The sequence below is a fragment of the Cupressus sempervirens genome, chromosome 3 (assembly GCF_028749045.1).
Source record: "Cupressus sempervirens isolate cs-2001-9-10 chromosome 3, ASM2874904v1, whole genome shotgun sequence".
NCBI classification, from domain to species: Eukaryota; Viridiplantae; Streptophyta; class Pinopsida; order Cupressales; family Cupressaceae; genus Cupressus; species Cupressus sempervirens.
Window position 1 is genome coordinate 241,424,894 of NC_143120.1, and position 144,179 is coordinate 241,569,072.

At 35.8% G+C, this 144,179-nt stretch overlaps 1 protein-coding gene across 1 annotated transcript; it reads right to left on the minus strand.

Moving 5' to 3' along the window:
• Positions 1 to 14,880: 14,880 nt before the first annotated feature.
• Positions 14,881 to 98,159, minus strand: LOC149565761 (putative glucose-6-phosphate 1-epimerase). Its single transcript, XM_089819251.1, has 8 exons — positions 96,651 to 98,159; positions 94,614 to 94,688; positions 93,500 to 93,556; positions 93,242 to 93,405; positions 92,874 to 93,008; positions 16,312 to 16,414; positions 16,127 to 16,226; positions 14,881 to 15,245 (listed from the first exon to the last, which is right to left on the minus strand). Exons 1-8 carry the CDS (start codon positions 96,744 to 96,746, stop codon positions 15,034 to 15,036), a joined length of 942 nt encoding a protein of 313 aa, XP_089675377.1. The 5' UTR covers positions 96,747 to 98,159; the 3' UTR covers positions 14,881 to 15,033.
• Positions 98,160 to 144,179: the final 46,020 nt, after the last annotated feature.

Below are 144,179 nucleotides of genomic sequence, written 5' to 3' on the forward strand. Positions count from 1 at the left end.
TAAGTGTGCCAAGTTGGTCAAGCAAGTCAGTTAATTCTACTTTACATTTTTCCCAATATGATCTTGTTCCTCTTAGACTTGTTTTGAACCACATTAGCCTATTTGCGAGACTATTACATGACATATTCTCCATATGTTCATGCAATTCATTAATAGTAATTGGCATTTCCTAAAAGCTCCTTTTTGCAAAAATAGATGCTGAACTTTGTGCACGATGTCTCATTACCATATTTTGCACAAAATACCTAAACCATGGATGTTTTCCAAAGCGGTGATCCCTATATTTGATCAAATTCTTTACAAATTCATGCAAGTATACTTGTTTCATTCTAGGCTCTAACCAGTCACAACTTCCATTTGGAAACAATGTTGGGAAAGCCATATCCAACAACCCATATGTGACATACTTATTGATAAGTGATGCACCTACTGATGGCCACTCAATTAAAATAGACAAAACTGCATTAGGATTATTAACCCAAGCATGAATTAATTACATTTCCCTTTGAGCATTAGGTGGCCTTGAAGCCATAGAGTTTGTGTGCTCAATTATATTACCTTCGTCTATCTCCATGAGAGGACCTAGGGATACAATTTCATTTGCATCAAAATTGAACTCCATGTGCACCATCTTTAATATATGAAAAATATTCTCATCCATATTTCTAGGCAAATCATTAAGAGAACTTTCATCTATCCTGACATCTGCATTAAATTTATCATTTTGAACCTTGTATTTCAATGCTCTATAAACATGATCCCTATTCACAGTAAATTTATATCCTATACCACATTGATCCCTTCTTCGAACAATAATGATTGGTAAATGATCAATTGTGTGTGGCAGGACTTTTGATAGTTGTTCAACATGTTGGGGAAAACTAATGGTATATCCTTTATGCTTATATTGACCACCTTTTGCATGTCTAACTTGTAGTATGGGGTTTACACATGCAATCAACATCTCTTTAACCTGAGTTAAATTTGCAAGCTCTTGTGGTTGACATCCCAAATCCATATTATTTGAAGATGAAAACCTATGAATTCTTGTCTCTTGATGACATCTATTGCATATTGGACCCTCACTGGTGCAATATACTTTCATTCTTGCATATGAATCTTGACAAACATAACACATATTTGGTGTTTTCAAACTATCTATCTGATATCTAAATTGCATTTGGAATCTTCTAAATTCATATTGAAGCATACCATTTGGGTTGGGTATGTTTTCTCTATCATTTTCCAATTCTAATTCAACATGTATGTCACTTCCATGTTGTGGTGTTTCTTGTACACGCTTTATGGATGGCGAGCCAATATTCTCAATATTTAGTTGATTGTTTGTATTTAGAGGGTGTGCAAATATGTGATTTGGTTGGGCTTCAGGATGTTGAACTTGGTAGCTTTGTACATTTTGAGGAAGGAGCCTCTTAGAAGTACATTGACGATTATTTCTGTCTAGATTTTCCTAATTTCGATTTTTAGTTTCTAATTGTTCAATTTTTATTTTTGCACACTTCTTCTTGCATATCTTTGCCTATGCCCCTGATTTTCTATTACACTTTGTTGTTCTCTTTCAGGTTCTCTCTGTTGTTGTTGTTGATGATGTCTATGATATTATCTATGATACTCTCTTTGATATTGTCTTTGGTATTCTCTCCTTGCCTCCTTTGATTCAAAATTCAACCTAGGTCTCACCATAGCTTGTAGAAAATTAACATTAGTGAAGTAACATTTATTTATATATACATGACAAATATTTCACCAATGAATATTAATATATGGGAATTAATTTTTTTATATAATGTATGCATGATGAAGATGGAAAAAAATTATCTTATTTATGATATTGTTGGATACATAATTTAAAAAAGATTGGTCTAAAAGACCTTTTATTACAAAATAGAACAATACACAATGTACCATTTTCCAATACAAAATTTAAATACCCAAAATAATAGGTAGTCCACTTTAGAAGACAGTGAACTCTCAATTTCTAATACAATAGAGTAATGCCCAAATCATATGTGGGTCTTTGCACAAAAAGAAGCACAAACATATTCGATACCACTATCCTAGTATCCATCTCCCATTAACCCAATCATGAGATTGGCGCAAGTGGGCTCAAGAATAGGCTTGAAGAGTTTGAATATGTGGAAAGTAGATTTCAAAAAATTGTTGCTAAGTGAAGACTCAAATTTTTCAACAACCACGCCTCATGACCCACCAAAAGTCATTCTCATAGACATCTACAACCAAATCTAAAGGGATGTATCCTAGTAGTGAAAGGAGTGGAGGCATAGGTCTAATATGTTTAGTAAAAAATTCCTCTATAAGAGGTTCTTGTGTCAGCTCATTTGTAATGAAATAATCATATTGAATAACATATTTTGGCCTTTAAGCATTTGCCACATGGCCTATTATGGTGCCAGGGAACCATGCTCCCTCAAAGCCATCTTCATCACAACAAACTTCCACTTTCGTTTCAATATGGTCATTCATGATGCATACCTTTAACATAAATACAATGCAAAAAAGCTTTTCAATTACATGCATTTAGTTGAAAAGAATTCTATAAAAAAATATTTACTGTTGAAATACTCATTAAAATAATGTTAAATTTTTTTTTTTAATATTCTACAAAAAACTTACATTGTAATATTTAAAAATAGCTTCCACATTTCAAACATTAAATATAGTTATGCACAAAAAACATTATAATAAAAGACAATAACTCTTGAAATGAAGAAAACTCCCACTCCCGCTCATGCGATTTCTCCCGCTTGTCCTATGATTTCTCCTGCTTGAGTTTTTGGGGCTATCGTGCCAGCTTCTGCAATGACTCTGCCTGCCCATGGTGCTACTAAGACTCCTCCTATAGCGACTTTTGTGGCTAGGGTTGGTCCTATTCTCGGAGCTCATGTTATTCCTACTATGGAGGGTTCTCCTAATCGATCTGCCCTCTCTTATTCAGATGTGGCTGCTTATGAGGCAGGTATTTCAGATCCTGTGAGAAAGGGGCTCCATTCATTGCACCTTTTGTCAGTCGTTTGTTTGTGCCTGTCTCAATTAGTAATTTGCTTGTGCTTCATTTTGAACAAGATGTTGTTGATGAGATTAACTCATATGTGGTGGATTACTCCAATACGGATGCTATTTTTTGTTTTAAGGGTTTTTGGCCCTCTCTTTTAGATTTGCTAATGCTGATGACAAAAATGTCATTCTAGGTCATGGTTTCTCTTGGGAGGAAAGGTTTCCCCTGATAGCTAAACCTTGGTACACAGAATTTAATCCAACTACTGAAACTTTTAATAAGATTCCTCTTTGGGTGAGGTTGTCGAATCTCCCCCTTCATTTCTGGTAGGATTCAGTCCTAGAGGCTATAGGGGATGCCCTTGGGGACTTCATATTGGGTGATTTGGTTTCTTCCAATGTCTTTGCGACAACGTATGCTTGCATTTTGGTGGAGATGGACACCTTGAAGGGACTCCCAACAATGTTGAAGTTGGCTTCTCCAAATGGTTCTTAGATTCAATTGCTTGATTATGAGGGTATTCCTTTTAAATGCAGGAAATGCAATAAGACCGGCCATCTCATTGCGCGTTGCTCCTCTGACAAGGCTAGATCAAAGAAATCACCTTCTTGGTGCTTGGGGTTTCAGATGATCACTATACGGTTAATAAAGTATCTACAGAGGTGGATGGTTTGGTTAGCTCTTCACATATTGATCTCTCTTTGGCTGTGGATTCTACTGATGTTTTTGATGATTTGAATGTTGTTCCTACGACGGATTTGAATTAGAATGTTGTTTTTGACTCGTCGCCTGTTGTTGGTACTATTGATTTGACTGTTGTCCCTTTGATGACTTTGGATCATATTGTTGTTGACTTTGTCTAGAACACTATTGATGAGGGGTTTTTGGGGGTCAATAGGGATTGGAAAAAGGCTGCTGGGAAGGTAGAGGATGGTTGGACATCCGTCAAAGGAAAAAAAGGCATATTTTCCATTCCTTCATTTGATACATCTTTACGTTCTTAAAAGACTAGACCAAAATGTAAATCTTGATGGTCTGTGGCTTCTTGGGCTATTTGCCCTCTTGTTGGGAATTTTGGTGTGTCCCTCTGTTGTGCTGAGTGGTTTTCCACAGTCGTATTAAGATCGTCATTGGTATATCTTTCTTGTCCTTTGTTAAAAGGTTTCAGGTCCTTTTAAAACCTATTTTTACTTAATCAAAACATTATAATAAAAGACTTACTATTATAATATTAGAAAAATGATGACATTTCCTTCTACTTTTGAAACATTATTGCAAAAAATTTAATATTTATCTTTTAAAGTTTTATTTTAAAAAGAAAGAAAAAAATTAAACTAAAAAGAGGTATTATTTGCATTTACAAACAACCAAATGGTGTACTAAATAAAATATTTGGAAAATCTAAATAGAACTACAAAACATAAGATCTAATTTATTTCTTTGTTTTTAACTTAATTGAGATAATAACCCAAAGCCTACTTCTTATTCTTTTTAAATACTAAGACTAATCTCAATCAAAATAATAATTATATTTGTGATCTATCACCCTAATTATTTATTATAATTACACATGTAATTACATTTTAAACCTATTTTTCATCTTCAATTTTATAAAATTACTAAATTTAAAACTAAAAATCAATTTATAATTTTACATGAATTAGAAAGTTATATTAATACTAAATTTTATTTGATTTAGGATCTAAATGTTAGCTAAAAAATTTAGTTGATAGATATAAAATTCTAGACGTTATTGAGAAATTATATTTAATGTATTAAAGTTGTGTTGTTCTCTTCTAACTGATTAAATCTATTTTATCTCTTGCTCTATTCTTAAGTATTTAAACTACCCAACAATACATGTAAAATTTAAATATTCTGATACATTTTGAACTACACTACAAAAAATTTAAAATTTAAACTATACAACAACAAAATATAAGATGATTACTATTATTTATGAATGACCTTTTTTGGTGGAGAAGCGTTGGCTGCCGGCTGGGCTAGGGTTTTTCCCCTAGCCTGTTCTTGGTGTTTGATCTTTACTATTTTTCTGTTCTGTTTGGATTGCTAGCTACTGGACATAATTTGTGTCGGTGTTTTTGGAAATCTTCTGCAGTCAATTTTGGATTGGGGTTTTATTGTTTGCATGGCAGGGCCTGGGATTTCTTCTTCGTTGGTGAGAACAGATGGTTCTTCTCCAACTATGCATGCAATGCGATTTGAATCATTTTATTCAGGGGAGAGCTCCTCCAAGTTGAAAAAAGTTAATGGTTGTTTTCTGCGTAGCCATGATCGCCCTATTCTAGTTATTCCTCCAATGGCTGTAATGGAGGACATTGATTATTGGACCAAGCATGCTTTGATATGCAAATTTCTTGGAATTCGGATTTCCCTATCCGCTCTTGAGGCATGGATCCACTGCTCATGGAAGGTGGAAGGTGATATGGAGATTATGTTGGCGGGGAATAGTTATTTTTTTGTTGTATTCTATTGCATGTCTGATCGGGATCGTGTTTTTGAAGGAGGCCCTTATTTCTACAACCATGTGGGGTTACTTGTCAAACCTTGGCATTCAGGTTTTAATTCTGCTGAGGATCTCCCTTCAACAGTGCTAGTTTGGGTTCGCTTGCCTCGTCTTCCCTTGGAATTTTGGCGTGAAGAGATCCTTCGATAAATTGCTGCTTTGTTGGGGAAGCTGACTACGATCGCACATCAATCCCTCGATAAAAAGGTTATTTCTTATGCTAGAATTTGTGTTGAAATTAATTTGAATAACCCATTACCAGATTCTTTGGAAATTTGTATGGGGGATTTTTCTTGGGTGCAGCAGTTAGATTATGAATCTCTCCCTTTTCGTTGTCGGATTTGTCCTGAGTATGGTCATTTACTGCGTCAGTGCCCCCGTAACTCGAGTTTCAAAGGAGTGGATGGTTCTACAGCTGGCAATACTGGTGGTTTGGCAGATACTACAGGGAAAGAACAATCTCAAATGGCTAATACTACCAAGGGGATGAATCCACAAGATGCTACAAGTAAGGGTAAGGCTCAAATGTAGGATAAGGATGGATTTACCCCTGTTCGCCCTCGTGCTAAGGGCCGTGGTCAAAAGAGGCCTTTGATAGAAAGATTATCTGATTCAGGTTTTAACCGCTTTGAGGTGCTGGATAGTATGGTTCTAGAGGAGGGTATTCCTCCTCCTATCTCTTCTGATCCAGTTTGCCCAGATGAGAGATCTGTTCCTAATGATGCTTGTGGGGCATCCCAAGTTGTAGTATATCAGAACTGTGAGGGCCCTGTAGCTCCTGTGACAGAGGCTCTGGTGACTCCTGCAGTGTTGGAGGATAATGATGTTGTTTTAGCTGACTTGGTTAAGGATGTGCTACCATCAGGTAAGGGCAAGGGTTCTCCTCTCCCCTTGGGGTTGATGTCTCGACCCTTTAAGCGGGCTTCTTCTACTCCTCTAAGGAGTGGGCGCAAAATAGACCAAGAGAAGATTAAACTCACAGGCGATATATTGATTGAGTCTAGTTCAGTGAAACCTTTGGATTCTCATTTTCCCAATTCTACCCAATGATGATTATTCTCTCATGGAATGTAAGGGGGTTGAATAGCATCCCTAGACAAAAGGCTATTCATAACTTGGTGGTTGATCATAGCCCTGATGTGTTTTGTATCCAAGAGATTAAGCTCTCTGTGGAGTCTATGGTCCAACATGCCTCTAGTATTTGGTCTCGTGGCCAATGCCAGTGTGTTGGGGCAATAGGCAGTGCGGGTGGTTTAGCTATATTTTGGGATCCTCAAAAAATTTCTCCTCTTGGCTAGATGTCTTCTCGCTCAGCTCTCTCTATGGTAGCTTCTGCTCTAGACTCAGGAGAGGTAATCATGGTTACTAATGTGTATGCACCTGTTGATCTTGTGGGAAAGGAGGAACTTTGGGAACATATTCAATATGTTAGAAATTGTCATCCTTATCATCCTTGGGTGTTAGCAGGGGACTTCAATTCAGTTTTAAGTCTGGAGGAGAAGCATGGTGGTTTGGCTAGATTGGGGCCTTCTTCTGCCCTTCTTCGACAACATATATCTCTTTTTCATCTCTCTGATGTTAAGCCTTCTAATGGTCTCTATACCTGGAATAATCGCAAGACTGGTGTTGCTGCTATCTCAGAACGTCTGGATAGATTTCTTGTTTCTTGCTTCTGGGTTAGTGGCACCCTTACTATCTCTTCAGAAATCCTTGATCGGAGGGGTTCAGATCATTGGCCAATCAAATTTTCCGCTATAGGGGCTTATGTTCCGAAGCATCCTCCTTTTAAGTCTCAGTTGATGTGGCTTCGGGACTCCTCTCTTCATGATTATGTTTTCTGTTGGTGGAAAGATGGTGCTCCTGCATATGGTACTGCAATGTTCTCATTTTCTAAAAGGCTTCAATATGTTAAAAGGAAGCTCAAGATATGGAATAGGGAATGCTTTGGGAACCTTCACTTTATGAAAAGGCTTGCTTAAGAAGATCTTGATGTCATCACAAGGGAGATTAGAGATCGAGGTTTCTCAGAGGCTCTTGGCAAGGCTGAATCCCTTGCTTCTAGAGCTCTAGAAGAATGGGAACTTCGAGAGGAAATTTTTTGGAAGCAAAAGGCTAGAGTTGATTGGCTCCAGGAAGGTGATCGTAACACTGCCTTTTTCCATAAAACAGTGCAATCTCGCCGGAATCAGAGCACTATCTCTTCTTTGGTTAATTCTCAAGGTATCCAACTGAATTCCTTGCCAGCTTTGTTCCAGGAGGCTATTTGGTACTTCTCTACCCTCTTCTCTGAGGACTCTTCTCCTACTGATAATGAAGAAAATCTTATTTTGTCCTGTATTCCTTCCCTTATCACTCAAGAAATGAATGATTATCTCATGCGTCCTATTTCTTTGGAAGAGCTGGAGGAGGTGGTCTTTGGCATGCCTAAGGGGAAGGCTCCTGGTCCTGATGGCTTTCCAATTGAATTCTTTCAGGAATTTTGGGACATCATTAATCATGATTTGTTGGAGGTGGTTAAAGAATCCAATGCTAGCAAGCAGATGCTTCGAGCTTTGAACTCTACATTCTTGACTCTTATTCCTAAGAGAGAGGGTGCTAATCAATTGGAGTGTTTTAGACCAATTGCCTTATGTAATGTGGTTTACAAAGTTATTACTAAGTTGATTGCTGAGAGATTGAAAAGGTGGCTTCCCATTATTATCTCAGAAGAACAAGGTGGTTTTGTTGCTGGCAGACAAATTTTGGATGGGGTGGTTATTGCTACTGAGGCTATTCACTCTATGGCTACTTCTAGGGAGAGAGCCATGTTTGTTAAGCTGGATATGGCTAAGGCCTACGATAGAGTTAAATGGAGCTTCCTAAGGAGTATTCTTCTTTCTTTTGGATTTAGCTTTGACTGGGTGAGTTGGATTATGAGTTGTGTTACTTCTGCCTCTTTTTCAGTTCTTATTAATGGTCAACCTTCTCAACTATTTGGTGCTTCTAGAGGCCTCCGCCAGGGTGACCCTCTCTCCCCATATCTATTCATCATCATGGCTGAAGGCTTGGACAGATTCATTAAGCATCAGGTGTCCCAGAATTCTATTCAAGGCTGGCGGTGGGGTAATGGCTTACCTTCTCTTTCCCATCTTCAATTTGTTGATGATTCTGCTCTTGTTGGTCTTGCTAGGATCAAGGAAGCTGAAGCCTTTCAACATGCTTTGGACGTTTATTTGGCAGCTTCAGGCCAGAAAGTTAATGAGCACAAATCTTCCATTTACTTTTTTAACACTCCTGATTCTATTCAGCACAGGATTGTTGGTATCCTACGGTTTCAAATAGGATCACTTCCTTTGACTTATCTTGGCATCCCTATTGTTGTTTCCAGGCAGCCACGTCTCTTCTGGAAAAATTTGATTACCAAGCTTCAGGATAAGGTAAATCATTGGACTCATAGATGGCTTTCTACTGCTGCCCGGGTTACTCTTCTTCAAGCTGTTATCCAAGCTCTTCCTACTTATCGAAGCATGGTTCACGCTGCACCTATTTACTTTCTCAAGGAGTTTGATTCTCTTTCTCGACAATTCCTTTGGAGTGGTAATTTGCGTAGTACTAAATGGAGCCTGGTTAATTGGGCAACTGTTTGTAGGCCTAAAAAGGAGGGTGGTCTTGGTCTTCGATTTGCGCTATTGAGTAGTCAAGCTTTGGCTGCTAAACTTTATTGGCGATGGTGCTCTGGACAACATCAACTTTGGGCTCATATTATCACTCATAAATATTTTCATGGTGCTGATCCTTGCTCTGTTTCTGCACTTCCTCTTGAAGGTCGTGGCTCAATGGTTTGGCATACTTTGAAGACAGGTGCGATGTTGGTAAAGAGGGGTCTGTTTTGGATATGTAAAGGAGGTTCTCAGGCTTTGTTTTGGTCTAATGCTTGGGATGGATTCCCTTCCATTTTATCCATATACCCTCATCTTCAGCCTCTTTGTGACTCTTTTCTTGCCACTGGATGGGATAAAGTGGCTCATTACAAGACTCCTTATCAATTGGGACCTGTTGTTGGTTACACATGGAAGCATTCTTCTGATTGGCCTCCTGGAGGTACAAACATGGATCATCAGGAGCTTTCTCAAATTCTGGCCTCTAGAGAGTGTTCTTCTTTGCTTGGTCCAGATGTTTTGGCTTGGGGCGGTACCTTGTCTGGTAAATATCATGTCTTTGCTGGGTATCAGGAGATAACTAGACAATTATTTGGGGATGCCGAGGTCCCTTGGTGGAAGCAAGTTTGGAATAAAGTTTCTTGGTCCAAGTGCAATTTTTTCATGTGGCTAGTGGCTCACAACCGTTGTATTACCTGGGATAATCTTTGTAAACGTGGATTTCAGGGCCCCTCTTATTGTGTTTTGTGTGGTAATGGAGAGGAGTCTGTCTCCCATCTGTTCTTCCATTGCTCCTATTCTACTCAGATATGGCACCTTTGGTGGAGCACTTGGGGTTGCTCTTGTCGGCATGCTTCCTCTTTGCCTGAGTTTTGGGCCCGCTTGGGTACTGCTCCCTCCAAGTCTTCTTTTCTCCATGCTGCTTGGATTGCTGGCCCATCTTTCATGCTTTGGCATATTTGGTTGGAGAGGAATCGTCGCATATTCCAAGATGTTCGGCTTGGTGTTTTGCATCTTTGGTGGAAAATATCACATTCTCTTTAGGAAACTATTCTTGTGAAGTGTGAGCTTGATGGGGGTATGGATCCGGTTGATCTTGCTATCTGTAATTGCCTCAATTTTCCTCTGCAGGATGGGGCTGCAGCTCATAGGTTTCCTTCTATGTCTAGGCAGCTTCACCATCAGAGGAAGGGTCGGGTTAACCGGGATGGGCACTGGACTCCTCCTCCCTGTGGAGTTCTGAAAATTAACATTGATGGTTCTTCCCGTGGGAATCCTGGTCCGGCTGGTATTGGCGGAGTGGCTCGTTGTAGTTCTGGGGATGTTAAATTTTTCTTCTCAGTTCATAAGGGTGATTATACTAACAATCTCATGGAAGCTCAGGCTATTTATATGCTGTGGAACAGTGTTGCTTGCGGGGATGGAGTAAGATTATCTGTGAGTCTGATTCCCAGGTGGTGGTGAACATGCTTTCTTCGCAAGAGCTTGAGGATGTTAGTTGGTAGCTGGCCACTGTTGTTAAGCAGATTCTTTTCTTCTCTTCCTCTTTTCAGTTCATTAGGTTCACGTATATTCCTCGTGAATGGAATAGAACTGCTGATTGTTTAGCCAAATGGGCATCTAGTCATGATCCGGGTTGGAATATTAGGGATAGGAGGCAACTGTCCTTTGAGATGGTGCAAGAATTTGATGATCTTGTTGCTCAGGATCGAGCTCCTTGTTGAGCTCTCCTTGTTGTATTTCTTTCTGTCTTAATAAATTTTTACCCCTCTTTTTGCTAACAAAATATAAGATTTAAATACGCGGAAACAATGGACTTGTATTAGTCTTATTTAAACTATACAACAAAGAATATAAGTTTTGAATATAGGGAAACAATGGACTTGTATTCTCTTGTGATGTAGATCTATTCATTTCAATTCTTATCTAAGACAATGAAACTTATATAGATCTATGAAATTATTTAAAATAATATCATCTTGTTTAAAAAGATTTATTTTAAAATCAATATCGCAAACATCTTTAAATGATTCTAAAATTATTTAGAGTTATTAAAACTATTATTGAGCAAGAGTGAAAGTTTACATTTCAACAACCATCTAATTATTAAAGAATTCAAAATTACATTATTGCACTATTATTGATTTAAGTAGCCAATCTTTGCTTGTATGATTTTCAATGCATGTTTTCAAAAATTGAAATGTATATTAAGAGCATACCTGTAAAGCTCACATGAAACAAATGAATGTAGGCATCAGGTACAATAGTTGCTGCATAGAAATGAGTGAAAGAAAAACAAACTTATATAAAAATTATTTTGGCCAAAGAACAGAGTAAATGGGATTTGAATAAAAAAGAACTAAAAAAAGATAGTAATCAAACAAAATGAAAAGAACATCAACAAACATTCTGAAATATGCATAAACATACTCTGCAAGTTGAAATATTGTTCGATCCGGTGTTGAATAGAAACCAAATTTGGTTTATATAAGATCAATGGGTGATGGTTCTGCTTCAGCAGACCGAAATGCATAAAGATGGAAGTTTATTAATTTAATTTTACAATGCCTCTCTTACCTGTGCGCTGCATGACCAGTTGTTTTTCTAAGACATTTTTATCTTCCACTTCCCCTAGTTGTGGTGAAATACATATGAAACACATAATTTACTGAAGTGCATCACTACCTGTATGTATTAATGTCATGTAGTATTGGCTATTCAATATCATGCAATCACAACAGTCTGTATGGAAATGAATTTAATATAAAATAATTTTAAACTTTCTTATAGTATTCATTTATCATGTGATCCTGACAGTCTGTATGGAAATGAATTTAATATAAAAGAATTTGAAACTTTCTTATATTATTCTTTTTTGGTTTTTGTAATTGGCATCCATTCTTTTTTATTGACAAAGAATATTTTTTAGCATATTCCCATGCTTGGATTGGAACTTGTGCTGCTATTATATAGAACACCTCTCGGTGTAATTACTGACATGTTTTAACAACACTTTTTTTTAGTTACAAACTAAGTTCTCTTTCAAAGGTTTTATTATTGATCGATTGATCTTTTTACCATCTTTGCCAACTATATATAAAAATGAGATTATTAGTCTTTGCCTTGCATAAGGCAAGGGTACTAATGTTTTTGGTGGTCGCTATAATTAATTTTCACAACTAAATTCAATTCAATGAATTCCTAAAGTTAAAAAATAGTTTATTTTTTAATTAATTTTGTGTCAAAATTTTCTATTGTTTGATTGGTTAAGGGCAATTATGCTAGGGGTTAAAATGATTTTTGACATTAGAAATTAGACAAAGGGTTTCTAGAAACTTCTCTGTAGTTTGATAGAGAACTCTAAAATTTCCATTCTTGCAAAGATAACATGATTTGAGATTAGCCCAACCCAATTGTCGTGCTCCAACTTCTAGTGCTAGATGTGGATTTCCTCTGCCTATTGTGGGAGAAACTTTTTGTTGGTTTTCAACTCACAAATCTATAGGAGGATAGGGCATTTCTGACTCCATCGTAGTTCAATGCCATTTCACCATTTCCTTTGTCGTAGTTCAACGCCATTTCACCATTTCCTTTGTCTTCTTCTTGCGATATTTTCACAAAATTTTCTCCTCTTATTATTTGTGCCCATTTCTTCACATGCCCATGGCTATTGAATTGAGGCTCTAAAATACCTGTGAGTAAATTAAATTATACTGAAAGGATTCAATCCTCTTCTTCACTTTTCAAAACTAATCCCTCTCAAAGATAAAGAGGGCTGACACCTTTACAAAAAATAAATCACCAATCGCTGGAGAAAGAAAGGACTCAAGCTAAAGTATTTAATCATCCATCTAAATCTTCTATGAGCGAGATGTCTTAGTGGAAAAAGAATAAACGGGCACCAAAAAATAAGGTCAAGTACGAGTTGGAAGGAGAAAAAATCAGAATGAATGTTTGTTTTTTGAAAATGTTTAGAGAATGTCAACTACAAACATTGAGTTCAAAATCAATAGGTACTTATTTTTAGATCCTATAAAAATGAGAAGTTTTGTGGAGATATAGTGGTATTTATCAGTGGGGTTGATCCACTTCTCTATTTCAAAATTTGTGTTCAATTTTAGAATAGGCTAATTATGTCCATTCATTGTGTCTTTCTGATTAATATTAATATTAGATTATGTTTTTGTGAGTGTAATCCATGTTTTATTTTTTTTGCAAAATTGATAGTTAAATGTGCTTTTTTTCATCTAAGGTACTTGCGATTGACTAAATTTTAACATAAAGATTGTCATTTAGTTAGTTATTTTAAATTTATAAGACTTAAATTATAAAATTGTTCAAAATATTATAATTATCAATTATTTGTGTATTTATAAAAATAATTAAAATATTATTTATTTTATTATTTCTATATTAATTATTATTATCATTTGTTGATCAAGGTAGGAACATTCAAGTCTAGCAAAAAATCTTTAATTTTTCAACTCATATTTTTATAATATATTAAAAAAAAATTATTCAGATATTGATAAAGCAAAAATTTTCATAAATTGCATAGGCAGGAACTCTGTGCACAAAGCTCTTGTTTCCATAATATTTTTCACCCTACCGACAATGTATTTGCTTCACCTTCTCTGTATTTTATGAGTTTTCAAGCCTCCTTCATATGTTTTTGATTCACCCGTGTAAGGCTCTCATTTCAAGTAATGTCCTTTTCTTCATTTCATGTAGTTTAAATGACTTAGGAATTTTGCCCTGATGACCACAATGCAATCTTGATTAGAACCTTTATTTGCAGATGTTTTAAGATATTTTCACCTTTTAAAGTTTGCATCTTGAGGACTTGGACATAAAGATCTGAAAATTTCTTATGCTCAAAAACAGGGTAACAAAATCTTACATCATGAGCACCATCTGCTATAACTTGCGTCAAAACCCTCTTCTTGGTAGCCAAACATTCACGGTTTCAACTATAATATAAAATGTCTGTTCCTTATATTCAGTCCTATATTTTTTTACCAATAACAGTTACAGCATTTAATAGATGTCACAGCAAATCATTGATTTGATGGGAGTAAATGTTAAAATTTTTGTTCACAACTAACTAATGGCGCGGGCTAATCTTCAGACAAAATGCACTAAAGACAAAAAAAAAGTAAAACATGATTCTTTTTCAGATTCACAAAAACACAGCGAAATTTTCTCAAAAAAATTGTTCTTAATATCACAAAATATACAGATTATGAAGATCAAATGCTGAAAATTTCAAAAAAAATCATTGTGTTTTTGTTTTTTTGAAATTTAGTCAACGGTGCAATATGTAGGGAGGAGAGCCGCATCCCTAACTAATACTGAAGTCAAGCATCCACACACTTATAATCTACAATTACACTTTTATCTTCATTTATAATCCTGATTGAACTCAAAATGAATAGAGGATCAGCTATTAAAAAGAAGTCAATCAAGTTGTTCCAAACAAAATGGCTGATCAAATCAAGCGTGTAGCTCTCGCCTGACCAATTTTCTGGTTTTTATTCAGTGGCTACAAAGACAAAGCAAATTCTGGGTAGCTCTACGAGGCCGCCACATGGAAATCTATAAGTTTTTTATAAAGGAATAATTTTATATCAAGCCCACATTAGGTTCTTAATCTTGTTAAATTTCATAAGCATTGCAAATTCTCTATAAAAAAAATAATGCATTGATTATATCTTATTAGGAACATGTTTTTTGAAGGTAATCATAACCAACTGAATGAAAGGTCATTAATAATTTCATACAGATAAATTAAACAGGACCATAACTGGTTGACCTTTTAGGGCATGTTTCTCTCAACCTTCTAACACTCTCCGAGGATCTAATTGTCCACTGCAGTAACTGGATGGTACTGTAGATAATTCAATGCGACCTTTCCATTCTTCTCCAGATCTTAAAGTTATGGGCTTTTCTATGGCTGCACCATCAACGCACAACATATGCTTGTATTCATCATCTCCAAAATCCACTATGGCTTTAGCTTTCTTTTCCCAGGGATTCCAGACAACTGCAACATATCCAATATCCAATTAAATAAACTTATTATAATTTATGAAATGTATTAAAACTGAAATGTTCTAGTATTTACTGTTTACAGAAAGTGAAGAGTCATCTAAACAGTGATTTCTACTTTGAACCAAAGTTGCATGGACACAGATACGGATACAAATATAGATATGGTATTGGATATAGATACAGCCATTTTTTAAGACCCCCAATATGGATATGGCTGGATTGACATTAACAAAAAAATACATGCACACATATTTAACACAATTTCAAAATTATCAGAGGAGGTTTTTGTTACGTTAAAAGCAATATAGACACATGCTCAATAATAAGTTAATTTAACACTTTACAATATGCAAAAATAGTAGAGTTTCATTAGACGATAACCCCAAAAAATGGGTCTGGTATAAAATACTTTTCAGTTGTCTTTCTCATTTGGTGTAGGTTTTGTTTATGCCAATTTTTTTAAAAGAAGTTGCTTTACTTTAAATTGAATTTGGGAAGACTTTAAACTTGTAAAAAAATCAAATCACATTATATTCGGCACAGTTAGAAAATCAAGGTTTTTTGGGCTCAGGTGGGTACAGTATTTGGCATGTATCCGGTCTGTATGGAATACATATCCAAATCAGATATGGGGATACACACACCAAAAGAGGGAGAGAGGAGTTTCCTGTTACTGTGCTTTGAACATATGAACCTTTGCTTAGCATTATGTTAATGAAGGTTGGGAAAATTGTTTCATGCTCGGATTTTCTTGTGACATGATATCTTTTAGAGGGAACCTTCATCAGAGCCTATGCAGGAAATAAAGTTTAGTCATACAGATATTGATCATAATATTTTTATCATACACGCATTTCAAATTTTACAGCTTACCTGCATCAGGAAGGCCATCCTTCCTCAAAACAAATGTCCTCTTCTTCTCATGGTCAAGTATGGCAATTTTTGTTGGGGTGCTCAGGTAAACTCTATCCACCTACATACCAGGAAGATTTAATCCTATTAGAGCTTATGTTTTATCACAGTAAATCATTATATGAAACTTCAACAGTCAAGCCTACCTCAGATTCAAATGTAATAGCATCACTTTGTTCAGTGAAGCGTTCTTTGTTCTGTAAGTTGTCCAGATAATCCAATGTTTCCAAGCCTTCTATTCGCACTTCACTGCAAGATTAGAAATGGCAAGCTATCTCTTAGATGGAATATTAATCTTGCCTATTTTGAAGACACCCTTTTTCTGATGCCAACTTTAAAATAGCAATAATGACCATAACTCCAAATGCTTCAATAACACTATTTAGAACAAATTCCAAAAATCCTTAAAGCCTGTAATAGTATAATACTAAGAATCAGAATACAAAATCACATTGTTAATAGCCGGGGATAAAATCCATCTTGCAGTTGGTGAGAAAATTTGCATCAGCCTAAACATCTGCGAGCATCCCTTGGCAACTTTTAAGATGAAAAATGCATAACTTTCATTGTCTGTCCTTCAAAAGGATAATAGCTCATCCAAAGTCACCATACAGAGTGATTGTATTTCATTTTCTTTTGCTACATTAATTTTCTCAATGGCTATTCAGATCAAAATAAAGAGGCTTTTGCTCATTCTACTGAAATAAATCTGAGGATTTGGCACTAGAAAATTAGAACTGAACGAAGGCATGATGAAGATTTTCTAGCATAGATTGACATTTGATTTTAAAAAATTCGTTATATCTTTTCATATTCTTCTGAAAAATGACTCACACCTTTTATGCGGTCAATTAACAATAAATCTAACAACACAGGAAATATTCTTACTACCTTCCTAGGAGACAATGTGATCACTTAAAGAAAGTATAATATGTCCTATGAAAAGCCAAGTTTTCTACAAATCTCTTCAGATGAAACTTCAATAAAGAAGAATTGGAGAGGCTATGGAGTGACATTTCAAATTAGCGTACTGAAATGAGCTCAAAATAATTAACACACTTCAACAATGAAAACTCTTTATAAGTACTGATGCTGTATGAAGATTCTTGAAGTTTAAACAATTTTAATGAAAAAGTAACTTAGTTTTTCTAAATTTGTTCCTGTTTGAATAGATCTAATAAATATATTACAAGCCTTGCCTAGAATGACATACAATGGTCAAGGTATATGATTCAATTCATTTATAAATTAATCAAGATATTCAACTTGAGATCCTTTTATGAGCATGCTCAAAATAATGAAGCATGACCTCGATAAGAAAGAATTGTCGATAGTTATCTGTTATATATCACAGAACATTCCTTCCATCAAAGAAAGAACTTTATATGAATCAAATTGAATGTTTAGAAGAGGCATTTTAGCCAAATTGAAGTGATCTAGGTGGTAGTTAAAATTTTTAAGATAATCACCTTACTTTAAGATTGTCATCTTGTTGGGATTATTTTTGCTATTGATGCTCAAAATTTGAAAATTTACTTTAGGGCTTTCCTCTTTGCAAAGCACATTAAATTCCTTGAAAAATGATCTTAAGGGGCACAAAAATCCTACCCAAATCTATAAGTGATCTAGATGGTAAGTTCCACATCCCTTGTGGTCAAAGACTAGAAATCAAATAAAATAATAAAATAAATTTAAAATTTAAAATGACTTTTGAAATAGGATAAGTGTACGAGGAGACAAACTTACAACGTAGGTATAAGCATGTCGGCCGAGAGAGAGGGGGCTTGGGCACAGTGAACAAAGACAATTTCCTATCACATGATTAAAATAGTATGGTATCCCCTTTCCCTATCCATGATCCCATGTTGGAAGTGCAAAGCATTGATGTGGAAGGAGGAGATAATTTAAGATTCTTTTGTGATCATCTTGGGGTGATTTTTAGAATGGAGATGGAGAGGGAAACCAAAAGACATGAAAAAATTAAGGAATTTCATTCAGATTCTTTTGTGATCATCTTGGGGTGATTTTTAGAATGGAGATGGAGAGGGAAACCAAAAGACATGAAAAAATTAAGGAATTTCATTGCAGGCATGGTTGTAAGAATGAAGACATAAAGAAAGGGTGCATGGGTCGTTGCAATTCTTTGGTAGACTTGTAGGCAAAGAAACAAGGGCATGAGAAGGCACATCCAAATGTAACAAAGTGCCTCAAAGCTAGGATACACACAAAATAGATACATCGAAAAGGCATTCACAATTTCAAGAAAATTCCATTGGCAAATTTAAAGCCAAATTCCACGAGTGTTACTAACATCCTCCTTTCCTATGCTACAACTAGAGCATGCAAAAAGGTTATAGGCCTCGATCTTCTTAGAAATTGATCTTATAGGTTTAGACATCCATCAAGGCATAAACTATAATGGGAGTTTGTTAAAAATAATGAAGATATGCAAAAGTAACACTAGGTTGCCAAAAAGTTCACCTCACTGTAGCCATACACAATGCTGAGGGAACGAAGAATCTTCATTGTCAGGGAAGTTTCTCTTTGGTGGTTACCCATTGTCATTCCTTTTCTAGATGGGCAACTCTATGGATACATTACCACCCTGATTCAACAAGAAGGCCATGTTTACAACCTCACAATTTCACGCACAAGAACAATTGCATGACATTGGTAAGTGAGTCTCTAAAGGCTAGGTAATTGTCGGCGATAGATTTTTCAATGCCCACAATACTTAAAAGAAAATCAAGGAAAAAGGAGAGGCAACAAAAGATTTCAACACCTAAATCAGAGTATCTTCAATGCCATTCCTAGTGCTAAGTATATTCATCTTTTACATAGCATTGGGCTCTAAACATCCACTTTTTCAACAATTTCTATAAGGATTTTCTAGATCAATAGGGAAGACCGTGGTAAGATTAGTGAGTGATAGTTGAGTAATATTTTGGACACCCTTATAGTAATTCTATGTAACTATCAAGTGATGCTCTTCTCATGCCTCAAATTGGTCCTCTTACTAGCTGTTGGGTCTTAAACAATAGTAACTTTCTCCTCACCCTCCTATAGCTATAGAATTCGGGGAATCATTTGATAGAGATGGCTAGACATTGACTCTCACTCATATGTCAAATCCAAAATATATTTATTGGAATATAGAAGCACCACACATGAATAAATATGCATGAATTAGTATTAGTCTTTCAATCCATGTCGGAAGGCAATTAGGAAGTAGGATTTAAATCCTTGAGAAAGTAATCTCCTACATCTTTTCTCTAAAGTCTATACACCTATCGAATTCTAGCTTCAATAAATTTGCATCTACATGACATAGTAAATGGTTATTTTCAATAGATGTTCATTTATAGTCAAGCATTTTTACTTAATTGGTGATTAGTTAAGATGCTTCACATAGGGAATGAATTGAACCTTTAGTGGGATATGCAATCATACAAGCTTGCCATCTCTTTGTGATTGATAATAGATGTTATGATTCAGTGATGGTAGGGACTCACCATGAATTTGGATAACCAACCGCATGGTCCATTCAAGTGAATTTTGAGTATAAGTGCTGATATGCAAATATATTAGGGAAATATGAGGTTACATATACTACTGATCATTAGGGTCAAGATCTAAGTTGTTAGTTCCAGGATCCAATTGCTGGTTCAGCTAAATCTTTTTTGGGGATTTGGGTTTGTTAGTATAAAAACCATGTAAAAATCACACACACATAGATGTTGTTAGGATTAGGGATCACCGAGAGGCATGGGGCGAATCTGTGCAGCAGTATTCTTTAACTTCTTAAACAGAGACCGCAACTTAAATCCACAAACAACTGAAAGTAAACCAATCAAGATAAACAACATCAACATCATAGCACCATGATTTGTCAGTTAGGAAAACCTGTTAAGGGAAACACCCCAAAGGGGATGACACCCGCAAATATCTCACTACTGCAGTAATAAGTACCCCGTCGAAGGAATAAGTACAAAAGATTGGGAATGGACCTGCATTCAAGCTTACAGCCAAGAGCTTACTGCTCAAATACAAACCAACATACATCAAGGCATATAGCCACTTTACATAGCAAAATGGTCTTCCTTACAGTCCAAGACCCAACTGACTAGTAGCTCTGAATTAATACTGCATTAGAAAACATCATTCTGCTCAACATAATGTCCTTCCATTCGCATCTCATCCTCCTCTCAACTTTGCATCCAAAAACTGGATCTTAAATATGTGATCATGAGCTCAAAAGCATAACTTTGTTGGTCCAAAAGGATAAATAATAAAATGTGTAGTCCTCTATTTCTCGATCAAATCACCAAATAACAACTTGTTATGCAAGTGTTATGTCATCCATAATTAGCCCTATCATGTGAAATTATCAAACTGATGCTCCAAATTGATTTACCAAGCACACCGACTGATCTTACCAAATTGCTCTTGTCTTGCAAAAATAGTTTCAGGTCAATATTCTCCTGTGAATATCTCATGCGTACCGAATCTCCAAAATCTGCAAAGATCGAATTAGACATATTATGATGTCCACTTGCATGTCCTACAATCCAATCTCTAACTCTCTGATCTGTGTCTATAATAAGCTGTTATATCTGACTGTGTCCTGCTCTACTTCTAATACTTAGTCATTTTCTTGGATCAAAACTATTGGCAATCATACAAAACTGAATGGTGGCTAAGACTGGTGACTGTAGTTGCCATCAATGACAACATACCATGCATTGATGAGCAGCTCTTGCAAACAGATGCAAACTGTTGTCCTTCACTTTGTTATCACAAAATGGAGGCAACACTACAAAACTTTTCCAATTAAGTCTCTAAGGTAACTCACTATACGATTGGCAAAAATTGATCAATTAATCTTCCCAATTCCACATAGCAAGTCTTTTTACTAAAGGTTCTTGTCGGGTCCTTTTCGGTTTTTCATTTTGATAACTTTTACTTGATTTCTGAGACCTTTAGAGTCCTTTTTGCATTTTTGAGTGTTTGTTTGGATTGCTTTTATCTTTTTGTTTCCTTCAATCTTTTGTTTTCGATCATGCCCTTGTTTTGAGCTATCTTGGGATATAATCAGAGTTGTTAATCAAAATTATTAAGGTTAACTGTATCTGTAATCGGGTTTTAGAACTCCGACTGCATATTTTAAATATTAGACCATATATTTTGATGTATGTTGCACTTTTGGAAATGTATGACTTAAAATCACTTTATATTATGTTTTTAAGTTATAGAGTGCACTTTTTAATCTAATTTGATGTTGAGTTGCACTTTATTGTTTGAACAAAAATCAATTGAGTGTAAATCTCACTTTTTCAACCCATTTACACATGACAGATAAAATGTTGTGTAAATATGCAATGGACCCCAATAAGTGAGATTTACCTAAGTCAATCAATTAAACATGTGCTAAATAGAAGCAATAAGTTGTTCAAGTTATAAAACATGTAATTGCACCCAAAAAGTGTGATTATTGCATGTTACATATTTTTCAATATGCAATGCGTATTTGCTTTTAGAAACCACAATTTGGCTTGCAAAACTACTTGTTTCTCATCAAAACAACTTGGCTGGGTGGTTTTACATGCACTTTTTAATATGCATTTCATTTTGCAAACCCCAAATCGCTCATTTACATGTAAACCGGAACATGTAATCCACCAAGAAAAGTGGGACCAGCTCTAGGCTTGGATTTTTATGCAACAAGGAACATGTAAATGCCTTGGAAAAGTGCAATTTGCATATAAAGCCAAATATGCAATATGTAAATGGTTTCCTAAACCACGATCTGTACTTTACATGTGTTTTTAAAATGTGTAGATGAGTCCAAATAGTGCGATTTGCAAGAATATGCAAGTGTGTAATGTGCTAAGTGTGTTGGAAAACCTGATTTGCTTGAACTCATTCATTTCCAACGTGTAAATAGGCTGGAAAGACCCAATTTTCACCAAATGCTTGCATCTTGACATGACTTCTTGTTATTGAATAGCTTCGGTCAGATCTCTTGAGACTGTGGATTGTATATGTATGGGAGTGGATGTTTTACATACACTCGCATACATATACATATTATAATCAGTCTGATAATATGTCTTAATAGTGACCATGCACTTCATATCAAACTGAGATGAAATACTGTATATATATATATATATATATATCAAACCTGATGGTCTTGTAGATCGATCAAATATGCCTCTTTATGTGAATACATAACAGTCACGATTAGTTAGTACTAAATAACTAATCAGATCCTGTAGAAGATCACATTAATTAGTTAATACTAACTAATAATATAAGCAAATCATGACTCTTGATATTGAAAGATCATGACCTATCTTGAAAACCGTCTATTGAATACAATATCTATGTGCACCGATGATTGTAGTATTGACGTCGAAATCAATAAATGATCAATACCTTCAGCAGATCGACATAATTCATATTGCTTACCATCATCCGTTTACTATCGGATTCATATTGCATTTGCAGTTCACATACCTCTGTCTTCTTGCAGATCGAGACTCATAATCAGCAATTAACATTATTGCAGATCGTGCTCTTACATACAAGGCAAGTTACATATACTGGAGTATTAAAGATTGAAAACATTATTCTGCTTTGATAAAGGTACATCTGCTCTTATACCTATGAATAAGAGTGCAAACTTATTAGTAACCTGTGATTGAAATAAAAGAAACATACAGTCTGTTAGAAGTTTAATTCATTTAAATTTCTTCTCTCCATTTAGGCGTTTGAGTTTATATATGTTTTCTCATTGCATATACACTCCATTTTTTTTATATACATTGGGCCATATAAACCCCAACTTCCTTGGCATTTGAGTTTTTACCTTTGCCTTTGCATATTTTAAATACGTATTTGCTCACAAGAACCCTGATTTTGGGTGTTTAAAGCAAAAACGTCATATGTAGAGAGGCCGGAAAAGCCTGATTCATGCAAAATACTACATGCAAAGCACTTGTAAAAGTGTGTTTCTCTTGGGCATTTGAAGGTAAAAGCTTTTGATGTGAACATTTGCTACACTTTCAACACATGTAAATGCCTTGGAAAAGCTCAATTTGCATTTGAGGAGACATTTCCAACATGTAAAGCACTTGGAGAAGTGCGATCTGCATTTGCGAAGGCATTTGCAATAACATTTGCATCATTTAACTCATGCATTTCACATGGAAAGTGTGATTTAGGGCTGGAGTTTGAAATTTTCAAAGGCATTTTGATCTACACATTCAAACATGTTTCTAAAACCCGATTTTGGAGAAGAGAATTTCATTCCAACTTCTTCTTACTCCAAGTTTTACTCTTTGCTCTCCACGTAAGTATAAGATTTGGGATTTGTTTGCATTTCTTGATCATTTTGCTTATTTGATGCATTCTTTTGCTCAATGCTTTCCATTTGTTTAGTTGCAGTGTTAAATTTTTGTTCCAAGTTATTAAATAAGTTCAAAACTCTCATTCTTTGCAAATGCAAAAGGCTCTTCATTCCAAAAACGAATTTGCATACAAGGGTGTAGTGCTGAAACTTATCAAGTTGAGTCAAAGCAAGAGGTATGTTCTTCATTTTCATTTCTTGTTTTTGTACATACTGTGTGTGTTTGTGAAGGAAAGTTGGGATTTTCGTTTTCCCCCAAAGAATGCAAGTATCTTTCCACATTTTTATCTTCCATATCCAATCCACCTCCAAATTTGTCCAAACTCCACATTCCCAAATATGTAATTAGATTTCTAAAACCAGATTTGGGTTTAGTTCACACCTTGTTTGTATCTCAGAATGGTTCCTTATGGGTGCAAATAGGGTTCACTGCAACTAGGGCTGATTCAAGTGAACTTGAGTGAACTTGGACCCCCAACTGTATTTTTAAATCTTCTTTGGGGTCCAATTTGACCTTCCCACCTCATTAATCCTAAGAGTGACCTCGAAAACACTTCAAAACAACTTCAGTTTTCTTTATTTCTTTTGCAAACATCAAGATTAACTCCTACAAGATGAGTAAATTTTTGCTTGTTGCATTGACAACGGGAGTTCAAGATTGAGAATTGAAGCTTCATCAAGGATTGCATCCTCATTCCCACACATTTGCAACCTTCCTTTTGCTGTACTTGAGGTAAGAGTTTTTCATTTTTTCCCTCAATTTTTATTTTACAGACATGAAACAAATTACTTATTTTGCTTATCTATTTTTTTCTATTATTATTTTTAGTTCAGAATGTGTTAACAAAATTTCTTGCCATAAGAATTAGAAAGACCACTTTTTCTACCTCCATATGTCAACATCCAAAATTCAAAACAGATCCAAATTCGCTTCTATGGGAATATTTTGATATAATAAGACTGGTTCTATAAAATGAGGGATATGTTTAGAACTGTAGGGGATGTGATGTACAACATTCTATTTATTAATATTAAGTGATAACCCATTTTTCCCAAAACACCCAAAAGAGGCAGCAAACCTTCCCTTGGAAAAGATGGTGTACCTACACCACAAGAAATATTGTTTGGATAGAATAAGATGAATGAGACACACATAGCTTAAATCAGCCAATTCCAAAAAAAATTAAGGGGAATACAACCCCCATCTTATCTCAATATTGTGATAGAAAACCACCCATTTTTTACCAATAGATAACATGTGATAAGTTGTCTCTTGATTATCCCAATATTGTGATAGAAAACCACCCGTTTTGGGCTCAATACCCTAAGGTTCCCTGTGTTTTGAATGAGATTTGGTAAAATTGGTCAAGTCTAGAAAAGTGTTGTCTACCTCGCGCATAGAATGAAAATTGTTTGTTTGCCTATGAATTAGGTCAAGTATGAATGAGAATTGGTCTTTCATAAAGAATGTTAGTGAAATTTTGAATGTCTTGACAAACATTCCATTTTTGGTCTATTTTAGCATGTCTATTTTCAGTAAGTTTCAATGCCTCCCACATCGACCTTATTTTGACTTTAAAACAATTTATTATTTTAGCTTGTCCATTTTTGTAAGTCTATTTTTAGTAAACTTCAGTGCCTCCCGGATTGACCTTATTTTGACTTTGGAATGACTTACTATTTCCATGAAGTCTATTTTTGTCAGGTATGTTTTGGCCACAAGTGAACTATGATTGATGAAGAGACAAAAGGGTCTCCAGTTCTATATCAAAAAGAATGAGCAAGTGAAGTAGACGATTAGAAAATGATTAAATCTAGAAACATCCTTGAAGTTCGAATCTGGTTCAAACTTTGGTTCGGGTAGGGTTCTATTTTTGGCGTGCGGGTATGAAGTGGTTCAAAACCAATATGAACCTAAGCAAACCAGTCCGGAAAAATCAAACCAAGTTTGAAACTATTGGAATCTGGGACCCGCGGATGGCTGAAAACATTTTCTTTGCAAAATTCAATAGTTGTTTGGCGTCCACAATCCTAAAAGGTTGTTATGAATTTCTTTTGGTGGCCTCTCATTGTCATATTATGTTTCCAAACAAGTTATTTAGTCTTAAGGATGAGCATATAAGTGGTTGAGCAAGAATCCAACTATGCAAGGAGTTTGAAGATTGATTTGTGGGTTCTTCAAGTGTTTGTGCCTCATTCCTACACACTTGCAAGCTTACAATGACAGGAAAACGTAAGTTCTTGTTCCATTTGCTTTTCTTTTGTTCTACTTTTCTTATTTTTCCATTTCTCTTTCATTCTTCATAAGATCTTTATATTTTTCTCAGAATTTTTCATTTTTTTGCATATATATTATAAAATGAACATGTATCTAATTTATTTCCATAGGAAAAGGAATGGAATCTACTTCTTCATCAATAGGCAATACTGAACAAAGAATAGAACCCAGCTTTGATTCTCCTCTATGGAGGCATGTAGATATTATAAAACCCCTTCTAGGAGGTGGTGCATTCCGTTGGAGATGTTAGGGTTGTAGTGTAGAAAGAAATAGTTCTTATTATTGTGTGGTAGGTCATTTGTGTGGATACATTGGAAGAGGAGTCAAGAAATTCCCTTGCTAAAAAGATACCCACTATACCAAATGAAACTGTGTTAAAATATATTAAAGAGCATGAGGCAGTAGAAGAGAGAGGACGTAGGGCAACCAAACTCAGTAGCAATAAAAGTGAGAAAAGAGCAGAGGTAAATGCAACCCCCCATATGTTATAGTACAAGACCACCCCTTTTTTAGTACCACAATGGACATTGGGACTAAATTTGTACCCCTTACACACAAAAGAAAGGGACCACTAGAAACTTCTTTTCAAAATAAGAGTCGGGAAATTGCTGACATTAAGGTGGGAAGATCCCTGTATGCAAATGGGTTGTCCTTTAATGTTGTTTGCTCTCCAAATTGGAAGGACATGTTGAGGGGTGCCAATGAAGCTCCAAAAGGGTATTGTGGCCCCAGGTTTGAGAAAGTATGCACCACCTTGTTGGATCAAAAGGTTTAGGGGATTGAGGATCAATTGAAGCCCATAAAGGATTCATGGGTTGAGACAGGGGTGACAATTCTTTCAGACGGTTGGAAATATTCCAGGAACTGTCCCTTGATCAATGTCCTTGAAATGTCGCCTAATGGAGCAATGTTTCTAAAAGCAATGCGGGCAAGTAAAAGATGGGCCATTTATCGATAATATCCTGGCTATTGAACAAGTGGGTGCTAGAAACATTGTCCAAGTCATAATGGACAACACAAAGAATTGTAGAGCTGCTGGTTTGTTGGTTGAAGAGTGATATCAGCATATCTTTTGGATATCTTGTGTGGTTCATTCACTCAATCTTATGCTACAAAAATTGGGAACCAAATTGAGTGAATCAAAACAGTGTATAAAGAGGCTGAGGACATCCAAATGTTTGTCACAAACCACCACATAACTCAATCTCTTTTCAAAAACTACTAAAAATTGGAGCTACTGAAGGTAAATGAACTTGAACTCAAGTTAGTAATTTAATTTTTAATATTTGACAATTTTTGATTTTTCATATTTTGCTTGTGCAATATATATGCTTTTCTAAAATATTTATCTAATAGTTTTTTTTTTTTTGGCTCTAATTTATGTCACAGGTTGCCGAGACCCATTTTGCATCACATATAATCGTCTTGAGACGACTTGTGCAAGTGACAGAGACACTTCAGGGTATGATAATCAACCACAATTGAGGTGTATGGAAGCAAAAGAACATTGATAGGGAAAACAAAATAAAGGATAGGGAATTGGCTGACTCATGTGAAATATCTCCTTAAGATCACCGAGCCCATTATGAGCATGCTTAGGTACATTGACATGGATAGGCCTTGCCTTGGAGAGTTCTATGATGCCATAGACTCAATGCTTGAGAAGATCAAACAAATTATAAATGAGAAGGAGCAAGATCTGCAAGAGACTTTCCAACAATTGCAAGCAATTATTGTTGAAAGATGGAAGAAAATGACCACTCCAATGACATTTGCTTGCCTATGCCTTGATGCCCAAATACTATAGCTCTCAATATTGTATTCTACCAGGAAGGTTGCCAACATATAGAGATATGGAAGTGTCTGATAGGTACCAAGCAACATTTAGAAGACTATTTCCTGATGATGATACGAGAGATGTAATCATGGATGAGTTCATAGAGTTTGTGAATGCTAGAGGCCTAAGTAATGATGCTCTTCGTCATCGGTTCAAGAAGTATGCTCATAGTTGGTGGTACCTCCATGGCCAAAGATTCCAAACATTGTAGCCCCTTGCAATCAAAGTTATATCACAAGTAAGTTTTATTTAAAATAAATTAGCTCACTTTATCTTCAAAAGAATCATGACTAAAAAGTTATTAATTTTTTTTTATAAGATGGAATTAATTCTTTTTTAATTGCTTATCGTGTGTTGTCTTCATAGGTTGCTAGTTCTTCTACATTATATAGAAATTGGAGCACCTATTCTTTCATCCATTCGGTGAAGTACAATAGGTTGCAATAATAAAAAGCAGAGAACCTGGTACTTGTGCATTACAACTTGTGCCTTCTTTCACACAAGAGTAAAGAATACAAAGAAGGGGAGACAAAGAAGTGGGATATAGGTGCAAAGATTACAGACTTGGATGCTTCCATTGCTCGGCTTATAGTGGGTCATTTTGATGACTTTGATGCCAATACCATTGTTGCTTCTGCTGCTGATCCTATTGGCCTTAGCTCAACTATGGCATGTCCCCTCTTTCATGATAGTTCTTTTGGCGCTTAGTTAATCTATTTCCACATCTAGATAGATTAACGGCATTACCAGTAAGGATGCTTGCCAGTCACAAGGGAAGATTTGTCTTAAGTTCGTCATTTGATGTATTAAAGTACTTGAATAAAGTTACTTTATGTTCTATTAAGACATTCACTTTATAAAGTGACTTAAGTGACTAGAAGACAAAATTGGTGTTTTATCCCACATCTCTTATTCCAACACTCTTCCCTCACTTCGAGGTTATAAATAAGAGGCTAAGTCTTGGGAAAGACACAACGAATATATGATATTATTCAAATACAAGGTTGCTTCAATGTGACTAGTATTTCCAAAGGATGAAAAACTTTTAGAAAATGAGTGAAACTAGATGAAAACCTAGTGTTCACATTATCTGTTTCAGATACCATAGTTGAGTGGAGACGTGATATCTAGAAGATTGGGGTTCCTCGGCAAACAACAAGTCTTGTATCAGGCTCTATTTTGTGTGGGACACATTCTGGATTCAAACAGAGTTGGGCATTAGTGGTAGATGTTGTTGGTTGGCATCTGCATTTTGGTATAAGAATAGTGGTGGCATAATCTCATTCCAATCAGATAGGGCAGCGATGCTAATAGTAGCAAGTTGCAGTGTTAACATAATTTCCAGTTGCCAAGAGACAAAAAGTGATTCAAGGGTTGCTCCAGTATTGAAGAAGTGATTCCCACCATCCCCAAGCCACGAGTAGTAGTGTGATTGCAGTCGCAGGAAGTCTGGAAGGTTCTGAAGGAGAGTATAGTGCAGCAGATTCAAGATAGGAATACATAGAGTTTGACGGCAGCTAGCTGAGTGTCTTGTGGTGAAGCCGAGTCACATCCTCATTGCAGAGCCAGACCACTACACCAACATACGACAACAAAGTCACGGGTCTGTCTTTGACTAATTCCTCCAGTATTTGTTTGGTACTGCATTTGTTAATATGTATGAGAGTTTGTGATGCTGCCGCTAGTTTAATGAAGTTTGTATGAAATTTGGGTAATATTTAATGAACCTAGGATGCTGATGTGTGTCTTATTTTGAATTCTGAGTTATATCAATTGGCCCCTTTTCTTAAGTTTAATTAGTGATAGTAAATCGAAAGACAATCCTATTTTCACTTAAGGCATTGATTGCACGCCAACTATTTAATAAAATACCTCAAGTCCAAACTGAAATATTTGGTTATAACTACCTAAGAATATTAAAGTGGTATCATAGTCGCAAGTCCTGCCATCTTGTGGGTTGAACAGGAAGTAAAATGACAGCTGGGTATGAAGCAAAAACTTTATAATTTCAGTCACCTCCAACCAGAACTGTTAAGGTTTCGGGATTGCTGCAATTTGTAATAGCATTGCCTGTATTGAAGTATATGGTTTTCATATGCAACATCCTCTCATTTATATTGAGCATAGGATATTGAATAGACATGTTTATTCAATTATTAAATAATTAGTTTATTTATTTAAACTTAATTTTATATATATTTCTCACATATAATAAGTTTATATCTCTCATAGAATTATGTCTCATATGTATATCCATAGAGTTATCCGACAGAAGCTACCAAACATTAACACTCCCTCTTAGCAAGGGAGGATAAACATAAGACAAATATTACACCATTGGCAATATAAGGATATCTCAGAAGTTTTCCACAATTAATGTCACATACGATATCAAGAGTATTGACCTCCAGAATATCAACATATGATATTCATCAATTACTCAAACTAGGGTAAGATATCACATTTGATATCAAGAGTCTTGATCTCTCACAATATCGACATCCGATATTCATCAAGTACTCAAAAAACAAGGTTTGATATCACATTTGATATCAAGAGTATTGGCCTCCCAAAATATTAATGATATTCACCACTTACTCAAAATGCTTTTAGATATCACATTTGATATCAAGAGTATTGGCCTCCTAGAATATCAATGATATTCACCAAGTACTCTAAGAGTAATGGCCTCCTGGAATGTTGAGATACAAGACATTCAACATTTACTCAATTTATTTTATCTCATAATACAAGTTATTGTAAGATCATCACCTTACAACAACTTCTCCAAATACAAGTGATTATCATTTGGAAGTCGTCACTTCCTCATGATGCACATAGGGGATAGGCCCATACATAGTCACAGTCCTCATAACTGTGACAACTTATTAAACATTAGAGAAGCTAGCTCAACATGGTTTACTCCCTCTCAATCAATAAGATCGGGTTCACTGAAGGTTAACCAAAATAGCATCCTCAGTCTTCTCCCTCTCTTCCAAGGTTGCCTCTAATAACATGTCAGGCTCCCTCTGAATCATAATCTCCTTCTTCCTGCAAGAACATTCTCAAAGGAAAAGATCAAGGTAGCTCTTATAGTATATACAAAAATACAAATAAGAATGTTATCATTAATTTGGATGTTAGTAATTTAACTCATGCATATTGCTAACGATAACATAAATAATTGTAACATAACTCTTTATTTTATATTTTCAATAATAGAAATAACATAGTACTCAATTTTTACCTTTCATACCCTCATAGTCAATCTCTTAATGTTCAACAAATATTATATCAATTTAATAAATATCATCTAGAATGAATGCAAATATACATATATATAATTCATTTTCACATATATTCTCAATTATACATACCATATAATACTTGTGATATTGCTATCAGGATTTAATTGTGTGATTTTGAGTCAAACTCATTGACCCATATTTCATGAGTAGTGATTCAACATGAATCCATCTCTCATGAGAATAAATGGAACACTTATCACTCATTGGATCTAGGTGATGCTCACAGGGGTGAAGCATATATAATACTTATTTAAACTTAGAAAGGAATAAAATAAAATAAGACATATCTTAATACTTATCTTTATTGGGACGGTGCCTTTACACCCTTAGTGTCATATCTCATAAGGAAATCATACCCCATATCCTTAATAAATCCCAATGTTATGTCTTCCTCATTAAGTGGCTATCATTATTATCTCGATCTCTTATGGGGCGAAATCATTTTGGAGATCTTGCCACATAATTTGTGGATGGTCTAGTTTGAATGCCGTGCTCTTCACACGTTATGTGAAACCCCAATGTTCTTTTCCTATCGACCACTCATAAGGATGGTTCACCATGCCTACGTGGAATGTGACTTGACTTGGAAACATCAGCCCTTCTCATATCTATCCCATGCTATGTACATACTTTCCCATCAGGGGCGAACGGTAATAAGTACGTCATACGCGGATGAAGCAGTTGTGAAAGTGCATTCAGAGAATGCAAGCAAGGAGTTTAGGGTCGAAGGAGGTAGCATTGCATATGGTTTCTCTTATGACATTCTCAGCGTTAGGGAAACTCTATCTGTAGTAGTCCTTGTTTAAGCTCAGCAACACCTCCGCCCTCATCTCATAGATGCAGATGCACACGAAGAACAAAGCTAATACATTGAATTTCAAAGCTGTTGTATTGAGTGTGTATGTAAATGTGGGGAGAGCGTTTGAGCTATATAGTGCGCCCACAGCTATGGTACTCTGTTTATCACAGGGGTAAAGGTAACGTGCTGGCATAATAATATATAGGGGGCCTTTGATAGTCACACCCCCATGGGATATTTGTGCTCGATTTGGTGAGTCAAAGCCTAATATTCTTGATTATCTCGATTTCACTCATGATGATCTATAGCCAAGGAAATAACTCATGACATCCCTCATGAGCCTCCTGTCGCTCATTCCAAATTCTGAATGTTGGTTTAGTCGTGAATGCTCAGGATGAAGCCTTGGTGTTGGATCTTTTATTTTTCCTATCAAATACTTTCCTGCAGTCCAATTTTCCATACGATCAAAGACTTCTGGAAGTGTTGGAATTGATTTACTTGAGACTATAATCATATGTTGAGGAAAGAATTCTCTATAGATTATCTTCTCTTTTCGCTGACTAGCATAGATCAACCTAGTCGCTATTCTGCGTTGACTGTTCTCTTATCTCCCATAACATCCACCTTCTTCTCGTCATGGTGAAGATCATCATCCACACTCTAAATGCGAATCAGTCATGTATTCTACAACTCACCACACAGATGTCATAAAGATCCCTAGGATTGAACATGCTCTGATACCATGTTAAGGTTTCGGGATTGCTGCAATATGTAATAGCATTGCCTATATTGAGGTATATGGTTTTCATATGCAACATCCTCTCATTTATATTAGGCATAGGATATTGAATAGACATGTTTATTCAATTATTAAATAATTAGTTTATTTATATTAACTTAAAATATATATATATATATATATTTCTCACATATAATAAGTTTATATCTCACATAGAATTATGTCTCATATGTATATCCATAGAGTTATCCGACAGAAGCTACCAAACATTAACAAAAACAAGCAAGGTCTTCTGAACAAATTGATATTGAAGATAGTTACTTAGTGGCTGAGGAATTGGTTTTTGGAATAGGTGAACAAGCTGAACAAACTAAACAGGTTGATCATTTTGAACAGGCTAAACAGGTAAACAACATTCGAATGGCACGTAATGAACTAAACTGGACAAGGAAGTTAGTGAAACATTGCGAGCTATTAGAGATGGGCAAAATAACATAGCTGATGTGCTTTAACAACTTGCAATTAATATACAGCAATTAGCCCTTGTTAATAGGAGAGCCCTGAGCCATCACAGTGGAGGTAATAGTGTAGCTGGATCACCCCGAGCTATTAGGGCTACCGCACGTAACACTAATAGGCCTTTAATGTCAGTGTTTAATATAGAAGAAGAGGCAACACCACCAGCAACACCAAATTTACTACCGGACAATGTATTGGCAATGTATGATGAATGAGATTTGTTTCTTGATCCTATTAAACAGAATATGTCCTTTGTCTAATATCTTAATCAGAAAAGGGAGTCAGCCAAACAAAAGTAGGATAGGAGCCCTAGAGCACAAAATAGAGACCTAAAACATGCCATGAACAAATTATCTCTCCCTACTTTTGATGGAAGCAGTAAGACATCTACGAAAGCTTGGATTCACAAGCTAGACACATACCTAACTCTTAAACCTATGTCAGAGACAAAAGCCATTAGGTTTGCTACGATACACTTAGAGGGAGCGGTGTATGATTGGTGGCATCACGGGTTGGTTACCCAAGATCATGGTCTCATTACATTATATAAGACTTTCAGCTCTAAGCTGATTATTTGCTTTGACAGGAAGGATATAGAGGTCTGTTACAGGGATTTGGCACAACTATGACAAGGCGGATCTATAGATGATTTCATTGACGAGTTTCAGCAGATCTCAGTGATGGTTCCTGATATGACAAAACAGCGTAAGATAATGTTGTTCACTAAGGGTTTGCAGGATAGATATAGAGGTTTGGTTAAGGTACATAAACCAAACACTTTGGATGATGCTATTAAGATCGCACATGATCTAGAGTCACCCTCTTCGATATTATAGCCTCCTAAGAAGACGTATAAGGGGACCTCTTCTTTCCAAAAGAACAAAAACCAACATAAGGCTACACCTCCTAGGATGGACTTTGAGACAAGAAACGAATTCAAGAGGAAGAAGCTATGCTTCACTTGTAGAGAGCCATGGACATCGGATCATAGATGCCTTAGGAAAGGAAAGATACATTATGTAGAGGTGCTCTCAGAGGAAAATGAGCAGCAGGAGGGCAGCAATGTTGAGGGCAGTGATGAGGAGGAGAATGAGGATCATCCACCTAGAGGGAAGAAGAAGGCAAGTACCCAAAGGCAGCCTCCTATCGTAGCATCACTTTCTAGTGACCTCACAGGAAACCCCTTTCGTTTGAAAGGAATTGTTAGGGGACAACGTATTATATGTCTCTTGGATACAGGTGCCTCGCATAACTCATAAGCTCATGATGGGTTACCAAGAGGAATTTACAAATTGATGACATACTTGAGTTTGAGGTTAGGGTGGTAGGAGGTGAGAGATTGAGATGCGCAAGGAAGGTGTCAGGACTTCTGATTCATTTTGATGATTTCCTTCTTGAGGTAGATTTTTATGTGGTGGGTTTAGATGGACTAGACGCCATGTTGGGGAGACAGTCGTTACAGACCATAGGCAAATATATAGTTGATCAAGAGAAGATGTAGTTGGAGTTCTCATAGGATGGCCAACAGGTAGTCCTCAAGGCTATGCCAGAAGGGGAGCCCAGGTTGATAACAACCCACATGATAGAAGCCATTTTGAGGCATTATGATATCGAGTGGGCGACACAATGTTTCATTTCTTCTAAAGAAACATAAGATACAGGACAACCATACCATTGTGACATCCAGATGGTGCTTGACAAACATAGGAGGATATTTGAGGATTTACCCCCAGGTATTCCACCAGATAGAGGGTTTGAGCATATCATTGAGCTACAGGAGGGAACCAAACCTGTCATTACCACTCCTTATCGTCACCCTAGGCACTACAAGGAAGAGATAGAGAAGACGATTAAGGAACTGCTAGATATGGGACATATCAGGCCCAGCTCCAGCCCTTTTGCCTCTTTAGTGGTGTTGGTTAAAAAAAGGATGGCACCCTTCAGATGTGTATTGACTACCGCGCCCTTTATAAGAGGACAATTCAAAATAGGTACCTGATTCCCCGCATCGATGAGTTATTGGATGAGCTTCATGGAGCTGTTTATTTCTCGAAGATAGATCTTCGATCGGGGTACCGTTAGATATGAGTCCGGGAAGAGGATGTGCATAAGATAGCTTTCATATGCCATTACGGACACACTAAGTTTTTGGTGATGCCATTTGGGCTCACTAACACTCCAACTACTTTTCAATCATGCATGAACCACATCTTTAAAAAGCAGCTACGAAAGAGTGTGTTGGTCTTCTTTGATGACATATTGATCTTTAGCAGGACTTGGAAGGAACATTTGCAACACCTAGATGAGTTCCTTAGCGTCATGGAAGAAAACTCTTATTTGCAAAGGAGTCTAAGTGCAAATTTGGACTAACTAAGATTCTCTATTTGGGTCACGTGATTGGTGCAGAGGGAGTTAAGGTACATTAGGAAAAGATACAGGCAATCCTTGATTGGCCACCACCGAGAGATGTATCTGAGTTGTGGGGCTTCCTTGGCCTTTGTTATTACAGGCGACTTGCTAAAGGTTTTTCCCAAGTAGCAGCCCCTCTTACCGAACTGACATGGAAAGGGGATTTCGATGGACAGAGGATTCAAAGGCAGTCTTTGATAGACTAAAAATGGTGATGAGCACGTGCCCAGTTTTGGCACTTCCTAATTTTTCTAGACCCTTTGTTTTGGAGTGTGATGCTTTAGGGAGAGGAATCGGGGCAGTTTTGATGCAGGACCAACATCCCATAGCTTTTGAGAGTAGGAAACTTAGGGCCAACAAACTATTATATTCTACTTAATGATAAGGAAATGTTGGCCATAATGCACGCTTTAGCCAAGTTTAGACAATACTTGGTAGGATGTAAGTTCACAATAAAGACTGATCATAATAGCCTAGGCTACTTTCTAGAACAGATTGAGTTGAATGAAAGACATCAAAAATGGGTCAGCAAGGTTCAAGCATATGATTTTGACATTGAATATGTCAAGGGTAAAAAGAATATAGTTGCTGATGCACTTTCTAGGAGAGCCTCAGTGATGGAGTGCTACGCCGTTCCTGAGATTTCAGCAAATTGGAGGTCCCAACTGTTAGTTGAGTAGTCTACAAATTTTCACCCTTGTCAGATTATGGATGGTCTACTTTAGGATGATCGGTACAAGGTAATGAATGATATTATATATTATAAGGATAGAATCTACCCAGTACCAAAATCTAAACTTAAAATGAATATTATGCACACTATACATGATGCACCTTCAGTGGGTCACCCAAGTTTTTTCAAAACCTACTAGCAAATTAGAGAGAGATTCTCATGGAAGGGGCTAAAAGATGCCGGACTTGTCACTTGAACAAGTCAGATCAGGGTTTCCCAGTAGGTTTACTTCAACCTCTCCCTATTCCAACTCAAAGGTGGGAGAGTATCTCCATGGATTTTATTACTGGGTTGTCGAGGGTCCAGGGTAGGGACTGCATTTTTGTGGTGGTAGACAGATTGACTAAGTTTGTGCACTTCTTTGCTATTATAGCGGACTGGTTAGCCTCTCAGGTGGTTGAGTTGTTCTTCCAAGAGGTTTTTCGTCTTCATAGATTACCCAAGACTATCGTGAGAGATAGGGATAAGAAGTTTTTCAATATCTTTTGGTAGGAGGTTTTTAGATTGGCTGGTACACAGTTGACACCCAATACTAGCTATCACCCGTAGATGGATGGTCAGACCAAAATAGTGAATAAATAGGTGGAAGCGTATTTGAGAAACTACACTGTAGGTCAGCAAAGAGCTTGGGTTAAATGGTTGTATTTGGGGGAGTATTGCTATAACTCCACATGTCATATGTCTATTCGGATTACTCCTTTCTGCGCTCTTTATGGCTATGAACCTCTCTCCTTCATTGATTTGGCTTTACAAGACAACAGGGCTCCTTTAGCCAAAGATTGGGTTCAGGATCAACAGGATATTCTCAGATCTCTTAGAGATAATATTCAACAAGCGCAGAACCAACAGAAGTTATATGCTGATTGACATCGTACAGAGCGAAGCTTCGAGATAGGTGACATGGTTTATCTTCGTCTCTAGCCATATAAACAAAGCTCCCTAAAGAAAAGTGGGCCAAAAAAGCTTAAGCCTAGATTTTACGGACCTTATTGCATCACCAAGAGGTTTGGTAAGGTTGCTTACAAATTGGATTTACTTGGAGACAGTCGAATCCACAATGTGTTTCACGTCTCATGCCTCAAGAAGGCCATTGGTCAGCAGGTTGTACCACCAGAGGGCTTGCCTCTACTTGACGAGGAGGGTAGACTTGTATTGGAGCCGACAGAGGTGATTGAGATCACAGAAAAGAAGCTGCGAAAAAGATCTGTCAAAGAATATCTAGTCCACTAGAAGGATTTACCATATGAAGATGCCACTTGAGAAGGTGAGTCTATTTTACAGTATCTAGCATTGAGATTGCTTGAGGGCAAGCAACCTCGGGAAGTGAGGATTGTCATGTCCCCTCTTTCATGCTAGTTCTTTTGGCGCCTGGTTAATCTATCTCCAAATCCGGATAGATTAATGACATTACCAATAAGGATGCCTGCCACTTACAAGGGAAGATTTGTTTTAAGTTTGTCATTTAATGTATTAAAGTACTTTAATAAAGTTACTTTATGTTTTATTAGGACATTCACTTTATAAAGTGACTTAAGTGATTAGAAGATGAAATTGGTGTTTTATCCCACATCTCTTATTCCAACACTCTTCCCTCACTTCGAGGTTATAAATAAGAGGTTGGGTCTTGGGAAAGACACAACAAATACAAGGTTGCTTCAATGTGACTGGTATTTCCAAAGGACGACAAACCTTTAAGAAACGAGTGAAACGAAAACCTAGTGTTCACATTATCTGTTTCAAATACCATAGTTGAGTGGAGACGTGATATCTAGAAGATTGGGGTTCCTTGACAAACAACAGGTCTTGTATCGGGCTCTATTGAGTGTGGGACACATTCTGGATTCTAATAGAGCTAGGCATTAGTGGCAAACGTTGTTGGTTGGCATCTACATTTTGGTATAAGAATAGCGGTGACATAATCTCATTCCAATTGGACAGGGCAGGGATACTAATAGTAGTAAGTTGTAGTGTTAACGTAATTTCCAGTCACCAAGAGATAAACAGCGATTCACGGGTTGCTCTAGTATTGAAGAAGTGATTCCCACCATCCCCAGGCCATGGGCAGTAGTGTGACTGCAGAAGTAGGAAGTCTAGAAGGTTCTGAAGGAGAGTATAGTGCAGTGGATTCAAGATAGGAATACACAGAGTTTGACGATAGCTAGTTGAGTGTCTTGTGGTGAAGCCGAGTCACATCCTCACTGCATAGCCGAACCACTACACCAACACACGACAGCAAAGTCACGGGTCTATCTTTAACTAATTCCTCTAGTATTTGTTTGGTACTGCATTTGTTAATATGTATGAGAGTTTGTGATGTTGTTGTCAGTTTCATGAAGTTTGTATGAAATGTGGGTAATATTTAATGAACCCAGGATGCTGGTGTGTGTTCTATTTTGAATTCTGAGTTATATCAATTGGCCCCTTTTCTCAAGTTTAGTTCAGAGTGACAGTAAATTGAAAGACAATCCTATTTTCACTTAAGGCATTGATTGCACACCAACTATTTAACAAAATACCTTAAAGTCCAAACTGAAATATTTGGTTATAACTACCTGAGAACATTAAAAACTACTACAGGGAAAGAAGAAGATGAAGATTGAAGAGCTTAGAATATTAATAGATTTTATTCCATTACTTGAACAATGAACATGAAACAATGATACTTGAACTTGATGCTATGATTTGTTTTTAATGTTTTCAATCTTTGATGTTGAACTATATAATGGTATTATAACTATGGTTACAAGTTTATGGTGTTTTTGTTGTTTAAATGTGTTTATGCTACTATGCTACATTCTAATTTTCACTCATGCTTCATAAATATATATATATATATATATATATATATATAGATATATATATATATATATATATGTTTTTGTACTAACGAACCCAAACCCATTTCCAAAATTTTGATGAACTTGCTAACCAGTTCTCGAAATTCCAACTTCGAACCGAACCTGAACCAGTAACTTAGGAAATAAACAAAAGTGGAAAGGCATGCAAAACACTAGAAAAATAGCTAAGTTTGAAGAACATTTTAAAAAAAAAAATGTACAAATAGAGAGAAGGAATGTTGAAAGAAATATCCCAATTGTGGATTACATGAATGAAGGAATATCCTCCAAAACAAGAAAAGTTCACCTAAAGCACAAAATACCCCAAACATGAATTCCAAAGAGTGAAGGGAAAACCTCCAAAACAAGAAAAGTACACCTACAACACAAACTACCCCAAGCACGAATTCCATGGAATGAAGAAAGATCCTCCAAAACAAAAAAAATCTGCCTAAAGCACAAAATACCCCAAGTGTGGATTTTGTGGAATGAAGGAAAAACCTTCAAAAAACAAGAAGTCTGCCTAAAGTGTTACATCTCAAAATTTTGACCTAATTAAAAAAAAAATTTAGTCATTGCGATGATTCGTTAGAAACTATTATTTTCCTTGATCATGTGAAAGGGTAGTTATAACTAATCATTATTTTATATGAACTTGGTTGTTAACAATTATTATGTATAATTGCTTAGTGATGATGGTAGTTAGCCATTGTCATATGTTTGATGATGGTAGTTAGCAATTGTTTGTTTACTGGATGATGGTAGTTAACTATTTTTACAGCTAACTATGTTACATGTTGATATTGATTTATTATGGGAGAGCTTGTTATTATTGTAGAAATGTTGCACGGGTGGTTGTAGGAGCAAACGAAGGGGAGAAAGCATTGCTAAACAAGATCTACGGAGCGGGGCATTACTTTAGTCCATTGATTCGGTCGACAGATATGGCCTCTAACTACCTTGGTAAGGACCTAGCAACTACGTAATAGGGTACATACATTGGACATGCATGAGCTACTTGGACAACATATAAAACATTTATATTTTTAAACATAACCAAAATTCGTATCTTTGTGGATACATGTTGACATCCTCATCATATATATATATGCACATATGTATAAAGGTATGATGCCACCATGATATTAAAACATCCAAGCTTGTCTCTATTAACATACGTATAACTATATACATGCATATATATACATCAGGAGGATATGAAGTTAAAATAAAATCTCCAAATTATGCACCTATATAGTTGTGTGTAGCCTAATAGGTATGACCCTGGACATAATAATAGTATGATAACATCATTTTAAAAATAATAGCCTATATATATTATAGAATTTCTTCTTTTAAAGAGCCCTTCGATTTTGTTTTTTAGTTTGTCTCTATGAGAGATGATGAGTACACTTGGCACTATTCTTTTTCATATTTTGAATTGGTGAACCAAGAAGTCGATGATCTTGTTTTTAACTGCCATCTTGAGTTGCGGCTTCAGTTTAAGCTTCCTCTCTTGCTTAGACATATATTCGACTGCATTTTTCTTCTTTTCAGCTTTATCTTCTATACAGCTCCCTCTTTCTTTTCGTGTTTTTCTTTTCATTCGGCTTCTAATATTGGATGTGAAACCGAGCCTTGCTGTTAATACGGGAACTCTGTATTAGATATCCGCCTTGGCTGTTCAGAATCATTGAGAGCCGACTAGTCGGGACTACCCGAATTCATACCATCATTGATTAGATTATGTAGATATCTCTATTTCTTATCTGATATATTTATATATCCGAAAAATTGATGCAAGTTTGGTTTAAGTATACCAATGTTATTCCTCAAGGCATGTCTATGATACAAAAAGATGAATAATGTTCAGTTTAGTACGACCAAGCTTTATCATTTATATTGAACTCTTTCGAATCAAAAACAAATTGGATATGCAATGTGTGTATTCTTATTTTTGAGTAGCTTGTCCTTACTTCTGATAATACAAACCACTGATTTTACAAGAGAGAGGTCTTTGAGTCACAAAGACAGCTTAATGCTAAAAATAAATTATTATCTTTGCATCAATTGAGTGTCAGCGATGAATTGTTAATGGAAGGATTTCATTAATGATCAAATACCAAGGACTCACCTTGGCTGGATGGCCAATGAAAAAGGGTGAAGAGGTTAAAGGAATTCCTGCAAAAACAAGGAACAAAAATCAGAATTATCATGATAACTTATTTACATAAACTTAAAGAACTTTCCAGTAAGCTCATGTATGTCCAATTTACCTACCCTGTTGTCAATTTGAGCGGTGGTGATTGGGTAACATAAACCCATTTAAAACCTTGGCCAAGGTTGTTAAAGGCATGCTTGTCTTCTCTAGGTCACATAATGTCAGTGGTGCCAGTTAATCAGGCATGCCCGTTTATTATTGAGCAGACATTCTAAACACCAGTATTGCTCGGATGGCTGGACTAATAGTGCCCCAAGCCTAGCCCCGGGGTAGGGAGGGCCTTTATTGTTAAAATATTGTGTGGAGATTGTTAAGGTCCGTGGTTGGGAGGTTAAGCCTAGGCTAATGCTTCTCCTCTTATTCGGAAGCCTAGGCTTGCACAACATTATGAGATTCCTCAATTACATTATGTATGTTCCTCTTCAATTCTTTACTTTGCATTTACTTTTCTTGTAATTATTAAATAGCATATATTGAAGGCAATGATTTAAGTTCTTTTGTAATTACTATAGAAATCAGTTATTTAGTTGGTTGTTATTATAGTTAATTTCACATGAAATGGAATAAAGATGTTCACTTCGGTACCTTTGGTTCCAAGTATTGCTTTTATATCTGCTTTATTTCAGAATATAGTTCCTTTTTTCTAGACTAGAAAATTCATTTGTTGCATAAAGCCCAAAATTGTGCTCCGCTGCAAAATGAAATGGGGGACAATCTTCCAAAACAAGAAACGTCTTCCTAGACCTCCTTTATGTGCTCAAGTGCATTTTTGAACAGTGTTGGAAAATTTATCCTCTGTGAAAGAAAAAATGGCTAATAGTAGGAAAATTTCTTCTCCACGGAAGAAATTGCAAGGAAAGACTTAAAAATGGCTAAGTGTTGGAAAATTTCTCCTCCACAGAAGAAAAAATGGTTTTGCTAGGAAATTTCTCCTCCACAAAAGGAAAAACTGGTTGTGCTAGAAAATATCTTCATCAAAGATGAAAACATGGCTAAGTGTTTGATAATTCCTCCTTCAAAGATTATAAATGGCTAAGTGTTTGAAAATTCCTCCAAATATTACAAAAAATAGCTAAGTGTTGGAACATTTCTCCTTCACGGAAGAAATTACAAGGAAAGATGAAAAGATAGCTAAGTGTTGAAAATTTTCTCCTTCGTGGAAGAAATTGTAGGGAATAGATCGATAAAACTTGGCCAAGTATGAAAACTCTCTGTCTAGATCTCAAATTTCACCCTCTTCAAGTGTGCCCCCATGGGTTGAAAAATGTTGATGAAGATAACAACAAAGGGGGATTTCTTGGTAAATAAAAGAAAAATCATGACAAAGCGAACTTAATGCATAAGAAGAGGAAGATGCGGAGTCTTGAAGAGAGTGAGAGATTTTTTGGAGAAAGAAAATGTCTTTCTAGAGAGAGATAAAATGGCAAAGAGTTTGAAGAATTAGAGAGGCATAAGAATGTTAAAAAGAGATTTTTTCTTTTAAAGAGGAAGAAAGTTTTAGAGAGAAAACATGAAAGATTTTTTATGTCTCTTATGTTGAATATTCCATTTTGTAGGAGGAAGAATTCTAGTCCCACATGATTAAGGACAACATTCAAGTTCTAGAACTCTAATTGCAGTATTGGAGATGTCCAAGTTTCAAGTAACCTGATTCAAGGCATTCAAAGTTCAAAACTTTAAAAGATCAAAGTTCAATCCAAAACCCCAAGAGCGTGGCCCAGAGAAGTTCTGTGTGAAGAAATTCCAGAATGACATAATCATCAGCAAAGGATTCCAAATAATAAATTGCCAATCAAGTACATGGAAGGATGAAAATTTTCAAGCCTAGATAGTTTCAAAAGGAATATTCAAAGTTGGATGCAGGTTACAAAATGATGCAGTTAGAAAAAACTTGAACCTACATGACACCCAACATGCTAACATGGTGTCTAGTCATCTCCACTAACTAGTCAAAGATCCCCATGTCAAAGATCATTGCATTTAAGGAAGGGAATCAAGAATAACCTAATCAAGGAAGACAGTATTTAATTCGTAGTGGGCATTCATGTCACCTCACTCTCTTGCTAAATGGACATGTATAATGGGCATTTATTAAGTCACCAAAAAAGTGGTTCTCTTTATTGGTTTTTGTGGGCCCATGCATTAATTGCAGATTCTTTGTTCTTTCCCTAACCCTAATTAGGGTAATGTGGCATAATTTGAACCTTAGATTCTATTTTAATCTAGCCATTCATTGTAATCAGGGACCTATATAAAGGCCTTAGTTGTCATTTGTAAGCATGTGAATTTTGGGATTGTTGCTAAGAGCAATTGAGACAATAGAATTATCATTGGAGTTTGATGATTATTTGATGTGTCTTGGTGCTTGGTTGGTTTCATTAATCCCTCATTTGGACTAGATTGTCAAATAAAGTGTTGTGATTTCAATGGAGAACGTGATGGTGTTTTGATGAATTCCTTGGCTCATACTTTTGGTAGTTTGTTAATTGTAAGTTGTGTAAAGTTACCCTAAGCCCCCCCTTTTATATGGATGCTTAACTTCCATTATTACAATCATTGTTCAAAATATTGGTGAATATGTGTGATGTGAATATTCTTTGCATAACCCTTTGAAGATTGCTCCAATTCTTGCATAGCTATAGTTGATCTTGGTGAAGCAAAGCTTGTTTATTGGGAGTTTGTCCATTGGAGCACAATTTATTGGTATCATTGCCCTTATGAATAGATTTAGATCCTTCTAACCCTTTGCCCTTTAATTTTTTAATTCATTTCAGTTGTATCATTCAAAGAAGAAGCATTACAAGATTGCAATATTTGCTTAAGTAGTTCCAGTCAACATTACAAAAGAAGTGAAGAACAATTCAAATGCAAGTCCCTTTGTAATATCAACCATTGAGCTTATCCACAAGTCAAGACCTAATAATAAAGAACCTTGAGATCACCTGTATGATATTTCACAATATTAGCATATACAGGGTTTTTCTCAAGAGAGGATAAGATACCTTGGTCTTTTATCCTATTGTTTGGTAAGTTTAAAGTGCACATCAACATCACCCACCCATGGTGGAATCACATGTCCTCAAGAGGTGGATCTTTTTCCAATGTATAATAAAATATGTACAATATGTACAAAAAATGTGAAGAGTGACAATGTGATAAGTGCACTAAAGGTGGAGTCTACATAAAGTGGAATATGATAACATGGTAATCCCACCTAAAGTGGAAATGCTCCAAAAAGCTCCTATGTGGTCCCTATGTAAGCTTAAGTAAAGTGTAATTAGTACCTATGTGAGGAAGAACCAAGGTAAAATGCCTTAATTACACCAACACAATTAATAATTTTTTCTTTTAGTATTTTAAGTTATTTTTTAAATTTAAAATTATATTTATAAACATATAACTTTAATTGTTTACTTTGTTTGCATAGGTTGCTAGATCATCTTCATTAAAAAGAAATTGGAGCGAACATTCTTTCATCCACTCAATAAAGTGCAATAAGTTGCACTCAAAAAGAGTGGAGAACTTAATTTAAGTGCAATCCAACTTGAGTCTCTTTTCACACAAACAACAAGACTACAAGCAAGTAGAGACAACGATGTGGGATATAGAGCCATGACACACTAACTTAGATGCTTTCACTTCTTAGCCTATTGTGTTTGAGGAATTGCAAAGCAAGCAAACTATTAGTGCAAATGGTGCTGACATTGCTTGTGGTTCATCTAATGTTCCTACACCATCTAGTGTCAATGATGTTGATGATTTAGAGAATTCATTTGATGATTAAAACTTAAAAACTTAAAAGTTCCAAATGGTGAAACTTGAACTTGATATAGTTATTTTGATATTGAACTTGAAGTTTAAATGGAAAATATTTATCATACATATTTTAAATATAAATGGCATTCAAGTTTATGCTAATTTTCTTGTTGATATGATGCTATGTGATATTATAATTTCATGTCCCCCGTCCTAAAATTAGTTCTTTCAAATCATTCAAATTCAGGAAGTCTCTTATGGAGAAGAATTTGAATGTAAGATTTGAAATTGTAATGCTAAAATTAATAACCATAAAACAAACAATAAAATCCGTGAACCAATAATAGATATGATAACATAATCATGCAAATGAAAATCTAAGTACCATCCATAGAGTAAGGAGATTGTATTTTCATTGACCACAGTACGTGACAATATAACACTTCAGAAATTAGAGGTCTAAGTTTACTGAATGAAGGATGAAAGAAAAAAGCATAGAAAGATATTAATACCAACTACTTAACAATACCGGTAACTAGGGAATCAATCACATTAATAATGATGTAACTATTGTGACCGGTTATACAACTTGTTTATCAGTTGAATATGATAAGAAATACTGTGATATGGGGTGTAATGATATTGTAATCAATCATATATGATATCAATATTCCCATTGGTAGAAAAAATTATTAGGGATATTGCCAATCAATATCGAATTAAAGAAATTGTTTATTGGTCATCCTTACTAACACATGGATATTAGGATTGCTAAATGGTGAATGGTGCTTTAAATCATTTATATTTGGTGGCAACCTTTAATCAATCCCTTAATTATGTGACTTAAAGAGGTGTTAGGAAGAGAAAACGAACATATCACTTGACAACATCCTATTTATTCACACAATATAAGGAGATATTCAAACTCACATCTGCCGACACTGCTGAAGGAATAATAAAATGCTAAGTTGTCGATTCGGATTTGGGCACGTGAATCAGATCCGTGGATTCATGAAAAAGAAAATGCCCATTATGATTCTTGAGGATTCATGTATATATGTGTGTGTGAAAATGCCCATCATTGATCTATTTTCACGATTGTTAAAAAAATCAACACTTTTAAAACAACCTTTGGCCTGTGGACGAATCGGGACAAATCCGGGCATGAATCCGAATCCGGATCCAGCCTCAAGGGTACGAATCCAGCAACTATGATAAAATACGATCATGTATCTAGATGATCATGAATTATTATTTGTCTGAAGAAATGAATAAGAGAATACAAAATATTTTAGCACTCTTCATTAGAAAGAGATAAGAAAGGAAATTAATTATATGTATTGTTGACAAGCAATCAATGAGTCAATACTGATAATATTATAGCTGAATTCTATTCGGAATAAAGAACTGCTATATGGTCTAATATATAAAGTATTAATTTATAAATATCTGACAATAACAATGAAACCAGAATTATATATATTTTATATATGTATATGCATATATTAGTAATACATTAATATTAAAATAATAATATATACTTAGCCATTTCCTTTATTTGGAAGGATAGGTTGGTTTGTGCAGGGACAGCAGAGTAATTCCATTCCAAATTAGGCGACTCCCTTGTGCCTATTTGTGGAGGTGGTTTCTAATGCCCTATAATAGTCAATCCACATTCTCCATAGGGTTAAGAGAGAAGTAAGGATGAGGTCTAAATATAATTTAATTGTGGATTGTATTGAGCAAACTAATTATCTTTAGCCTGGAAATTTAATTAAGGCATATAATTGCATAATAAGGGATAACAATCCATGTTAGACAAGCAGTCCCCCTATCAGGGCATATATATATATATATATATATATATATATATATATATATATATCAAAGTAATGAGAATCGGAATCGGCAAGGCCGAATCGAATGACGAATCAGCCATGAATCGGCAAATTTAAAAAGCCTTTGAAATTTAGAGATTTTAACAATTTAAAACTTATTTCATACACCCTTTATTGAATATAACTTAAACACACTATAACATCATCAAATAGAGGTTAACATACATAAACATGGAACATAAATGATAAATCCATCACATACGTAACTATATTACATGTAAAATGTAAATTGTAGGCTGTAGCTGAAGTAAATAGAAATCATAGGATCATAATGATTCAAATCATAGAATGTATGTAAGAAGAAGATCCATAAGACATCAAATCATAAATGTATGTAAGAATCTAAGATGAAGATCCATGAAACGTATGTACGTAAGAATCTAAGATGAAAATCCATAAGACATCAAATCATAAATGTATGTAAGAATCTAAGATGAAGATCCTCACTCCTACTCATGTTAAACAATTAGAAGGCCCTTTAGGGTTAAAAAAAAGAGGAAAGGCAAATTATTTTTTTTAAAAACAGGTGTTTTAGGCGATTCATGGCGAAAAATTGGCTGAACTGATTCATGACTCCAAAAAATCGTCATGCCTGAATTGAATTGCCAAACCGGCGATTCTAGCGATTTTCAAGCGATTCTCGAAACTATTATATATATATATATATAAAGTACTAACAAACCCAAATGAGCCCAAATCCCAAAAATTTAGTTGCAAGTGCAAACTGAATCCCCAAACTGGAACTGGAATGAAAAACTTAGTTTCAATATTTCATACAAACACAGATCATTTCAAATACTCAGATCAGATTCAATCATAAATTTAGTAACACTCAAAGTCTAATTTTATTAATTTTTTATATGATTATAGCTAAAAATTTCTCTACAACAGAAATCAGCTCTAAAATTACTTTTTGAACTCATATAGACCTTATTGGAGTGTTACAGCCGGCTGATCCATCTTGGTTAAGGGCAGTGCAACTACAGACTGGTATAAAAGTTATACGACCGTGGTAGGAACTTTCAATGACCAAACAAACTATTTTTTATCCTCCTTGCTGCTGATGTAATACAAATCAGACTTTGGAAACGCAAATCAGGCCTCAGAAGGCATGGACTGTCCTCACAGTTGGCGCCTCGCAAATCAGCATTGATATCTCCAAAAGGTATATCACCATTGTTGCAAAATAATTTTCTGAATTGCAACTGAACTTCCTCCAAAAATAGTGTTATAACCTTGCAATGGTGCTACCAGCAGCTGGTATGTACCAACTCAGATGCATTCATTTAAGATAGTCAAGAATTAGCCCAAAAAAATCTAAAACTCCCAAATTACAAACCTTCATGTATGTTTTGTAAATGAAATGATGATTTATGCTTACTAAAAGCACTATTGTGGCACTGTAGCAAAATCCAAAACCACCACAAATCGACATAATTGTGATTATTGAATGAAATCACCAAAAATTGCCAACAAGGGTTTTCATTCTTGACCCCAAATGTGGAATTCAAAAGGGCTTTCATCCTTGGATGCCCTAAATTGAGCTCGTTGAACAAACTACTCAAAACAAAAAATCTAATGCAAAGTGAATAACTTGATTGATGATTTTCAAATGAAGATAGGCACCACCTGTCATTGTGCTAAAAAATGAGCCATTGAGACAAGTTCCCAAATTACTTTAATTTATTTTATTTTGCATTCAAATGCGGCTTTATAAATTTTATAAAAGTATTTCAAAATTCATATTACATTTTATTTTTTGTTATAATAATATTATTGAGTTGGACTTTAAATTTGAAATTGTTGGTTAGCTTAAAATATTAATTATTTCCCTATAAGCTAAAGATCTTCTCCTTCGCTCTGTTTTCAAAAAAGGACACAGAGTAGAGAAAAGTGAAGGAGAGCATAGAGGAAGGTCCAAATGCTTATTTATTTGCTTGCACGACATATTCACTGCACAAGCTGAATGGAAAAGAACATATGAGGATGCAAACGGATTGCAGGAAGTGGCACAACTGATTGGAGGGAATGGAGTTAGAGATTTTACTGCAGCCAAACTTCTCAACAAGCTTGTTTCAGAGAAATCCCTGCCCAATTACAAGTATTTTTCTCCAAAAGAAATCATGTATTTAAAATATATCATTTGTTATCTTACACTATCTGTTTAAAAAATTACAGGCAATCCTCTCCAAAAGAAATCTTGTATTTTAAAATAAATCAAGTGAAGTATCGAAGACAGTTTTGAAAACCAGAGTCAGCCCAGTGTTGAAGAAAATGATTTCTTTCACCTGGGCCAAAATGCAAGGGCAATATTTAACAAAGCATGAATCCTCTTTAGATTTTGTCTCTTTAGGTAACATTTTATGGGATCATTTGGACAATGGGTAACAAATAGTAATAATACATCTTTTATGATTTGTATTCCGAGTTAAAATGTAGCTCAGTCTACTTTCTGCAATTCTAGACAGTCCAAATAGATTTTTTTCAACCATCAACTAACATGATGATTCCTTCACCAAAATTACTTCATTCAATGGTATTCTTAATGTTCATTAATTTAATACTAATTTTAAAATCTGTCACATAGACAAACTCTTCTCTCTATATAGGTTTACTAAATGTTATATTTTTTATATTAATTTTCTTAATTTTGTTCTTTTATTTCTTGTTCTACATAAAATTGCTTTAAACTTCTAAGTTTAGGAGAGGCACTTGTATTTTTTTTATTTAGTTTCTTTTATTTATTGTTTATTGTCATGAAAAACATTGAATTCAATTTAAATTGTCTAGTACCATAGATTAACATTTCCTTTTGACAACCAATAATCATTCCATCATGTGCTCACTTGGATAACACTTTCTACACTAGATTTGGCATGAAATAGAAATGCCATGGAGTGGCAAGAGCATAAAATGTAAATGTGATAACCTAGATAACGAGTGTAATGTTTTTGCAAATCTGATTCTTGATTACATTGCCACATTTGAAAGACTTTGTGTGGACACATAGCACACCAATTTCTGGTAGCACGAAGGTTAAATTCAATTAGTGTTAGAATGAATTTAGTGAGTGGAATTTATTGTTTCAAATGGCATTCGGAAAAAGAAGCAGGAGAAAACACTGCCATACTATGCAATAACTAACTCCCTCCCAGGCTCACCCTACTATTCTAAGGGGCCTGCTAGAGTAGGAGCCCATAGAATTGCCCTTTTTTTCTATCCCCATAAAATTGCCCTTTTTTCTACCATACCATGCAAGTGCAGACGAACCGGGGGTGTAGGTGGGTGGTTGATCTTACCATGCAACCTTCCTTCCGGATGGAGCCCTAGGAGGAGCCTAGGCCCTTCAAATGTCAAATATTAGGCAAAAAAGCTCTTGATGTAATTTCAAGGGCAAAAAGGCAAGAACCAAGGTTGGAGTAGGTTTCAATTCTACAATGTTAGGAGGAACCAATTGGATGCAAAAGATGGTGCACAAAGGGGTTTTCAAGGAATCTAGGACAAAACCTACTTCTATAGTACATGGCCCAAACAAATATGGAGGAAACATCAATGACTTCTTTTGCACCTTGTACTACACTAGGATCACAAACCGCTTTGGAGAGTATGAGGTAGAAGAAAAATGTTCATGAACAAGCAAAGAAAGCAATTTCAAATTTTTGATACTCCTCTAGCTTGGCATTCCATGTAGTTAGATCTCCATATTGGCAAGCTATGTTGGATGTTCTTACAGCTACAAGGCTTGGTTTAAAGCCCCACCTTATGAGATATTGAAGTTTGGTATGCTCGATGAGGCAGTACATGATGTTGAAGATGTTGTTAAAGAGCATCGATTAGAGTGGGCTAGTAGTCGGTGCACCATTATGTGAGATGGATGGACAAATAGAAGGAATCAAACCCTCATCAACTTTCTCATCTCTTGTGATATTGGCACTATATTTCTCAAATCTGTGGATGCATCAAATACAATCAAATCTGCAATTACATTGTTTGAGATGTATGACTTGGTAGTCATAGATATGGGGCCACAAAATGTGGTTCAATTTATTATAGATGAAACTACTACTTGTGTTGCTCCTAGGATACTACTAAGAGACAAACATTGGAAAAACTCAATGGGCTAGGGAGACATTGTAGAAAGATCACACATTTACGAAATTTATATAAAATCATACGATGGTTTTGAGTATGATGTTCTCTTTCATAGGGAGCAAGAAGCTAGTTCAAAGTGACAAGTTTTGCAACACACTTCCTTGCACTATAGACTGTCAGCAAAAAATGAGCTTGAGACATGTTTGTTTCTGCTGAGTGGATAGAGTTTGGCTTCACAAATTAAACATCTGGCATGGGAGTGGCAGAGTACATGCATTCTACCACTTTTTGGGATGCATTTGAAGAAGTGATAGCATTTTCAAAATCTCTAGTAAAAAATCTTGAGACTAGTGGATGAGGATAAATCCGCCATGGGATATTTGTATGAGGTCATGGAAAGGGCCAAGGAGGTGATGAGGGGTAGGTTAGAAAATAACAAGGATGGGTATGTCGTTATGGGACATAGTTAAGAGGAGATGGGATGGACAAATGCATCCACTCTCCATGTCACGAGATACTTTCTCAAATTGTCATTGCTCTGCAATTCTTCATTCAAACTTGTTAATGCTGAGATCACACAAAGATTGTTCTCGTGCACAAATAAAAAATTTCCAACCTGAGAAAAATTCAATGAAACTTTGCCAACTTGATTCATGGAACCCATTTATTTTCAGTTTGTTTACATTCCTTAGGTTTCTTCATGGCTAATGTGGCTTGACCTTTGGATTTCCCACTTAATGGAGATCAAACTTCTTCAAAAGGCATTTGAAATCTAGCTCAAGCGAGGTCAGATTTCTCACCTAGGTTGGGCTCTTGTTTGAATTATGTTGTAAGCCAGGTTTGCTCCCAAAACAAGTCAAATTTCACACCCTCCATCAAATCTTCACATCAGCAAATAAAAATAAATCTTCCGTTGTCTGGATTTTCACCTTATTCCACCTTGTGTTTTCAAAATTTAATTCAAGTGTTGGGCGAAAATCTTTGTGTCTTTGGGCTTCAAGCCGAACGGAGATTGGGTGTATGACCTTGGTTGGGCTCTTGTCCCAAAGAAGGGTCAGATTTATGACCTCTCTTGGGCTCTCTTATTAAAATCAGTTTGCCCAAATATGTTTGCCCAACTTTTTCTCAAAGAGGAGATCATAATTCAAACAAGTATTGAGAATTTTAATCATGTTCAAATTGAAAATTAGGTGGTTGTTTGGTCAAAAATGTCTCACCTAAATTGGAAATTAGATAGTCTTTAGGAATCTTGCTTAGGATCATACTAAGTGTGGATCATGACTTGACAATTGAAACTTTTAACTCACTCCAAGATCCTAACTTGCAACTAGGCGTTGGTGTGCATCTCAACCTTGCTCAAACTTCCTACCTCATAAACCTTGAGATTTCAAAATAATTGCCAAAATAAGACTAAGCTAACAAACTACTAACATACCAAATTAAAAAGAGGGGGTCCCAATTTGCAATGGGGCGATGGCGTGAAAAAGTCAAAACAGATGAAAATATGCATTTTGATCCAGATATTGAAATCATCCACTTGTGAGCCTAACTGAAGTTCTTTCTAACACATACATTTCAAGAAACACTACTGCCTAACATAAAAATAGATTAATGACTTGGTGTTTGTTCACCATAACCTCTGCTTGAAGCTAAAGGAAGCTCAAGGTAGGAGTTTTAAGAAATTGCACTCTGTTGAAATTGTAATCATTAATTTTTCACTTGTATGGCAAAGAATAATTTCCAAATGGACAAAAACAGTAATTATTGAGGAAGACAAGCCAATTGACCTTACGAAATTGATCCACAATCTAAGTGGATTGCTGCTGCTGCTGATGGTGATGATGCTTCTTGAGCCTAATGATTTTAAAATCACGGAATAGGCCAACTTTAGAACTAATATTGTTGAATGTATTAGGATAAGCTCTTACCTAGGAACAACATCATCAAAGCCTCCTGCCCCATAGCATGCCATTGGCTACATTTGATTTTTACAAACTTTGTACTTACTTTTTAGTTTGATTTTCAAAGTCAAACTATATGATAATTGACATTTTGACAACTGTCACCATCTAGATATTTTTAATACTATTGTGATATGTTTTGTGCAGTGTAATCAGCAATCTGAATATAAGCAATGAAAATTTATTTTCTTCAATTAATGGATTGAACTCTCAATATACCTATGCTATGGAAATACTCTTAAATTTTAAAAAGTTATTTTTGACTATTTTTCTTCAATTTTTTACATTTATTTTGTAAGTCTAAATTTTCCCCCATTTGCCATATTTTTCAAAAAAATCCTAGACTTGCCGGTTGGCCAATTTCTCGCCCAAACAATTAATGCTGCTATGGTTCATTTAGCTAAAATTATAAAATTACCTCTATAAAATTATTATAGTAAAAAACAGTTGCCATACACTGAATTTCATTGAGACAATTAGTCCAACAGTTGGCAAATTCAAGAGACCAGCTGATAAACTTACAATAAATACTGGTAAATCCTGATAAAAAATAAAATATACAGGCAATACTGGAAAGCTTAATTTTTAATCTCAATGTGACACTGAAAAATTCTACAAATTATGCTGGTCTGAGTGTAATACGACAATGAATATTGGAACTATTTGTATAAGGAAATCTGGAAAAAAATTTCAGACTTAATGTTTAGTTGGCACCTTAATTTTCCAATCCGCAAGTGACTCTATCTACAGTTGAAACAACGTGCAAAAATATTTTATAGATTCAAAACCTTGTATGCTGACACCAAAGCTCAAGTATGTTTGATTTTCTCTTATTTAACTGCTACAGGGACTGAAAAGGATTTGTAGAACGTGAAAATTCTAACAAATACTATTGAGAAACAGTTGTACACTCAATGTGCGTAGATGACAATGAAAATAGAAGGCAGAAGAACACGAAAATTCTTACAAATACTATTCACAACAGCTGTACATTCAGTGTGGATAGATGGCAATGAAAATAGAATGTGATCAACTAGGGATGAAGCATCCGACAAACAATTATTGCTCTGAAACTGCCAGAAGTATAAATTTACCAACTAATAAGGGTTTGAGAACCCAGGGATCAACAAATCGTTGCGATGGTCAAGAAAGTAGAAGGTAGTTTGATGGGCAGAAGTGGGAAAGGGGTGTCAAGGGTTTCGGGGGTTGGGGATTTCAGTGCTGGAGATGGACATGGAGAGTCAAATGAGGATGACCCAAATGGAGGAAGGGGAGTGTTTGCAGACCCTTGGGTCTCTGCGTCAAAGTTTGGGTTGTTGAGCGATATGGAGTTGAGTGCAGCAGTTGTTTGGGATCCTGACTCGGTGGGTGGTGTGGCTTTTTTTGTGCCAACCTTCTTTTTCTCCTTGGTGCTTCCTTGTTTCCATGTTGCTATCTTCTAGAGAGAGGCTTGTCTTGGGCGACTTTGATGATGATCCTAGACAGTTGGGGGTATTTCTTGTTGGTACCCACTTCTTTTTTTGGGTGCACCGGTTTGGTCAGTGTCCTTATCTACTTCTCTTAGGGGCATTTTATGGATGGGCCTGCTTTGTTTAGGATCCTTGTGGAATTTTATTGGTTGGATTTTCGGGCTCAACCCTTCTTTGGCCCTCTCTTTGGGTTTTGAAGCTGTAGTTTGTGGCTAGATTGGTGGGCTTTGGAGGGATTTTGCTCCTTTTGTTGCTGCTTCTGTGGCTTTCTTGGGTGAGTTCTCATCTTCTTTTGGTTTGGACTCTCCAAGGATGTGGATTGATTTGTGTCTTCAGAGAGAGTTTGGATATTGGACCTATTACAATAATAGATAAGACATCTATTATTAGTTAATGGTTATCTTGTAAATATCTTTAGCTTTAGTTTGCTTTCGTTTTTTGCTTTCTCTGGAATAGAATGTTTCTATTCTTTACGATCGTTTCCTAAGGAAACATCGTCTCATTCTTTTGTATAAATTGACCTTTCGGTCTCTGTTATTAATAAGGAAGTATTTACCAATTACCTCGTAATATGGTATCAGAGCCAAATGCTTAAATTTTTTTGTTAAAATTTATAATTTCTTCTTGAAATTATTTGTTTAAATTTTTTCAAAATTATTTCAGCTATTTTCTCCAAAAACCCGCCTAGGTTTTCCTGTCTAGAGAAATTCTGAACTCAAGTCTACAAATTGCATGAAAATCGTGGTCGTTTTGTACCATTCTCAGCTGGTATCTGAAAATCGCGATTTCTTTTGCCTAACGTCCTCTGCAAATCGCGTTTTTTTTTTTACACTCCATTTTCGCGTCTTCAGCCTGCGCGTTTTTGGGGTGAAAATCTGCATGTTTTTGTATCAAATCTTCATGCTCGTAGCCGTCTCAGTTTGTCATCGTGCTCTGGGAAGCAGATTCGACCATTTTTTATCAAGAACTCTGAAGTTTTTTCAAGCTTTTTTCAGCTAGGGCCGTTTTTTTCGAAACCCTAATTTTTGGGGTCGAAAAAATATTTTGTTTGCAGATTCTTGATGGGATTTTCGAGTGCTCAACTGGGTTGTCGTCCGTTTTTTCTGGGTGCCTCGATTTTCGAGCCAGCGGATTCAGAAAATGATAGCAAATTCCTTCTGGGTTTTTTGAGCTCTCTTCTGAGTCATTCTCTGATTCTTCTGGGTCTTCTGTATTTTTGCCTCGAAGAATGTGCCTTCACAGATTTTCACTGTTTTTCATTGAAAAACATGCTATGGCATCTCTGACAAATATTCTGCTTGAGCATAATTCCAAATTCAATGGTTGCAATTATGGAACTTGGAAGCAGCGCATCATCGCAATCTTTGAATATCGAAACACCGATCAACTTGTTTTGGGTGTTAAGCAGCGTCCGACTTCTCCGGGTCCTGATCAAGATACATGGGATCTGAACAATCGAGAGGCAGTAATGCTTCTCAAACTCTCCGTAGCTGATGACCAGCTTTCTCAGATTCCATCCGACAAGACAGCGGCCGAAATCTGGACACATCTAAAAGGTCTTCATGAGACTTTCGACAAGAGCGGAGCCTTCTTTCTGAAAAACACTCTGTTTTCTATTGTCATGGATGAGCGCACCTCGCTCTAGGCACACCTGAATCGGATTCAGGAAATCCGTGATCAGTTACTTGCCATCGGTCGCAAGATGGAGGAAGAGGATATTGTGGTAATCACTCTTCGGAGTTTACCAAAATCTTATGAGCATTTTATCGAGACTCTCAACATCACATCTACTGGTGTTGATCTAAAGGTCACTGATCTCTACACCCTGCTGCTTCAGCAAGATCGGTGGAAACAACAGTTTGGTAGCAACTCCAGTTCCACCTCCACTGAGCAAGCCTTTGTTGCGAAATCCTTTCAGAAGGATAAAGGCAAGTTTCAACAACCATCTCAACAGAAGTCTTCTGCTCTAGCATCCGATGGTACCAGAAAGAAGAACATTCAATGCAACTACTGCGACAAGTATGGTCACATCAAGGTTGAATGTTGGAAACGCTTAGCTGCCCAGTCTAAGCAATCAGGTTCGCAACCCAAAGCGAACAGTGCAGAGCACACTGAGCAGGCGGAATTTTCCTTTTACGCCTTCATGGCTAAAAGACCCGCAGATCATGTGTAGTCATCTGCCTGGTACATTGATTCAGGTGCCTCTCGACATTTCACTCACCGCAGAGACTGGTTTACTAACTACCAGCCTTATTCAGATTCTATTATCTTTGGTGGTGGAGAAGAGTACATGGTTGTTGGTAAAGGCAACATTCAAATTCAGTCTGTTGGGAGGAAGCTCATATTCCTTGATGTGTACTACGTTCCAGGGATGGAACTAAATCTACTCTCAGTCAGTCAATTGCTGCGACATTCTCCACACTTGGTAGTCACCTTCAGTTCACATTAGTGCACCATCACTGATCGGGCGACTAAGTCTACTGTTGCAGTTGGTCTTGAGGATCATGGTCTTTTCAGACTTACTGATTCTGGTGATTCTCAGGACTTAGCTATGGCTGCTCGGCGATCTTCCATCAGCACACTTTGGCATCAGCGATATGGGCACTTAAATGTGCATTATCTCTCACAACTTGCTCGGGATGAGCTTGTTTTTGGTTTGCCAGAGATTCAAACCCAACACCTTGGATTTTGTGACGCATGTCAGGCTGGGAAGCAACATCGCACACCTTTCCCCAGTGGCGATTCTTGGCGAGCTTCTCAAGTACTTCAGCTTGTTCATGCTGATATCTGCGGCCCTATGGCCACTCCTTCTGTTCTTGGGTACAGGTATTTTTTGTTGTTTGTAGATGATTTCAGTAGAAAAATGTGGGTGTATTTCCTTAAAAAGAAATCCGATGCATTTACTGTATTTCAGAAGTTTAAACCCTTAGTTGAAAAAGAGTCTGGGAAATCTATTATTACTCTTAGATCAGACAATGGGGGGGAATTTTGTTCTAATGTTTTCTCCAGCTTCTTGGATACACATGGCATCCAACACCAGTTCACCACACCCCACACACCACAACAAAACAGTGTAGTTGAACGTCGGAACAGGACAATCACCGAGATGGCTTGTTCCATGCTCGAACACAGACATGTTCTAAAGCGTTTTTGGGCAGAAGAAGTTAACACTGCAGTTTATCTGTTGAACGGGTCACCCACAGTGGCGGTCAAAGGTAAAACTCCAGAAGAGGCTTGGTCAGGTCGCAAGCCCAGAATCAGTCACCTGAAGGTTTTTGGCTCTCTTGCTTTTGTTTGGATCCCTGATGCTTCACACACCAAGTTGGATGCCAAGAGTCAGAAACTGATGCTTGCTGGATATAGCAGTCTTCACAAAGCCTACTGCCTTATTGATGTTGAGACATCTCCTCTCATATACAGCTACGATGTAGTCTTTGATGAGCAGCGAGGACCATTCATGCCTGTTTCTCCTGTTCCTGATCCAGCAGACCAGCCTATGTAGGTTCATGATTTGGGAGTTTGGCTTCCATTAGGTCCACCTGATGGGAGGGCTCCAGTAACTCCTACAGCTCCAGTCCTGCCAGTGATACCTGTACAGACACCTCCGGCTTCTCCTGCAGGATCACCTCGTTTTGAAGATGCTTCACCTAAGTTTGATCCAAATTCTTCTGATGAGGATCCTGCTGATCAAGCATCTCCTAGTACTACTGTTGGTCATTCTCCTCTCCAGCCTAAGTGGTGGGCTAAGACACTTGCTGATCTTCATGATGATGAGCTCATTGATGGGAGAACTGCTCGGAAAAAGAGAAAAACTACAGATTCTGTTAACTTTGCTCTTATGGCCAACATTCACAGTGTGTTTGAACCTCAAACATATTCCGAGGCTAAAGGAATTCCAGAGTAGGAACAGGCCATGCAATCTGAACACCAGAGCCTGCTGAAGAACAACACTTGGGTCCTTTCTGATCTTCCCCCAGGGAAGAAACCCATTATAGCTACAAATGGGTCTACAAAATCAAATACAAATCAGATGGTACTTTGGATAAGTACAAAGCTCGTTTAGTGGCAAAGGGCTTTTCTCAGCGTCAGGGCATTGATTATGAGGAGACCTTTGCTCCTACTGCAAAGATGAGCACCATCAGATTAGTCCTAGCCATGGCAGCACAGTTTGGCTGGAAGGTCCATCAGATGGACGTAAAGAGTGCTTTCCTGAATGGTGATCTCCATGAAGAGGTCTACATGACGCAGCCTCCTGGTTTCAAGGTTGCTGGTAAAGACCATCAGGTTCTCAGATTGGTAAAAGCTCTCTATGGTTTGAAGCAGGCCCCTCGGGCATGGTACATCAAGATTGATACGTACCTCAGTGATCAAGGCTTCAAGAGGAGTTCTTCAGACTCAAATCTGTACATCAAGACTACTGACTGTGACATCATCCTTCTGGTTATCTGTGTGGATGATCTGATCATCACTGGCAGTTCGGCATCTTTGATTCAGGGAATCAAACAACACTTATGCCATTCCTTTGATATGACTGACCTTGGGCTCATGCATTATTGCTTAGGTGTTGAAGTTTGGCAACAGTCTTCTGGTATATTCATCTCTCAGTCCAAATATGCCAGGGCCTTGTTAGACAAATTCCGAATGCAGGATTGCAAACCTGCATCTACACCTATGGAGAAAGGTCTCAAGTTATCAGCCAAGTCTGATTCTCCTTCCGTTGATGATACTACGTATAGGCAACTAGTAGGCAGCCTCATCTACCTATCTGCTACTAGGCTTGATATCAGCTTCGCAGTCAGCTATATTTCACGCTTTATGATAGCTCCTAAGGCTGATCATTGGATGGAAGCAAAGCGTGTGCTTCGTTATGTGAAGGGCACTTCTGATTATGGACTTTTGTATTCTCGGAGTTTTAATCCTAAACTCAGTGGGTTCACAGATTCAGATTGGGCAGGCTCTGTTGATGATAAAAAGTCAACATCTGGATATGTGTTCAGTTTGGGATCCGATGCAGTCACATGGACCAGCAAGAAGTAGCAGGCAGTTTCTCTCTCTTCTACAGAGGCTGAATAGAGAGGGACTGTTAAGGCAGGATGTGAAGTTGTCTGGCTTCGTCGGATGCTTGGGGATATGCAGATGTCACCAACAGGACCGACTACTCTGTTTGTTGATAACGAAGGCGTTATCAAGTTAGCACGGAATCTAGTCTTCCATGAACGAACCAAGCATGTGGATGTTCATTGTCATTACATACGACAGCTGGTTGAAGACGGGACTATAGATCTGCAGTATGTTCCTACCACAGATCAGACTGCAGACATTCTCACCAAGCCTCTTGGTCCTGATAAGTTTGTCAAATTCAGAGGACAACTTGGTGTATTAGATAGATTAACCATTAAGGGAGGGTATTACAATAATAGATAAGATGTCTATTATTAGTTAATGGTTATCTTGTAAATATCTTTAGCTTTAGTTTGCTTTCGTTTTTTGCTTTTTCTGGAATAGAATGTTTCTATTCTTTACGATCGTTTCCTAAGGAAACATCGTCTCATTCTTTTGTATAAATTGACCTTTCGGTCTCTGTTATTAATAAGGAAGTATTTACCAATTACCTCATAATAGGGCCAATAGGTTTTGGAAGATCTGTGATTTTTCTTTGGAGGGTAGCTATGTCTCTGCCCTTCCAACTTGTCTTTTGAGCTATGAGGCTCTTTGTGGTAGGCTTGTTCCGATCCTTTCTCCCCTTTTGAGATGGGATATGTTTCGTTCTACTTCATGGCCTTTCTCTTGGTTGGGTTGGGCTTTTTGTTATTTTTTTGGAAGGATCTAGTGCTGTTATGGTTTTATGGCTACAATGACCCTCGTTTGTGCTGGTTTTGCCTTTCTTTTGAATCTGTGGATGATCTATGCCCAGATTCAAAGGTGGGTTCTTTTGGGTTTCTTTCAGGAGGATGCTGATAATTTTCAAGGGCCCCCTATTACTTTGTCTTGTTTTTGGTTAAGTAAAAGTTTCATTGGCCAAGCTTCTTCCCCTTATGGAAATTGGTGCCTTAGTTTATTTATATCTGAGAAGTCTTTAAATTCTCTTTAGTTTTTCCCCTTGGTTACTTCTATTGAGGTGAAGTTCCTCCAAACATCTCTTTGGTTTCTTTTGGAGGCTATCAAGTTTGAGGGTTGGCTTCTAGTTCTTTAGTGCTCAGTTCATATTGAGGTGGAGGTATCATCTATCGAGGTGGTGATATTCTATGTTGTTGGTGTTGTTAGCGGTGGCTAGGACCTTTGATTTGTTGGATTGGGAGGAAGGATCTGAAGTGGTTTTATTTGAGGTTTTCCCTTCTCTTCATCTCTCTTTGGAGGAGGGTTCCCTTTCTATTGAGGTGGAAGGGGGTGTGGAGATGCTTTCTTTCCCCTAAGGATTTAGCTGGTGCTAAGAGTACATAATTTCAGATGGATGATCAGATGGTGTTTAAAGATGTTGCTATGCCTTGGGACTAGAAGGAAGTCCCTCCTTTTTTCCTATGATCTAGTGGTTCTTGTTGGGGCCTTCTTGGCCTTTTTGGGTATATGTTTGCAACGCAGGCTCTACTCTTCCTATCTTCTTGCTGCTGCCTTTCTGGTGGCCTTTGGCTGGCTTTTTATTGCTGATCTGTTGTTGAAAATCTATTTGCAGCATTTCATCTATGTTGGGTTGCAGATCCCTTTCAAAATTTGAATGTAATGGGTTTCAAGGCCCCATCAAAACCTGTTTTACTTAATCAAAAACAACTTCCTCCAAGCTTTCCAAAATTGTCACTAACTGTTGTGCCTATTTGAAAGACCCTAAGATAAAGGTGTGATTGAAGAAAAATGCCTCCAAAAACATTTCCAAAAAGAAAGCAATTAACGCTCACACTACCATGTCCTCCAAAATAGTCAACAAAGAGGGACCCCAGATTTAGGAGTGGAATTATTAGGGTTTAGACAACTTTATTGGAGCGCTAGGGTTTTCTGAGCTTAAAACCCTTATGTGATGTAGATAGGGCTACAAAACAAACCCTAGAATGGAGCATCTTTAGCCAAGTTCAACAAATATTCAATGAAATCTCAAAACTAATATTTGCTTGCAAATAATTTTCAGTAAAACGCAAACCTATCAATAACCCAATTGTAATCAGCACAAAGCTCCACAAAATCTCATAACCAAACATTGCAGAATCAAACGCACAAATGTTCAACACAATGGTAAACTCTATATGAATCCCCAAATCAACTAGGTGGGTTTTTGTATAAGAAACTAATGGTCAAAAAGGTTTTCATCCCTTCACCAAAGAATTAATGAAGTACAATCTCCCCAAAAATAGGGTTGATCAAATGTTCAAAATGTACTTTCTTTCTCCAATGTAATTTCCCCATATTTAGGTTCCGTAACAATGCATTTCTCATTGACTTTATGGGTTTGTGTTATCATGTTTAGATATAGTGTCCCCACTACTAGAGTTAGTTGGGATGAGTAATACCTACAAAAGAAATGTTAGAACTAAACAATTAACTACTTAACTATAAAATTCTAGGTATAAATGCTACTCCAATCCTAACCCCAAACCTTCAGGACATCTCCAGATCGGGTTACCTAACCCTTAGTTATGTCACCATATTCTCTAGAGTGCACCCCCTAAGGTTGCTTCCTAGATGGGACATCCTCTTTCCAAGGCCAATCACATATGCATATGTTGACATCATTAGAATATTTTATTATTCTGAAGATTATATCATTCTCATCTAGCCATTTATACAAGGGTTGTATTGACCTCTCACAATGGCACTATGAGGTATCGTTCTCATTTAGCCATTTATACGGGGGTATATTGACCTCTTGCACTAGCACTATTAGCCATTTATACAAAGGTTATACTAACCTCCTATACTAGCACTAAGGTTCAATTAATCCCAACATAGCCATTTATATAGAGATGGTCCTAGTCCCTACACTAACACTTAGCCATTCATACAGAGTTAAACACAATCTCTACACTAGCACTATGGGAGTTTGATCTATTATTTTTGTATATTCGATCAATAAAATTATCAAATTAAATAATCATTAAATATCATTATTTTGAATTAATGTAGATTTTCATGTATATGTGCTTATATATAGACACACACACACATATGTAAATATATTTATATAGCTAATCATGTATTTATTGACATCATATAATAATAAAAAGAAACTTTTTGAATATAGAACATGCCTTGTACACATAACTTTATGATGCCTTTACCACCTTATAGAGTTTCCTTGCTTCTTGTGTTAAATATATGCCAAGAGTCATGCAATTATCTCTTTTGTTATCTTATTAGATTTTCTCCTTTTGATACGATTCTCCTCTTTTTTTTATTCAATGGTGATTTATAAATCTTGTTTTAGTTGTCGTCTATGTCCTTTTGATAAGTCACAACCCTTCATAATCACAATCCTTTTGAAAAGTTAAAACACTTCATAATTACAACCTTTTCAAAGAGTTGCAACTATTCATAATAAAAACCCTTTTGAAGAGTCACATCCTTTCATCAATGCAACCTTTTGAAAAAGTCCCTTCCTTATTTCCTTCTCATTCATTTCCTCTTCCATTAATCCTTCTTTAACCACAATCTTCTCCTCTTCTACCCTCCTTTTTCAAGTGAAATCTCCTTCCTTTTATATCTAATTTTGAAGGAGTCACAACTTTTTATTATATATTGACCTTTCAATAGATTTAGTTAGTTTATATTATTTAATATTATATAATTTATTTACTTATTTCTTTTAAGTTTATTATCATTTATTATTAAATCCTATTTAGAAAGGTAACATACTTTTTACAATATTGTTTTTTTGTAGGTAATTTTATTTATTTATTCATTCATTATAATTTTATTATTATTTAATTATTTATTATTTTTAAATTATATTTTATCGATATTACTTTTAATTATATAAAGTTAGTATTTATATTATTATAATAATTTATTATTATTTCTTATTTTTTAAATTTTAATATATGATTTTATTGTCATTTTTTATTTAATAATATTCTATTATTTAATTATTATTAAAATCATGTCTTAACATGGGGACATGACATTAGAGGGGTAATTTGATATCACCAATGAGCTCAGATGGTTAGATGAGTCATATGACACCTCTAAATGTTATTTCCAGCTTTTAATTTAGACTCCAATCCTAAAAGAAGCGTCTACTTTTAGTAAGCCACCCAATCAGGTTCATTTATCATCTTTTGTCATCGAGATGACTCTTATATAGTTAAATTTCAAATCTAATGTTTCTTGGTTATATTCACTAATTGTATGGTAACCATTAGTTTTATCTTATCATCCGAGTATCGCAAACACTTGTGTTGACTCAAGGAAGTCACAGTAGGAGTTAGAGCTAATAGCATCAATTCAATAGGTTTCTGCTCAACAAGTATCATACATTCTTCCACTCATTAAAGTTTGTTCAAGGCATCATCCCACATTTCTTCTAATGTTTCTTGGTTACTTTCACTAAAATTTCAATATTTAAGTGTTTGCGATACTCAGTCCCTTACGATGATAATACAATTAAAGAGGTAATGCAGCTGATTGTGGAAAGCTTTTGGGATCCTCATGATATTGGAAATCTCCCTCTTTCTGAAAGGGTTACCATACTTGGATTTTTTGCAGGAATCAGATTCAGTAACCTCACACTAGATATAGGGTTTAATGATTAAATATGCAACATGTTACACCATTTCATTACTTCAATCAGATAAGATCGTGAGACTGATGTTAATGAAGATCACGAGAATGATGTTAAAGAAGCAATACAAATAATTATGGTTTTATCCATTAATAAGAGTGATGATGTGCTGCACCCTCTTGCTATCCTATTAGCTAACAGGAAGAAGGGAATTCTCAAAATCCTAAAAGTGAAAGGAAGGTTAGTTGGAAAATTGATATCTTGTTGTGAAAACACGTTGAAACATTTCTTGGATGATATGGAACAGGTGGTCAAAAAGAAGTTCACAGCACAAAAATCTGATGCAGTGATCACTATGAAAATGATGAAGTGAGACAAAGCCAAAGGACTTCACTTTGGTCATACATGCAGCTTCAGTGGATAAGGTTGTGCATGAAGGAAATGACATTACAGAGGGCTTGAATACACCTGTAGAGCTATCCAATGAAGTTGTTGACAGTACTACAAAGGTTGGCATGGTTGAGATCATTAATGCATCAATCAACAGCTATTCAGATTCACATTTCAGCGATTAAGGAGAATCGGGTAAATACAAATTGACATCATAGCATCTGATCATTTCAACCTCCAGCGATGTACACATATCTTTGCTGGCTCATATCAGTGCACCACTACTGCGATGTTCTCATTAGCATTGTATCCTTCTTGGGATCATATCTGATCTGCACACTGATATCAACCTCTGTGACTCCCAATGCAGAGATATCCCTAGAAGGCTAAGTGCAAGCCTCATTGATCGGAATTCACATGCTGATTGGGATAAAACACTTCAGGTTTTTCAAAAATTTCATGTTGATTAGGCAAGATCACCTCAAGATTTTCATAAATTAGGTATGGAATGGGAAAAAGAACCTTGAGTTTTTGGAAATCTGTCATGGCTTGGGCCAGATGCCAAAAGGATTTTCGGAAATCACCTGCATTGGGAAAAATACAATGCATTTGATTTGTCATCAGCTCATTCAGATTGGAATTCTTCTGTCAATTGGGCAAAATACATTGCATTGCTTGGTACTTTCCTTCTTGTTCCTTAGCCTCAAACGTAATCTTTGCCGCTCAATTTTTTTAATACCTGACCTGGCTATAACTGAAACACTTTTGACTTCACCAATTTATTACACTAGTCAGTCAGTTTGGTATTTCATAACACTTGGCAAATATTCACAATTATCCCTAAATAAATGATATTCTAAAATCCAAATACCAAACTAGAGAATGCAACGAAATGCTTACCACCTTTCAGATCAATTTGGTTTTTAAATTTTGCATAGATGAGTGAAGGCTCATTCAAAAATGCCTAGTTCGACATCAGGTGAGTATTAACACATTTGAGAGGGTTTTTTCACTCTGCTAGGGTTTCATGCGATCTTTGAGTTTCCTTGCGTACAACTCTCTGTCTGAGCTTTTCTTCTGTGTTTTCGACCTGTTAAACCACATTTACTATAGGAGTTTTTAGGCTAGTTTATAATGGCCCCGGCTAGTGGTGACCCAATTGTTGATACAGGTGTTCACGTTGTTGCTTCGGAAAGCCATGGCACCTCCATTGAACAAACGTCCTCACAAGTTCGTCCCAAAGGTTTTTCACAAGGTAATCTTGATATTATCCTTCCTTTGCAAGAATTTGATGCTGCTTGTGATTGGTTACAACAACATACCTTAATAGGGTATTTTGTGGTTAGGACTCCTCCTGAAGCTATGCTCCGAGAATGGGTTAACAAGAGCTAGACTCCTCATGGATTCCGCCTTGACGCAGTGCAAAACCTTACCAAAGGTTTTTTTTTAAATTTTGCTTTGCCAACCCGTCGCAAGCAGACGTGGTTTTTAGCAATGGTCCTTGGTCTGTGCATTCTTCCCTGCTTGTTTTTCAAAGATGGTCGAGAGATTTCACTGTCTCTAACAACAAAAAGCTTAGGGTTCCTGTGTGGGTAGAGTTCTTGGGTTTACCCTTGCCATGTTGGCCTTTTATTGAGTCCATTGCCAATACTCTTGGCAAAGTTATTACAAAGGAACATGAAAAAAATTTCAATGCTCGTCCTTGGAAACGTGTTTGCGTTGAGGTTGATCTCTCCAAGGATCTTAAGGAGTCTATGGAGATACAAATTGGTTCCCAAACCTTCTCTCAGAAGGTGCTTTATTTGAACCTGCCTAACACCCTAACACCTATTATAGGTGCCAGTCAGCGGAACACAAGATTAGGGATTGCCCTTTGGTTGTGCCTAGGGTTAAACCCCCGCCTAAAGAGGCTCTTGTCAAACCAACAGAAAGGAAGCAAAAAGAAGAATGGACTACTGTTGGGCGCAAAGGCAAGGCTCCCTTGGCTCTTAAATAGTCATATGCGGTTGTTTCAGTTCCTCCTATCTCAACAGGAACACAAACCCTAGCTATTATAGGGGCACAAGCAATTTTTTCAGAACCAAACCCTGGTGTTTCACAAGTTTCAAACCCTGGTTCACAGAGGATTAAGGCGGCCGCCAGGGCTAACACCTCAGTTGTGGGTCGCACCCCTCTTGCTGCTTCCTCCATAGTGACTTAGAATGTGCGGCGTTCTCGCAGTCCTCTCATACGTGCTGAGAAACCAAAGGAGAAACGTTGGGCTATCAGTCTAGAGGATTTTCCTTTTGGCTTTAACCAAGTTTCAACTCTCTTGTAGAATAGCTACTCCTCTCTCAAGGACGAGGAAGATATGGAAGAATTTTCATGAATTTTTAATCATGAAATGTGCGAGGTCTTACCAATCTCTCCAGAAAGTACTATGTCAGGGATACCCGTCATAGACTTGGTAATTTAGATTTTCTCTGTATGCAAGAAATTAAGATCTCTGGTTTCATGCTTTCCTCTGCATATCGCATCATTTGGCCGAATGGCATTATGTTTTCCTCTCAGCATGATTTTGGTAGAGGTGGTGTAGTTACTCTTCTGTCACCTCGTCTTCATTCTGCTATTGTTTTGCACGGTTCTGACCCCATACACTGAATCATTTGGCTTTTGCTTTCCATTAACAATCATTCTTTTGGAGTCGTTAATGTTTATGCTCCCAATGATGCTGTGGAAAGATCTCAATTGTGGGGCTAGCTGGCTGACAACTTGTCTCCAGCTACTTGGGTTATGTGTGGTGACTTCAATATGGTTGAGCTAGCCTTTGACAAAGATGGCATTTTGCTTTTTCACTGGACAGCTAGGGAAAGGGAAGCCTGGTACTACATGCGTAATAAATTGGGCCTTTTTGATCCCAATACTAATCGCCACCAACATAGTGGGGTTTGGCACACCTGGTCCAACTTTTGAGCTGGCTCTGACCGCATTTTAGAACATCTCGATCATGCTATGATTACTGCACAATTTTTTTTCTCCTTTTCTGAGGATCAAGATTTACCTATCATTTCCTTGCCAAACATGACATTATTAGACCACTATCCCATTTATTTTTCTATTTCGTGGCACACAGCTATTCAGCGAGTTGTCAAGACTCAATTTTTCCTCAACACGTCAGTGCTGATGCATGCTTCCACTATTGCTCATATCCTACGTGTCTAGAATTTGGAGCCACGTCTGCATTCCCAGATAGGGTGGATGCAATGGTGGAATGATACCATTACCATAACTGCTTGCTTTTTGTGCATCTATGGGCGGCAGTTGGCGGTTTTTAGAAGGTGGTCTTATGAATCCAATACCACTGCTCTCAAGAAAGCTTCTAAAGCTCTCACCCTTAACCCTTTTGATGTTGATTTGCAAATTCAACTTCCCAAACTGCCCGATAAAAACAGGTTGCAGATAATTATGTTGCTCGAGGGGCCCAAATCAAAGCTCGCCTCTGTGGTTGGAGGTTGGCGATAAAGCTTTGAAGGAGTTCTTTCAGGCTCTTTGAGCTTGTCATACCAATTTTGGGATTAAAAAAATCAAACAAGGCACCTTTTGTTCTCTCCAGTCTCCCTGACATCCTCCAAGCTTTTGTTCATCACTATGAAAACGTGTTTGCTTCATAGGGAAATTCGGTTGCTCGGGAGGAAGCCCTTAGAAAGTGTATTTCTATTACTCCAAACCGCCTAGGAGTTGAGCAATGCGCTTTCTGTGAGCAACTTCTTACCCTTTGAGACCTTAAAGAGGTGGTTTTCTCTATGGTTGATGACATGTCGCCCGGGTGTGATGGGTTTCCTTATGAATTTTACAAATACCTCTGGGAGTATATTGGTCCTGATCTGCACAAAGTTTATCTTGAAGCCTAACATTCTAAAAGCCTAGGAGCTATTATCAACAAAGGAAATGTCAAATTCATACCTAAAGATGGCATTCCTGAGGATATTTGTAATTAGCAGTCCATTACCCTTCTTAATGTGTCCTATAAGATTATTGCTAAGGCAATTTCTCTTAAAACTCACCATCTCCTTCCTTTAATTGTGCGGCCCGAGCAATCTGGCTTTATCAAATCCAGGTATATTCTTGACAACATCATTGTTGTCTAGGAAGGTATGGAGTGGGCTCGCAAGTCCAATCAGTCATCTATTTTTTTTTAAATAGATTTTGCTAAAGCCTATGACCAGATTGGATGGCCTTTCATTTTGGCGATGCTTCAGGCTCTTGGTTTCGGTCCCAATTTTCTACACTCTGTGGAGATGCTCTTTGGAGATGCTAATGCTTGCATTACTATTAATAACTCCCAATCTGACGCCTTTGGGCTTTTTCGTTCCATCAGGCAAGGTTGCCCTCTGGCTCCTGCGTTAAATGTTCTTACTGCTAAAGGGTTTGGCTACTTGCTAGCCCACTCCATGTCTTCTAGTTTGGTTCGTGGCATTTCTTTACCAGACTCCTCTTCCCAGTTGGTCAATGGTTTGATGATTCTTTTCTCACTCTTTTGGAGGATGAAGAAAACATCAATAATGCCTTGAATTGCCTTGACAAAAAGCCTCTAGCTCTACTATTCAATGGTATAAAACGCTCTGTTATCGCCAGTCTTTTTTGCTAGCTCCACCTTGGCTTAACCAGTTTGAGTGGAAATGGTTCACACACAGGCAGATTTTCTGCTTCTTAGGCATTCCTTTTGCCTTTCAAGCGTCGCCAGTGGATCTGTGGAATGTTGTGCTTGCCAAGATTACAAAGAAGCTAGACTATTGGCTTATGAAACCGCTTTCTCTTGCAAGCAAATTTCAGATTTTCTCTAAAGTTCTTGCAGCTACGCATGTGTATTATTCTTCCTATTGGGCTCCTTCAAAAGCCTCCTATCAAAAATTAGAGCGATTGCTCCGTGATTTTCTTTGGGCCCATCATGGCTTTCACAGAGTTGGTTGGGATTTTTGTTGTCTCCTTAGGAGTCTGGAGGCCTTGGCCTTCTCTCCACACAGAAGCAAAGCCTTTCTCTTTGTGCACAATGGATTATTCATGCCATCACTGGAGATGAAGCTTGGAAGATTCTGGTTCGGCATTGCATTTCCTTTGGGTTTCCTATTAGCAGATCTGCATGGAAGGTGAATGGCTTTCAAACCCTCCTCATCATGCGAGAACCCGTGCACCTGCAGGGCTCTTTTGTTATCAAGAGCATATGGAAAGCTTGGGAAGCTGTTAATCCTTGGCTTTGCTGGTCTGGTGATGAGTTCCGTGATGGGCTCTCTTTGAATCAGCAGACCATTTGGTGGTCTCCTCTATTTTCCATCCAGGGAATTCCCCTAGCCAAGACTCAAGGTGCTAGTGCTCTGCATTTTTTCAAACGAGGCATCAAGACTCCTAAAGATCTTTTCTCTAGGGTCTCCATGAGTCTCAAATCTTAGGAAGATATGCAAGTCCAATATCGTCTTGCTCGTTCAGATCGACAGACTTTTGACTTGTTGCTTTCTACAATTCCAGGCCACTTAATTCATAAAGTGGGTATCTAGTCTGTTCGACCTTGGTGGACTGACTGGAAGTGGTATCTTGCCACTCCTTTCACCAGCTACAAGACAAGTTTGGGATATAGATGGCTTTCTCCCCATCTGTCGATGGTGGATACACTCAATCAAAGATGGCATTTGTAATCTTCCCTTTCTCAATGGAGAGAATGCTTTGACACTATTTGGAGTGCCATTATAGAACCCAAGATTGCTCATTTTGCTTGGTGCCTAGCTTTTCAAGGTCTTCCCCTTGGGCCTCAACTTAAGCATATTGGGGTTCTAAATCCTCGATGTCCATTTTGTGGCCAACCAGAGTCTTTCCTGCATATTTTCTGGTTCTGTAGACATGCTCAAAATTATTGGCATTGGATTCATGATTTTTTAAAATTGCTTTAGCCTGAACCCTTTTCTTGGCATATGGCTATTTTGGGTGATTCGCCCAGGTTCCCTAGAAAATTTACCCAGATTTGGCATACCTTCAGGATGGAGATCTTGTTCACTCTGTGGAAAGATAGAAATGTTGTTCTTTTCACTCACAGTTTTCTTGATATAAATATTGCTATGTACACTAAAGCGTGCATTTATAATAATGTAATGATGCAGATCCAAGTGCAAGCAAACAAGGTGGCCCTAGAGGTGGCCCACCTTCAAGAGCTTCTCAATCATTGGGGCAATGCCCCTTGTACTGTAGCCAGAGTGCCTCCAGATGCCTCGGTTGATACCATGCCACCTAGAGGCCGTTGCTAGGGGTGTAGTTCTTCGGGTCGTTGCTCGCACAAGCCGCATTTGCAGGCTTCCCACCACTGGGCAATGGTTGTTGGCAACACCGCTTGGTTTCCCAGCCCTGTGGTGGCACAGTTTGGTTCCCAGCTCCTCCTGGTCCTCGGCATGTGGTTTCTGGAAAGTGGCCCTTTCGCTTGGAATTGGCCATCTCACCTCTGCGGCCTAATACAAAGGATGTTGACCAAGCCCCTGATGATGCTACTGACGTTTGAACTGTTCCCAACCCACCTACCAATCCCAAGGATGACTAGGGATTTCATGATCGAGATGAATCACCCCCCTCAATTGGCACTGCTTTAGCTACCTTAGGGTTGCTTCTTATATGTTTTTTTTGATGAATAGTTGTTGATTCCAGCTTCGGCCGTGTGAACTCTCACGAGGTGATCTTGTATCCCTCGGCCCTTTTTTGTGAATTGTAATCTTAGTATATTATTTATCAATAGAAAAGGACTATTTGTCAAAAAAAATAAAAAATTGCATAGATGAGTACCGAATATTATTCTGCACTATGAACTTGCATCCACAAGAACTCTAATGGATAATCATTTATTAAATAACTAAAGAGTAGGCAAACTCTAATACAATATTAATCTCTACATATATATGTTGTGCTGAACATATTCCATCATTTATTTAAATTTTACAAGAATCTGGTAATGTACGATCAACCAATGATTCTAACCTCTATCCCAAATATGACCCTTGCAGCAGTAGATAATATGAATGCTGGTGCCCAAGTCTACGCATATGAAAACAATCCCAATAGCTATGAAATCGAGCTTCCAATCTGCAGTTTAAATGCCCAGTATTGCATTCAGACTTGCAGCATTAACTCACCCGGCTTGAGCATTCACAGGTAGGCAAATATGAGTCTGAAATCACTACCCAGATTTCTTAAGCGCTGCACCAAATACAAGCACTAGCAGATTAGAAAAAACCACCCAAGGATCAATAACTCAGTCCTGCAGATCGACTTTCGGATTGTGGGAAATTGGGCGTCCACAATTCAGTCAATGGACCCCATGTTTGCAAAATTTCAGTAGCCTCCAAACTCAAGTATATTAGCAGTGTAAAACCACACCAAATGCAAAGAATATTTGGTGTCCAAACTGAATCCCTTGAGTGCTCAAATCCTCATTGTAAACACATTCAAAGGCAGCTCCAAAACATACCAGATTTTCGACACCTTTGAAATCTCAGTATAACGGTCCTCCAAGAAACAATAATACAGCAGTGGAAGACACTAAATTATTTCTCAAAATCTCCTAGTCACAGATAATCACAGTAAGGAGACTTACCTAATGAAATCACTATACCTCAGCAGTGACTTCAAGCAATCTTTAGGAACAAAATTCACAAGAAACCAATCTCCATTGTACTTCAGCAATGAAGCAAAGCCTCAAATCAAACCCTCATACCTCAGCAAGGGATTTGAAAATCAGAACCTCAAAAAAACCACGAAGGCAACAAAAGCAAATATATATTCAAGCATGCTTTTCTCAACAAATGGGCTTGTATTTATAACCTCCAAATTCACTTTTGTTGCAAAAATGTAACTTCACTCAAGAAGCTTCACCACACAACATTAATTGGAAGCTTTCTTTAAATTCTCTCACTTGACTTGGCTTAACCAATTAATAAATGACACTTTCCAATGATAACTCAACTCTCAACTTAAGTGAAATTATAAAGTTAAATTATAACTTTATAATAAGCTTTTTAATAATTAATAATTATTTGGCCACTAAAAATATAACAACTCCCAAAATACTCATCATTTAAATATGTCCTCTGAAATAGGAGTCATACCTATTATTTCTCCATGTGACCAAATGCACTTTCCAAAAATAGAAAGGGTCCATTTCGATCAACACCAACTTACCACAAATAGTAAGTGCACAAAACTAAGCCCAAACGAAGTTCGCTTTGAGCCAAATGAAGACCGACCTATAGCTTACTGAAATGTGGAGAAGATAAGACCCTCCCAAGCCAAGCCACTACCACAGAAGACCCTCTATCCACAATAATTAGCCTACGAGGATCACAATAATAGGCTAATCCCTGAAACTCCAATGCTGGGAAAAATGGGGACATTACAAATTTAAACTTGTTGTTGAGCGCTTGGATGTGAATTTTCTATTAATTTGAACTTGACATCTTGAAAGTTGATCAAAGTGGTACCCAAGTTAAACACAATGATTTTTTATTTATTTGAACAATTAAGTATAGGTTTGATGCAGAGCATCCAGAGGTATAAGGGCAATCCTGTGTCACCCAAAAAAATGTACTTAGACTTAGTTTCTGTTTCATGTGTTTTCATTTTTGGATACCCATTTGGGTCAAATGAAGGTTCCAACTCTCACAGTTCAACTATCAGTGTGCTAGAAAATCCTGAAAAAAATAGGAGCATGCAATTTGGCCATCATTTTGGTGACCTAGAAGGAGTGAATTGGTCAGATGAACGTAATTGTGATTTAGAGCATTCCAGAAAAAGAATCAGGTCAAAAGGCCCCACGGTTTGAAAGTTATTGCAGTTTTTCGGGTTTTGGAGACCTCCTAAGAATGCTTCAAAGTCAGGTTAGGGGCATTAAATGACCTCGAAAAGGGCTGAAAAATGGGGGACGAGCAAAGCTTGTCTATAAAGCTATAGAGCGCTTCGAGAGCTTTCCGAAAATGTAAACGATTCGTCAATCGGAGCTACGGTTCAAAAGTTATGCCTCTCGGAAGTTCGGTTACCGTTTCTAGATTCTTCTAGATTTGCACCGACTTCTAACACAGCTTCTAGAACCTTCTATTTTGTCGATGGATGCCTACCAGCACTTTCTAGAATGTACTCCTAGTCCTTAACCCTCTGGGGTCTATTTAAGGAGATTTCTGGCACTGTAAAAGGCAGTTCGGAGTGGAGTTTGAGAGAAGGTACTGAAAGGAGAAATTATCTCCAGATTTATGCTATTGTAAGCCCTTAAGGCATGTTTTGAAGTTTATTTTCTCTGTACTGTTTGTACTAGCTTATTTTCTCAGTTAATATAATTTCTCCTTTTCTGTGGTGTCCATTCTGCTCTTGGGTTGTGTCCCCATCAAGTGGTATCAGAGCAGGTTTTCTTGAGTGTGTAGACAGAGCGCCGACTGTGAGGCAGTTTGCACCAGGACTGTGTGGTTGTGGGTTCGATTTAGAAGATGCCTCCACGAAGAGAGCGTGGTGGAAGGGCCAGAGCTATTACTCCTGAAGAGGTTAGAGCCCTCCAAAGGCAGGTACAAGCATTGCAAGAGGAGCTCTGTAGAGGAGCAAATGTTGCCGCTGGTGACGACAGTGAGGATGACAATGAAGAAGAAGTTATGGGACCAGAAGGGGAATTTGACGGAGAAGTTCTGAATCATGCAGAGGAAAGGCTTTTTAGGGCCATTACTAAGTTTGGGAAAAGACCCACAATTGAAGTGGGTGTATTTTCAGGAAATCTGAAACCAGATGAGTTGATCGATTGGATCAATGAACTGGAAGAATACTTTGAGTATGAGGATATCAGGGACCCAGATAGGGTTAAGTTTGCAAAGGCCAAACTGAAAGGCCATGCCAAAATCTGGTGGCAAGAGGTTCAACTGGAAAGAAACAGAAAAGGAAAGGAGAAGATCACAAGATGGGATCGCATGGTGGACAAATTGAAGAAGCAGTTCATTCTTGTGGACTATGAGCTTGATTTGTTTAAGAAGATGCATGGGTTAAAGCAAGCAGGAAGATCAGTCCAAGAATATACAGAGGAATTTTACTGACTCTTGATTAGAGCGGGACATGCAGAAGCAAATAAGGAGAAGGTTGCTCGTTATATCGATGGGTTGTGACCTAGCATCCAGGAGAAATTAAGTCTGGTAAGAATGACCAGCATTGAAGAGGCATACCAGTTTGCCCTATGAGTTGAAGAGAAGCTAAATAAAAGGTTTGAAGGAAGACAAAGAGGGCGTGGTCAAGGAGGAAGGGGAAGCGGTAGATCATCTGGAGGCCGCAATGAAACCCAAAAGAAAAATGAAGATGTGGGTACTAGCAGGAACTAGAGGAATGAGGGTTTCAACCGCTCCCATGATCAAGACTTTGGAAATCAAAGAGGAAGAGGTAGAGGACGTGGACAAGGAAGAGGCGGCTTCCGCGGTACTTGTTTCCATTGCAATGAAGAAGGTCATCGTGCCTTTGAATGCCCTCAACGACAAGGAAGGACAGATAGGAGAGCTGAGGGCCAAGCTAGGGTTGCTCATGTGGATGAGGATGCACAATCATCACATTCAGAGGATGCAGAAAGAGGAGAGACCTTGGTAAATGAAAGAGTCCTACTAAGTGGTGAGATTGAACCAGGACAACGGAGGAGTTTGTTCCGTACCAGATGCAAGTGTGAGGATAAATGTTGTGACGTGATCATTGATGGTGGTAGCACTGATAACTTGGTAAGAGAAGAGATGGTCTCTAAGCTGAAGCTCAAGAGGGAGAAACATCCCCAGCCCTATCGGATTGCTTGGGTAAAAGATGATCATAAGGTCCTGGTAAGTGAACAATGTTTAGTAAAATTCAAAATTGGGAGTTACCATGATGAAGTTCTCTGTGATGTTATTTCGATGGATGTTTGCCATCTATTGTTGGGTAGGCCATGGAAGTTTGATAGACATGCAGTACATGATGGACATGCAAACACATACTCTCTGACAAAGGATGGAGTTCGCCACAAATTGAAGCCCATGAAAAAGGAAGGTGAAAAGGTATGTAGCAGTGCTAGGATTTGTCTTGTTGATGGAAGGAAGTTTTTAGATGGCATGAAACATCAGCATGTGTGCTATGCTTTGATTCCTAGGAAAGATAAATAAGGTAGTAGTGAAATACCACTTGAAGTTTCAGATTTACTAAAGGAGTTTGGAGATATTATCTCTGATAATGTTCCAGATGGATTGCCACCAATAAGGCAAATCAGTCATCAGATAAATCTGATTCCAGGAGCTAGTTTGCCGAACAAGGCTTCTCACAGGATGACTCCTACTGAAACAGAGGAGCTAAATAGACAGGTTCAGGAGCTGTTGAGGAAGGGCTTGATTCGAGAGAGCTTGAGTCCATGTGCAGTACTTGCACCAAAGAAGGATGGAGAGTGGAGGATGTGTACAGATTCTCGAGCTATAAATAGGATAACCATCAAGTACCGGTTTCCTTTGCCAAGGATGGATGATCTTATGGACTGCTTGAGTGGAGCTCAGTACTTCACAAAGATAGATCTGAAGAGTGGTTATCATCAGATACGGATTCGAGAAGTAGATGAGTGGAAAACAGCCTTCAAGACCAAGGAGGGTCTTTATGAGTGGTTAGTCATGCCCTTTGGATTGACGAACGCCCCAAGCACCTTCATGCGGCTCATGAATGAGGTACTTAAGAAGTTCTTGGGAAAATTTGTTATTGTCTATTTGGATGATATTTTAATTTTCTGCAAGACTTTGGAAGAACATTTATTGCATATTCGTAGTGTCCTTGAAAGGCTAAAGGAAGAGAAACTGTTAATTAATCTGAAGAAGTGTAACTTTGCAAAAAGGGAGTTAGTCTATTTGGGGTTTGTTATATCACCTGAAGGTCTCAAAATGGATCCGGAGAAGGTAAAAGCCATCTTGGAATGGCCTACTCCAAGGTCTGCTACTGAGGTAAGATCATTTCATGGTCTGGTTAGTTTTTACAGGAAGTTTATTAAGAATTTCAGTGGCATATGTGCACCCCTAACTGATACAATAAGAGGGGATAGAAAAGAGTTCAAATGGACTGTAGCAGCTGCGAGAAGTTTTGAATTGCTGAAGAAGAAGGTAACAGAACAGCCTGTGTTGGCACTTCCAGATTTTAGAAAGGTTTTCCAGGTAGATTGTGATGCTAGTGGCAGCGCTATTGGGGCTGTATTAAGCCAGGAAGGTAAGCCTATTGCATATTTTAGTGAAAAATTGAATGATGCAAAGAAGAAGTATTATGTTTATGATCAAGAGTTCTATGCAATAGTTCAGGCCTTAAAGAAATGGAGGCATTATTTATTGCCAAAGGAATTTGTTTTATATACTGATCATCAGGCATTACAGTACCTAAATAGCCAAGGTAAATTGAATCAGAGGCATATGAAGTGGGTAGAGTTCTTGCAGAGTTATACATTTGTGTTGAAGCATAGAAGTGGAAAATCTAACAGGGTTGCAGATGCACTAAGTAGGAGACAATTGTTGCTTACAATAATGCAGGTTGAAGTAGTTGGGTTTGATGAACTCAAGAATTTGTACCCTGAGGATCCTGATTTTGCTGAAGCCTGGAAAGCTTGTAAAGAACCTGTTGCTGTAGATGGAACCAAGTGGTTAGACTATTTGATTGAGGATGGTATGTTGTTCAAAGGTAGTCAATTGTGCATTCCAAGGAGTTCCATGAGGGAAAATCTGATTAAGGAGAAACATAGTGGAGGGATGGCAGGACATTTTGGTCGAGATAAGACCATTGCCATTCTTAGAGAACATTATTTTTGGCCTCAAATTTCACAAGATGTGAAGTTTGTACAGAGTTTCCAGGTTTGTCAAGTTGCCAAGGGGTTTAGTCACAATACTGGCCTATATCAGCCATTGCCTGTTCCATCAAGGCCATGGGAGGACATAAGTATGGATTTTGTTCTTGGATTGCCAAGGACACAAAAGGGTAATGACTCAGTATTCATGGTGGTTGATAGGTTCTCCAAAATGGCACATTTCATTCCATGCCACAAAACTCATGATGCTGTCCATATTGCAGACTTGTTTTTCAAAGAGGTGGTAAGACTACATGGTCTTCCAAGGAGCATAGTTTCTAACAGAGATACTAAATTTGTGGGGTATTTCTGGGGGACATTGTGGAAAAAGTTAAGAACAGACCTGAAATTCAGTTCCATGCATCACCCACAAACTGACGGCCAAACAGAAGTGGTAAACAGAAGTCTGGGCAATTTGCTGAGATGTTTAGTTGGGGATAAGTCCAAGGGATGGGATTTGATTCTACCACAGGCAGAGTTTGCTTATAATAACTCTATAAATAGGAGTACTGGAAAATCACCATTCCAAATTGTATATGGGAGTAGCCCAAGGACTGCACCAAAGCTGAGGAAGATAGAACAAGGGGAGAGGACAAGTGCTGAAGCTGAGGAATTTGCTGAACATATCAGGCGTCTACATGAGGAGGTTCAAGCACACATTACCAAGATGAATCAAGAGTATAAAGCTAGGGCTGATCAAAGGAGAAGACATAAGGAATTCCAAGTAGGAGATCTAGTCATGGTGCACTTACGAAAAGAAAGATTTTCAGCCGGTACTTACAACAAGCTGAAAATGAAGAAATTTGGCCCCTGCAAAATTCTGAAGAAACATGACTCAGGAAATGCATATGAGGTGGAGCTGCCAGATGGTATTCACATTTCTCCCATTTTCAACATTGCAGATTTAACAGAGTATCATGATGATGGTGCAGATGAGGAGTTGATGTTAGAGCCATGTCCAATTCCTGCTTCTAAGAAGGAGGAGATAGAAGACATTCTAGATCATCGTGTGGGTAGGAGTAACAGAAACAGGCAGTATGAAGAGTATTTCGTCAAATGGAAAGGACGACCGATCGAGGACTCAACTTGAATTTCAGCAGCTGAGGTTTCCCATTTGGGATTTCCTCTACCATTCATAAAGTGGCAGGGTCACTTTTCAATCTACCCTGGGTGTCTGATGCAGGAGCATCCAGAGGTATAAGGGCAATCCTGTGTCACCCAAAAAAATGTACTTAGACTTAGTTTCTGTTTCATGTGTTTTCATTTTTGGATACCCATTTGGGTCAAATAAAGGTTCCAACTCTCACAGTTCAACTATCAGTGTGCTAGAAAATCCCAAAAAAATAGGAGCATGCAATTTGGCCATCATTTTGGTGACCTAAAAGGAGTGAATTGGCCAGATGAATGTGATTGTGATTTAGAGCATTCCAGAAAAAGAATCAGGTCAAAAGGCCCCACGGTTTGAAAGTTATTGCAGTTTTTCGGGTTTTGGAGACCTCCTAAGAATGCTTCAAAGTCAGGTTAGGGGCATTAAATGACCTTGAAAAGGGCCGAAAAATGGGGGACGAGCGAAGCTTGTCCATAAGGCTATAGAGCGCTTCGAGAGCTTTCCAAAAATGTAAACGGTTCGTCAATCGGAGCTACGGTTCAAAAGTTATGCCTCCCAGAAGTTCGGTTACCTGATGGGGACACAACCCAAGAACAGAATGGAAACAACAGAAAAGGGGAAATTATATTAACTGAGAAAATAAGCTAGTACAAACAGTACAAAGAAAATCAACTTCAAAACATGCCCTAAGGCTTACAATAGCATAAATCTGGAGATAATTTCTCCTTTCAGTACCTCCTCTCAAACTCCACTCCGAACTGCCTTTTACAATCCCAGAAATCTTCTTAAATAGACCCCGGAGGGTTAAGGACTAGGAGTACATTCTAGAAAGTGCTAGTGGGCATCCACCGACAAAATAGAAGGTTCCAGAAGCTGCGTTAGAAGTCGGTGCAAATTTAGAAGAATCCAGAAACGGTAACCGAACTTCCGGGAGGCATAACTTTTGAACCGTAGCTCCGATTGACGAACCGTTTACATTTTCGGAAAGCTCTCGAAGCGCTCTATAGCCCTATGGACAAGCTTTGCTCGTCCCCCATTTTTCAACCCTTTTCGAGGTCATTTAATGCCCCAAACCTGACTTTGAAGCATTCTTAGGTCTCCAAAACTCGAAAAACTGCAATAACTTTCAAACCGTGGGGCCTATTGACCTGATTCTTTTTCTGGAATGCTCTAAATCATGATTACATTCATCTGGCCAATTCACACCTTCTAGTTTACCAAAATGATGGTCTAAATACATGCTCCTATTTTTTCGGGATTTTCAAATGCACTACACTGATAGTGGAACTGTGAGAGTTGGAACCTTTATTTGACCCAAATGGGTATCCAAAAATGAAAACACATCAAACAGAAACTAAGTCTAAGTACATTTTTTTTGGGTGACACAGGATTGCCCTTATACCTCTGGATGCTCCTGCATCATTACCGTTTCTGGATTCTTCTAGATTTACACCGACTTCTAACACAGCTTCTAGAACCTTCTATTTTGTCGGTGGATGCCTACCAGCACTTTCTAGAATGTACTCCTAGTCCTTAACCCTCTGGAGTCTATTTAAGGAGATTTATGGCATTGTAAAAGGCAGTTCGGAGTGGAGTTTGAGAGGAGGTACTGAAAGGAGAAATTATCTCCAGATTTATGCTATTGTAAGCCCTTAGGGCATGTTTTGAAGTTTTTTTTCTCTGTACTATTTGTACTAGCTTATTTTCTTAGTTAATATAATTTCCCCTTTTCTGTTGTGTCCATTCTGCTCTTGGGTTGTGTCCCCATCAAGTGGTATCTCCAATCCTCACCTATCATCATAAATTTCGTGTTTCTCACTTGATCATCTTGAATTCAAACTTCACCCAAGTTAAACACAATGATTTTTTATTTATTTGAACAATTAAGTATAGGTTCATCTCCAATCTTCACCTATCATCATAAACTCTGTGTTTCTCACTTGATCATCTTGAATTCAAACTTCACCCATCCCTTGTTGTTCACACCAACTTGATTGAAAATTCATTGCACTTGTATCAATATTGAGCTTGAATTGGAACTTGTCAAGCCTTCTCAAGCTTGATCCAATTCACCCCTTTGCCCATTTTGAATTGTCTAAGGCTTCAACTTGATGATCGAACTTGAACATTCCCTAATACCTCAAGAACTAGGCTTACCCAAGGACTGAGACTTCCAAAATGTTACCAATCTACTCCTAAACTAGCACCTATTGACAACAAAAGAAAAATAGGGGGTCTTGTTGATGTGAGCCTTGTTTCACTACAATAAGCAAAATCAAATATTCAAAATAGTAAACACTAAATCCTCTCTTGAATAAGGTCATTTCTCATGCTAAGCTTGCAAAATAAGATCATTGAATGACTTCAAGGTTCCTTTAATATATGGATACTTGATCAGTGAAATAATGTGATTTGTTGGTTATCACTCAAGGGATAAAAACAAAATTCATTCAATGGATATCAACTACTTGTAGTTCTAAAGATTTAGCTTCAAAATGTGCAATGAAAATATAGTTTGTTCTTCTAACTTTCCTCTTCAACTTAAACTTAAACTTGCCAACTTCAACTACTTCCACTCCTAACTATGATTGCAAGGAATCATGGATGAACTTGGACTCTACTAGATGTAGCTTAATAGCGACTACATCAACCTAGTGTACGCTTCTAAGGAATACTCTAATGGTTTTCTCATCAATATCTCATTTTCAATTCCATCAAATGGATACAAACTGAAGATTAAATATCAATTGAATTTAAGTGTGTTCAGTCATCGACTAACCACAAAAGGCACATTTATAATCAGCAAGAGACTAGTGGCTCGATTTTGTTCAAGTCAAGCAAGTAAACATCCACAGTTAATTTCATCAACTTAACTACTTCAACATGAAATGAAATCTGCCCAACTGAAAGATTGAGGAAACCATGTAACACTTCAAATCAACATTAAATAATTCACCATGAAAACCAACAATGAATCATCAATCATCATGATAGCATTATAACAATAATTTGATCGTGCCTTTCCCTATAGCCTACTTCTACTCTAGATTTATAATCTAATCTTTTACAATCTGTTTAACTCCTCCACTACTAAATGTTACAAATGAGAAGGCCTTGGCCTTTTATCAATGTTCAATTACAAAGAAGTGCCAAGATCAAGGGCCAAGATTCATCCCTACAAATCCTAATTAGGGTTACTTCTTTGTGTTTTTAATTTAAATGTAATATCATGACTCAAAAACTCGATTTAGGAAAATTGGTCTATTTTGGAAAAATAGGTCCCTAGAGCACAAATTAAGAGATATCCCTAAAATTCTTATATTTTTAGAAGACTCTCTGAGTTTTACTATGGTCTCTTCTTTGCATTTTCATTTTTGGGGCCAAAATCATAGCATAAAGATCCAATCTTGTTAACTAGGTCAAAAAGCAAAAAAACAAAAAAAGACCATTTGGTGATTAGCTTGTGCTTTATTTGCACATGGTTCAATGCATGATATGAGTTGTCATTTTGTATGGAATCAACTATTTCAATTTATTTTCTTTTAATCGTCATATTTCTTCATGATTTCATGCACTTGATTGAAATTTGTGACAACTTGGAGGTCAAAGGAGCAAAAAATGGAAAAAATGGAAAGCATGAAATCAAGGTGCACACATTCCAAAGGAATCCAAACCTTCTTATTTGTATTGTGAAAAGTGATCATTGTCTTCTTTTTCATTGTAAAATCATTTCTTGCTTTTGGTCAATTTTTTCGGTGTCTTCCCAACATTGAAAAAAATTCATGCTTGAGTTTTCATCCAAAGCTATGTTACATCCCAAATTTTGGCTCAATTTTTAAATGTTCCTTATAGTTGTTGAGGCTTCATGCAAAGAGAGTAATTGGTTAACTTAGTTGTTCATTATGGTTTAGTGTTGGTTATTCGTTATGATTTTATGGAAAATGGAATATTGGTCAATCGTTATGACGATATATGAATTGGAAATGGATGGCTAATATGATTATATGCTATAGTAATTTCAACTTCAAAAAAAATGATGAGCAATATATTGTTACCATGATAAATTTTCACTTGCGAGAATGCCACAAAGGGGGGGAAGCATTGCCAAAGGAATTGGGCACAGGGGCACCACCTACCATTGAGCAAATAGGTAGGAGTCCTAAACCACCATGACCAAGGAAATACAGCAAGGCAAGCAATGGTATACTAAGGGACAACCATGAGCTAATCGTTCCAACTTATATAATCAAGTAATTACTCAAGCATAAATCAAATTAAGAACAATAGTTACCTTAAGTAATATTATTTTATGTTTTAATATTATGTCACCTGCCCTAATATCTTATGTTTTAATACTATTATATGTTTTAATATTTTTTTGAACCTCGACTATGGTCTTAATATTATTTCATGAGTGGCCACTTTGCTAATATTTTCATCGGGCCTTATAATATCTCGATGGCCACTTTAATATGATTGCCACATTGAACCGATGGCCTTGGATCTTGTAACTCCTTGCCACCTTTGCAATCTTGCTCGTAACTGAGCATACAGTCGAGAAGTCTAAGCCTTTGGTGCGAAAGCTCATTTTGATATAACATTTTCATCTCTGGCGGAAAACATACCACCATGTGCAGAATTATTTATTTTTTTCGCTCTCATTCTTGCTTGGCAATCATCCCTGCAAGTTATACACACCTTCTATAGGTTATTCAATTAAGCTTAATTAATATTGCAGTGTCTAACCAGAGTGGCAGTAGCTGATCGTGCATCCTTTCTTCCATAGCCTTCAGTGTTTGGGCAACTTGAGTATCAATCAAATTGTTCAAGCCATGGAAGAATCAACTACGATTTCAGGTCAAGATATCTTCATTGCTGGATTATGTTTATAAATTCAAATGATATATTGGGGCATATTTGAAGCCGTTCTTGAAATATTGATTAGAATCGATCATGATATGAACCGATGTTCTCTCTTTATATACACATCGTAAGAATGATTTAGAATTGTGGCATTCTCTCATTAGAGAAACTCTCTCTCTCCAAGATCATGAATACTAGAGTATAACTTATTCAGGGATATTTGAATATATCTCCTGAGATAAGAAATAGTGCCTTGTAAATCAGAATTGTATTGTCTTAAATTCAATTACCTTTTCATAAATGTTAGTGCCAAAATGGCAGATACATTGGTTGTGCATAAAATGCTTTAACATTCAGCTATCTTTTATTATGTCAACACCAGAAAGACAGATGTATTGTCTGTGCAAAGAAATGCTTCAGCATTCAGCTATCTTTTATCATGTCAAATGCCAGAATGACAAATGTATTGTTTGTGCATATAAATGTTTTAACATTCAGACTTCTTTTCTAAATGCCAAGGCCATTTCGGTAAAAAAATTGGCTATGATTACACATGTTCATACATCCACCCAGTGAATCATCCAAGAAGACAAGCACAGTCGAGATGAAGGGTGTAGATTGGCAATCATTTAACTATGGTTTATTCTTGCATGATAAAAGAAAAGAATCATCAGTAACTTAAGCAAGTTAACTAAAAGATGTTTAAAAATTTGTGTCAGCTCATTATTGTCCATTGTATAGGTCTGGTTGTCTAGTCGAGCATTGGGTTGAAACTTTAACACTTGGATCCCTCAGTGGTTGGATAGTGGTGTCCCAAGCCTAATCCCAGGGTAAGGATGATCTTTCTTAGTGGAGATTGTATTGGGATACTAAAGGGTCTGTGGTTGGGAGGTTAAGCCCTTGGCAATGCTTTTCCTCTCCACCAGGTGCCAAGACTTGCACTAGACAGAGTTATGATCTGCATTCAAATATCTTCAAATAACAAGTATTTTACTTTATGAATTTGCAATTTCAAGTTGAAGATATGTTAGATGGTTAATATTGTTTAATCAGTTATCTTCTTTTCAATTATTCGGTTATAGTTGTTGGTTCTCTTCCATCTGAATATGTAAAGTAGTTGTAAAACTGTCTTCATGTGATTATGAAAAGTACATTTCTTTATTAGCAGAAAAAGTTTCTCTTACCATTAAGTAACGGTTAGTTACGATGGCAGTTATATTCATCATATTTGTTGATTGAATACTCCTTCAATTGTTAGTTAAGATATTTCAGTTAAACTGATTATAACTGTTAATCTCTTTCATATGAACATGTAAAATAGTTGTTGTAAATGCCTTCTCATTATCATGAATATGGAAAGTAACTATGTCCATGTTATCATAATTGTTAGCTAAGGCCTGGGAAAAGGGGTTGTTACGTATGGGATTCAAATCTTTTCCAAGGTTGCATGGGTACGTGGGTATCGGAACGGGAACGGGTACGGGAGCGGGTACGGGTACGCATATTTTTCAAAATAGGGGACGGGGGTACGTTTGTATGCCTAATTTTTTCTATATAATTAATATTTTATAGAAAATATAATAATCAAAATATCTATCATGAGTCATGACATTGAGCATTCAAAACAAGAAATTTGAAAATATAAGCCATAAGTCATATATATATATATGCTACTGCTGAATGTTTAAAGTATTTTTCATAATAGGGGACAGAGGTACTTGGGTATGTCAAACTTATTTTAAAATTACACTTTTATATTTATAAAAAATCTGATTTTATGAGTCATGACAATGGTTTTTCAAAACAAGAACAGCGATAAAGTTTGCAAATGTAATGTACTGTTTTCAGTTTCAGATTTGCTATATGTTTGAAATAATAATACATGATAAATGCTTAGATGCATAATAAAGAAGGCAGACTTTAAACATGAACAAGAAGATCCTAAACCATATGACAATGACATATTGCAAATGATAAACTTTTGACTTGAACAGTGATAAAGTTTATTGTTAATGTGTATCAAAGTTCCAAACTGATTTGGTATTGAATTAAGTTTGATAAACAACAAGCTAATACAAAAACAAAAAACCAAAAAAAAAAAAATCAGAATCTTAATCAAGGTCCTTAGCTATGATGCTCTCCACCAAGTACCCGGTACATGGGATACGTGTACCCGATACTTGGGTACGTGGGTACGAGTACCCATGCAACCTTGATCTTTTCCTACTGAACCTCAACTGAGTCTTGATGATCTTAAACTCCTTAATGACCTTAAGAAATTTCAAGATCTATACGCTTAATATGAAAAACTAGAAAAGACATTTGATCCTACTTACCATAGTCTCAATAGGACCATGACGGATATGCAATCTCACCTTGTAAAATAGATAAAAGAAAGAACGACATCATCACATGAGCTTCCCTTAAGTCCTTCATATGCATATGAGTCATCTTCTTCAAGGTCACATTCATCTTCTTCTAGGTCTACACACTCTATCTCACCTAAACATAAATCATCTTCTTCTTCCAGGTCTACATATTCTATCTCTCCAAAACACCATACATCTTCTTCCATTAGATCTGAAGGTGGTCCAACCTTTGATCAAGAGCCTATCCCACAATTTTATGATGGACCCATTTTTGACCAACTTGAGAATAAAAGACATGAGCATAGGCATACTTTTGAGAGGACTTTCGCTCCTTTGGCAGATCCTTCTGATGTCATCTTGCCAACACTCGTTGATAATAAGCTTATCACATTGTCTAAATCAAACTCACATGGAAAGCCATTTTTGGAAACTTGTTGTGCCTATCACTAACATAATGAACATAATACTTCAGATTGCGTGGAGTTGAAACATAAAATACAAGACCTTATTGATGACAAGGTAGTTGGCATTGAACCCATAAAGACTCATATGATGAAGACACTACTCTTGAGTGAGATCATGTTGTTGAGCCTATGTCTAGTAGTGGTTCCCTTTCAGCCTCTAGTTCTTCCAACACTCATGAACCTCCTAAAACATCAAAGATTTCCAACATGGCTCCATCAAACAAAGAACCTAATGCTTTTTCGTATTGACTATGCGTACCCTCAAGGGCTACCTCTAAAAGAAACCCAAGCTAATTTGCATTTGGCTACAAACCTTTTCAATGCTACTAAACCAAAAGATCCTCAACTTTCATGCGATGCTATGCCTATCATACACACTCCAAGAAATCCTTCATTACCTCTTCAAGAGCCTATCATGCAAACCCAAGATGCTCCATTGTCCTTAGAAGTGGCTCCGTGTCAAGAGGAGTGTCAAAATGATGAAGAAAATAGTATCAAGAAAGATCACAATCAAGATCCAAATATACCCTTTCATCCCTTCCAAGATGTCATCCCTCCATGTCTTGTGTCTTCTCCATCTCCTAAGAAAGATCAAGATACTACTTCCAACGTTTCTAGTGAGCTTACCAAAAATCAAGAGAAAAGTGTTTTGCCTTTGCTATCCAAAGCTACTTGTCAAGATCAAAGTATCCCCTCATCCTTGTTCTACCTCTACATATCCACCTTAAAAATCCAACATTCTTCCAAAGTATTTGCATAAGAATAAATACCCTCAAGCTTCAAGTGTTCATATCCAAGATATTGCTCCTATCAAATCTATTCATGAGCATGCTGGTAACCTTGGCCACGTTGCTCACTCTAAAGATGTTGATATCCCTATCCATTATCCTTTTGCATCTTCTAAATCCATCCTTGGTCCTTATCCATCAAAGTTAAAGCCTTCAAACCTCCATCTATATTGGGTCCTTACATCCTCCATCTCCTATATCTTTCACTCTTAGCTCATCATCCTCTTCTCCCATCATACCTCAAGATCAACAAAGGCACTCATCCTTGATGATTTTCCATTCACCCATTCATCTAAACTCACCATATCATCCTTATCCATCCACAAATCCCAAGTCTTTTGGAAGTAATTTAGATGTACAAAATACAAAGAAATACAAGAATCCATTCGCCAATGAAGATCACAATGTCTTATCTAATTGTTGGTACACATATGGACCTAGATTTTAAACTTTCAGTTTCAAGTCTTGAACCTATCAGTTTCAAGGTTTGAACCTCTTTGAACTACTTCGAACTTGGTTCAAAGTGGTTCGAAGTGGTTCAATAGTTCAAAGTGGTTCGAAGTGATTCAGTGTGCATGAAATGGTCCAAGTCCAAAGTTCAAGTTTGAAAGTTCCAGATTGTCAGGTTTTGGAATGCAGTTTCAGAAGATCAACAGCTCGAAGTTCAAAACTAAGTCCAGATTTAATTTCAAAATACAGTTTTTCAATCTCAGACTCAAAGCCACATTCATTGTTTTAGAAGTGCAGGTCTTGAATATGCCATAGAAAATAATGATGAAGAGCCTAGTGATTTGAAGATGGCTAGAATGCATTATAAATCCACCAAATTGATATAAGCAAAGATGAAAAGTATAAGGCTCTTGCTGTCAACTTTATAATTCTGATTTTTTGACAGTCATATAGACCCTCAAAGAGTGACCTGTAACTTTTGACTCGGACATTATTTTCAAAATCACTTCGGTGAGAATGTGGAAAACTAGGATTGTGACAACATATTCAAAATTCAGCAAAATCCAATGGTGCAATAATTAGTTATGCCCCCTGCAATTGGACCTATTTTTACTATCAGAATTATTTCTAATCCGCAGAGCATCTTGAATATCTTGTTTAAAAATAGATCATTCGAATGACAGGTGGCATATGCAAACTCTCTCACATAATGCTGATATATGACAGGTGTCATGGTCTAAAGATTTAGATTCTACAAGTATTCCTAATGTTATCTTTATAAAGACAATTTTAAAACAAACATTGGGTCTAGGGAAGTGATAATAAAGAATAGCTTCCAAAATGTAAAGAAGAATCAGTTTTAATAACTGAAAAGTTACGAGGAAAGGAAGGAGAGGCAGATTGGGAAAAGAATCAGTTATGCTGGGAAACTGAAAAAGAGAAGGAGGCTTATTTATTGAGGATTTTCTCATTACACGGGGTTCCACTTTTCCTTCTGCTGACTGCAAACTGTGTGCTACAGCAGGAAGAGGAAAATTTCAGATTTATTCCAGTCCTTTAGAGATTGTGAGAGGCAGAGCATGGGCTGATTTTCCTTTCCTGAACTGTGTGTTAGATATGGGAGTAAATTTTGATATGTTGTATGTAATCCAAGAAAAGAGTTTCAGTTTTTCTTTAGGCAGTGATTTTCATTGTAAATGTGTAAGGGGATTTTTGTTGTCTTTTACATTTTGGAGAAGGGAGGCTGGGGGATAATTGTATCAGAACTTTGATTATGATGCATTTTCCTTCCACTGATCACAATCTTTGTGTTGTTTTCAGTTTTTTCTAAAAATACATTTCATTGTCATTGTTTTTGGATTATGCTCTCTCTTCAAGATATCTCCTAAAGCTTTAATCCCTCATTTTCTCAAGAGGATGGAAAATACTTCTTTGATCTCATTTGCTTTGTAATGCAGCATTTTAGCAAGTGAACTTTGTGTCATCTATTTTTCTTTGCTGTTCTTTTCTTTTCAGTTTCTTAGTTTCTGCATCTAGTTTGTGTTTACGGGTAGATGTTTGTAAACCTTTCGTGTTTTTTGGTTAAAAGCATCCATATCTAAATTTGTTGTAAATCATATACAGGGAGTTGTACCCGGATAAATTCAAAGGGCACTTACACTCTTTCAATAGTGTAAGTTAAGGTCTACTTAAACTCTTGTCTATGATGGCTTTTAAGACAAGAGGGAGTTGTACCCGGATAAATTCAGAGGGCACATACACTCTTGTCTTCAATGTCGGAATTCCTCAATCCAAAGGAATTCCGACCAGAATTCCACACATACATAATCACACCCCCTCTTCACTTAAACTTAGCCATTTTTGCTCTCATCCTTTGCCTATTGCCTTGGCTGAGACAAGACTATATATAAAATCCGAGTAAATCTCCTTTTCATAATCGAAGTTAAGTCTAGTTGGCCTTTGGCTATCCTTCCCTCAATCTGAAAGGTAACTCCATCCCTGTGACTTCGAGACTTCCTCACTTAAACTCTTAAGACTCGCTTAACTTCAAGCTCTACCTCTTTGACCGCAGTTTACCTCCCACGAAGGCCTAAGGACTTGAAATTGTTGCTAGCTAGACCTAAAAGACTGCCAAAAATGACTACTCCTATAGGCAATGCAAAAAGAGGGGGTCCTCATTCGCAATGGGGTGATGGTGTGAAAACTTGACAAGAAGTCCCCATTTGCAATGGGGTGAAGGTGTGAGAAGGTCACAACACTCCCCAAACAAAAATATGCAAGATTACAAGCTCTCATGAGGCAATTATGGTTGACATCAAATAACTATAACTCCCCATTTGCTAGTTCTACATTAAATCCTCCAAGCTCTTTCCAAATTACAAGTTTCCAGAACATAGTGTAACTACTGAATTCAACTGTAAAAGATCTCCAAGCATACTGTACTAGATTTAATTTAACTTAGAAAAATGCTTAAGAACTTGGACTTGATCTGAAAAATGTGAAGAAAACACATTCTTCAAGTGCCTTTCCCTCTTTGTAAAAATTCTATTTATTTTGATGATCCAAAAACGAGCAGCTAAATTTATCACTTCCCCAACACAAATATTCAAGATTATAAGTTCTCGTGAGGCAATTATGGTTGACATCAAACAACTATATCTCCTCATTCACTTGTTCTACGTTAAATCCTCTAAGCTCTTTCCAGATTAGAAGTTTCCAGAACTTAGTGTAACTACTAAATTCAATTGTAGATCTCCAAGCATACCACTAGCTTTAATTTAACTTAGAAAAATGTTTAAGAACTATGACTCAATGATCTGAAAAATGTAAAGAAAGCAAACATATTCAAGTTCCTTTCCCTCTGTGTAAATTCTATTTATTTTGACGATCAAAAAATGATTAGCTAAAGTGATCACTACCATGTTTGCACAAACTCTCTCCTCTATACAAGATACTTTTAGTGACTCATTTAACAAGAAAAACATGTGAAACAGACTTGCAATAGATCAAATTGGGATGGTATAACTGAGGTGAAGGTGGTATGAATAATCTAGAATCTGAAAATGCTAATGTCAAGATGAAAAAAAACTCAATAATGACAACTTTGACCACAGTTGAAAGGCATTTTTTATCATGGCCAAGTTTGTCCTTGTGCAGCAGGATTGTCAGAACAGAGGACAAAACGACAGAGCCTTCTGATTCTAACGAAACTAAAGAATTCCAAATTCACATGTTTCATGTATTGAGGGTTCTTGAACTCTTCTTTGATATCCACTAACTCATTTTCATAAATACCTCAAAGAGCAGTCACTGTAAAGAACTTCTAAGTACTTTCTTAACAAATTGGTTGAATTGAGCTTGTGTTAGTTCAGCCCATGGGTCTTAGCAAAGCTCTAGTATGATAAGTGGAGAGAAAAGTTGTAGCCTGTTTGGTGTTTGGATATTGCTGGTTGTGCAAGATAAGCCCTTGAAGGCCTCTGAAAGACAGTAAACTATTGTAATAGTTGATTGACAAGAAGATCACTCACTCTTTCAGAGTTTTATCCTATTATTTTGAGTTTATCCAGGTTGATTGTTGTTGTTTACTTTATGAGTATGTGTTTTCTAAGCTCTCTAATTTGGTTATACAAGCTTCCTTTCCTATTATTTTCACTTGACGACACATGAACATTTTGCATAAGGAATAGCAACTTAATCAATCAATATAGATTCAGGTTGACAGAATTCATGCTTATGTATTATGCAGTGGACTATCAGCACTAATTATGAATCATTTGATCAAATATAATGACCAAACTTTCCATGGGTAAACTTGTCCATGTGACAGAGTCAGAATGGGTGAAATCATAGGGTGATAGGTTCAGTCCTTGTCAAATGTGTCATTTAATTAAGGTCATCCCTAAAAGAACCATCCAAATATCTTGTTGGGACCAATTAATATTGTCACTCTTGATTTACCAATGCACAACATAATCTCTCTTTTCTTCAAGGTGTTAGAAAAGAGAGATTACAGGAACAGTATGGGGACAGAATGTAGAAGTACCCTGCCCATCCCAAATTTGTGCAGAATTCTAAAAGCGTTTCCCGAATGACTCTGAGAGTAACCAGGGACGTAGGGGACGACCAGAAGTCCCTGGGACAGCTAGTGGACTCCTAGGCATCCCCACAGCCCAGGACACTTTTGGATGGCTAGTTTTAAAGAATCACATTTTTTAATTTGAAAACACAGAGATTATCCATGCCCATAAGGACACCCGAAATACATTAAACAATACCAAAGCCTAATCTAAGCATAAAAATCCAAAAAGAAAGGAGAAAAATCATTTTCACATTGCAAAGAAGGAAATAAGAAGTAAGAGAAGGACAATACCAAAGCCTAATTTAAACATAAACAAACCAAAAAGAAAGGAAAAATCATTTTCACATTGTAAAGAAGGAAAAGAACAGCAAGAGAAGGAGCAGCTATCAAGGAGTGGACAGCAGTTGAAAGAGGATGTTAGGGCATCAAATCTACTTGATATGGACTCCTAGATATGGCATCTGCTGATTAAGGATGATGATATTATTATATTTTTGTAGTTTTATGTTTTTGTTTGCATTTTATGTTATTTCATGGTTGAATCTTGGAGCCTTTTGGCATTTTTGTTATATTTTGAATATAATATGTATGCACAATGACAATGAAAGTTTCTACAATGATGAACCACTTTTCCAGATCCTTCTAAATGTATTAAGCTTCTACAATATACATGATGAATACTTTATCAATGTTACGATATGCATATTTACATATTTAAAAGTTCTCTTTATTTTTTAAATCACCCCATTTTTAATAGTCATCCCCTCTAGTCCCCTAAAAAATGGCCCAAAAGCACCTCTGACTGGAAACACGTTCCGGAAACTCAGTAGAACATAGTTTGTAGTGTCAATTTCGCATGCAAGGAATTGATCTTTGAGTTACAGCGTATGATGAAATATTTTTATAGATTGCAACTGACCCATTTTCTAACAGTCTATTCTTCCCAACGATCTAATGTTTCCAAAAGCAACTAGTCTCAATCTCATCTTGGACTAAAAGTCAATAACAGAGAATGATTAGAACTATTTTTCATCATGCATATAGTTATAGAGACAACTGAAAACGGAGGGAATTCTAATTTAACAGTCTTGATATGAATCATTAAGGACATGGTTGTTTTGTAACAAAATAAATTATAATTGATAAAATATTTTCATGGCCTTAGAGAGGAGTTATGCCTCCCGTGACAGAAGTAGTTCACAAATTACCAAGTTGCTTTGAAAGTATATCTAGCAAATATTAAGAAAGTAATGATAAAAATTTCTAAACCAACATAGTTCACCTAAGTTACATGAAATACAGAAAAAAAGATATGTGATTCAAAGAGAAAGAGTTGAGCTCATGATGTATACTTAGCATTCTTTGTTATGCATACCTAATATCAGACACACAAAAATAAGTGTGATAAGCAAAAGAAAAAGTAAAGGACTTGTTGTCTATATTCCTGATACGTGCTATCAATGTAAGATCCCCACCAGGAGCAAGTGCAACTCTAAGACGGCATTCAAAACTGCAATAGCATGGTAAAATAATATAAATTAGTCTTGAAAAACACCTGCACAAAAGTCAACCACAAAAGTTACTCGTCTTTGTTCTTAGCAACTTGATTCTTTTAAGCAAACAAATTGGTATTAAACAAATGACACACAAAGAACACAAATTATTGACCATAATTCCTCTCCCAAAGTTTCATATGCACTTCAATACACAGACATCTATCTCAAGCTTTGTTGAAATGGTTACCAGTACGGCCAACTCTTCAAATCATCGTCATTAGATTTGAGAATGAGATCTACGACAGCCTTGTTGTGGTAATCATTGGCAGGAAGAGGTGGAGGATTATTATCAATTGTCCAAAGTTTATTCCTTGCAAAACCATGTTGTTCTAGTGATCCAGAGTTTCCAAACTGCAAGCATACAGTCAAATTTGAGATGCCAGGAAATAGTACCCAAGGTAACTAGATTGAAATGCTAATATAAAACTACAAATTGACAAGGCACCTGAGGAAAGCAAATTGGAATCCCTCCTCTTATCGCTTTTGGTGGCTTGAATAAGGCCTGCAGAAACCAAGTTTAAAAAATTGTCCAATCATACTGATTTAACAGGTTCAGTTCAGTGCTTTGCATTCTTCAAAGGAAAGACAATGCATTTGCATGTTTGAAACTGTCTGCAATCTTGAAGGGAGGGTGGGTTCTTAAAGTAATTACTAAGGATCAAGCTGGTGATAGCTAGGATAGCAAATTATAATAGTCAAACAAAAGGTTAAATTAATGATATCCACTTTCCATGATCCATAATGCTTCTTGTTGGTTTTTCTGATTTTGATTGTGTATTTGATTTTGCATCAATGTCTGTGTTTCTGCACCTACATTTCAGATCACACTGTATGATTCGTCATGAGGATGTTAAGAGACCTCAAGGAGTAGAAAAATAGAAATACATTGTTGCAGGCCCTGAATGGGTAAAAAGAGAGATGCAAAGAAGTGGGAGAGGGTAGAGGTTGCACATGGAGCAAACACATTCACACAATGGAAACCAGAAAGAGCAACAAAAAGCCTAGATGTTACACAACAATCTTAACTATTGATATTCCTCCTGATTTTACAAGCGCATTAACAATTTATCACACTAGAGCAGACATGCTTGCTAAAATTGGTGGAACCCAGAAAAGATTCAGCAGTAGGATAAACTGTGGCTTTGCAGAAAGAAGTAGCTTTTATAAAACTGAAATGTATACCTATTGATATAAACCATTCCTAGTTACGTTAGTCTTTTTATTTCTATCAAAAAATTGCTTGATGGATATCTGGAATCCTGGTCTCAAAAACACTTTTTTCAAGATAAAAACATGCATCGTGTATTTAACTGGGGTAAACATTTCTCAGCAGAACTTAATGGATAAAAGAAGTGAGGAAGTAAATATGACGACTAAGGTCCAATAGTATGCCTTGTTCAGTGAATTCCAGCTCTAATGTTGTGAACAAATTCAAAGATTCTTAAAGGAATCATTCAGTAGATTTCCACATTCAATACAGATTATTCTGATAAATGATCTTATTGGATAGAGGAAAATACTATTAATCTATTCTTCGTAATAATACTGAAATTGTGTACCTTACTACTCATAAACAGTAATTCCTCCTGCCGTTCATTCTTCCAGGAAGTCACCTGTCCTCCAAACAAGTGAACCTGCATGCTTTGAGACAAACACATTAAGAATGACATTGGATGATCTTCCAAACTAACTCAAGCTCCACTTCTGCAGAAAAATATTGGATACCAATTAAATTATTAAACCTTAGAAAAATCAAAGAAAGCAATCTTCTGAGCACACTTCAATTCATTAAATATCATGTAAGTAGGGTGACAGCTGCTATGCTTCTTCATTAAGTCTGGGCCATGGCAAATTTTAAGCAACCTTTGGCGCGTTGAGCAATAACAGAAAAATTAAAAAATTAAAAGTAAAAAACAATATATTTGTAGGTAGATGGATCAAGAAACAACACTTAAAATTTAACTGCCACAGAGAAAGCTTCAGAAGATGCGAAAGATTATCCTAGCAGAAGGAGGAGAAGGCACTCTAACATAAAATCCAAAATTAAAAAGAAACATGAATGTCATATGCCTTACAGAAACCGAAATTTCTCTTCACTTAAATCCATATTGTGCAAAAGAGGAATATAGTTACAAATACTAACTTCATAACCAGACAGATTTATGATGAGGACCATTTGCTTGGATACAGATTTCTACATTATATCATAAAGTGGATGGGTGGTAAAGCATAAGCTTCTAACTGTATAATACCGATGCAAAGTATCATTGGTGACAACTGTGATTTAAAAAAAAAATTAAATTATGTTTTTAAGTTTGAGCACATTAATTCGAAAAAACACACTTCCATGGGATGTCACAGTAACAGCCCAACTACAGTAAATTGGGAATTTATCGTCTAGAAGCAAGAGAAGGCTATATACTTCCCATTCAAGTCATCTAATTCATAATTCATCCTCGGAATCATGTGGGTATTAAATTATTAGTTCTGTTTGTGTTGTGTTTTAAGTTTCAACAATTTTTGAAATTTTGAGGGCCATAAGTTTCCTATCTAAGTCATTAAGTAGCTTATGGTTGACTTCTCTAATTTGCTTCTAAAAATGCTCTGTTTTCAATGTTGAAAACTTGAACCGAACAAAGCACAAATATACAAAAACACGTGTGAATTTGTCTAGGTTTTCTGTATCGAACAGAAGTCTTGGAATATCAAAAGAAAGTGTCTGCTAGAATGGTTGAGCATATAGCAACTGTAAGTTAAGTAGTTGAGGCTCTGAATTGGTGTATTGTTATGTCATGAAATAAACGGGCACTTGGTTTGCCCTTGAGAGTTAACAGCAAGGGGTGCACATCTTATTTCAGAGCCATCTACCTATTCTTTCCCCTTATCAGATTGTCGGTTGCTTTACCAATCAATAGAAAGAAGAATTAGAATGACATCTTTGGGGACCATTGTACATGATATTTCAATGGGTTACATCTCAACTAGCTTTTAAGTATCCTATACAGCTTACACAACTTTTCTTGAGCACCATTCTTTTCGAGTGATTTGAGTGCAGCTGTATCTCTATATATTTCTTTCTTTTCCTAAAATATTGTTTCCTTCGTGGAGTTTAGTCAGAATCAGACCATCCCCTTTGACCAAGATATGATGCAAAACTAAAGGCTCCGGGATACTGCAAATAGACCCATCATAAACCAAGTGGAGTTGAATGCAAGATCAGGGAATATAGAGATTTACACTTTCGAAGTTTCTATTACCAACTTGTTGTGGGTGCTACCCTATAAATTATGTTTCATGACCACAAGGATGAAAAGGCAGCTTAAGGAACTCCAGTCTGTCCTTGCAAATATAACTGGACCTAAATATGCAGCTTGAAGTTCACTTGTAAAAGATGTTCAGGCGGAGGCAAACAAAGATTTTTCTTCTTTTTTTATCGATTTTTAACATTTTCTAAAAGCCTCAATTGATGGTAATACATCATTTACACTACATAAAAGCATCAAATTGCCAATACAAATGCTTACAGATAGAAGCAGATATAGCAGTATAAAAGCGATACAAAACTGTATTGATGGTCCTAAAGAAGTATAAAGTACCCTCGCAGAAGCTCCACGAGGTTCCCTCAATAATACTTGGTCTAGTCCATGGCTATCTTTCATCATCTCTACAGTAGCTCTCTGATCAGAATCCATTTCAGTCCGCTCTCAAGAACTAAAAATTGTTCTGCTTCCAGATGTAGGAAGAGGACTGAAGTTCAAAAGCTCATTGAGCTCTGAGGAGTTGTAAAGCTTGGGGGATGCTAATAGATCATATGCCTGACATGGGCATTGCACATGTACAATCTTGATCTGGTATATATAGAGGAGATTCACTCGTTGGAGAGGATTCAGCTGACATATATATACTTGTATGGCAGAGGAGATTTGATTTCTTGCTGTCATTTGACAATGCAAAAGGAGGGAGTTGAAAGGCGGCAGGTGAAAGAATTTCTTAGCTTTCTTGAGATTTGAATCACTGGGATGGGTAGCTGTACTTTTTTGTCTAAATCACAGATCTCACAGGGAAATCAGTTATTTTTTCACAGGTAGCTTGGACTTGGACCTCTGCAGCCCTTTTCTAGGAAAGTGTATTGACAATGATCTGAACTGCCCAAGTTGACAACTGGAAGCCTTGACGACAACTTATATAGCCCTAATGATTTGAATAGCTGTCAGTAGAATTAGTAAGAGAATTGCCTTAAAGTGGCTAAATTTGCTGTCAATTCATAAGCAGCCTCACATTATTTAGAGCCGTTAACAAACGTGTCGTCACGTTTAGGTCTCATTCACGTTCTTAAAAGGTTCTAGATCATTGCATAGCATTCCCATTATCCAAATTCTTGGAGCCTGGGCAAGTGGAGATGACTTGTGATCCACAAATCTTGGAGAGGGTTTTGGGTTTACGTCCATTGTGTGGAAGTTGCCCAAAAGAAACTCTATAATGATTAAGAATATATATCAACGCTAAAATCACTGACCTAATACACAGCAAATATAGAGTTGACACTCTTTTAAGAGCTGTACTAATGCTCTGTTTAGTGCCTAAATTGTATAGATAAATCTTGAATTCTACTTCCCAAAAAAAGGTACGTTTTCATTTTAGAATTATATAATTTGATGGTAAAGTCTGTTATGGACAACACAATTTTACTGTTATTATAAAACAAGCTGTAGCCCATCATCCAAACACACAGTAGGACAGCCATGCTTGCCAATGCCACCTAAACAATGTTAAATTCACCCTTCGTGAATGGTGACAGAAGCACGACATTATGTAATCCAACTGCTTTCAAAACATAAAACTACTAAAATGGGCCCTCGAGCTTGACATTTGTGGATAAGACTAACAATTATTTCCGATCATCCAGAGCGCTGTTATCCACTTTCGCAGACACAATTTCCAATCACGGACAGTCAACAAAAATTTTTTTACCCCGTCAAATAAAAATGTTTATAACATGTTTGGAAACCAAAACTGGTGGACACCAGAGCAAGAATAAAAAGAAATGCCCAAGAGATAGGAAAATCTACAAAAGTTGTCAAATCCCATCAACATCTTGTCTATTTCGCCGACCTACCTGAGGTGCCTGTTGCAACTTGCGGTAAAAAATGCATCTATGTACTGCCTGACCTAAAACGCGAAGTTGTTGTTGTTTGTTATATGTATATTAGAAGTACCACTTATGTACATTTCAGGACATCTAAACAGGAATAAATTAAAAGTGTCATCCATCACTCCGATTTGCAATTCATTTAGGGCCCGTTTGGTTGGTTGCAAGCGTAGCAATTGAGAATTAGAATAGAAAATTTGAATGAGAATGGAAAATGAATAATAGGAATGAAAAAATGCAATCCAATCTTGTTTATCCCTTGTTTGGTTATAAGCTTAAATTGGAATAGGGTTAACTTACAATCGGCGCCATTGGAAAATCGTTGAAATATTTGAAAATATTGAAAACAAAGTTCCAGCGCTCACCCCAGGTCAAAACAGATTTGAAAAATTAATTAAATTTGAAAAAGTTAAAATGAATGCAAGAATATCAATTCTAATTACAGGTATTTTTTGGAATGGACAAAAGCTCATTTTGGGGCTAAAATGAGAATACGTATTCCTATTCCCTATTCCTATTCCACGCACCAAACAAAGAATACAAATCATATTCTAATTTCCTATTCCTATTCCGGTTGTATTCCAGCAACCAAACGGGTCCTTAATAAATGTAATAAAAGTATCTTCTCAACTGTTCTTTCGCCGGATAGATGTTGTCTTTCCTATCTGGGTAAGTATGATAATGTTTAGCATTGCTATGATGGTGAAATTTATATATTTATATCAATTTTCATTCAAAATGACATTATTTTATTTTATTTTTTTTTCTTATGGAATAAAATAGTTTATAATGAATAATACTTACAAAATAAACAAGGTTTTTAATCAAACCTGAAATTATTTTTTTGAAAGTCAAATTTTAAAGGTGATCAAAACTAACCATGTCTAGAGCTTCATGCAAAAATAATATCATTTTACTCATCGGATGGAAATGTAAAAGTAAATTGGAAATCTCATTTTAAAAGTAGACTAAAAAGAAATCTTGTAATGCCCTCCGGAGATCCTTGGAAACAAGGATAAATATAAGCCAAGATTTAAAAAAAAAATTAAGCAAGTATAAAAGCACACGACAAACAACATACAAGGATCACAAAGATCACAACAAAAGACTAACCAAACATCCTGACACCAACAGATCTCCAAATGCCACTACTAACCAAAACGACTGACAATGGAAGACGCAAAACTGAATTTGAATCAAAACATTCTGAATTCAAAATGCGACACCTAAGGATTGAAGAACACCTAAGAGGGTACCCAAAGCACTTCCCAAAAAGTTTGAGGCTTACCGAAAAGTGTCTGTTGTCCACCCTGACAGGGTTTTACAATTACCAAGCGATACTTTAAATTAGCACTGGGCAATACTTTCCAGTATCACGCGACATTTCTCAAGAAGGGATGCAACACTTTCAGGGATTGAATGACACCTCTCTCAAGGGTGTGCGATACTTTACAAGTATCGTACTCCACTTCCTCAATGGGGGTGCGATATTGGAAAGTATCACACGACATTTCTTCCTAAGAGGTGTGATACTTTCCAGTATCACATGGCAAAACTCTAATGGGCATGCAACAAATTATTGTATCACCCCCATGCTGACACATGGTCGCCCAAGAAAATAAGAAAACTCTTAAGGACAAACAAAAAGGGGTAAAACAAAGTTCAGAACCTCCACACCGAGGAGTACTCGATCCACAATTTGAGGCAAAGGACACTAGAATGAATACTGAAAGATGGAAATAGCATCTAACCATCTAACAAGTAGTGAAGGGAAAATACAAAAGGAAACATTGTAGTGTACTAATACAACATTGCAATAAACAGAAATAACATTGTAATGAGCAGAACAACCAAACTAAGTCCATGGTTTCTCCCAACCATAATAGCATCATAAGACCCTCATGGGCCCTAGCCATCCCCCTGCGCATAACATCCCAAGCTACCGATCAAATCGTCGGTACTATCATATAAGGATGTCACTACTAAAACATGCTACAACGAAAGCATAAGGAAATCTAACATGCTAAAAGTAAAGCATAAGATAATCCTATGAATATAGATAGCATCATCTATCATATGCTAATCATCGAAATAAGAAAATGCGTCAATAAATAACATCATCTAAACATGATATACAAGCAATGAAAGCATAAATCACAAGAAAGCATACTCTGGAACTCACAGCACCAAGTGAAAACATCCAACAACAGTTGCACTAGGACAATAGACCATCTTTGTACACCGATCCCTAGCAGTGTTATAGGTAGCTACACCTCCCAACCACGCGGAACCTGTAGGCCCGCTCCCATCATGCTAATGGAGACAATGACCCAACCACAAACACACATAAAGAAAATGTCCATGGCTAACACTCACGCCAGACAGTATGATGACTGAAACCAAGACATAGAAAATGCATAAATTACAGGTCTTGCTCAGACACTCAATGGGCTACTAAGTAGGGGCTGACATCATGAAGAGTCGCTTGGCATCAACAAGCCCAAGATCGGATTGTTTGTTTCAACTCCTCAATGGAGGGCCCTGCACACACATTTTATTATCTTAAGTTTTATTACCACCCAGTGTTTTCTTTAGTTATCACTTAATTAAAACTTCTACATGCCAACCCTCAAGAATAGGCACTAGGTTGAGGAAGAGAATCCCCCTCCATATGCTACCCTACCCTACCCATGCTTATCGAACGATGAGTGCCCGTAGGCATGCAAATTCCCAACCCAACCCCAATGATCATAACTTTCAAAGGTATTATGGAAGATCGGGACTCGCAAGTCACTCGACAAATGTAGGTGCATGTACTCGTGTGTGGTGCACCACAATCACGAAGATCATAACACAAGGACTGGATGAGAACACAAAGTAGAAAGTCACTCAACCAAAAAATAGACTCAGGAGGATGGGTGTGACATGCATCCTAATGCAACATAAAAGTGAAACAATGGTCCGAGTGACATCCAAATAGATAATCCAAGTCTACGACCAACATTGTGACAAGAAAACCTAAGAAAATAGGGTGATGCACAAAATGAGGTAAAAACTCCAAAAACTAAAAATTTTCAAAATTAAAACCTATTTGACCTTTGGGTACAAAAATCCTAGAAATCCAATAATATTTGAGTTTGAATGTCGTATGCAAAAATGGCCAGCATGACGGTACAAAGCCCCAAACCCCCATCCCAAAAATAGGGAAAATGTTCATACTCGACCAACCAAGCAGAACCAACAAACAAAAATGGAGAGGAACACTAGTTCTCAACCTCCAAACAAAATGCAAAAGGCATAGAAATTGAAACCATGATGATAAAATAAATAATCTGCCAAAACTGTAGAAAGTGATGGCAAAGCAAGGTCCCCCCAAGCTAGATCCAATGAGACTGATCTCGCAAAAATCTCATGCTCACAGCTCCTAGAACAAACAAAAATCAAATCCTTCAGAAGAGGATTTTAGAAAAGCTCTCCAAATTTCTAAATTTCTAAATAGAAAATGTAACACCCTGCCAAGGGATCCAAAAGAATTAACCTAAAGTTTCACTAAGTTTACCAAACAATTTTTTATTTATTTTTTAATACATGAAAGATAAACCATTCATATCAAACACGTAGTAGTGGAAGTAATAACATACATTCAACTAAAAGCATACATTAGCATACATAACATGTTACATTCCTTAAGGATCCCAAGACGTTCAGTCACATTTGATCTAATTAATACTAAGTCTAACCACTACCACATCCACATGAAAGAATAGATAGAAAGTCCAATGTCCATATAACACATTTGTTCTGAATGCCTCTTGGCAACTAAATTCAGAATGCTCAATCATCCACTGTACATGACATAGTGTACAAAAGGCTTAAAAGAATATACATGTGTAAAAATAAAGATACATCATCCTCATCGAATCCATGATACAAGTGCAATAAAGTAAATAAAAACAAATTCCATACATGATACATCATCATAGAAGATATAAACATCCATCGTAAAAGATAGCTATAAATCATAAACACTACACATAATAATCTAAATGCATGGTTCCTCCCAATCGTAAATAGCATCATTAGACCATCGTGGGTCCTAGCCATCCCTCCATGCGTAACATCCCAAGTTACCGAAGAGATCATTGGTATTATCATAGTAGGAATGTCACTCCTAAAACATACTACAACATATGCAGAGGGAAATCTAACATGCTACAACATATGCATAAGAAATCTAAACATGCAAAATAAGGCATAAGATAAGTAAACACCATCTTCTATCATATGCTAATCATCAATATAAGGATACATGTCCATCATCATAATCCAAGAATAGAATGAAGATAGATGCCAACAAGGAATGCATCAGCTACGGTGTCTCAGACGGATCTCAAATGGTAAGAGTGAAAAAGCACTACCATCCGACTACGTGGAACCTAAATGGTCCACTCCCACCGCACTGAGGAGATAATCTCAAGTCTCAAATAGGCTATCAAAACACATAGCACAATACTCTCTAAGTCCAGGAATCCTAAAAGTATACTAACTCAAAGGTTCCAATCACAAACCGACATCTAGTTCCCAGAGGCACAACAAAGACATGTAGGAAACCTACTATGCAAGCAAGAAAGTTTCATCACATGGATCATGCTAGAGTTACCCTAGTAGTCTCTCAATAGAACCCGGCCCCCTAGTGATCCCTATGCGGCCACTAGTATCCTCTCATACTGACGAGGCATACTATGGAATGCAAGGTCGCAACCAAGCGTTCTCTCTACTCCCATCCTAGTCTGTATTAGCACTCGAGGCATGGGAAAGAACATACAATTATCTTATTAGGTTCATTTAATCCCCATTTAGTGTAAATGTTTTCACTTATTAAATAACTTACAATGAGTTACCCTGGAAGCCACTTAGGGCCTCAGCCCCCATTGCAAGCCACTTCCTGACACTACAAGTAGATAACCTACCCTAAGCTCATGGAATCACAAATCACAAAATCACCTCAGTCCTATGCAAGCGACTGGAAAAATACCAAAAGATAATCCATAATAAAAGCATCAAATCTCCATGAGCAGTTGAAAAGCATCCATTGATAATCATGACCACAACAGTTCTCTATTGGCAATTGAAGGTATCACTGATAATCACAATTGGTTCTCAACAAGCAACCAAAAATTATCTCAAAGTAATACCGATCAAAGACTCCAAAATGGTCAAGTCACAACATGACATAATCAAGATCAAATAAACACTTCAGTCCCATCAAGGCGACTGGAAAGTAACCTAAGTATAACTGATTGATGACTCAAAAATGGTTAAGTCAAGTGTCTCATACACATAAATCTCAGCTTCACACAAGAAGACTGAAAAACGTCAACGAACGATAAATACAAACATCTCATAGAGCATACCATCACATTACCATGGTTGGGTTTTAAAAAGATCGAGATCCAATAACATCAACATGCCATCACATTCACATAACTCCCAAGCCTCTGGTAGACGTCCTAACTAGTCAACACTTTAGGACCACCCAAACCCCAAACATGGATAACATAAAGAATAAGATACAAATAGATATTTTAGTTTGCTTTTGCAATCACATGGTTAAGCCAAATATTAGGTTTCAGCTTTCGTTTTCAAGTACATTTCAAGTGTGTAAGATTCTCCGTTTAATCTCCAAGTCAACCCATTTATCTTTTCGAATAAAACATAGAATTATCCCTCCATTATTTTAACATAATTTCTAAAATAATCATAAGATAATTATTTACTTATTTAAATCATTGAACTAGTTCCCATTGACTTTTAGATAAAATCATTCACATTATTCAAAACATTAGAATAATACTTATCAACTTTCTAATAATTAGTTTACAATTTCCTTTAAACACTTCAAGGACAATCATTTATTTAAAACAATCCTCATTGATTTTAAGTAAAATCAATCTCATTAATAATTCGATTATTTAATTCCACTTATTAATATCTCTTTTCTTTTAATTTGCCCTCATTTAAAAATCCATTTACTTAAATTGACTAATAATTAATTACACTTCTTCTACTATTAACTAATCTTAATTTAATTTAATTTAATTAGATTAGTTAATAAATCATATAAAACTAATGCATAATAATAAGATTCTATTTTAATTCAAACCCAAACCTGAATCAATTTCCAAATCTTGACTCTACTAAGGGAAGATTGCAATAATATTTGTAATTCATTCCATGCTTTGGTAGATTATTTTTGTGAAGTTTAAGCACAAAGGACTCTTGGTTATGGGAAATGGATGAATGACTGTCATTGAATAAAACAGTCCCAGTACGGGGGCCATATCTCCCTAATGAATCGTTGGATCAGGCCAAATTTGAAATATGTTGGAGAGGGTCAAGTTGCACCAATTCTGATCGGAGCGATCGAATAAATTTGGTCAAGGTAAAAAGTTATGAATGTCTGAGTTCGAGTCTATGTAAGGGACAACAACAGGGCAGTTTGTGATGAATTTCCTTCATAAATAAAACTCGAGTTTCCTAATGTTTTCTTCGCAACCAAATAAAAATTAACATACCTATCTAGATTCCAATTTCAAGATTGAAGATTTGTTCATTCAGTATATTCAAACACATATAACAGACACGATGAAGACAAGAAGAGAAAGAGTGCAAATGGAAAATGCGAAAATCTCGAGTGCACCTGGATACTGATGCTAATTTGCTATGCCTCAGAAGTCCATAGAAAAAAATCCCTAACTTCTCCAACATTCGCCATTCCTCCAAGAATCAAACCAACCAAAACCCCCAATTGACTAGAAGTGCTTGTCGAAGCATATGAGGATGTAGAAGCAAATGAGCTTCTCGAATGCATGTAAGCTTCTTCATACACACTAGGAGAGCCTCTATTTAAAGCCCTCTAAGATGCATCTAGAATGTGTCTAGAAAGAACTAGGAGATAAGCATGACAACCAAGCACATAACTTCTACGATAAGAAGATAAACATGATGAGGTGTCTAGAATGTTGTAGACACCATGTGCTCAAATAATGTGCTAACTCCTAAGTGTAGACAACATGTGCATAATTAGAGTGCAAACTCTTGTGTTGTCAACATGACAACTCCCAAGAGCTCACATACTCCTATGTGAATAAATATTAAAATAATGCACATTAATTTATTTAATATTCACTTTTCTCTTTTCAAATTAATTTATTAATTCTTAAATCTCATGCACTCACTTTAATAAATCCACTTGTTTTATCTTAAATATATTTATATTTTAATCACATGCACACATCATGAAATCTAGAATCTTTTAATAATTTTAATATCTTTTCCACTTTTAAATTCATTTTCGAAACTTAATTGATAAAATATTTATTAACTTAAATAATAATATTATTTAGCATCTATTTTAAAATGAACTCTAAATATATTATTATTAAATTAAATAAATATTACCACATTCCAAATTTAAACTTATAACTTTAATCTTCAAATTTAATTCTTTTTATTTAATTAATTTCTCAATTAATTAAATAAAAATAAATATTAAAATATCATATTAATTTTTCATTTAATTACGTCATTAATTAAATCTTTTAATTAGACTTAACTAATAGAAAATACACCAAAGACTCATAAAGTAAAATACAAAACCCCATCATAGCAAAACACATACAAAATCAAACCAAAAGGGTTAATATCATGAATTATGTCATCCAACGTATTTGGAGGGTACTTGACTTAGATACTTGTCCTAATTTTCAATTAGGACAAATGGATTAAAGGGTTGGGATTTGGACTTGAGAATTTATCTCCCCTCTCTTACCATTGAGATAATGCGATAGGGTACGCTCATCCTGGCAATTCAGGGATGTCGATACCCGATACCTGCAACCTGCATAAAATCCATGCATGTATATACAATATATATATGCTAAGCTAAACAGGCAATGACAAGAAGTGGTGTATCGTGTAGATCTCGACTAGCAAGTGACTACGACTACCTTCCTTAACCACATCAGAAATGCCATACAGAAAGGAAACAAACACGCACACCATATACATGCAAGTATGGGGTCAATATCCATAAGAAGACACATATGATAATAAATTAACTAACTAATCATCATTAATAACTGTAAACACTGCAATAATCATCATCCATACATGAAATATAGAATACCAAATGATCTCATCATATAATAAACTGAATCTAAAACAATATCTGATAATCTCAAAATAATGTTACTAATTATCATCATCATAAAATTGTCCTAAAAGAGCTCGACAACAACAGAAAAATGCGAACTAGGGTAGGCACTACAGAAAAAGTGAGGAATTAAATTCCTCTTTCTAAACTTATCCACTTTTTAAGTGAATAGTCGATTAGCGTAAATAGCCATTTGGACTAACTAGACTTTGAATTGACCCAAATGAAAACAAGTTATTCCTCGTAACGAGAATTCACCTAAGGAAAAGATGCCAAAAATTAAATTCAAGAAAATTTAAAGCCTGAAAACCCAAAATAATAAAAAATCACTTAACAACTTTCGCAACAATGTGAACCTCTAAATGCACAGACACGCTTACTGGTCTAATCACATAATGCAGATGAGTTCATATTTAATAATCACCGAAAGGTTTTAATTTAAACAATTTAATTTGGATATGTCGACCATACAGGGATGACATTGGTAAAAGATGAAGAGTTGAATCACTAACTCCATGTGCCACTACCAGGGATACAATTCCTGCACACTAAAACACACGATCAAGTGCAATTGCAAATAATATCATAGCCAAAGCAATAATGCATTAGATACCTAATTAATCCATTTACATCACTCATGTTTGCATAAATCATGAAGAGACAAGGATAAAGTAAATAACCATAGCATAAAATCCATCACATAACATAATCAGAAAACATGTATCCAAATACCAAATAGTCACATATCATCATAGATCTATTGTCATCTCAAAATGGCATCAACATGCAAATATGATAAATTGAACAACATAGCAATAAAGCATTTATGGTACTGAATCAAAGTATAACATTCAACCCTCGGGTCATCTCAAAGTACATATAATAAAAGAGTATCAAGTATCTCTCAAATCAAAATAGACAAGGTACATACTGCAAACATGAGAGGCATTACAAATCTCCCCAAATTGGTAATTGCAACAATAAGATATGAAGTTGAAGACAATAAGACAATCTACCAACCACAAACTAATAGTGTTCACATGAAAAAAAATTCATCCAAAAGAATAGAAAAATGAATGGAATGACATATTCATCTTAGCTCAAATAGTAACTACTCATAAAAGTTCTAAAGAAAATCTAAATTATTTTATCTACTAAGTTGATGTTGAGGCAGTTACTCAAATAATAATATGTTTAGATGACATAACTCTTGAAATATGTGTAATATTGTTGAATGGAGTTGCTATAACATGCTAAAATATTCCTTACTTTGCATTCAAAAGTAGCATGTTTGTCTAATATACAAGAAAATCATAGTTATGTATGATACTCATCATAATAGTGAAATGAATAATATGTAAGCAAATAAACACTAGAGATACAGGCTACTTTTGATAAAATAAGAAACAAACTATGTGTTCCAATGTTCTATGAGGTAACTAATGTGCAGATAAAAATAATATGGATTTAGAACACGATTATATAAAGTGTTAATATCCTAAGATGTGGAACCTTCCACGACCATGAAAAGATCCTACGAAAAGGACAATAACCTCCTCTTGAAAACTGTACAATAAAGAAAGGTAAGAAATGTAGATTGTTTCCCTTAACCTAATGTAGACTCTGAAGGAAGATGTCTCAATAGGCTTAGGCAGGGCTTGAGTTGTAAGTGATTCAATGATTCTTCACCAATAAGGAAATTTTTGAATGAATGATATGATATGATGATGCAAAATAGAAGTATAAATATGCAAAATTGATGAGATTTGGGAAATACAAATATATGGCTATAATGACTTGAAGTAAGATCCAAAAGATTGTATTAACTTGAAGTTCAAATTTAAAGTGATGTTGTTGGGTACAAATTGTTACGTTCTCAAGTACAGTTTACAAATTTTCATTGTGCTTTTGTGATTTTTCTCAATGCTTTCATAGTTGGTCCATTAGTCTTGAACTTTCTTGAATAGTTCCTACAATTGCGGCACATGTTTGTGCACAAAGAAAAACAAGGAAGAAGGTTGGATAAAGGGGGTTGCCTCAATCAAACCCCTATTTGGAATCAACCGTGAAGTGAAATAAAGGAAATGAAAGTGTGTTGTCAGATTGAAAAGTGTAGATCTAAAAAATAGAATGTCAAACAATATTGACATATATCGGCAATGCAAATATTTATTTGAATATGATAAAATATGTTGATGCAGTAACTTTGAATTAACACTAAAACCCAAAAGAAAATCATGAAAGACAAATCCTTATGAAATAAATGTTGTAGTTTCCCACAATGCTTTATTGAGAAGAATAAAGAAGACTTGTATAAATGTACATGTGTGTATATATCCTTCCTTGAAAGAAAACTCCTTTACTTAGCCTTCAATAAAGGGAAAAAAACTTAATTCTTAGAGAAGAACACCTTGAATACTTGAGAAGAAGTTTAGACCTTGAATATTTGGATACCTCTCTTTAAACCTTTAACTTGAACTTGATCATCGATGTGAATGTTTGAGAGTGATGTGTGTAGACACCTAAAAACCTTCAGAAAATAAAGTATTTTTATTTTCTAAAAAATTCCTGATGACATCATCATTTATTTATTAATTAATTAATTAATTAATTTATTTATTTTTATGCCATTAAATCCCTTTATCTTAATTAAAAATATTTAATTAAGGAATCCCTCCCAAAAATGTTTAAATCTTATTTAAACATTATTTCCTTATTTATTAATTATTTAATTAATAAATTGACCAAAAAATTCAAAATAAATAAAAAATTTATTTTTTGCCCAAAACTTGGCCAATTTCCTTAAGACCACTAACCTCTTCCAAAATCTTCTAATCCTTCTTTAATTTTGATTAAAGGCTAATCCCATCAATTCCTACCCCTAATCCCAACTCAAAATATTTAATTAAGATTAAATATTAATGCTCGTGTTTATTAAAAAAGTTTTAATAAATATCTCCTCAACCCAAACCCTTGAAATAAATAAAACTTTATTTATTTCCTAAAAATCTAATTTATCCTCATCCTAAGAAGTTCTAGACTCTTCTAGAAAGTCTTCATCCTCATCCTAGGAAGTTCTAGACTATTCTAGAAAGTCTTTATCCTCATCCAAAGTCTAGACTCTTCTAGAAGATGTCTTTAAACCTAATCCTAATCCCCTCCTAACCTTGTCACATTCTCTAAACATGGGTTAAGACTTACTAACCCAAGCCAAAGTTAACAAATATCTCCTCCTTCACCCACCCTCATTAAATGCCATCCACTTGCCTATCCCTAAGCTAATCCTAAACCATCCTAATCCATCCTCTAATCATTTGCACAATCCTAAGCAAGCTTAAAACCCTCCTAATCAAGCCCAAGTCAAAATTGCTCTCATCTCCCTCAAAATATTTCAACCATAAAACTTTATGAAACCCACTAGGCCATAAATGACTCTTCCAAGCCCTTTTATTGCTCTTACAAGCCATTATGAGGGTCTTTATGAAGATTTTATCCCTTGAGCCTCCTTTGTTGACTCATCCTTCCCCTTTCCTCCATCCTCTCACCATGTGACATGTGTCACTCCTTAATTGGCTGTAAGGAAGCACAATCCATGTGCTCTCCTCTCATGCAATCTGAGCCCTCCATGAGCTTTTTCCCATCCTTGCATCTTAGCCCTCAATCCCTCAAGCCTCTTGCCTATAAATTGGATCCTTCCCCTTTGCAAAATAACACAATCCATGAAGTAAAGTCATAATGCCATTTTAAGAAGCCATTTTACATCAAAACCATACACTCACACCCAAATTCCAACTCCATTTGAAGCATAAAGCTTGAGCATATATCCTATCTATTTAGACAAAGCTACTCAACAAGAGAGCTTCTCATTGAAGAGAGCCCATTAATTGTTCATATTCTCAATTGAGAGCTCATCTTAGTCTATCTTGAAGTTTATGAATTTTGTTTAGTTTGTAGAAGCTTTATTTAAATTTGGTTTCTATTAGCATACTAACATTGCTCATATACAATATGATACATTAATCTTAACGTTACTAAAATTAGAAGAGTATAGGGTGTTTATATACCTCTAGTAACATCTCAAGGGTTAAAACTCAAGTAGGCTAGTTGTAAATCAAAATAACCCACTAAAGTATAGAGATAGGATCTTGGTTCTAATTTTAGCCAAATCTTCAAGAAACACAATTCCTTGGGCTTTAAGTTCCTAGGAATGCAATTCCTTGCAAATTATGTTTCTAACAACATGACATCCTATGCATTATGTTCATAGGAACATAACACCCTAGGCATTATTTTCCACCCAAGTAAAGCTCCAATTAGGATAATAGGTTCTAGACAATTAGGGGACATTATATTACAAGGTATAGATGATTTTGAGGTCAGAAAAAAACATGAAGGCCAAAATGGTGAATAGTGCCTAGATGATGAAATAGATTATTAGATTAAAGGAAACATAGAGGAGCACACTTAAACATAAGGGGCTGCCTTGATTTTACACAAAATTGAAATTATAGAGGACTTATATTTGAATTCAGGTGCTCACTAAGTGCCACATGAAGTCTTACTATGAAAGTACCCTAAGGTGGGTGTTGAATAATCATGAAATTGTGCACACATGTCACATGGTTACAATCTATGATGGTACAAAAATTAAAATTATTCATAGGTTTCCACACACTTCATTATAGATTTACTAGCACAATTAAATATTTGTTGGCAACCTTTAGAATCACTACTTCAAAATTTTAATCAGACCACAACCATCACAACAAATGTAGTGACATATCATTACCTTGTTTTCCTCCTCTCTACTCCTGAAGCTATTTTATTGTACATTTATTCATTTGATTGATTTTGCTTTTAAGTATGTAGTTATGGTTTTTGGTTTACTCTAATTGATATGTAATTATTTGGACCTTCTTTAACAAACCTTGAGATTAAGAAGTGATAAAATTTGTAAGAAACAATTGGAGTAAAACTTTGCAATTTGATTGATTGGATAAATATAGTCATTAGTAAAAAAAATGTTGTAAATATATATTTTCAAAATATTTGAAAGAATAACATGTATCATATAATTAGAAACAATATAAATTTTCAAACTTGTTTCAAATAAAGTATATTTCCAACTTAAATGATACCCAAATATAGTAGGTTATATTGAAAGATAGTTAACAAGTGTTTTTTAAGCAAATGTATAGTCCTAAAATAGATGCTTCAAATATTAGTCATTGTGCAAAAGGACCATTTACTTCTAATAATTTTAATGTCTAATCAAATAGATTCCAAGAAAACATTTAAATGTCAACACCAACACTAGATTTCCATATTTGAGGGCTTATCTTAGTATAAAATGTACTCATTTGAATGAACCTACAATTCCATTTCATATAATTGGGATGGGGAGTTGAGGATAAATTGGGGAGAAGATAGGAATAAATATGTTTAAAGAAATGAAGAAAAATATCACTATCAATCCTTGAAAAATGTAGGTGGTATAGGAGTACAAAGTTTCAAATATAAGTTGAAAGGGATTCTCCAAAAAAAAAAAATTAATATATTCAACAAAGAAATTATTACAATTAAAAGCTACAAATGTAGTTGGAGAAAACTAGTGAATCTAACCACAAGGGCGAGTACCAAATTATGACTTGACAAAGACTATATAAATTGAATGACATTTTTACAAGGACTTTACAAGACTGAAACTTCATAACCTGTTCTTTAATCTATTGATGCTAATGTTTGACCTCTTTATTCTTCTTGCATAACTTTTGGTGCACTACAAGAAAAGAAAAGCCACTTTGAGAAATACATCAGAGTAAAGTTTTAGAGTATTAGTTTCATGATGATAATTGTTATAAAACATAGTAGTAGATGTATTTTTTCAAATATTTTAAAGAACAACTTGTCAAATGGAATGAAAAATTACATAACTCTACAAGCCATAGCCAAGAATAGCTGCCTTCTAATTCAAATTATGATTAAAAATTTCTAAGAGATCTTTAAATATAGAAGACCATTATTTTTTAACATATAGGCAATCCCAAAATATATGTTTTAAACTCTCAACACCACTACAAAAGGGGCAATTTTTTGATTGGGTCACAATAAATTTTGTTCTATCATCCACTGGTAGCTTACAATGTAGAATTTTCCAAGATAGCACTTGAATATCAAAATCAACATTGAATTTCTATATTTGAGTCATTTTAATTCATATTTTAGAGCTAAATTTGCATTTGCATTTACAGTTCAGTAGAGGAGTAGGTGCCAACTAGGAAGTAACTAAATATAAATCTTCTTTAGAGGAAAGTAGTTGAAGTAAATTTTGGACAACCACTTCCAATCCTTAAAGAAGTAACCATCCTGTGAGGAACATAACTTCATAGTCAATTCGGTAGGAAATAATGCCTATTTCTTTTTTAAAGTGCTTATATTTGTTAGTTAAACCACAATAGGATTTTTACATTGTCCCATTAAGCCCAATCAAGTCTATCAAAGTCCTAAAAATCTCTAAATTGTCTTATCCCCTTTTAAAGTAATGTGACTATCTCACGAAGTCAATAGCTAAAGCTTAGTTATGATAATTAATAAGCTTATTCTACCAAATTAAAACTCAAGTAATGTTAGATAACTAAGAGAGGGGGGGGGGGGGGGGGAGGGAGGTGAATTTTTTATATCCAGTTATCTGTAAGCCTTCAAAAAATTTAGTACCAATTCAAACTTTATAAAATTTCACGACAATAACTTAGTAACCACATTCAACTTTCTTAAATCAATCTTATGTCAACTTTACTTCAAACTGTTATCTCACTATTCTTACTTATACCTGAGTATAAGACTAATAAATAAGCTTATACTGACTTGCAACATTAAGTAAATAACATGAAAATAACTTTGCAACACATAAGAATTCACGCATTTGACACATATATTTAACATGGCAATCCTGTAAAGGCAAAAACCACCTAGGAACTAGCAACCCAAAAATTTCACTCTTCTAAAGTGAGCTCTTCTAGGAGCTAACCTTGTTAAAGGTTTACATGCACATTTTTTGTGTGATCTAGTTAGAAGATTTCAACCAAAGATTATCTAATCCTTATCACTCCTTATCATTACTAAAGAATGACCTGCTCTAAAGGACTTACAAACATCACTAATCAATGTTACCATATAGGATTTCAAAGACTTGTTAGGTCCACTCAGTGAAGATATTTTATCTGCGACAATGGTAAGAAAATAACTATCAAATTATTTTCTAGGTTTAGGACTACCTTGCTTGTTCAGATCTCTGCTCCACTCAGTTTCGTCCTTATGATCTATGTTTGGTTGATTCACACACTTTCACTTTCACTTTGCAATTCCTCTTCTTGACATTTTCACTTCTATTCTTCTCGATTCACCTTGTTCTTCTTCCTTCTTCATCTACACCCTTATCAATGAACTATCAACAATCATCAACAACAAAAAATAGTCTCGTTCGTCTCTTTAAATTGTAAACTTCTTCCTTCCAGAATCTTCCAAATTGTTTCTCTTAATCACTATCATAGATCTCCGATTCATTGAATTTTGTCACTGAAAAAATAGAACTTCCTTGAGCTTTATGCTCATCTCCATCTTGTTTAAATCTCTTTCATCAAATCTGTATTACATTTCTTCAACCATAGATCTTGTCACTAACTTTGACTTTGTCCTTTGATCTTTTTAGACATTCTTAAATTTCACCAAAAGTTGGCCTTAGATTAATCTTTTATTTTGTTATTCACTTGATGAACATTACAACTTTATTTGAGAAATACATCACTCATTTAACACTGGAATGAATCTGTTGACACAGACTTTAACTCTTTTTTGCCAAACACTCAGTGACAACTATGATCACTTAGTTAATATTGTAGTTCTTCTTTCACCGACTAAACTATTATGAACTTAATCACAATATTACATGATTGCAAAAAAATCAGACCAACATTATATTGTCATAGTCCAATTCATTTAATTACCCATTGAGTACCAATACTTATCAACTATGTCATCATCATACTATCTTCAAATCCTCTTCATCAATCAAATGATATGGTACTCTAATGAATTAACACAATATCTAACCAACTAAGGCTTGACACAAATGGAATATAATAAATGATATGACTCTTTTACATACAATATGAACTTTATCAGTTGGGGCAAACCATCTCCCCCTTTAGCATTTATGGAAACACATAAACATAAGATTTCATATTATAAAGCATTACACATAAGATAATCAAATGTATGTATTGATAACAATACAACTTTTGAGCTCTCTAACTTTATTCAAACTCTTTGCAATAGATTCAACATTAGGTTCACTCGATCTGTATCTTCAACAACTTCATCTTCACAATTACTCCCCCTTTGGGTATACTTCTCTTTTCAGAGACATCTACAACAATCTTCATTCTTCTCATTCATCTTACTCCCCCTTAGGACATCTCTTTACATTAGTTATCTTTCTCTTTCATCTCTTCTAGTCATTTTCTTTTAGTCATTCTATCCCTAGGTAGCTTCTTCATCTTCTCTGATTCTCTCCCCTTTTGACAACAATGCCAAAGGTAAATATAAGTTCTAATGTGAAAATTATAAAACCTTATAGTAATATGTTATACCTTGCATATATTATTTACATCTACTTCATTACAATTGCTTATACATATTCAAAAAATAGTTCCTAAAGAGCGAACTTTTACATCAACATTAGTGTGGACTTTAAGTGTAAAGTAACCATCTTGCTTGTACACAATCCACAATCTTTAGTTCCCTTCAGATATTTGAATATCCTTTTGACAATAGTCATATGAATTTTCCTAGGATTAGAAGAAAACCTTGCAACTATTATAATTGCACGTGCAATATCATGTCTAGTATGCACAACATACTATAATTTTCCAATCATAGATCTATACCACGTCCCATTTACCTCAGCAACAATATATTCTTTAGATAATTTGCATCCAGTCACCATAGGTGTGCTGAATGACCTTGACTCATCCATTCCAAATGTTTTCAATATATCCTTCACACACTTATATTGGGTCACATAAACACCATTTTCTTTTTATAAGCTTGTAGTCCTATGCAAATTTTATTCTCACCAAACATAGAAATTTCTAACTCTTTTCTCATTTGATTAGCAAATGATTTGCATAAAAAATCATTACAACCATATGTAATATCATCCACAAAAATTGCAGCAATCAACACCATGTTTTCAGCCTCACATTTAAAATATAGATTACCATTTTCACTTGTTCTAAAAAATCTAATTTTAATCAAATATGAATGTAACCTTTCATACTATGCTCTTGGTGTTTTATTTAGTCCATACAAAGACTTGTTCAATTTGCAAACCAGGTGTCTCTAATCTAGTTCAAAAAATCCCTTAGGTTGTTCTATGTAGCCTTCCTCTTCAATTATTCCATTCAAATATGTTGACTCAACATCCATTTGATATACTTTGAATTTCTTGTAAGTAGCATAAGCCAACAAATTTTTGACTCCTTCCAATCTTGCAATAGGGGAAAAACTCTCACCATAGTCAATTCCTTCTTCTTGAGCATAACCTTTGCAAACTAATTTGGCCTTGTTTCTCACACTTCACCCTTTTCATTTAGTTTGTTGCTGAAAATCCACCTTTTTTTTTATCACATTCTTATCAAATGATATTGGTACTAGTGTCTATGTGTTATTTTTCTCAATCTAATCAATCTTTTTATTCATAGCATTAATCTAGTTTGCATTTTCAAGTGCATCTTTCACAATTCTTGGTTCAAATTCGGCAATTAAACATGTACTATCCTTCAACTTACTTCTTGTCATGATTCCAACACTTTTGTCTCCAAAGATTTTTTTTAGGTGAATGGTTTCTTTTCACATATTTTTCTAGCACAAGTTCAATTCTTTGATTACCAACATTATCTTCACTCAATTAAGGCTCAACATCCTACTCGGGTTGTTTTGTCCGTGACTTGGGTACTATAGGCTAATGCTTAGTGGTTCTCTATTGTTTCTCGGGTATTATACAAGAAGAATCTTCATAGAGATAGAAAAATTTGTTGTAATCATCTAGTTTCTTTTTGCTTTCCTCATTGTTCTTGTCTACAAACTCATTAAATATTACATTTGCACTTTCAATCATTGTGTTAGTTGTTAGGATTAAATTGCAGACAGAAAATAACAATTACATGCAAATATAACCAATAACAAAAAATAATAGATCACACAAAAAATAACACAAGACACCAAGATTTGACATGGTTCACACAATCCCTGGGCTACGTCCACCAAATAGCAAGTCCGATATTATTACAATCCAGTGATTACAACCTAATTACAATCTGTAATCCCTTACAACTCAATACCACTACAAGAACCAATTTCAAATCACCACACTAAAAAAACCCTAACCCTAAGCCCTTTTATACAAGTATTAAACCGCTTTAGGGTCACTACATGTCGGCCATAAATTGGTGAATATTAGCCATTACTTTAGTGGTGAATCTATGAATAGTAGCAAAAAATAATAATTTTGGGGCGATGCCCTAAGCCTCAAAGAATTTATAAAGTATGTATAGTACTTTCTTGATTAGTCACCACAAATTAACATTAGTAGCCTTATTCAAGCATTTATAGGCCTTTCTTTGAGAAGAATAACCAAGGAAAATACCTTCATCACCTTTAGAATCAAATTTATCATTCCTTGCATATTTATGAATGTAGTATCCACTTCCAAATATTTTAAAATAACTCACATTAGGCGTATGACCATACAAGAGTTTATAAGGTGTTTTGTTTGTTCTTTTCTTTAGTTGAACTTGATTGAGAGTGTAAATTGCAGCGCTAATGGCTTCTCTCCAAAATATTTGAGCAATTCCCTTTTTCAATCAATAGTATTCTTGCACAATTCATAATTGATTTGTTCCTTCTTTTAGCTATCTCGTTCTTTTGTGGCATCCTTAGTGCTGACAATTGTCCCTTAATACCATGTTCAACACAAAACTTAGTGAATTCAATAGACATAAACTCATTGCCTCTATCAAATCTCAAACATTTCAATTATTTACAGTCTCTTTTTCAACTCTAGCTTTATATCATTTGAACATATCAAAAGCATGTGACTTCAACTTCATAAACATGACCATCATCATCCTAGAATAATTATCAAGAAACAATATGAAATATCTATCACCAAAATAACTTTCTACTCTCATATTTAATCCACACAAATCAGTATGTATTGATTCTAGAATATCATTAGAAGTATGTGTCTTACTTGAAGATCTTGACTTGGTCATCTTACTGAGTTGACATTGTTTGCACATATCGTTCTTAGGTTTATGTGAATTTAGTAAGCCTCTAACTCTTCTCTTTCTATTGACTTTGACCATATTCTCAAAATTTGAATGACATAACCTCTTGTGCCACAACCATACATCTTTAACTTTTGCAAACACGAATGTATCAAAAATAGGATCAAGATAATATAGATTACCTTTAGCTTGCTTACTAGTGGCAATCAGATTCCCATTATCATCATATATCTTGACTTTCCTATTATGAAATTCTAGCTTGTGACATGTATTATTCAACTAAGCAACATTCAATGGATTATAACTTAGTCCTTGCACCCAGTATGCATCATCACATTTGATTTTGTCATTCAACATCAATGAACCTTTATCTTTCACTGGACATGGAATATCATTCCCTAATTTAATAGTTCCACCATCACATTCTTCAAATTTGTCAAACTTACTGAGATCTCCAATCATGTGATGTGAGCATCCAATATTAATAATGCATGTATCATTCTCACTAATATGTGAAATAAGAGATTTATCATCCTCATTGTAATGCCCTACCTAGAGATCCTTAGAACAAGGATTCAATACAAGCCAAGCTGTTTTTGTTTACAAGTATGAATTCACATGACAACATCATACGAGAATCATAAAGATCACAATGGAATACTTCACCATCAATCCTAGCAACCAACAGATCTCCAAATGCCACTGCCTAATTGATACAACCAAATTGAAGAACAAAACCCAAAAATCATGTTAGAACACAAAATCTTCTATCTGTCAAAGCATGAAAAATTAAGAAAACCCAAAGGGTACTTAAAACACCAAATTGCATTCCTTGAAAACTAGTGGAGATGCCCCCTATTTTTTGCATGAGGATGTACAACAAACCACATGAGGATATGCCCAATCACATGAGGACTTGCTTGGTCCAGCAACCAAAACACCCCAAACTAGTGTTGGGTTTCACACGAGGATGCACTATAAGCTGTGCAAGGAAACCCAACACACCAAGTGAGCTTTTCCATTCTTGCATGAGAAAGTGCAATTTTGTGCAAGGATACAAAATAACAAGATAGAAAACATAAAGATAAAAAGACAAGAAATAAAATTCCTTCACACCAGGGAGTATTGGATCCAAAAATTGAGGCATAAACACTCGAATACTATAACTGCAAGATAAAACTACATCCAACCATCTGAAACATAGCAATAAAAGAAACATATTGAAAGCAACATCGCAGTGTACATAAGCAACATCACAATGCACTAAAATAACAAACCAAGTGTGTGGTTCCTCCCAACCATAATAGCATCATGAGAACTTGAAGGCCCTAGCCATCCCCTGCGCATAACATCCCAAACTACCAACTAGATAGTCAGAGTTATCTTATGAAGACCTCACTACTAAAGTGTAATAACATCATAAGAACATGAAATCTAACATGCTAATCCAATAGCAATAGATACTCCAACTAAGCAAATCACATCATCTAATCATATGCTAAAAATCATACAAATAGGAAATCTAACATCATCTAAACATGTTATCCAAGCATTCCAATGTAAGCATAAATCACAAGAAAGCATACTCTAGAACCTGAAGTATCAGGTTGAAACATCCAACAATGGTCATAGTAGGATAATAGACTGTCTCTATACACCGGCCCCCAGTAGTGGTCTGGGTAGTTATGTCTCTCAACCACATAAAACTCATAGGTCCACTCTTGTTGTGCTGAGGGAGATAATGATCCAACCAAAAACACACTCAAAGAAAACACCCATGGCTAACACTCACGCCAGACAGTAATGATGATTGAAACCAATATCATGAAACAATGTAGTACAACAGGTCTTGGTCAGACACTCAAACTAGTACATTTTGGAAAATATGTGACTATGTGACTAAAAATTTTAGTCAAACCACTAAAATATTTAGTCAAGTGACTAAAAGTGATCAAATTCTACTATTTCTTTATAATTTCTAGGTTTAGGTGACTAAATAAGTGACTATGTTGATCATCTGGTAAAATCACAAGGTTAAGTGACTTAATAACTAACCAAATAGACTACAAAATAATTGTTAGTCACTAATATTTAGTTCCCCAAAAAAAACTAAATAAATAACCAAATAAACTACTAAATAATTAGTCACTAATAACTGGTCACCAGAACTATTAAATAAATACTTATAATAGAGTTAAGTGATTACTTTTTATCAAGATTCTTTAAATTTTTCTCTTTCAAGATAATTATGTAAGTGGATCCTTTCTTGTCTATCTAGGGCTTGTTTTTCCATTCTCATTAATGGTACCCCAGTTGATTTTTTAGTGCTATGCAAGGAGGCCCACTATCTCATGTTTTATTTATCATAATGGAAGATGCTCTTATTCAATGTATACCTTACAAATAACAACTAGGACCATGACAATAAATGTTGATAAAAATAAGATATACAACTTACACATCAAACAACAAAATTTAAACACACATTATTTATTTTTTTAAAAACTCAAAATTCTAAATAACAAATAATATAATCTATATAAGACTAAAAAATAACATTAAAATACAACATCATAGAGTTAAATTTTAATCCAAGCACACTTTCTCACTTAGAATTTCAAAGTTTAAATAAGAAAATAAGACAATAAAATGGTAATATAGTGTGAAGAAAACTTAATGCAAAATTTAAAAGATGTATTTTGTGAAGCAAACTTAATGCAAAAATTAAAAGATGTATTTTCATATTTTGCAGGAAATATATCCCCAATATTTCATCCATTTTTGGTTAGATTGCAAGAACAAGAAAATGAAACATTGCAGGATGGGAATTTCCATGACACCGCCATGGAGGGAAAAAATATACTGGAACAATAAAATGAGCTCTCAAGCAAAAAATCTGCGAGTTGTGTAGTTTCTCAACATGAGGGGTTGGCCTACACATTTTGTAGGGCAAAAATAGTGGTTAAGAAATTTAGAAATGAGGGAAAGCTTTGCCATTTTTACTATAATTCAAGTGGTTGTTAGCCATAACTGCTACCAAGTTTGGAGTTCCTTAGTTGGGAGTAAACATCATCAGACTAATGTTGAGATCAAATTTCCTTCCCCATGTGAAGGCCTAGAGTATTGTTATAAGTTGATTATGTAACCCACCACATGACCTTGAATCTGTAATTAATTAATTTAGTAAGATTTGTAAGAAGATTAAGGAAATATATGGGGATTTAAATGTTTTTCATGAATATGAAATAGGGAAAAATATGTAACTTTTTCCCTACCCTAAGATGGATAAATTCCTTCAAGATCTAGAACTGGAAAGTATTTCAATTAAATTTTCCATAAAAAGAATGCACGAGACTTTTTGCTGCTTAGATTACATGAAAAAACTAATGCTTTTAATGTTACTTTATGATTTATATGACCCATTTTAACTAGCTTGATCTAGGGGTAATAAAATTCATGAGCATAGGCACACAAAAATGAGGGTAGGAGTCAAATTACAATTCTAGATTGTAAACAACCTAAAAGATCCCATTATTACTTTAGGTACATCAAAAGCCTTCTTCCTTAACCTCTTCCAACACTTATCTGGGACTGTTGCCAACCTCCTCTATTAAGTGTGTCCTCTTCTCCTCTTCCTTGTTGACTCATGCCCACTGTACTCCAACCTCCTCCACCAATAGCTCTTTCTTCTCCTCCAAATACTCTCTACTCTCCTCTCCTTCATGGAATCTTGTCCATCCTAAATAGACCACCTCTACCAATGTCATGCAATATCCTCAACACCAATATGCAAATCTATCTCTTATTTTAAACCTTGTAAACAAAGGCTAACTGAACTCAACATCTTCACATTTAACCTCATTCTATTTTTCTGCCCCAACATCCTCTTTATTCTCATCTTTATTAGCCCTAACTTTTTTACATTCCATTGTAGTCACATGTTCATTCTCTTTAGTCACCATTGTTACAAATTTATCCATTGTACTAAAATAGTTTTTGATCCTCTCAATTTCTTCCTCAAGCAACATTTTCTCTTTGTTAGGTTTCTCATCAAATACTAGACCTTTATGTATTACTGGACACTCTATCTCATCCTTATGCTCATTTGTTGTATCCACACTCTCCAAATGGCATTTCTCTACTTCAAAATTTCCCTTTCTTAACTCCCACCTTATCTCCTCTAGGCATCTTGTAGTTATTGCTGCAATTTTTGCACTTCCTTCTCAATGTAGTCATCCATCTCTTCTTTCTCCTCTTCTCCAACATAAGGACCATCAAAACTCAACCAATCACAAACTCAGGCTTTGTCATTTTCTCTATCAACGGCTTCAAGTCTCTCTAGCTCTCACCATTGTAAGAATCCTTCACACCTACACTAGTCTCTCGAGACTCTCACCAGTTCACTCTTTTCATGACTTTAATCTCTTAATCCATTAGGAATTTTCACACCTGGATTGATCCTCTTGAGCCTTCCACAATTTCTTCTTACCTACACGTATAAATTGGCTTGTGGTTGGTGATTGGTTTACACAAATCCACTCTTTATCCTTAAGTCTTGGTGTAGAATAACTAATGCCTGGGGATTTGTCCTCACACTCAAGACCACTGACATTGATACTATTTGATGAAATGCATACTCCCTTAGCATATAAATTTCAAACTTAAAACATGAAAGTAGATGTAGATGTTGCTTACAAGTAAGTGCTCAAGTTGCCACAATGATCAAACTTACATTTGAGTTAAATTTGTAACAGTAAATTATAGTAATAGCTTTTCATTGGCCTTTCTCTCTATACATAGTATCTTCCTAGATAGACTTTGAACTTTACAAATTCTAATCTGCATCTATCTTCACATAAATCCCAACTTTAAATTCCACACTCTGAACCTCTATCTTGTTACTCATTCTTTCTTTCCTCCCTACCTCCAATCTAAGAAATTAGTCTAATTTGCACTTCCACATGCCTGGTGTTTTCCTCTCTATGTGTGGACACCTTCTTAATTCTCACACTCCTTCCTTATTACTTGACATGGCTATATATATTTAGTCACTCAATCTCCTTCATCCTCCCATGTAACCAATGGCTCTTTTTTATTGTTTGATTTGCATTTGATTGGGTTTCTATTCGCACCCCACCCTTTTGCCCTTCTAATTCCAATAAATTTCCATGTCACTTATAGTCCAATAGCTCTTTTTTTCTAATAACCTAATTAATAATTGATCAATTTCTAGAAGGCATTTCTATTTCTTGGCTAGGGTACTTCTTTTATTGTTTCTTCTATCAACTTGATGCATGAGATCATTTTTTTAAGGAATTCTATCAAACACTTCATAAGATAAGATAAGATAAGAGAAAATAGTTCATTTCAATAGTGGTCTATTTCAACAATACAACCATTTGTGTACAATAATCATAGAGTTGTTCCACATATTCAACTGTAGAGTCTTTGAGTCAAACATATTGACTCCTCTATCATTAATGATTCACAAGATTCTATCTTTCATAATTATTATAAATGATAAAATAATTTCCTTCCTATTTAGAATTGTATCATAAAATAAAATATAACTTTTTTCCTCAAATATGTTATGATCTTTCCTTGCCTACACACTACAATTTGAATGCCATGAAGATTGTGATAGGGTGAAAATGAAAGTGATTGTTTAAACATCCACAATCAACGTGAAATAACTTGAAAATCAAATTCAATGCAAACTATGGTTAAAAAAAATAAGGTTAGTCATGCCTAATACAATTGTCCATCATGATGATCTATATGATATCAGTAAGAGAGACAAAGAGGCTATGGTTAATTCCAGTCTATATTGATCAAACTATATCTGAGCTTTAATTTGGAAACATATGATTATATTATCTTATCTTGGCTTGCACCTTTCTAGACTATTGATATCTTGTACTACTCAATCTTTGTGGCTTAGGGAAAAGGCTTGAAATTCTTTAGCAAACTTGTCCCACTAGTCAAAGTAACATTAGGTCTGGCACAAGGTCTCTGAACACTCCAAGACCAACAAAGGTCTGATAGCTAGATCGGGGCCAATGATTCCTTCCAACTCCCATGACCATTATGTGTGACCATTATGCTGAATGACAACCCGTTATACTAAATGACGATCGACCATTATGTGTGACCATTATATTGAATGTCGACTCCTTCCACCTCTTGTCCCCAGCTTTTAGTAGTTAACTCTGAGTGCAATTCTTGCAAGATTTGAGCCATTTACTTATTTTGAATGATAATTCCTTTAGACTCCCATGCCCAGCATACAAAATCTGGCTTAAGTACAATTCTCGTAGGTTGAACTTTGAACCTCCCTATTCCTAGGGCTCGAAGCTATTGTTGTATTATGAGCTCATGCTCAATATTACATATCCAATAATTAGCCACATGTTCAAAATCATATTAGAAATACACAAATGCAATCCAAATACATACGTGCACATCATACCCTCTACAAGCATTAAAGTCAATAATGTGGGTTTCATAAGTATGAATAAAAAATTCAAGAAGACAAATAAGACAAGGAATGGACACTAATTGAATATGGAAATTTCCCATTCTGGGGCAAATCAATGATGAAAAATTGACATAAATTTTGCCTCACTTGTTATCTTTATTTATACACAAAATAATGTATGAACTCTATTTTGTATAGAGATAAAAATGTTGTCTGTAATACTATTTTCTATAGCCTTGTATCTCTTTGGCCTAAATTGACTGGAATTCAAGCCAAATGTCCATAAATGCATGTCTAATCAAATCATGGTGCTCAAGAGAATTCAAGCTAAAGTAGAAATATAAGAGCTCCTCTAGATCATAAATATTGAAGTCTATACTGCTAGCCAAAATCATCTCCATCATAGAGTCTCTAAAGTCCTTGTAAGGATTGAATGAATGCTTAACTAAGGCTAAACTTTCTTTCACACATGTACTAGAATTCTCAAAGGGAAAGCATGTAGAAAGGCTATCAACATCTTTCCTACTTCTCCTCTCATCCATTGACAAGCTTTGGTTCTCCTCATCAACATTAGATACAATTTTCTTATCCTCAAATTTGACACCCTCATTTTCAATCTCATGATGATCTTCAATTTCATGAAATTAAATTTTCATGGAAGCAAGATCCTCTGCCCATGGCCCAATGAAATCATTTTTATCATCCTCTCTATAAAGCTCCCTATTTTTATCATTATCAAGCTTGAGATCCTTAGTTTTAACATGGTAATTACCCTTAATTCAAGCTTAGATGATTCCTTTCTCTCATCATCTATCCAAAGTTCATTTTCGCCTTTGTAAGAATCATCATACCTAAACCAATCTAGCCCATACTCCTTGAGTTTTGGTAGAACAAACAATGCATCTATGCTCTCTAAAAATCTGTTGGATTCCATTTTCATCATCCCATCCTCTTCTCTTACAGGACTTGGCTCTCTCATTTTCACGTTTTGAGCTAAGTGATCTCACCAACATCGATGAGGATGATTCCTCATTGTGTTTCCATTTCTCATTTTTTTTTCTAGAAACCCATGAAAGCCACACAATGTGATAGAGGTTTAAATGCATCTTACCCATTATTATGCCAAAAACACCTACAAGAATTTAGTGTAGAAGTTGAGAAAAACCAACTTCACAGTTTGCCAAGAACACCTACATGCAAATAACATGTTGTTGAAAGGAAACCAAAGAGGGAAAAAGTGTAGCTTGGAAATCTCAATGAAGAGAGAAAAATGTATTCCAAGATAATGAAAAAGAAAATACAAGAGTTCAACCTTAAAGGTGAACAAAACCCTAAAAATGGAAAAGAAACTAGGTTGTGCATTTTAATTAATATAAAATATTAATTATATGCACCTAAGAGATAGCTTAAGTAAACTAGAGTAATAGACAACTTAATTAATTAAATCAAGATGATCAAATTAATAAGCATAAATAAATAATTACTCTAACACCCCCCATTAAGAAAATCTTGGGAAGTAAGCTAACCTAACACAACTATGAAAGTAGGAAAAAAGAGTCCTAACAACAAGGCCTAATGAGGTACCCAAAACAAGGAAATCTCTATAAATTGGAGACAAAGGAGAAAACCCAGTGGGAAAAACTCCTCTCCAAAAAGAGATAGAACAAACATGCTAAAAAATCATGAAGGAAGGAAGGCCTCAACAAGACCCCCCAAGGACAACTTTTGTAACCCTAAGCATAGACCGCAACTGAAGATAGCGAGGCGATGCAAAAGATTTGGTGAAGATGTTGGCAACTTGCATGTCAGTGGGAATATACTCCAAAGAGGGAACACCATCCTAAGATGGATGAAATGCATATGAAACTCAATTTGTTTAGTGTGCTGATGCTTCATTGGGTTGCAAGAAATATGAATAGCACTCTGATTATTGTACCACAGAACAATGGGATGATCAGGAAGAAAACCAAACTCAGTCATCAACTATCGAAGCCATAAAATCTCTTGACTAGCATGTACTGCTACTCTATACTTAGCCTCTATAGATGAAAGTGCATGAGCATGATGCTTCTTTCATGACCAGGTGATAGGACTAGAGCCATGACAAAAGACAAAGCCAAAAGTAGACTTCTGATCATCAAAATCACCAGCCCAATCTAAGTCAGTGAAGCCAACAATGTGAGGAGTCCCAAATGTGCAATGAATGCCATACATAAGTGTGCCCTGAATATATCTCAAAATACACTTGGTAGCTTTCCAATGACTCTCATAAGGCTCATGTGAAAACTGAGACACAAGACCAAATGCAAAGGAGAGATCAAGATGAGTATGTGTTAGGTACAACAAATTTCCAACCAACTACTGATACAATGTAGGATCCAGTAAAGGTGAAGTGCAAGAGGTAGACAAAGTAACACCTGACTGAAAAGGTGTGGGAGCAGGCTTGCAATCAAGCATGTCAAAGCATCAAAGCATGCCAAGAGCATACTTCTACTGGTAAACAATGATCCCAATAGAGGACTGAAAAATCTATAAACCAAGAAAGTAGTGTAACAGACCAAGGTCAGTCATCTCAAATTGTTTCATCAATGCAATTTTAACATCCTAGAGCATAGAGGATGAGCTACCTATGAGAAGAAGATCATAAAAATATAACACAAGGATCAAAACCTCAGCCTCAAGACACAGAATGTGTACAGTAGGATCATAATGGTAGTGTGTGAAGCCTATAGAAAGAAGAAAGGAGTCCATCTTCTCATACCAAGTCTGAGGGTCCTATGTAAGACCATACAATGAGCATCAAAGTCTACAAACCAAGGAGGAATCCTGTACAAATCCTTGAGGCTACTCCATGTAAATCTCTTTAGTAAGATCACCGTGCAAGAATGCACTCAACATCCATCTAAAAAATGGGCCATCTGTGAGAAGTTGTGAGGGATAAGACAAGGCAAATAGAGTTCATCTTGGTAGCAGGGGAAAATGTCTCAGTATAATCAATACCCTCAACCCGTGAAAAACCTTGCACAACAAGATGTGCCTTGTACTTATCAATAGAACCATCAGCAACAAACTTAGTACGATATAACCATTTTCACCACACTAACTTTCTTCCCTTAGGAAGAGAACAAAGATCCCAAGTATGATTCTTCATTAAGGAAGAACACTCCTCCATGGTACTGTCATCATAAATAGCATGACTTAGAAGACTAGAACCTACAATATGAGAACGGGTGCAATGGGAAGTGGAAGGGTCACTAGCTAGAGATCCGACAACCTCAACTATAACACAAGCCCATTTAGGGATCTATGGAGGATCCTATAGTGGAGGTAAATGAGGGTCACTAAGATCATCATCCTTATCATTTGGAGAAGAGACTAGAAAGGATGAGGGAGTAGTGATAAGTGAAGTAAACTCTGGAGGTAGGGTATCTACTACAGGAAGGCGCTCATCAAACTAGACATCCCATTTTAATAGGATATATCTAGAATCTAGATCAAATAACCTGTATGCCTTAACATCCTCCTAGTAGCCAAAAAAAATGAGGTGTCGGCTCTCCTGCTCCATTGCTCTCCTTTGAGAATTGGGTACAAATGCCCATGCTTCACTACCAAAAACTTGGAATAAAGATACATTAGGCTTGAGATGAGACCAAACCTTCTCAGGAGTCATATGTTGAACTACCTTGTGAGGCATTTGATTCTGAATATAGTTGGCACAATTGACTGCCTATACCCAAAAGGATGAATCCATGGACCTGGACTATATCATACAATTAGCCATCTCCCAAAGTTTTTTTTTCTTTCTCTCTGTCACACCATTTTGCTGAGGGGTGTAGGGCACTATAGACTAATGCTGAAGACTATGTTCAAAACAAAAATCCTTGAAAGCTTGGTTTACATACTCCCCCCCATTATCTATGCATATTTTTCAAAAAGAAAGATTAGATTACTTCTCCACAAATGTCTTGAAGACTCAAAATGAATCAAAGACATTAGACTTGTACTTGAAAAAATACACCCATATGCCCTTGGAGAAGTCATCAATGAAAGTAAGCACATATCTACACCGAAAAAAGGAGTGGGAAATGATATGAGGTCACTATGAATCAACTCCAATGGTGCCAAAGCAAGAGTAGCTCTTCCATATCAAAAAGGATCCCTATGTTGTTTTCCAAGAGCATAATCCTAACAAACACCATCTATACACAAAACTTGGGGAAGCCCAAGAACAAGTGCTGGTGTGCTCTTTTGCTGAAGATATTTATAATTGACATGGCCCAGATGCTCATGCCAAAGTTTTCTTATTGAATCTGCATGTGCTACAAGACAAGAACCTATGCCATAAGAAGACTCAAATCCATCAAATCTGTATAGGTGAGATGTAGAGACAACACTCCCAATAGCCACAATCAACTCAGAATCATGTAAGTCCTAAATAACCACATCATCTGTTGAGACCTCAATTGTCTTACTAGAGCCAGAGTGGAAAATTTGATAAATATAAAATAGGTTTGTTAAGATGTCAGGGACAAAAAGAACATCCTAAAGAGAACCCCAAGCTAGTGCAACAGAACCAAAACCCAAGACTAAAAGATGTGATGGGTTCCCAATAGAAATCTATGAAGTAGCACAAGGAGAAAGTGAGGTGACCAACTACTAAGTGTGAGTCATATGGTGAGAGACACCAAAATCAAGAATCCAGGTAGGCTTAGAAGTTAGTGTTCGTACAATAAGAGTGTGACCTTTCCCTGCAGGGGGGATGAAGACTAAGGAATAAAAATGTGATGCTCATGCATGGCTTCCTCTAAAGCCTCTAAAAATTTCCAACACCTGGAAATGGGATGTCCATCCTTTCAACAAAAATTGTAGGTCTCAATTGATTTCTTCTTAGTCTTGGAGGAAGACTTAGTAGACTTCAAAGAAGATTTACCTTTGGAAGGGTTAATTGGAGTTTTGGGATTAGTTTTTGGTGTATCTTTCTTTGGTTTAGCTTTTGATTTTGGTTTCCCCTAAGAAGATTGAGCAACCAATGCTTGGTTGGAAGAGCTAGAAGCATCCACCTGTTGGATCTTTGCATGTTCTTGTGTTAACCGATCACATAATGTCTCAAAAGAAGGTATTTGATGTCTATTGCGCAAAGCATCCATAGTAGAGTAGAAAGTGGAAGAAAAGATCTAAGACCGTCCTCGCAACTTTGAGAGTATCAAAAACATACACTCATCATCTATCTTATTTTTCCACATACCTACAAAATTGAATGTAGAGATTTGAACTTCATCAAGAAGTCCTCAATGGTGGGAAAGCTAGTAGGTGTCAAAGAAGTCAACTTTGTCTCAAGCTGTAGTGCTTGAAACTCATTCACTATGCCAAAAAAGTTGTAAAACTTGGTCCAAATAGCCCAAGGAGTGGTCAAATCATCCAAGTGAAATAAGAATCTATTAGAGATGTTCAGTGCTATCAATCCCATGGCTTCATCCATTTTTTTTTTTTTGTGCTGAAGAACCTCAAAGGGGTGCTGTAGGATAGGTTTATTTTTATCTAGACATGACCATAAGCCACATGACATAAGAAATTGAGTCATGTATGCTTTCCAATTATGGTATTTGTGTGGTGTCAGTCAAGCCACAGAGGGGTCCTAAATTGAGAGAAGAAGACAAAAATAGAAGGGTCATTTCTGAATTAAATTATAGAAATGAAAATGCACCCCCCCACACTGTATAAATTTATCCCTCATAAACCAAAGAAACAACTAAGGAAAACACAAAAATTGAGAAGAAAACCTGGACACCAGATGTAGAGAGGGAGGAAATGTAAGCCTCTACTTCAATGCCAAAAACAAGAGCTCAAATGATCGAGTCATAAAATGAAACCAACATCATCAGCTTTGGCTTGGAACCAGCTTTCTGGTGCTTCTTTCAAATAAAAAAAAGACCTCTGTATGCTCAAGTCACGACAAAAAATACCAATTGCCTCTCCAAAGAATGAGTTCTCTAGAAAATTATAGACACTAGAAAAAAATTGATGGTCATATGTCTATCAAATGGCCATCTACCAAAAAAATATCTGGTTGCAAGAAAAAAACTGGTTGCTAAAAAAAATCTGGTAGCTAGAAAAAACTCATTAGAAAAACTAACCTATTGGAAATTCTTTTTGGTGATAGAATGATGACATCACCATCATCAAGTTGATGTCACTTGTCAGGAAAAATGACATCATCACTAGCAATGGTGACAGGTCAGCGTCAGTGGCTACTTGGTGACAAGGCAGTGGCGTTGGTGGACACTGAGTGGAGCTATGCCAGTAGAGGTGGTGGGATGGTGGCTTGCCGACAGTAGTGGTAGCCAGGCTAGGCTACAGTGGTACATCAGTGGGGGTGAGGCACAGGCCAAGTGCAGGCTGTGTGCCAGTGGTGTGCAGGTGGCACATTAGTGGCACAGTGGCGATGCCCTCTAAAAATGTTTTAAAAACTTTTTTTTGATTTGTTTTGTTTTGTTTTTTTTTAAAATTTTAGTCGTATGGCCTTTGGAGGCAAGAATTTTTTTTTAGAGGCTACTGTGGCCAAAATTAACAAATTTTATATGGATTTTGACTATACCAAACCTTCTGAGCACAATGGCAGCATCCATTTTTGCCCAAAGTGCACTAGAAAAAGGTGCCTCCTCCAGATTAAAGAGAAAAAACCACGTAAAGCTAGGTTTTCCATCTTTGAATCATGAATTCAAGATCTCCAAACTAGGTAGCAACAGGGAAGCTTTGATACCATGTGGAAGTTGAGAAAAACCAACTTCACAATTTGCCAAGAATACTTGCATGCAAATAACTTGTTGCTAAAAGGAAACCAAAGAGGGAAAAAGTGCAGCTTGGAAATCTCAACAGAGTGAGAGAAAAATGTATTCCAAGATAATGAAAAAGGAAATACAAGAGTTCAACCTTAAAGTTGAACGAAACCCTAAAAAGGGAAAAGAAACTAGGTTGCACATTATAATTAATATAAAATATTAATTATATGCACCTAAGAGATAGCTTAAGTAAACTAGAGTAATGGACAACTTAATTAATTAAATCAAGATGATTTAATTAATAAGCATAAATAAATAGTCACTCTAACATTCAGTACAATGTCCTCTTATCCTTCTTTAGAATTGTCTCCAATGGTGACACTGCTTAAATGCCTACCCTTTTGTAGAAATATAACACCCAAATCTCTAATGCTCTTAATCAGATAAACATCTTTAATGAAAGTGATTTCTATTTTCTACAAAAAAAATCAGCAACACAAAAGTCCTAACTCCTCTTCAACACCCATCTTTCAAACTTCAGACCAATTATTTTTTTACACCCAAGTCCTTATTCCTCTACAATGGGGTTATCTCCAATGATGATAGTGCTAAAAAGAATATATCTTTCTCCAAAGTCTCCAACACACCAAAATGTACTTATTACTCATAATCAACTAGATCTACAATGATGACATTGCTTCCATATCTATATTGTACCAACAAATCAGCACTATCAAAGATGTAATTCCTTTTTCTCTGCATAATATCCATTAACTATAGCATTTCAATGCAAGTTTCATATATTTCACCTAATAATCTGTAAACCTTTTCTAACCCTAAATGTATCTACCTAAAAACTAGCAACATTGAACACCTAACAAGTTTCTATGACACAAACTCTCCATTAATGGTAGGTGTACAAATATGTATTGAAGACTTCTAATAATAAAAACCCCTACACCCAAATCTAGTCAACTTTTCACCATTATTATCCTGATCTTGCACCATTAAAAATATGAAACCACACAAATATTTTTTCATTTTTTCTCACCATTACAAATGTATAGACTTATGAAAAATAATCTCCAGCACCTAGTGGTTAGTCTTTGTCAATATTATCTCCAATTATTGACCATGCTTAAATATGCATTTAAACCCCAAAAAATCTGCAACACTCAATCTTAACACATCCTCTTTAACTACCCATGTCATTGATTGGTAGTGCCCCTACATCAAATTGCTTTCCATCCCATCCTCATCATTTCCTTATTTGTATTATATTTCAAGGGTTATATCTCATAATCATATGCTCATTAAATATATACCACAACATCATTCTGATTTCTAAAAATTTAAGGGTGATTTCTCATGGGCACACACTCATTAAATATGTACCACAATATCATGTTGATTGTGAATGATATCCCCATGAGACCATCTAACTTAAGGATCATATGGGTACATTATTAATTAAATATAAAGCCCACAATATGACCAACTACTTTCTACACTCTATATTCTTTTTCAGTATTCCCTGATAACCTGAGCCCTCTATTAAATGATATTTCTATTCCATAGCAGGACATGAGTTTAGCCAAGCACTTGGTCACATGTGTACAAAGGTTGACATAGAATACTATTGGCCATTACAAAAACAAAGCTAGCATCAGTTAGGCTATAGTATAAAAATATAGGTTGGCAAATTACAAGCTAATCTTGGGCATGCCCTAATCTTGCTCCATTAAATTTAGATGGTAGGTAGTTCAAGGAATATTTATTACTACTCTCCACAAATAATAGTGATGTGATTTTCCTCAGATAATCAAGGCCATGCAACCATTTTTGCCCATGGAAATGCTAATTAAAGTCTTTCCTCTTCATTATGCTTTGGTGGGTGTCTCCAAAATTTCAATTGTTATGAGCTAGGAGGATGTTTCTCTATTACAAGATGTAATTGAGAAACATGTAAGTATCTACTTAGGAGTGATTCTCCCATGACTACAATCATATAGTTGCTTCATAATAGAGCACAACATAACAATATACAATAATTGCACATGTTTGGGTTGTGGTCAAGTCAGTGATTTCTATATTGAAGCCAATCTATACTCACATCATTGTGTTGTGAAGAAAGTTTGGTATTCTACTTGAAAATAGGTGATAATTATTTTTCCTACACTCTAATGTTGTTGTAGCTCAAAAATAAAGAAAAAATAGTCAAGCAGAAACTGGAACTAACCAAGAAAAAATGCACGACATTAGAGGTTAAATCAGTCCAATTGTGCAGTGCCTTCAAGTAACTGGCATAAAATACTTCTAGATATACCATTATTAGAATGTTTGTCATTTTTAGCATATCTAGTCTAGGTTGACAATATCAAAGAACAAATCTTATTAGACTTTCCAAAATGCTACAATTGATAATATAATCAGATACAATGACCATATATAGTAAGCTTCTTTAATTAGTGTTGAGGAGAGATGGGAATAAAATGGTTTTAGCTCTTAATTGCTTATGTTCTATGTTTTCACTAATAGCTATTTAAGTGTTTTCTCTTATCTTCTTAGTATTTTAACTTCTAATTTTTTTGTGCTTGATTTCTATTTGGTATTTCTATTTTCTTATGGCTAGGCACACTTTCAGATAAATGTCTACTTATGTGCCCATTTATTCATTTCATAGTTTTTGTTGTTTTAATTTGTGGTATTTCCTATTCCCTATTTGTTTGCTCTGCTTGGTATTTCTATTTGTCTTACATTAGAAAATTGTGTACAGAGATATATACAAGATTATTCTTATGGATAGGCACACTTTCTAATGATTTTACAACATTTGGCTCTTGTCCTTGTTTGGAAAGAAAGATACACATATGCTGCCTGTGTACCCATTTATTCATTTCATAGTTTTTTGTTATCTTAATTCATGTTTATAAATGAAGATTCTAATAAGTAGGGTAATTGTTGATTTATAAAGATTATCACTTTTTAAAGTGAGATTGGAAGAGTTTAATCTCTTGAAAATGGGTTGCAAAATCGATTGCTAAGGCATGTTTGAAGAGTTCAAACTTGTATGCTTGAGATTTTAGCATTTATATATGCCTGTCTAGTTGTTTGTTATATGGACAGTTAATTAGTAATTTTCATGTCTTCTATGAAACCTTTAAAGTATTATGTCATATAGTTCTCTAGGATTTCATAATTACTAGAGCAATTACACATGCCTTTTCCATGCTTCCACATTTTGGATACATGTCTACTTGGTTAAAGATATCAATAACTTTTGACAAAAATTCTATCTTTTATTTATAATATATAACAAAAACCCTCCTTTCATTATGCTTTGAAAAAATTGCATACCTTCTTTAAAAGCTCCCAATTTGGCATAGGTACAAAGGTTGCACCTTCCAGTCAAATTTTCTTCAATATTTTAGAGAGCTTTTTTAATTAATCCATCTTGTACAGATCTTGCCGTGGATAAACCATGCTCAATATATACATGCCACCCCTTCAATTTTTGAATTTTTTACTTCTTCCAAAGAATCTTCTACTATAACACTTTGTTGCTTTGGTTCAAGAACTTGCAAAGCTACAGTATTTAGCTTTACAAAATTTATCAATTTAAAAGTTCACATACCCTATTCAATAACTCCCATTTTTACACAGGCGAGGAGGATGCTGGAAATGTTATGGGATTTTCCTTTATACTTGCTAATTATATTTTCTTGAATAATTTTAATTCAAATCATCCATTTTTATGTTTAACATGCAATCACTGTAGTCCATGGTAAATAATGCAATTAAACCTTGAAATTGCATTTTAGATGGCTAGAATTATTAATAAACTGGTTCTTGGTATTTGCAAGACTATTTCCTTGTTCATGATTTCTTTGATTTGGTGAGATTGAGGAATCAAGAACTAGGAAACCTGAGAGGAAATGGGATGGAAAAGAGGGACACCATTTATGAATGTGACATTTATAAGGAATGCACTTAAAAAATGGCTCACCTAATTCTAGAGATCCAATTATTTAGAAATGCACTCAAACAAGAAATGTGAGAGGAGATATGGCATCCCCTACTTTTGTAAGATTCTCTTGCATCCACTAATGCCCTTGAAATATTGGAAAAGGGTTTGTAATTCTAGGTGATAACAATTTTGTTGTGAAGGATCCCCATTGTTTCTCCCTGAATCTCTTGCCTCGCTATATTTCAAGCTTCATTCGACAGCTCAACACACATGTCTAAATTGAATAAATCTTTCATTGAATCTTTCTTTTAGGTTCTATTACATATAAATTTGTATTGATTTCAGAAACTATTTTGAAATTGGATTGTGTGCAAGGATTTATAGTGAATCCATAAATAGTTTCTACATTTGAATTCATTTTGTGTATTAAAATTTGTGTTGAATTCAAATTCAATTATGCATGAAAGTTTGCATTGAACCCATAAATTTGATGGATTGTAGAAAATTCTTAGGGGTAATCTTTTCATGCCATTGTTGGGAAGTTTTTCATTTTGATAAGCTTACTGATGCTCTATTTTTATGGGTTGCAAGGGTTTCATTGTTAGTTTGTGGTGACTAATCAGGGAAGTACTATACATACTTCATAAATTCTTTTTATAATTTTTCTTTTGGGCTACTATTCACCAATGGCTAATATTTGCCAATTGGTTATTGCTAATATTCACCAATTTATGGCCGATATGTTGTAACTATTTTTTAACCTAAAGTGAAAAAAACACTTGTATAAAAGGGCTTAGGGTTAGGGGTTGTTTCATAAGGTGATGCAAAAATTGGTTCTTGCGACAGTATTAAGCTATAAGGTATTATGGATTGTAATCAAGTTGCAATCATTGGATTGTAATAATATCAAACTACTTATTTGGTGGACGTAGCCCAAGGTTTGGGTGAACCATGTTAAATCTTGGTGTCTTGCTATTTTTTTTCTGTGTGATCTATTATTTTCTGATATTATTTATATTTGCATGCAATTGTTATTTTTGTCTAAGGTTTAAACCTAACAAGTGGTATTAGAGTGAGGTTATTTTTTAGTTATCCTCTACAAAGAAGTCTCATAGTTGAGTGGGAGTGATGGTAGATGAGGGTTGCCAAGTTTAATGGGTAGAACTTTCAGTTATGGAAGATGCAAATGGAAGACTATTTTTATCAGAAGGATTTATGGAAGCCATTGGAAGGCAAAACCAAGAATCAGGGATCTATGTTAAATGATGACTAGGATCTTTTAGATAGAAAGGCACTTGAAAGCATTCAATTGCAGAAGAGTTGATGCAAACCCTAGTGAAACTGTATGAAAAGCCCTTCACTTCAAACAAGATATTTCTCATGAAGCATTTATTAATATGAAAATGATAGAAGATGGATCCATTGTGGATCATTTAAATGAGTTTAATACTATTACTAGTCAATTATCTTTTGTGGGTATTAATTTTGATGAAGAAATTAGGGCTCTCTTGATTTTGTGTTCTTTGCTTGAAAGCTACAATGGCTTGGTAATGGTTGTAAGTAATTCTATTCCTGGATCTAGTACCCTAAAACATGATGATGTGATCCGTGTTATTTTGAGTGAGGAAACATGTAGGAAATCCTTAGGTGGATCTACATCAAGAAGTGCTTTGAATGCAAAAAGCAGAGGTAGAATGACTGAAAGAGGAATTAATTTCAATTGAGAGGACCGAATGACTATTAGTACTGTGGGAAACTAGGGCATAAAAAGAAAGATTGTTGGAATCAAAAGAAAAATGAAGGAGATAAACCAGATGGAGACAAGGAGGAAAATGTGGTAAGTAACAAATTCGAAGAGGATGCTTTGCTTCTGTCTTTAGAAAGTGTTGATGATTCATGGGTTTTAGATTCTGGTTCTTCATTTCATGCTACACCTCATAGAGATTATTTCATTGAATATGTCCAAGGTGATTTTGGACTTGTTTATTTGGGGGATAATGAACCCTATCAGATTGTTGGAAAGGGAAAAGTTAAGATTAAGTTGTAAAATGGGAATCATTGGCTACTACATGAGGTAAGACATGTTCCAAGGTTGAGTAGGAATTTAATTTCAGTAGGGCAACTTAGTGATGAGGGTTATGTAGTTAATTTTAATGATAAAAATTGGAAGGTTTCAAAAGGTTCCCTTATAGTAGCAAAAGGTGTGAAAGTAGGCACCTTATATCTTTGTACAAGTCATATTATTCATTCTACTTTAATTTTTGGATAGAAAAATGAATGTTTAGGAACAGTTGCTGCAGTTTAGTAGGGAGAACAAATAGTTGATGTAAATTTTGATACAGCGTTGTGGCACAATAGAATTGGGCACATGAGTGAGAAAGGTATGAAAGTACTTCATTCAAAGAAAGTTTTACCAGGTTTGAAATGTGTTAATATGGATTTCTATGAAAGTCGTGTGTGTGAAAAAAAAGAGAGAGTGAGTTTTGTGAAGACTAGGAAGGAAAATAAAAGGGAGAAATTAGAGCTTGTGCATACAGATATATGGGGACTAGCTTAGGCATCTTCCCTTGGTGGCTCTCATTATTATGTTACATTTATTGATGATGTAACTAGAAAAGTATGAGTTTATTTCCTTAGATAGAAATTTAATGTATTTCAAACTTTTAAGAAATGAAAATGCTTGGTTGAAAATGAGATTGGTAAGAAATTAAAATATCTCAAATTTGATAATGGTGGTGAGTATTGTAGTCATCAATTTGAATATTATTGCTCCACTAATGGTATTCATAGATAGAAAACTATTCCAAGGACTCCATAAGAAAATGGAGTGGTTGAATGCATGAATAGGACTATAATGGAGCATGCTAGGAGCATGAGGTTGCATGTTGGGTTGCACTTACAAATGTGGGTAGAGGCTATCAATACTATCATATATTTTATTAATAGAGGTCCCTCTACTCCTTTGGGCTGTGGGATTCTAGAGAAAGCATGGACTAGTAAGAAGGTGAGTCATTCTTTTCTCAAAACCTTTGGTTGTGAAGCTTTTGCTTATATAGATTTTGAAAATAGAACCACGCTGGAAGTGAGGTCAAAGACATGTGTATTTTTTGGATATGGCATTAATGTATTTGGTTATAGGCTTTGAGATTTCAAAAATCATAAAATTGTAAGCAGGGATGTCATATTCAATGCAAAAGTGTTTTACAAAGATCTGTTGTAGCAACATGAGAAGAAAGATGATGATTCTGTAGTGTTGGAAAATACTCCAAAAGATGATGTTCCAAGAATTCCTCATGATGTGCAAAAATTGCAACAAAAAATACCACACACACCAATGAATGCTAGATGGTTAACAAGGCTAATTCAACCTCTAGAAAGATTGTCTCCCTCTTTGTATTTTATTTTACTAACAGATGCTAGTGAATGAGAATGTTATGATGAAACTATGCAGGTGGATAATAAGATTCAGTGAAATTTTTTAATGAGAGACAAAATGGACTCTTTGCTGAAAAATAAGACACGAGATTTATGCAAATTGCTTGCAAGTAAAAGGGCTTTATAGAATAAGTGGGTTTACAAGTTGAAAGAAGAGGATGGAGGTAAGAAAAGGTTTAAAGCCAGGTTAGTTGTAAAAGGATTTGCGTAAAAAAAAAGCATTGATTTTGATGAGATATTCTCTCCTATTGTTAAAATGACTTCTATCCATACTGTTTTAAGTATTGTGGCTACTAAAGATTTCCATTTAGAGTAGCTTGATGTTAAAACAACCTTCCTTCATGGTGATTTGGATGAAGAGATATATATGGCTTAGCCATAGGGAATTGAGATCAAAGGTAAGGAGAACTTAGTGTGCAAATTGAAGAAAAGTTATTATGGCTTACAGCAAGCACCTTGGCAATGGTATATGAAATTTGACAATTTTATGCATGAGCATGGATATAGTAGGTGTCATTCAAATCATTTTGTTTATTTTAAGAGGTTGTATGATGACAACTACATTATTTTATGTTTATATGTTGATGATATACTTGTAGCTAGGTCTAACATAGATCACATTAAGGGGCCAAAATGCCAGTTAGCACATGCATTTGATATGAAGGATTTGGGGGTAGAAAAAAAAATTGTTGGTATGAAGATTTGAAGAAATAAGAAGCACAAAAAATTGATGCTATCTCAGGCTGATTATGTTGAGAAGGTGTTGCAGTGTTTGTCTATGGAGAATGCTAAAGCTATCAGTACACCTTTACTTGGTCATTTGAAGTTGACTAAGGAGATGTGTCACAAGACACAAGAAGAGGAGGATAATATGTCCAAGGTACCCTATGCTTCAGTTGTAGGAAGCTTGATGTATGCTATGGTACGTACAAGGCCAGATATTGCACATGCAGTGGGAGTCATTAGCAGGTATATGAGTCATCCTGAAATTGAGCATCAGAATGGAATTAAATGGATTCTTAGATATTTGAGTGGAACATCAAGGAAGTTTTTACACTTTAAGGGATCTACTATTCACTTATAGGGCTATGTTGACTTAGATTTGGTAGGGGATATTGATACCAGGCAGAGTAGTACAGGTTATGCATAAACTATTGGTGGGTTAGCCATGAGCTGGGTTTCTAGGTTACAAAAGGTTAATGCTTTATCTACTATAGAGGCAGAGTATGTTATTGCTATAGAGGCATCCAAGGAGATGATATGGCTTTAGTTCTTCTTGGAAAAATTGGGACACCCTCAGAGGGATAATTATTTTTTTATAGATATCCAGAGTGCCATTCATCTTGCAAAGAATTCGGCTTTGCATTCCAAGACAAAACACATATAGTTGTGGTACCATTTCATTTAGTTAGTTTTGGATGATGAAAAATTAAAGTTGGACAGGATACATACAGATGACAATCCAATAGATATGTTTACAAAGGTAGTAACAAGGGAGAAGCTGACTTCCTCTTCAGCTTCAGTTGGTTTTCTAGACTAAACAAGAATAAAAGAAAAACAAAGTCTAGGGTGGTTTGATCTAGTGGGAGCCCCCATGTGGTAGCAGTATTGCTATAGGATTAGTCTCCAAGTGGGAGATTGTTGTCTAGTGTGGATTTTGATTAGTCCCCAAGTGGGAGATTGTTAGTTTGTGGTGACTAATCAAGGAAGTACTATACCTACTTCATAAATTCTTTTTATAAATTTTTTTGGGCTACCATTCGCCAATGGCTAATATTCACCAATTGGTTATTGCTTATATTTGTCAATTTATGGCTGACATGTTGTAACTAGTTTGTACCCTAAAGTGGCAAAAATACTTCTATAAAAATGCTTAGGGTTAGGGGTTGTTTCATAAGGTGATGCAAAAATTGGTTCTTACGGTAGTATTGAGCTATAAGGGATTATAGATTGTAATTATGTTGTAATCACTGGATCATAATAATATCAGACTTGTTGTTTGGTGGATGTAGCCTAGAGTTTGGGTGAACCATGTTAAATCTTGGTGTCTTGTATTTATTTTTTCTGTGTGATCTATTATTTTTTGATATTGTTTATATATGCATGTAATTGTTATTTCTATTCGAGGTTTAAACCTAACATTCATAAAGTGGATCTTGATCAATGGGAGAAGCTTAATTATAATCAAGGTTGGGAGTTAGGCTTAACGAGGATGAGGAGGAGGATGCCATTGTTGTGGAGATTGTTCAACTGAAGGAGCATGAAAGTAATTTTTTTTAAATCTACATTGACTAACAATCTGAATCTGATTACCTAGATGCTATGGAACAAGGGGAGTCTCATTAGAGGGAAAAAGTGGATTTGAATTAGGGTTTAATTCTTGTGATTATAGATGGGTTTATTGGATTTGACCTGATTGATGGGTTTGATTGTCTTTGAGGCAGGATTGTTGTCTAAGGAGTTGATGGCCACTTGTTTACTTCAAGGGGTTTGTATTGATAAAATTGAATTTAATGTCAATGTCAGATCATTTCACTGATGAAACTAGATTCACTAATGAAATTTAATGTCATGTTGTAAATTGCCAAATTCTAGGTCAAGGATTCTCTCCTTTGGGATTCACTGTGGATCTCTACAATCTGAGATATTTTTTTTTTTACTGAATGAAATGCTTCTTGGTATTGTCAAATTGAGTCGAAAACTACAAAGCCAAAGAGGAAATGGGATGGGAAAGAGGGAAAGGCATAATAACAATGTAAGGAAGTATACATTGATGAAGGATGCATGACATCCCCTAATTTACAAACCTTAGAATGTGAGTGACTGGTATTGCACAATCACAATTTGTTCAATTGATTAGATTATTTCATTTTCTTGAAGTAGTATCTTACAACTATAAGATAATTTTCTTACAATCACTATGTGACTAGATGGTTATCTTATAGTGTAAACTCTTATCTACTTCAATTAAATTATTTGATTACCCACTTCTCTTAAGCAATAAATGCTCTTACATTTTGATTCTGCAATATCTTGTTAGTCTCATTTAAACTAGATCACAAGTAGTTTAGTAGAATTGGTCTATTATAGTTATGTTTGTGGATAATATGTAGGTTTGTGGTTCATATCCCTAAAAGTCTAGCCCTTGAACAAGCTACACCATTGTTATGTGCAAGAGACGTGGATAGCAATAAAATTTGACAAAAATTCTATCCTTCATTTAAAACATATGACAAAAGCCCTCCTTTCACTATGCTTTAACAAATTCTCATACCTTCTTCAAAAGCTCCCAATTTGGCATAGGTACGGAGGTTGCACTTGTCAATGACATTTTCTTCAACATTTTAGAGATCCTTTTTAATTAATCCATCTTGTGGATATCTTGCCATGGAATTCTATGAGGCATTATGTCAACCAACTAACCTGCTATTGTTCCATATTTTCCATACATGTCTAAAAAAATAATTTGTAACACACACTATCTTTCCTAATAAAAACCTATCTTTTCATTCCAAATCTGCCAATTAGAAGCAAAGAGGGAGGACGTTGGAAAAGGTTGTGGAATACCTACAATTGCAAAAACCAAAGAAATTTGGACGTAATGTGCAAGAGTTAAGTAGGTTTACCCACAATTGCTTTGAAAATCTATTGTGTGCTTATTCTACCATCAAATCTATTATGTGCATATCCTGCCATCATTGTAGTCTATGTGATTGCATTTCTTAGAGACAAGTTGTCAAATAGTCGAAGTGCATATCTATTTTTCTAATAACATAAACATTAAAGACAAAAAAAATTGATAACTAGGAAAAGTTTTTCCATAGAAAGTCAAATTGTAATATTGCTATCATGATTTAACTATGTAGTTGTTGAGTCAAACTCATTGACCAAGGTTTCATGAGTAGTGGTTCACATGAACCCATCTCTAAGAATAAATGGAACACTTTGCGCTCATTGGAGATGGGTTCACCTTTGTGAGCATCATCTAGATCCAATAAGTGCTATTTTTTCAAAAATTCCACAGTTAAATCATGATAGCAATATCAAAATTTGACTTGCTATGGGAAAATATCTCCTACTTATCAATTGATGAGCTTACAAGACTTTCTAATGAATGGTTCATAAGGTGCAACAATTGGTGAAGGTTTTTCAAATGAGATTGCAGGAAAAGTGGGTTTAACCATGGAAGAAACTTTGTACTTAAGCATGCTCAAGCTAGACTAGTATAGGGATGGTCCTAGTTTTAAATCTAGGGCTGGTACCTTTAGAAACTTGATACTTCCATTCATCATAATCACTATTCTGTTGTGTTGATCTGCCATAAAGACTTGGTCTTCAACTTTATTGTTGACCTATTTTCCCAAAGACAATAGAACCTTTGTGATTTCCATTTGATAATAATATGGATTTAAATCTTTGTATAGATACCTTGAGCATTCAATACATATAAGTTTGATTCCATTGTGGCCTCTAGTGTCAGATTTATAAATCGTCAGCAAGTACTTATTTATAAATTTGATTTTGTAAATAAATATGGAAGCCCTTCATATCATGATGACTTAATAACTTATGTCCACAATATCATGTCTTTAAAAATCATGATATTTGATCATTCTTTCTTAAGACCAAATACAACTCATCATTTTAATATATATTGTGATTTTGAAGACAATACACCATACAGATGTAGTCACCATCGCTAATTGTCTTTGCAGTTTAATTTTTGACGTTCAACATTGTATTCATCTTATTATTCATTGTATTAACAAGATGATATTTCAACCTAATTCATTCAAACTGAATGAGCGTCATATGGTCAATGTTGTCTTTCACAGTTGCTTAAGAAGTTTTAGTATCATTTCTCTCTACTATAGAATCTTCATGTGGAGTGATTAAATTTAGACACTTAGTTTTGATTATTTCACTCCATGTTTTGTACATTACTAACTGTGGTCATATCACATAAAGTTTTTTTTAATCAAACACAATAATAGTTTAATCTTTGTTATGTTCTTCTTCATACCATCTTTTTTCTTTGGTTTTTTTGATGCATTGAATTTAATGGAGATAACATATACTCTCTAATTTTCTAATTTTTGTTATGCTCTCATATATATACTCTTCTTTGCTTATTGCAAACTTGCTCATATATACTACAAAAAGTGCCATATTCTATATGCAGACTTGCTTTTAATATGCACCCATGGCTACACCAGTGACAAAATCATAGCTCATTGACCTCCTATTCATCTTGATGACGGGCCACACCACCCGTGCCAACTAACAACAAAAAATGCAACAATATGGAGACAAGAGAGATGACAAAATGCTTCATAAAACTTCCATTAATACTTGAAATTCATTAAAATATTCTCCAAATGAAAGGACTCCAAATTCTTACAATATAAGAGAGATTCCTCACTAAGAACTTCCAACTAGAAGAGCTTCACTACAAGAGCTTACACTTGAAGAGCTTCTACTTGAAGAGCTTACAATTCAAGAACTTCTATTTCTCGAACTTCCATTAGAAGAGCTTCCATTTCTCCAACTTCCTTTAGAAGAGCTTCCATTCCTTGAACTTCTTGAACTTGATTACAAATGATAATAGGCCTTTCTTAAATAGGCACTTCTAACCCAAGACATTACAAACACAACCAATGTGGGATAAAAGGTAAATACAACTACCTTTAAATAAATATTAAATTCCCACCCAAATACAACTAAGCACCCAACAAATATTAAATACATGATTTA

What these genes read in the sequence shown, in the direction of transcription:
- LOC149565761 (XM_089819251.1), bottom strand. Translation starts at nt 96,746, where the DNA reads ATGGATTCTGATCAGAGAGCTACTGTAGAGATGATGAAAGATAGCCAT. An exon ending in CTCGTGGAGCTTCTGCGAGG is followed by an intron (nt 94,689 to 96,650) that starts GTACTTTATACT and finishes CAAAGCATGCAG; the next exon opens with GTTCACTTGTTTGGAGGACA. An exon ending in TACTGTTTATGAGTAGTAAG is followed by an intron (nt 93,557 to 94,613) that starts GTACACAATTTC and finishes TGGTTTCTGCAG; the next exon opens with GCCTTATTCAAGCCACCAAA.